This window comes from Alosa alosa, chromosome 4, assembly GCF_017589495.1.
Source record: "Alosa alosa isolate M-15738 ecotype Scorff River chromosome 4, AALO_Geno_1.1, whole genome shotgun sequence".
NCBI lineage: Eukaryota > Metazoa > Chordata > Actinopteri > Clupeiformes > Clupeidae > Alosa > Alosa alosa.
Window position 1 is genome coordinate 31082751 of NC_063192.1, and position 141888 is coordinate 31224638.

At 41.2% G+C, this 141888-nt stretch overlaps 11 protein-coding genes across 20 annotated transcripts in view; 8 read left to right on the plus strand and 3 right to left on the minus strand.

Moving 5' to 3' along the window:
* Positions 1-20018: 20018 nt before the first annotated feature.
* On the minus strand, positions 20019-28490 carry zmp:0000001088 (trypsin). Its single transcript, XM_048241176.1, is given in 6 exon segments — positions 20019-20618; positions 20788-20811; positions 20814-21056; positions 22966-23107; positions 24261-24420; positions 28414-28490. Coding segments are annotated over 6 exon segments (795 nt in total). The 5' UTR covers positions 28469-28490; the 3' UTR covers positions 20019-20447.
* Positions 28491-33302: 4812 nt separating this feature from the next.
* Positions 33303-37359, plus strand: LOC125293313 (trypsin-3). 2 transcript variants are annotated; one of them, XM_048241177.1, is made up of 7 exons: positions 33318-33340; positions 33583-33655; positions 33818-33883; positions 34974-35124; positions 35354-35495; positions 35646-35900; positions 36294-37359. In XM_048241177.1, exons 3-7 carry the CDS (start codon positions 33829-33831, stop codon positions 36444-36446), a joined length of 756 nt encoding a protein of 251 aa, XP_048097134.1. In that variant the 5' UTR covers positions 33318-33340; positions 33583-33655; positions 33818-33828; the 3' UTR covers positions 36447-37359. The 2 variants fall into 2 exon arrangements, with proteins under 2 accessions (XP_048097135.1, XP_048097134.1); XM_048241178.1 differs by lacking the exon at positions 33583-33655 and having other exon boundaries at positions 33303-33340.
* Positions 37360-37574: 215 nt separating this feature from the next.
* cdaa (cytidine deaminase a) lies at positions 37575-39418 on the plus strand. The gene is made up of 4 exons (XM_048241205.1): positions 37575-37755; positions 38477-38588; positions 38738-38795; positions 39049-39418. Exons 1-4 carry the CDS (start codon positions 37575-37577, stop codon positions 39175-39177), a joined length of 480 nt encoding a protein of 159 aa, XP_048097162.1. The 3' UTR covers positions 39178-39418.
* Positions 39419-46699: 7281 nt separating this feature from the next.
* Positions 46700-50363, plus strand: pink1 (PTEN induced kinase 1). 2 transcript variants are annotated; one of them, XM_048240496.1, is made up of 8 exons: positions 46700-47189; positions 47352-47618; positions 47730-47830; positions 47962-48144; positions 48525-48688; positions 48801-48889; positions 49068-49298; positions 49878-50363. In XM_048240496.1, exons 1-8 carry the CDS (start codon positions 46836-46838, stop codon positions 50151-50153), a joined length of 1665 nt encoding a protein of 554 aa, XP_048096453.1. In that variant the 5' UTR covers positions 46700-46835; the 3' UTR covers positions 50154-50363. The 2 variants fall into 2 exon arrangements, with proteins under 2 accessions (XP_048096453.1, XP_048096452.1); XM_048240495.1 differs by having other exon boundaries at positions 46701-47189; positions 48801-48928.
* Positions 50364-53496: 3133 nt separating this feature from the next.
* On the plus strand, positions 53497-59290 carry agmat (agmatine ureohydrolase (agmatinase)). Its single transcript, XM_048240502.1, has 7 exons — positions 53497-53944; positions 54100-54302; positions 57995-58043; positions 58281-58476; positions 58627-58806; positions 58903-58987; positions 59138-59290. Exons 1-7 carry the CDS (start codon positions 53619-53621, stop codon positions 59209-59211), a joined length of 1113 nt encoding a protein of 370 aa, XP_048096459.1. The 5' UTR covers positions 53497-53618; the 3' UTR covers positions 59212-59290.
* dnajc16 (DnaJ (Hsp40) homolog, subfamily C, member 16) lies at positions 59262-68732 on the minus strand. 3 transcript variants are annotated; one of them, XM_048240499.1, is made up of 15 exons: positions 68577-68732; positions 67916-68094; positions 67768-67834; positions 67300-67624; positions 67018-67202; positions 66781-66885; positions 66540-66698; positions 66267-66397; positions 65978-66155; positions 65530-65712; positions 65199-65275; positions 63457-63537; positions 62792-62881; positions 62362-62532; positions 59262-62244 (listed from the first exon to the last, which is right to left on the minus strand). In XM_048240499.1, exons 2-15 carry the CDS (start codon positions 68083-68085, stop codon positions 61800-61802), a joined length of 2367 nt encoding a protein of 788 aa, XP_048096456.1. In that variant the 5' UTR covers positions 68086-68094; positions 68577-68732; the 3' UTR covers positions 59262-61799. The 3 variants fall into 3 exon arrangements, with proteins under 3 accessions (XP_048096456.1, XP_048096454.1, XP_048096455.1); XM_048240497.1 differs by having other exon boundaries at positions 59434-62247; positions 68577-68731; XM_048240498.1 differs by having other exon boundaries at positions 59434-62247; positions 67916-68119; positions 68577-68724.
* A 21-nt stretch (positions 68733-68753) lies between these two features.
* casp9 (caspase 9, apoptosis-related cysteine peptidase) lies at positions 68754-73731 on the plus strand. The gene is made up of 11 exons (XM_048240501.1): positions 68754-68838; positions 69219-69351; positions 69451-69649; positions 69741-69833; positions 69977-70035; positions 70209-70385; positions 70469-70558; positions 70736-70883; positions 71689-71877; positions 72090-72199; positions 73197-73731. The coding sequence occupies exons 2-11, from the start codon at positions 69220-69222 to the stop codon at positions 73317-73319; spliced, it is 1320 nt and encodes a 439-aa protein (XP_048096458.1). The 5' UTR covers positions 68754-68838; position 69219; the 3' UTR covers positions 73320-73731.
* A 1095-nt stretch (positions 73732-74826) lies between these two features.
* On the plus strand, positions 74827-87196 carry nemp1 (nuclear envelope integral membrane protein 1). The gene is made up of 9 exons (XM_048241417.1): positions 74827-74953; positions 75305-75420; positions 75559-75778; positions 75899-75971; positions 76068-76161; positions 76502-76616; positions 81964-82189; positions 86373-86549; positions 86721-87196. The coding sequence occupies exons 1-9, from the start codon at positions 74860-74862 to the stop codon at positions 86932-86934; spliced, it is 1329 nt and encodes a 442-aa protein (XP_048097374.1). The 5' UTR covers positions 74827-74859; the 3' UTR covers positions 86935-87196.
* A 5628-nt stretch (positions 87197-92824) lies between these two features.
* ormdl2 (ORMDL sphingolipid biosynthesis regulator 2) lies at positions 92825-101573 on the minus strand. 2 transcript variants are annotated; one of them, XM_048242185.1, is made up of 4 exons: positions 101275-101573; positions 100101-100275; positions 99617-99768; positions 92825-93911 (listed from the first exon to the last, which is right to left on the minus strand). In XM_048242185.1, exons 2-4 carry the CDS (start codon positions 100272-100274, stop codon positions 93776-93778), a joined length of 462 nt encoding a protein of 153 aa, XP_048098142.1. In that variant the 5' UTR covers position 100275; positions 101275-101573; the 3' UTR covers positions 92825-93775. The 2 variants fall into 2 exon arrangements, with proteins under 2 accessions (XP_048098142.1, XP_048098143.1); XM_048242186.1 differs by lacking the exon at positions 101275-101573 and adding an exon at positions 101187-101272.
* Positions 101574-120584: 19011 nt separating this feature from the next.
* pan2 (poly(A) specific ribonuclease subunit PAN2) lies at positions 120585-135022 on the plus strand. Of its 4 annotated transcripts, none has more exons than XM_048241294.1 (26): positions 120585-120699; positions 121295-121600; positions 123465-123634; positions 123928-124048; positions 124292-124369; positions 124526-124796; positions 126293-126635; positions 127080-127176; positions 127285-127404; positions 127499-127618; positions 128120-128248; positions 128633-128832; positions 129102-129250; positions 129549-129655; positions 130026-130124; positions 131012-131097; positions 131286-131427; positions 132043-132180; positions 132271-132330; positions 132455-132548; positions 132652-132809; positions 133042-133185; positions 133340-133519; positions 134008-134101; positions 134261-134462; positions 134593-135022. In XM_048241294.1, the coding sequence occupies exons 2-26, from the start codon at positions 121313-121315 to the stop codon at positions 134636-134638; spliced, it is 3636 nt and encodes a 1211-aa protein (XP_048097251.1). In that variant the 5' UTR covers positions 120585-120699; positions 121295-121312; the 3' UTR covers positions 134639-135022. The 4 variants fall into 4 exon arrangements, with proteins under 4 accessions (XP_048097251.1, XP_048097253.1, XP_048097252.1 ...); XM_048241296.1 differs by having other exon boundaries at positions 134261-134449; XM_048241295.1 differs by having other exon boundaries at positions 132458-132548.
* Positions 135023-140297: 5275 nt separating this feature from the next.
* plagx (pleiomorphic adenoma gene X) overlaps positions 140298-141888 on the plus strand; it is a 5030-nt gene continuing 3439 nt past the window's right edge. The window contains exons 1-2 of one of the 2 annotated variants that reach the window (XM_048242427.1): positions 140298-140504; positions 141792-141855. The gene's annotated coding sequence lies outside the window, so the exon portion shown is untranslated. The remainder of the gene's footprint in view (positions 140505-141791; positions 141856-141888) is intronic. The other variant, XM_048242428.1, reaches the window with a different exon arrangement.

Below are 141888 nucleotides of genomic sequence, written 5' to 3' on the forward strand. Positions count from 1 at the left end.
AAAAAAAATTCCCTTGAGTGAAATCTCCCTTATCCCATTACTTTTAAAAGGCTTGATAACTTTTAAAAAGCCACTGTCCATGGTTCTGTCTGAGCCACTGTCCATGGTTCTGTCTGATCATATGCTGGAGAATCTGAAGGCATCAAGGGCCCACTTCACCGCCAGGCACTTCTTTTCGACTGTAGAATATCGCACCTCCCTTGGATACAGTTTCCGGCTGATGTACGCCACCGGATGCCGCTGACCAGGTTCACCTTGGAGAAGCACCGCCCCTATGCCTGTATCAGAAGCATCCGTCTGCAACACAAAACTCTGTTCAAAGTTAGGACAGTATAAAACAGGCTCATTACATAAGGCATTCTGGATGTCTTAAAAGGGTACAAATCTTTGGTACCACCCAGCCATACCTAAGAAGGATCGCACCTGGGTCTTAGTCTTGGGAAAGGGGCATCGCCGAACTACATCCAGCTTTTGTACCTGTGGCTTGATCACTCCTCCACCAATCACATAACCCAGATACACTGTCTCTCTCTTAGCAATGGCACACTTGGTCGGATTGATGGTAAGGCCAGCCGCCTTGATCTGCCACAGCACATCGTCCAGATGCTAGAGATGCTCCTCCCACGTTCCACTGTACACAATGACATCGTCCAAATAAGCCGCTGCATAGCCATTGGTGCCAGCGAGCACCTTGTCCATCAATCTCTGGAACCTCGCTGGGGCTCCATCTAAGCCAATGCCGGATCATGAACACCTCAGCGGTCAATTCCGGATCAGTGCCCTCCTCATCTTCTCCTTCGATGGCCCACACCTTCTGCTACACCACGTGCACCTTCCTAGGTCCCATGACATCAAATCACAGCAAAGGCAGTCCACCAGAGACAGATGGGGGGGAAAAAACGGCTCCAAAATTTAAGGAACAAATCCCTCAAAAATAGGAAAAAGAAAAAAAAAAAAAAAAATCTCACTAATGCCCTCTATTGGCCAATCCCACCACTGCCACCAGTTGTGACGGAACTACTTTGTGCTTTGTATACTTTTTGGGTTTTGGCCAAGGAACAGCAGTGATGAGGTGAAAAAAAGGTTGATTTAATTTTAAGGCTTACCAAATCACAGCAAGTAAGTACAGGTGATGAAGGGAAATATAATAAGCAAAAATGAAAATAGTTCTAAATAAATGTAAATATGGAATAAACAGTTCTGTCAACTATATCTCAGATTCACTAGGCCTACACGTCAAACACACAGGACAAGACTAGACTAGCACTGACCATGACGGACAAAGAGGTGAGCATATATACAGGTGACCAGCACCATTCTAAACACAGAACAAACAATTAACACATAATTGACAAGACTTAGTTATTAAATGAATAACAGATTCAGATAAGCTGCCGGACAGTCAGAAGGAAACAGAGAATGCAGCAGCCACCGGTAACCCAACAAAATGAAAATACTTTACACAAAAGTTTGTGCACCAACTTTGTATAAATAAAATGTTATGCCTAGTAAATAGTCTTTGTATAGTCGTAAATTCCATGTATTTGACGCGAGTGACACTGCTTAATGAGTTCATGCATTTTTTTGTGTGTGTGCGTGTGTATCAAGCGGCATAATCTATAGTCTGTGCTGACAGGCCGCTAGATATGTGCGGTCACATTTGGGACCATCACACAGTATTTGAGATTTTGGGGTCCATGTCCTAATGTTCAGTTCTTTCAGTATCTTATTTGTATAGTTTTCAAATTTTAGTCCTGTAGCACTTGACACACCTGACAATTCAAGCTCCTGAAGTTAGTTACATTTTAATTTTTTTAAACTTTCAATGTTCTAAGGGGATGATGAAACAGAAAAGACAGATATAATGCTTTTAAGTTGTCTACAGCATAGCTGTCAACCCTCCCGTTTTTTCCGGGTTTCTCACGTATTTGAACTTTTTTCCCGCAGTCTTCCCGTTTTAATATTTTCCCGTAAAATATCCCGTATTTTAAGAATCTCATAACATTAGCTCTATTGGACTTGTCAGTCTCTGTACTGTTGTCCTGTTGCTACCCCCTTGCCCTTCCAGCGAAACAGATGTTTTCAAAGCATCGTTTTGCTTCCTTGAAGGCGACAGTGAGACTATTTAAGATGACGACGTGGTTGTCGTGAGAGCACGATTCAGTGGCACCTACATAGTGGACGGCCACACGCACTGTGTGTAGAGAAAGAATTCCCCCTGTTTGTACATTCACTCCAAGTTGGCCTACCATAACTTCCCAACTCTGTACTGTAGCCCATAAACTGCATGAAAGGCTATTTATATTTTTCTTTAAAATAACCAAATGCATTGTTCAACTTTATGAAGAAGAATTACGCAGTAGTCTACTGGAACGCACACATTTTGTTTGCGCAGGAGAGAGAATGACAGCGCACAGGGGCATCGATTACAGCAGTGGTTTTCAAAGTGGGGGCCGTGAAGGGGTGCCAGGGGGGCCTCAGCAAGTTGGAAGGAAAAATGTAAAATATACCTATTACTATGAGGGTTGTTATATCATGCCATTATAATAATTTGTCGCATATCTGAACATCTGAACATTATACCGTATTTTCCATGATAATGACTGGGAATAATAGTATAGAGTGATAGCTGATAGTGATAGCAGAAAGCCCCAAATGCAATTTTTACACACTTTATGCTCCATCGCGAAGTGCTTGTGGCTAAAATAATTATTAGGATTAGCTTAATGTATTTTTACATTTTCCATAGTATTGTCAATGGGTTTAGTAACACATCAAGGGGGTCCTTGGCCAGAACCTAGTGGTATTTGGGGGGCCTTGTCGTGGAAAAGTTTGGGAACCCCTGGATTACAGAACTTTAGCCTTGTTAGGGCTGTATACAGTTGACCAAATTAATATAGGCTGTTGTTAGGCGTAAATAAAGTAGGCCATACCTGTCAACACTCCCGTTTTTCCCGGGTTTCTCCCGTATTTCAAGGTCATCTCCCAGCACCCTCCCGTTTTGTTATTTCTCCCGGAAAACTCCCGTAATTTGCATGGCCATCAAACTTCATTTCAAATTCATTGATCCATTCAGATTGCCAGATTGTGTATGAAATACACCCTACACATACACGATCACTTAGTTTCAATTTCAACCGTTTTGTCATAGGCTAAAACCTGGCAACCCAAAACCCAAATAAGGAAGGGGTGCCGACTCGCGCAGCCTCGTCGTCCGAAGTCTCGTCAGAAGCAAGCGGCTAGTTGAATGGCCTACTCCAGAACTAGCTGTTGTGAAATTGTTGGGAATTTAATTGATTAACACATCACATAAACACACTGTTATTGAGTGTTGTTGATACACTGAACTTGTGCCCTCGGAACCAAATCTGACAGCTTTGGCGTTTTGGAAGTAGGCTGCAGGCAGACAGCTGGATACATAACTGGCATGCGTAAGGTAATGGTAAGGTAAAAGCAACGACCGAAATGCAGTGTTGAAACACGTGTATGAAACGTATTAAATATGCAAACACAGATCCGGTATAAACACTGACCATCCCCCCCGAAAAATAAATCTCCCGTTTTTGGAAAGCAGTAGTCCAAAAGTGTGCTCCAAAAGTGAGCCAGTGAACTAACATTACACCTGCTTGGCACTTCACATATTTGCATGCTGCGCCTACCTATTAGCAATCTAATTTGGTAGCATAAATGTATGTTCCCTAGCCTAGCCGCTAACATTTGTTACATCCCTAGCTGTTTGTGTGTTCCTGCTGTTTTTCTGTATTTTTCAGACACTCCAGCAGGGGGCTTAAAGGGGTGGTTCAGGATTTTGGACATAGGACCTCATTTCCAAGTAAGCAAGTGTGATATTTATCAGTGGAGACCGTTTTCAACACGTTTCATCCAGTCCTTCTAATTGCAGAGTTCGTAGGTGCTAGGCTAGCGCAAAGTCAACGGTATGTGCTAGCCTGCCACTAAAACAGTCTTACCCACTCCAAAGTACACCCAAGGCAAATAAATTATAACGCCAGACTATCGATGTAAATGTCTGTATTGATAGTTTTATTTCTAACATTATTCTATCCTTGCATTTCAACGATCGCATTACATTTTGAGGGACTAGTGTCTTAGCAGCGTGAATTATACTTGCTCCAGTTAGTAGTACTGCGCCAAAAGTAAACAGTAAAAGCGCACTTCAATGGGGATACCTAGTAGTAGCCTTGGTAATATCAGTCCGCTGCTGAGATGCAAAATGACTACTACCAACTTCAGGGAACAAAGTATAACTATTGCAACGCTGATGCGAGGGTAGTTGTATTTCTTACAGTCTTACCCACTCCAAAGGACACTTTCGAGGCAAATTCCAGACAATCGATGTAAATGTCTGTGTTGACATTCTATCAACACAGACATTTACATCGATTGTCTGGAATTTGCCTCGAGTGTCCTTTGGAGTGGGTAAGACTGTTTTTAGTGGCAGGCTAGCACATACCGTTGACTTGCGCTAGCCTAGCACCTGCGAACTCTGCTATTAGAACGACTGGATGAAACGTGTTGAAAACGGTCTCCACTGATAAATATCACACTTGCTTACTTGGAAATGAGGTCCTATGTCCAAAATCCTGAACCACCCCTTTAATTGCTGGACCAGCCCTATAAAAGGTGCTGGTTGACGTCACTCCTGGGGGGGCGGCTCGTTTTTTGGTTCCTTGCAGAACGCTACCGCTGCCACGCCACGCTTCGTGCGCCGCTTTCCGCTCTCCCCACACTACGCCCCCACACTACGTCCCCACACTACGCCCCCACACTACGCCCCCACCACACTACGCCCCCACACTACGTCCCCACACTACGTCCAGGTCTCCAGTCCCTCTCAGAGTGAGAGTCTGGGAGAGAGGCCTGGAAATTGGGCGGATTCGTTTTTGGCCTTCTGGCTTCGTTTTTGCGGCCTTCTGGCCGTTGTTTGATATTATTTTGAATGTTAATTTTTGCCTAGTTTAATTATAATAAATGATTCATTATTATCAAATGTATCCACCATTGTCTGCCGTGTTTTGCCCTTGCTTTATTTAGTTTTGTTAGCAGGGGACATAACACATTTGCAAGAATAACAGCGGCACAAAGATTGCTAAATGAGCTTCAAAGCTACTCCAACTACTGTATTCCCTCAAAATAAGTTATTTAAAAGATGCATAGCCACTGAATTACATATTAGGAAGCTAATGTATTATTGTAAATGTATGGTCCCTATCCTAGCTAAAAAGAAAAAAAAACTAAGGTGCTTATGTTCAGATTCCACTCAGAACTATTTTACACAAAAATATGGAAGGACCTACCTGTATTGAGATACAAGATATGGTGACCCACTGGTTGTTTCTGGAGGGAAATTTCCAAATGACAATAGGAGAAGCAGAAGGCTCACATTGGTGACATCAGAAGGCTGTGATTGGTTAAAGAGGTGTTGGTCCAGGACCATCTTTAGAATGTTGGTCCAGGAACAACTCTTACTTGAACAAATCACCGTAATACATGGCAGGACTTTTACTCTCAGGAGTTTGTCCACCTCTGCTCACTCAACTCTCAACTCAAGTGGGGAACTCATCACATCATCAAGACCCCTTTTCTAGACTGCACCAAAAGTTATGAGGTAGCCTACAGTTTAAATGGTCTAACTCTGCGATTCAGTACCACACATTTCAGTCTTTTCACATGTTTTCAGGAATACTTTCCTAACCTATACAGGAATACTTTTTTAAATACTTTCCTAACCTTTACAAGATTTTGGTTTACAGGATCATTTAAGCCGTTGCACATTTTCTGATATGAACCAATTTTATGGGAATAGTATAGTTTGTTATGGGCAGCATGTGTGCTTGCAAGGGAATCTGCAGGGACAGTAGAGAGCCCCACCCAGATCATATTTTCACCGCCTGGAAATACATCAAAAGGTCTTCCCACAGTCAACAGATTTCCAGATTAGACCTGAGTTCCTGATGTACAATGACGACGGTAAAAACACAGGAACAAATAAACTGATGCTGATCTACTGTATGTCTTGACTGGAAGACCACACACTGATGTGTCATTATGACATCACTCTTTTACTTTTTTTTCCCACTCGATTTACTTGTCATTAATAACCCCCAGTATTTTATTCAGCTCCACTTGTGAGCAATGTGAAGTACACAAGAAAATCCATCTCAAAATGCTGCTCATTCAAGTGGACACAATAGCAGCTTTGTCTGGATTTGAAACTTTGCACCTTGCACCTATTTGATTGTGTAAATGGCACATGAATCTGCCGCCAGATAGTCTGAATATATTTGGACGTGGATCCCCAGTGTCTGCTTCCATATTTCCAAGCTGCACCAGTAGCGTGCAGCAACTGGACCCAGCCCGGCCTATAGGTCACCGCCACTTTAAAGCCAAGGTGCTCCGTTTTCCTTAGGGGCCTCATTAGTGGTCATTAGTGTCAGTCACTAACAATGTCATATGGATTGTGGTCTAGAATCATCCTGTCCTGCTGGCACTGGGTTTCCACCCTCCTCACCACAACAAGTGTGTCTCACAGATGAGTTCATGTCATCACTTAAAGGGACTGCACATCACCTCATATTTAAATTTAAATTATAATGTTTTATATCAGATCAGTAATATTTCTTGTAGGTGATCAAATAATTAATCAGCCAGTGTTTACTGAATTGGCTTTACTGTCAACTCTCATTAATTTTTTGGGTGTGTGTTCTGTTGTTGGGTGTGTGCTCTGTTGAACCAGAGAGCCAGGACAAAGCTAGAGATGAGCTCAGTCTGTGACAGTTGGCCTGGCTGTTGTGTAATGATTAATCCATAAGGTCCACACAAATGGGAATGACTAAAAGATTAGTTTGCTTGCTTGGCAACAGATCTGTCCATACGTTTTGTGAGTTGGTCTATAAAAGTCATCCAATTGATGTTTGCTACTGGCTGTACAGTGAAGATATGGAAGCTTTGTTAGCGTTTGTAATACAGCCATGAATGGTGGGAAAACATTATATGAAATGTGTATAAGATATAACATAAGATATGTAAGATATAACCTATAATGTAGAGAAATGTCACATAATTTAGGGAAATGTGTTTGCAACAACATAATGCTCTTGTGGCTCAAGAATAAATAGGCCTAAGTATAGCCTGTTATGTCCAGATACTTTTTTAATGTGTCGGTGGCTGGGTTTACCTGCAGATCATTTGTATATTCTATGCTCATGAAAATTTGACATGAAGAATATGTACATCTTGGCCCCAGCCGTGGCACAACTGGCTGGGGAACCTGCACCGTATGCCGGCGACCCATGTTCGAGCTAGCTCTCTGTTTTGTCTGAACGTAAACAGAAGTGACGTTGCCCAACATCACTTAGATCACCTTTAAGAAATGGACATTCTCCTTATCTAGGGGAGAGTTCTGATTAGCTATGGGAACAAAGCAGAATATCACAGCAATGTCTATGGAAACAGTTAACAGACAATCTCTGCGCCCAAGAAGCAGTGCTTCGCCCCAGTATAGTCCCAAGTCAATATCTGCCTAATCAACTCGTCTTAATCTGTATTGCCATTACTTGAGAATACACAGGTCACAAGAAGGAATTATTATTATTAGGATTTTTTCTTTGTTGTTGGCTCACTTTTATTCACAACATAATATTTGTGAATCTTTTAATAACAATTCTAAATATAGCTGCAAGCAGCAATGTGGGGGCCAAGCAGTGCGCTATAGCAGGAATGGCATTGCCATGGCATGAGCAAGCACTCACAGCAACAAGCCAAATTACACCAATGTCCTTGTGCATTCTCACAATCAGCTACCATGTCCCTCTACCAAGTTTGGACTTCATACACCAAAGTGTTGCTGAGATGTGAGCTCATTTTCTTTATTGCAACACCCCTAGAGGCCAAATGAGACCACTTTCCTTGCATGTCCTCACAATCAGCTAATATGTCCATGTATCAAGTTTGGACTTCATACAATGAAGCGTTGCTGAGATTTGAGCCCACTTCCTATATTACAGCGCCCCCTATAGAGGCCAAATGATGCCAATTTCCTACTGTGTCCTCACAATCAGATACCAAGTCCCTGTACCAAGTTTGGACTTCATACATCAAAGCGTTGCTGAGATACAAGCTCACTTCCTGTATTGCAGCGCCCCCTGTAGAGGCCAAATGACGCCAGTTTCCTAGTGCATCCCCACAATCAGGTACGAAGTCTCTATACCAAGTTTGGACTTCGTACATCAAAGCGTTGCTGAGATACAAGCTCACTTCTTGTATTGCAGCACCCCCTATAGAGGCCAAATGATGCCAATTTCCTGGGGCGTCCTCACAATCAGATACCAAGTCCCTGTACCAAGTTTGGACTTCATACATTAAAGCGTAGCTGAGATGTTAGCCCACTTCCTGTCTTGTTCCTGTCTTGAATTTCCCCTGGGGATCAATAAAGTATCTATCTATCTATCTATCTATCTAGGCGGCATCGTCGCCATGTGTAATTGGCTGTCATGGGCAAACAAACTTGAAAATAAAAAATCTGACAAGTATTGTTTGGTCTGAAGATCATCTCCGCCAAGTTCTGTGAAAATCGGATGAAATTTGTAACCGCTGAAACTTTTCGTAGAGTTTGGACTAAATCCAATATGGCAGAGGTCCAATATGGCGGAAAGTGACGGGATAGGGGTCGATGAACTTGGGATGTTCCAAGGATTCAGACGCTACCTCAATTGTGAAAATCAGACAAAAGAGTCAAGGATCACGCGCATGAACGCATGTCCAGCTTTGAACTGGTGGTGGCGCTAGAGTGTTCAATGTATATGCATGAAAATTGCTGTGAGTGATTGGGACAGTGTCCTGACTAATGGTATCAAATCTTATTATGTTAACTCAAAGCGTCACCTAGATGTTTGTCCACTTCCTGTTTGGCGGCTTCATCACCATATTTGATTGGCTGTCACGGGCAAACAAAAATGAAATTGAAAAATCTGACAAGTATCGTTTGTGCGGCTCAGGAAGAAGATCATCTCCGCCAAGTTCCATGAAAATTGGATGAAATTTGTAACCGCTGAAACTTTTCGTAGAGTTTGGACCAAATCCAATATGGCAGAGGTCCAATATGGCGGAAAAGTGGCGGGATAGGGCCGATGAACTTCGGGATGGTCCAAGGACTCAGAGCGCTACCTCAATTGTGAAAATCAGACAAAGAGTCAAGGATCCGCAGCGATGAACGCATGTCCAGCATTGAACTGGTGGTGGCGCTAGAGTGTTGAATATATATGCATAAAAATTGCTGTGAGCGATTGGAACAGTGTCGTGACTAACGGTATCGAGTTTTGTTATGTTAACTCAAAGTGCCACAGAGATGTTAGTCCACTTCCTGTTTGGTGTCTTCATTGCCATATTTGATTGGCTGTCACGAGCAAACAAAAATGAAATTAAAAAATCTTACGAGTATCGTTTGTGCGGCTCGGTCTGAAGATCATCTCCGCCAAGTTCTGTGAAAATCAGATGAAATTTGTAACCGCTGAAACTTTTCATAGAGTTTGGACTAAATCCAATATGGCGGAAAGTGACGTAATAGGAGTCATTGAACTTAGGTCAGTCCAGGGATTCCAACAGTGCCTGATTTGTGAAAATCGGATGCACCGTTCAATGGTCACATGCGTTAATGCAATCCAGTTTTGACCCATTGGTGGCGCTAGAGTGTTGGGCATAGAGTTCTGTAAATTGGTGAGAGTGATCATGGGACAGTGCTGAATCAGTGTACCAAACTTTAGACCCAGCAATTTTCGGCCAGATTTTGACCTGTTGGTGGCGCTAGATGGCTGGGTTTAGAGGTCCGTAAATAAGTGTGAGTGGTCAGTGGAATGTCCCGAAACTTTCTGCCAAAAAATCTGAACTTTTTAGCCAGGCGTTCTATGGGCTGCCATAGACTCCAATGGCAGAATAATAATAGGAAAAGCTACTAACTCAATGGGGTCCTGCAGCTACGCTGCTTGGCCCCCAAATAATAGGAAAAGTTTGTAACTCAATGGGTGCCTTCGCAGCTTCGCTGCTTGGCCCCCAATTAAGTACTATAACAAGACTATAACAAAAGGTATTTTCTCAAGCAACAAGTGAACATACTGTAACGATTTGATAGCGACACACCCAGTTGTCCAATCAAAAGGTTTATTAGCTGAGAACGAGAGCAGAGACACAGACATACCAAGACACCATTACATAGGAAACACAAGGGAAGTCAATAAAACAAGCACGATACACAAACAGGGTAGTCACATACAATACACCGGGTAAAATACATGAGGTACAACGTAAAGAAAGACTACACAAGCTAACACATACATGACATGGTAAACGCAATTACACTCATTAAAACCGACATTACACAAACCAGCATTCACACACATTGCATTCTGGGAGGCTAGCATTCAGTCCAAAAGACACAGACGTTACACAGCCCCCTCGCGAGCTATTGCGGTCCTCGGCAATATCTCCTCGCTTAGCCATTGCCATAACGTCGACGCGTCGCCCGCCACTCAGTTCAGTGCAACAGTACCGCCAACTCACGTGGGGTGCACGCCGCAGGAGCTCACTCAACGGGCGCCACGCTGCTAGCAATCCAGTACAGGCGTTCTAGCAGCCACGTGGCCGTCCCCGCTCGTCACCAGCTCCCTCTCAGCAGCCGCCCTCAGGCTGCACTTTCCGCGGCGTGTCACCGCGGCACTCCTCCTCTCCTGGCGGGGCCCTAGGTGGCCTTTTCAACCGTCGACACTGTACCAAGCACCTGGGTTTGAGGGGGGTCAGATGAAGCTGCACCAACGCCACTCCGCTCCGTCAATTCACCGACCAGGACAGACAGGCACCGACTCCGCAGCAACCGGACCGCGCTGAGCTCTCCCGCTGCAGCTACCGTCTTCGGCGTCCCTCCTCGTGTTGCCTCCTCGCAGAGCCGTCCTGCTCTTCTCCCGGCCCGTTCCACTCCCTCAGCGGCCTCAGCGAAGGCACGACCCCCGAGATGGCCGTGCTATCGAACTCCACACAACAAACTTTTTTTAAAGCCAGCCAACAGGCCAACTAGAGCACGGGCCCACACAGCCGGTGCCTCTCCACGCACCCAAAAGTTTTGAAGTTCAGAGTTCAGAGGGCCTTTCCGTCGAAGCTGCCCCACCGTCGTAAGTTCGCTGCCCCCAGCGTCTCTGCCAACCATCCGTCGTCCAGGAACCTCTTCCTCGCCACTCTCCCTCGGCTCTGCTCACGCGTCGCGGCTCGCAGTGGAGTCAGCGCCCAGGCCAGTGTCATCTTTTCCGCGATCGCTTCATCAGGCCCCTCTTCCGGCAAGATCTCCTCCCATGGCAGCAGGCAGGTCCAGGCGACAGCTCCTCTCCTCCGGCGGCAGTAACAATAGAAGGCCTCAAGCTCTTTAGCTGCCCTTCCAAGAGCTCTCTCTGGATCCTCTTGCGTGGGCCTCCACCCAGTAGTATGGTCTTCCATTCCCAGCTTCTCTCGCTGGAGGGCCATGTCCGATTTTGACACCAAGCGTAACAATAGATAGATTGTCCAATCAAAGGCTTATTAGCTGCGAGAACAGAGACACAGACATACCAAGAGATCATTACATAGGAAACACAAGGGAAGTCAATAAAACAAGCATGATACAGTATGTGCAGTATAGACAGATATGTACAGTTGACTAAGGAGTAGGCTATAGTCTACACCAGCCATCACCAAATGGCGGACCGCGGTCCGAGTCCGGACCGTGGCGTGATCCCATTCGGACCCAGACCATAATAGCCTAATTTAGATTTTCACGTGAATTTCAAAGCTTAAATGTTTCGTTGGTTAGGATAACAGCATTTACGTCTTCAGGAGCTTCAGGAACCATCATTTCGCTTGCTGCTACTCAGCCAGTGAAATCTGTGAATTCTGATGAAGTCGAGTCAGTGAGTAAAGTAGCCTAGGCTACTATGGAGAAGAGACTGATAGCCTGAAACGAGCGAGGAGAGGAGACGGGACGAGAAAAAATCAGATGGATATCTAAGTTAACGATAAGTAAGTTATTTTCAAATCATCAAGAGGAGAAAGCTAGACAGCGAGAACAGAGCTATATATAACGATACGGGGGCAATACCACCCAAAACTAAATATGGATGTGACAGTTTTGCGCGGAATTGCCCTGGACCTCTTCTATATATTCTGAGACAGGCGATTTTAAGCGCCAATTTAAGGCACCTCGACTAGACATATACATATACTTTGAGCAAGCATAGGGTAGGCTAGGCCCATTTAACAGTGAACTGAGACCACAGAATATTTTACGATTTAAGAAGGCAATATGATTGATCCACCACAATCTAGTTAAGCCTACATGCATTCACTGCCCAACAACGTGATATTCCTGGGTTTCCAGGATTTCGGGTCAACATAAAAAAAACTAAAACAATTAAATTAAACTGGCTGATTAATGGGTTCAAGGAACCAGCTGTGGAATATCCATCCTTGTCTCAGCTCAAATTGTATTTTAAGTTCACGTTAAGATCTTAAAAATAGCCAAGGCTACTCAGTTTTTCTCCCCAATTAGGCTACTGTTATCTTGCCTTATTATGACTGCCGCGCATGTCCAAATTTCCGTCAATGATTCCCGGGACACTGAAAGACCGGGGTAAACGAATCTTGGTGGGCATGTAACCCCATATGGATAGCATGGAACCATCATTTTTCGTTTTGATCTGTAGCCCCCCCCCCGCTGGACTGCACCCCCGAAAGGAGGGTAGGGCAGACACAGTTTTCTGTGAATATCTCGAGAACCGTAGGGTTTAGGAGGACCATTTTTTTTTGTATGTTGATCTCAAAGGGCAATGTCAACCCATTCCATAACCACTCATTTCATGTATAAAAAAAAGCCACCTAGTTAAACACAAAAAAAGTAAAAATGAGGTGTTGTAATCGCAGGTATCTGTGACCTAACATAGTCAAAACTGCACGAAATTGGAAGTGTAGGATCATTATGACACCCTCTGAATGCACGCCAAGTTTCGTGGAATTCCGTTCATGGGGGGGCCACACAATAAATTAATTTATGTTACAATACACCAACTGGCCTGTAGGTGGCCTGAGACAGTTTTCTGTGAATATCTCGAGAACAGTAGGGCCTAGGAGGTCCACCTTTTTTTTGTATGTTGGTCTTAAGGGGGCATGTCAACCCATCCCATTACCACTTATTTCATGTATAGCCACCTAGTTAAAAAAATTAAAAAAGCAAAAAAATTAGGTGTTTTTTCATCACAATATCTCTGGCTGACATGGTCAAAACTGCACGAAATTGAAAGTGTAGGATCATTAGGACACCCTCCGAATGCATACCAAGTTTTGTGAACTTTCATTCATGGGGGGCCTTACAATAAAATAATTTATGTGTACATTTAGTGACCGTACACCAACAAGGATTCCCGGGACACTGAAAGAGCGGGGTACACGAAACTTGGTGGGCATGTAACCCCACATGGATAGCATGGAACCATCGTTTTTTGTAGCCCCCCCGCTGTACTGGACCCCCCGAAAGGAGGGTAGGGCAGACACAGTTTTCTGTGAATATCTTGAGAACCGTAGGGCCTAGGATGACCAATTTTTTCCGTATGTTTGCCTCCAGGGGTCATGTTAACCCATTCCATGTGCACACATGTGCATAAACAGATACACACCTTTACACATACATTCACAGTTATCATACGTATGACACATACTCACACAGTAGACATATGTATGCATGCATGCACATGCACAAACACACATAAGCAGGCAAACACACAAGCACGCACACACACACACACACACACACACACACACACACACACACACACACACACACACACACACACACCACACACATAACATAAACATAACACAAACAATCAAGAATTTCTCCGAATTATGAACAGGCAAGATGGAGGTGGGGTTGTATAAAATGAATTTTACATGTGAAATCTATGAACTAATCATGTTTTGGTACTTGTTGTCTAGCAGATACCAGTGAGAATTGAGTGTGGATAATGCAATTTAGTGAGACAGTTAGAATCATATAGGCCTTTCAGCGTGATTTATTTTTGTGGAAAAAATGTGCTGGACTGGGCGGCGGTCATATTTTGTACCGCTCTGCGGTACATCTAGTTTCTCCTCATTTCGAATGTTGCCTTTTAGGCTACTTATTTTATTTCACATTAAACATTAGGCCTAGGCCTACAATCTTCTATTTCTTGAATTTCCCCTTGGGGATCAATAAAGTATCTATCTATCTACAACTAGGCTCCATCCATCCATCCTAATATTATACATACATATACATAGCCTAAACATGCACGTTAAACATTATGATGCTCCGGACCTTTGCTTTAGGAAATTTTCCGTAACTGGACCTCGCTGAAGATTAATTGAATACCCCTGGTCTACACAGTATGATAGCATTAACATTATAAGAGCAGTAGAATATTTGTAAGTATAAGTGTAGTTAATATAGAATGCTATGTGGGATAGGGTAGTGCCACCTCCTTATTGTCTCTGTCAAGTGGTCCTTGGTCATGGTGCAGCTCATGGTATATGGTTTAGTGGTATAAGTTTATTCCAGTGAAATTGACCAAAATAGTGTCAGAATGGCAGCATGTACGTGAAATACATTTTTCCAGGTCACATAATCATCTGGTTAAGTGGGTTAAAACAAAAAAAGTTATGAAACCTGGTTCAGCCTTTCAGCTGTTAGATGTGGAAAAGTGTGTCTAGTCCAGCATCCTCTGGGAGTTATGCAGGAACCCTGACGTGTTTGCCAATGCGTGCGTTGAGATTCTGTCTGAGTTGCGATTGTGAGTGAGTCACCCTTTAAAAGAGCCTTTCAAACTGAAAATCACGGCACGTACATTTGCACCCACCCACCCACCCGTTAGTGTCAAAGCCCATCATTCTCTCCTTGATATGACATCTTTGCCATCAGTGCCTCCTCTCCCCTTTATTTTGGATTGAGATGAAATCACAGGCTATTTCGAGACCATGTTACAAGGCAAACAGGAGAATGTATTGCTTAAAACTGTTAATTTGCTCATAATTACAGAGAAATCGCATCGCCTGCATCCGTCTGATCTGGGCTCATCATGTTTCCTCAGCAGAACAGGCCAATCAAGAGTTTTAATGACTTGATGCAGAAATTGGACTGAGCATCAAAGTCTCCCCTTGCTCAAATTACTTCCCCGATGTTACTGGCATCCTTGTCATTATCAGTCAGTGCTTATATCAGGTAAACTATCAGGTTACAATCTGTCCTGATAATTAAATAGCTAAATACGTACAGTACATACATAAACAGACATACAGACAGATACATACAGTAGATAGACATAACATGTCTGTCTGTTCAGTATTGCCACTGAAAGACTTAACAGCAATACACTGTATGTACAGCTCTGGAAACAGTGACATTCGAATGAGTCTGATACCTAAAAGCACTTACAGCCTCTGATGCAATCACTTGTATTGCCTGGGCGTTTGCACATGACTGTACTGTTGTGGACAGTCAGACCTGGATTAAAGCTGACAGGGAGGTAGGTGTTAGAGGCCCTAGTGTTCAACTGCAGGCAGCAGCACTGTAGACATGGTAAACAAATGTCTGCTCTTGTTTAAAATTGCTGGGAAGACATCAGACGTCAGTGTGTCACTAGTGTCAAAGTGCCACATTTTTCCCACACTAGATAACCAGCTGAAACCTCTGAATGGGCCCCATAAAGAAAACAAACATTGATGTTTCACCTGACGATAACCATAGCTTGGTGAGTATAACAAAGGGTTCATTTATTCAGTCATTGCCAAATCTTTTTTGACAGTTCTGTCATACTTACTGCAGTAGTTTGGGGGAAATCAGCCAATTGTATAAAAGTAGCCTGTTATGCCAATTAGAAGGCATACAGGTTTAGCTGTCTGCTCTGAATATGTCTTACCATTTGGTTCCACTGTCTTGATATATCAGATAATGTTATGTGCCCAGGACTTCAGTGAGAAACTCGAGCCATGAAACACAGCCTCATCATTTCCACCTCTCCTCATGTTATGCCATGCCATGCCCACTCAATAGTAACCAGCACTGCGCTTCTTAAAAGCATATTATCTTCTAACCTCATATCTATGAAGTTTGTTGATTGACCGTTTTACATTATCAATTTACTGTAATGTAGATGTTGCTTTTACAAAGGAAGTGGAAATATTAAGGATTATAAAACCCAGATACAAATAATATGATAACCACTGAACACAAAGCTTTGGGTTATGGCCAAGGAAGTATAATAAAACTAAATATATAATAGGTAACTCAGCATGAGCCATGACTCTGACCCTCTTATCCCTTCACAGACATGAGGTCATTCAACTTGAAATGGCAGCATTCGTGATGTATTTGGTGTGAAGATTTTTGTGAGCATTTCGAGGTAGACCTAGTTCCAGTGAACATAGTGAGTGGAATGAAGTGGAAGGGAGAGAGTTCAGCAGACACTTTCTGATCTGATCTTTGACAAGAGTGGGATGTAATCACCGGCCCTGCGTCAGAGAGATGTCTGTGGCTCAGCCTTCTGAAGTTAGGAAACATGATTAAAGCGCTCCACTTTCTGTCAACCCTCAGAGGATGGTGCAGCTCCTTAGCACCAAAACCACTGAGACATTAAGAAGACTGCAGGCTGAAAAATAACAGAGTGGTGAAGGAGTTTTGACATGAGTAATGTGTGATTAATGCCACATTCCACTGCATAATTAGTACAACAATGTACTGCAATGCAGATCCAGGTAAGGCAACTTGAATTGTATGGAGCTTCCTGTCCAGCTCCTTGTCCTGCTGTTTTAAAAGTGACCTGAAGATAGAAAATTCTGCACTCGTTGCTATGGTGAGAACGTCCCGGCTGAAATCTCAACAAGCTTCAAGTAATCTTTTTTGAATACTTACTGATTGCCTCATCAAGTCTGTGCAAGCATTGAAAGTATTATGCCGTGCTTTCCCTCAGATCTGACAGTGGATGCCTGAGCAGCTTGTAAATCGTCTGTCCCCAGTTTGTTGAGCCCCCCTTCACCGCAGAGTGGTGAGAGACTTTTTACTGAGAGTACATTCAATTAGAGGGAGTGGAAGTGTCTTTTACCATCTGTACAGTTGCTTATCTCCATGTCCCTATAAAATGTATGTAATCCAGTAATGCTCACCCCACCCTTCTCTTTGTCATGGTGGAGCGCTATAAAGGTTTTGTGATAAATGTCACTTTGGGTTTAATGGAGATCAGAGCACTCTCAGGTAAGAGACTTCGACTGCAAGGCCTTTAGCAGTGCCGCTATTTGTCTCAATTTGGTCCCGTTCGCTGGCTTTCAATGAGGGTGAAAAACATGTGGGCCATCTTGGAGGTAATGGCTCTGAAATGCTGAATGACTGTGTGCATTTGGAGCGTAATGGAGAATACCTGTGTTATTTAAGGAGATGCATTCCTATCAGAGACTGGCAATTTAAACTCCGGGCATTAGATCCATTGTTTAGCTGGTTAGATATAGGACTGATTAATACAGCAGCCTGGTAACACTCTATCTATACCAAATATGCACTTCTGTAGACCAGACCAGACTTGATAACATTTAAATATTAAAAAACAGCAAGCTAACCTGAATCTGTCAGGGCACAGTGCAAGCTAATAGGCACATTATAATGCAATCAGTTCATTTGGACAGAGAGCAGTCCCTTAATGAGAGGAGAACAGCTCAAAATGAGCGATGACTCAGGGGAGAGGGCCCAGCGCAGCGTAAAGCTGGCTCCTGCCTCCCCCCTGTTCTCCTCCGTTATCGCACTGAATCACCTGGGTCAGAACACACACCTCGGGTCAGCAGGGGCTGACTCAGAACAAACACATCTTCCCAGAAAAAGCAATGACCAAAAAGACAATAACAAAGCCTTCAGGCTGACGGTGCGATGCTTCAAGACCTGGACGTGCACATCAGTATAATTGCAGGGTTGTTTTGTGATTTGTGTTTCCATTTTGAGCTGGCGTTGGAACTCTGTAGGTGCCAGGTTGAACATATGCCATGGTAGAGAGGCATCAGATGGCCCGGTGGGTGAGCCAAAGATAACGCAGTAAAATCTGTGGCCTAAAACAACAGGCACACACAGACTCCCCTCACTGGAAACGATGGAACAGTCAGTATGAAAGAATGAGTTGTGATGAGATGTCCAGAAATATATAGGGACAGGGATAAAAACGCCCTCCAAATTTGGTTCACTATATTTTTCTACAGTTTATATAGTAAAAAACACACGCTAGGCTACTTCCAGAAAATGTGTGATTCTAATTGTTGTTTTATGTTTGTAAACATAACATACATATTTCTTCTGTTCATGTTACCCTAAACAAATATTTAAAATCATAAAATGCTAAGCATGCTATGCTGTATGTATCTTGGAGTGTAAATGTGTAAGTGATCCATGAAACATTTGAGCTACACTCTCACTTTTTACAGTTGCCACCAAAATCCATTTATTGAGTTAATTTCTGTGATTAATCACAAATATTCATCAGTAAATACCCCGATTTTTAATTTGCGTAGCTTGTAAAAAAAACAGATTCTGTTGAATGCAAATGTGCATTAGTACTTTGTTCGTGTGTAAATATCTCTACAAGTGAAAATAATTATGGATTTGTTGTTAGTCAAGCAGAGAATCCATTTCTATCTTAATGGTATGTGACATACTTTGTCTGAGCGGCCACAAAGCCAGTTCCCGTGGGAGTCACAGCCCTGGGAGTCCTGCTTTTTGTGTGTCAGAATTCATAATAAGACTGCTTACACAGAGAGAAAAACATACAGGCCCATGGAGGCACACCCATACTCATGATATTCGGAGAGTATATGATATTATATGCTTCAATAGCACCATGTGATAAGCAGTGATGATCAGGCCCATAATAATGACTCCCCACTTTTCTACATAATACACCAAATCCAAGGATGAAGTTGCGAAGTCCATAAACCACATCAATCTATTCTGGGCACACCTGCCCATCCTAAAGTTATTGTCTAGGTTTGTGGAATATGATAGTCTTCTAAGTGGGCCATCCACTATTCATGAGGGTGCTGATTCACCTACAAAAACGCTCTCAGGTGTGCAAGATCCTGCTGAGATTTCCACCCTTTAGATAGATATAGATAGATAGATACTTTATTGATCCCCAGGGGAATTTCAAGGTCTCAGTAGCATACAGACAATACACACACATTCACTAACAGCAGAAAAAGTAGTTAAAAGTATATATAAAAAACACAACTAAGCAATAAGGACAGTAGAAGATAAAGAATATACTAAATATACTAAAATACAAATTATACTTAAAATAACACTTAATCTAAATCAAAAAACAGTTCTAAAAACAGTATCCACATGGTGGGTGATTAATCAATCAAGAGGCGCTTGCAATGACTGAGGCAGGGACTGAGCCTGTGATTGCATAGTAAGGTAAGGTAAATTCATGGATTCCATGCCATGGTTGGAGCTGGAGACCGGTCACGAGGACACTGCCAATCTCCAGCCTGAGACTCGGAGTGGATGGGTTACTCATAGGGGTTCTAGTATTGAATTGGAGCACTGTGGGTTGATCATTGATTTTGGTTATGAAGAATTCATGATATGAAAAATGAACACTCATATTTATCATATTTATGGAGTTATGATAAATATAGAAAGTTGTAGTGATCTCATAGTTTCTGATACAGTACTGATTGGGTTAGAGGAATTAAACCATACGGCTGCATAGTTCAGTAAACGCCTTTGATCACTGAATAGTAAGCTTGTTGGCAGGTACTCTCAAGAAGGTCTTAATAATAATAATAATGGAATAATCCATAGCTTTACCACTGCAAAGTTAATGATGATTATATGCTTTCCATAGGTTTATTTTGAAATATGTCTTAAGACAAAACCTTTTTATTATTATTAAATAAAACAACAATAAACACTCTGTCCACTGTATTGTTCTACAAATTTGTTTTTATACCTGGTATATATTCACAAAACTTTCAGACAGCCTGAAGGTGCTTTGTCAGAACATCAAGGCCCAGTCCATAACACTAATACTTTAGTCCCTAGAGTCTCTCTTGGCATCATCATGGTCATCATGTGTGGTACAGTAAGCGTTTGGACGAGTTCCAATACCCCATCTACATTCGTTATGCTGAACAGATGGAAGTTGTCAAGTATGAATATGGCACCTTGTTAAAAAAAGAGAGAGATGCACTCCCTCATCCATAATGTTGACAGCTGAGAATGTCAGTAAGATTAAAAAAAAAGTTGAGGACACAATCCAGTTTAAAAGCCATTAGGAATAAATGTTGTGCTGGTTTACAGTAGCTCTAGTTCAGTATTTGGACCGTGGCTGAAACAGTTGTGCCATGATCTAATACTTGCGACACCTGCTGTAGTAACTGAAAATGATGCTGTCTATCCACCTGCGGTATCTTGACACGGCGGTGTAGACCCCTGGGTACCTGGCATCGGCACACCCCTCTCCCCAGGACACGATGCCGTAGACCTGGCCCTCACACACAAGCGGGCCACCTGAGTCACCCTGGAGACAACAACCAGGAGCCTGGGTTATATATGAACTAAACCATATGCACACCTGTGCACAAGCATGCACACACATCAATACTCTCACACACACACATACTGTAGTTGACCCCTGTCGATGTCAGCGGTCCAATGTACAGTGGTCCTCCATTCGGCTGTGACCTCACCTTGCAGGCATCCTTGCCCCCTTCGCGCTGTATCCTGCGCAGATCATGTTCTCTGAGATGCTGCCGTTGAAGGAGTCGCTGCTGTTGCACCTGGCAGTGGAGACGATGGGCAGCTTGACCGTGCGGAGGACAGAGGGGATCTGCCCACCAGCGGGGCTGGTGCGGCCCCACCCGGACACCCGGCACACCCGACCCTCAGCCACGCTGGCATCTTGACGGGGCAGGGGAGCGAAAGACACGTAGCTGTTCAGAACCACGGGAGCCCGCAGCTGCACAGACAGGAGACAGGGGAGAGGGGATGTTATGGTTATGGATTTAGCAGACGCCTTTGTCCAAAGCGACACATAAATACAAACAACATAATAATATTTAAAATTGAACAGGGAACAGATTAGAATGTAGGTCAAATATAATAAGGAGAATAGTTATAATACACAATAATATCAATTCAATCAATAGCCTAATAAAAAGCAATGGTAAAAAAAAGGGAAAAATAATAAAACAATAATGTCAATTCAATCAATAATATAAAAACAATGACATGCTAAGACTACATTAAGGAGAATATCAATAATAAACAATAATGTCAAATTAATTAACAGCCCAATTGAAATAAAACAACATTATACAAACCATAACACATAAGCGCTTAAACAACTAAGTATATGTTGAATAGGAATGTCTTTAGACCCCTCTTAAACGACCCAAAACTACCACAGGAACTGAGAGCACTGGGCAATTCATTCCACCAACATGGAACCACTGAAGAAAAGAGTCTGGAATTAGACCCAGTTTTCATGACTGGTCAAATGGTGAAAGCCACAGACAGGAGACAGGAGAGAGGGGATGGTGAAAGCTAGAGACAGGAGAGAGGGGATGGTGAAAGCTACAGACAGGAGACAGGAGAGAGGGGATGGTGAAAGCTACAGACAGGAGACAGGAGAGAGGGGATGGTGAAAGCTACAGACAGGAGACAGGAGAGAGGGTATGGTGAAAGCTACAGACAGGAGAGAGGGTATGGTGAAAGCTACAGACAGGAGACAGGAGAGAGGGGATGGTGAAAGCTACAGACAGGAGACAGGAGAGAAGGGATGGTGAAAGCCAGAGAGCTGAGCACAGTGGAACTGCTGTAGTGCTGGTTGAATATCCGCAGTTGTTGTCGGTGATAATTCACCTCAGAGACAAAAAAGACCATTTCGACAGTTGTATCACTGAACATAAGTAATTGTTTGACTGTTTAATCAACTGTTCGCTTTGGACAAAGGCGTCTGCAAAGTCCCATAACCATAACCAACCATTATACCCAGGCCATATAGATTTGAGTGTCCCACAGTAGAACTACTGTATGTCTCAGATGACTTCAGCATAGCCAGAATGTATTTGATTTGCATTAGGAAAGAAGCCATGAGATTTTTTCAGTAGTTTCTCACTAATGGCCTCCCAACACCAAACAACTTTGACAAAATTTGGGAAAGATTCTTGAAAGATTGGAGTCTTTTATGTCAAGCTTTAGGCTACTTTAAAGACTACAATCTTTCAAGAATTTTCCCCAAATCTTCTCAAAGTTCTTTGGTGTAAGGACGCCATTAGTTGCATTATCTTTGAAAAAGTGTGGTCTTTTCATATAAAAAAAATGTTTACTCAAATAATGAGCGGGAAATGTCTACAGGCCCTTTATCTTAAAAGAAGCATAATGTCTCAGGAGCATTCGGCAAACAGCACCTCTTGAGGTTGATTAAAACACATATTTCTAAATAAACATGCTAGCCTGCCTGCTGCTTTTATCCCATAAGCAGAACTTTTAGGCTGAGACACAGAAAAGAACTCCCAAGTGTTTTGTGTCAGCCAACTCCACTCATTAAGTGGCACCATTTATGAGCATACAGGAACAGCTAATGAGTGTAATCAGTGGATTCAGTAAACAGTTGAACAAACTAAAGAAGACCATTTATTTTCACAAGCTACCTTTGAGCACTGGTGAAAATGACGGAGACTCGGTGTGCTCTGAATAATGTATTTGTCATCTCTTTTGAATGGTGCACACAAGTCCAAGAGTAGAGAACAACTGTGAATGTAAGACAGTTTGACCATGTTTGTTCCCCAATAATGATCTAATTCCTTACCAACACCCAGTAGTATATAACCAGTATACATGTGTAACAGGTAATTCTCTCTTACTTTAATGAGCATGATGTCAGCATTGTGTGTAGTTTTGTTGTAATCTGGATGAGGTATAAGGAGATACGGTCTGTAGAACTGCTCAGTGCCCTCATACATGCTGAGGGAGTAGTCTCCAGCTATGATCATCATGTGCTCAACCCTGAAAGAGGACAGAAGGAGAGATGAGACGATCTGAATGGGAATCCACATTTATGCACAGGTTAATTATCAGAAATGTGTGATGTTATAAGTAAGGGATAATGTAGGCTATAGAACGCCGGTCATTATGGGGAAAATAAGTCCCGACAGGGACTGAAGGGACTTATTTTCCCATAATGACCGGCGTTCTATACATTATCCCGCTTATTATACGGCTACTTGCCAAAACGAAAAAATAAACTCCATGATATGTCTCTTTACACTTATTTGTTACCGTTTCGTCGTGGCTTTTGCTGAGAAACAAATAGTTCGCAACACACGCTGAACTTGAATCAAACATTCTTTAGAACACAGCTGATCAACCGTCTGCTTTCACTTTTGAATGAAGTTCCAAGCGCAAACTCCGTTGGCATTAACAGCGGTCATTCTTGTTTTCAGAGGTCCTTTCCCAAGAAATAATGACCGCTAGAACTTTCGGAAATCCCATTCAAGTCAATGGAGCATTCTACTTGCATTGTGAAGAGCCGTAGGCTATAATAACATCTGTGATAACGCTGTTCTGAGAATATTATATAATAGGTTTTTTCACAATGTGGATTTTGTAGCAGTCACATTGCTCTCTTTGTTCACTTCTCCCAAGACATCTGATTATGGTAAGAACATCAATTGGCCCCAAGGCCTTTTTGATCCTGTTGTCAAACATTATTCCACGAATCTAGTAGGCACAACGACACTCTTTGAGAGATTAACAGGAATTAAGCCGTATCAGTTCCGTACACTTGCCTCAACCCTGATTATCTGATACCTCAAGCTCAAGGACACACTCACACATGGCCAGTCTTGCCAAGACTTGACCACAAGGCTGTCCTTTTCCTTGGCTCCTTCCCTGTTCCTACAGACAACTGAGCATTTGCGAGGCATTCCCACAGAACGACTGTGCATGTTTGTGAAACTGTGTTAAATTGTAGTGACTTATGCAAGTGTAATGCATGTTGCATTACTTTTTGCCTTTCCTAACTTCAGTGCCTTCAGAGTTTCAGGGACGAGGCCTTTGGTGCATTTTGTGTTGTAATTTAAGATGTAGTGCTGAAAATGCCCCCCTGCCTATAAGGACACATGCAGGGAGAGGGAAAGAGGTCAACATGTCACCTTACCCCACATCACAATGAGCGGCTGTTAGAACCCAGTACTTGTTGATTAAAGTGCCCCCACAGAAGTGCTGTCCTGAAGTGCTTTGGATGGACACCATGTACTTGATGGTGTATGGTGGTGGGGCATAGCCTCCTATAATACGACCCTGAATCCACTCTTGGCCTGTGGCAAGGGACAGAAAAGGGAATTGCAATTAGAAGAACTTGGTGGGCATGTAACCCCACATGGATAGCATGGAACCATCTTTTTTCGTTTTGATCTGTAGCCCCTGGACTGGACCCCCGAAAGGAGGGTAGGGCAGACACAGTTTTCTGTGAATATCTCGAGAACCGTAGGGTTTAGGAGGACCATTTTTTTTTGTATGTTGATCTCAAAGGGCCATGTCAACCCATTCCATAGCCACTCATTTCATGTATAGCGCCACCTAGTTAAAAATTAAAAAGCAAAACATTAGGTGTTTTCATCAATATCTCTGGCTGACATGGTCAAAACTGCACGAAATTGAAAGTGTAAAATCATTATGACACCCTCCAAAGGCATGCCACGTTTCATGGACTTTCATTCATGGGGGGCCTTACAATAAAATAATTTATGTGTACATTTAGTGACCGTACACCAACAAGGATTTCCGGGACACTGAATGACTGGGGTACACGAAACTTGGTGGGCATGTAACCCCACATGGATAGCATGGAACCATCGTTTTTCGTTTTGATCTGTAGCACCCCGCTGGACTGGACCCCCGAAAGGAGGGTAGGGCAGACACAGTTTTCTGTGAATATCTTGAGAACCGTAGGGCCTAGGATGACCAATTCTTTGCGTATGTTTGCCGACACATATACATACATACATACATGCCGACATATATACGCATGCATGCACATGCACACACACAGGCACATAAACAGGCAAACACACAAGCACATGCACATGCATGCACGCACACACACATAAACATAAACATGTACACGCACACATGCGCACAATTCAAGAATTTCTCAGAATTATGAACAGGCAAGATGGGGGTGGGGTTGTATAAAATGTATTTTACATGTGAAATCTATGAACTAATCATGTTTTGGTACTTGAGGTACTTTTGGTTGTCTATCACAGCGGTCCCCAACCACCGGGCCGTGGGACATTCCTAACCGGCGTAGCCCACGACATGAGTTTAAAAAAAAATGCATGCAAACTAAACTAAATTTAATTCGCAATAATGTCACGTTTTTACATGGCATAGGCCTATATGCAGTTGTTTGATTGCACGCATGTTTGCATTTTGCAAGGTCTATTTTCTTACGTCTGTCTGTCCCGCCTTCAACACTTTACATATTGCCTTCAGCGCTGCGCAGCCTCAGGTCAGCTCACTTCACTTGATCAGTTCTTGGCGAACGGTAGTGTCACACGAAGTTAGCTAAACTACTAGAATGAGCAACAAAAAACAAGCATCTTTAGCACTGGCCAGAGTGTTTGAGTTGCGAGAGCCGCTGCAGAGATTTCTTACAGAAAAAAAGTCACCGTTAGCTGCACATTTTAGTGATGAGGACCGGGTGTCAAAACGTGCTTACCTGTGTGGCATATTCGGGTTGCTTAATGACCTCAACCTGTCACCCCAGGGAGCGAATGACGACTGTCTTTAAACTGGCAGATAAAGTCACTGTAATTAAAGCCAAGTTTGATTTGTGGGGACGAATGGGAACGGGGTTCATTTCATATGTTCCAAACAGTAGTGGGGGTTTTGGGAGAGACTGAGGCAGGGCCCTTTCTCTCGCAGCTGGTGCGCGATCACCTTGCGCTTTCAAATGAGTTTGAGCGTTTGGCTACTTTCCATCCTCCAAAGATCCACGGCAAACCAATGAGTGGGTCCGCAACCCATTTGTCAATATCCAGAATAGTCATAACTTGTCAGCGCAGGAGGAAGAGCAGTTGATCGAAATTGCAAATGACGGTGGTCTTAAGAGTGTGTATGAGGAAACCTCTCTGGCGGGTTTTTGGATCAAAACCAAAGCAGAATATCCCGAGATAGCCGTAAAAGCGCTGAAAACGTTGCTACCATTTTCCACCACGCAACTAAGACCAAATTGCGCAATCGACTGGACAATGGACATTTCAAACACACTGAGGGTGTCACTGTCTTCCATCACCCCCAGATGGAACCTTCTTGTTGCAGGGAAACAAGCACAGGGCTCCCACTGATTATATTCGTAATGCACGTTTAGTTCCCATGTTTTGTTCCCATATTTTGTTAAGCATGTTCACACTTGATAGATGTAGCTTTAAGTTGTTTAATTTTCATAGTTCATAGGCCTATTGTTACATTTTTACTTCTTCAAGTTCACGTTTTTCACATTTTTAAGAGTTTGTTACCTTCACTGTTCATACATAACTGGAGCTAGTTCTTTTCAAGTAATGCATGCACAACACATCGAACCCCCAACCCACTACCTCCCCACCGATCCGTGAAAAAAAAATGGGAATCAAACCGGTCCATGGCACATAAAAGGTTGAGGACCCCTGGTCTAGTAGATACCAGTGAGAATTGAATGTGCATAATGCAATTCAGTGAGACAATATTTTGTACCGTGAGACAATATTTTATTACACGGCTTAAACTCCCCACTTTAGCCTCTAGCTTTTCGTGGCATTTGAAGAAATAGTTCGAACACACGTGTAATCAAACAATCAACCGTCTCTTTCACTTTTGATTTCCATTGTTTATAGTTAAGATAGAAGAACCCATTGCCATTATTCTGTGAAAGAGGTCCTTTCCCATACTATAAGGGTAATGGAGCTTCTATGCTGATGTAAATTATCTCTGTGTAATTTAATGATCTGGCTTGTATGTAGTGACACACTGGCGTTAAACTAGAGGCAAGTTCCATGTCCTTATTTCCACTGTACAGGTGTAGGATAAGTCCACTGTTCCTCCTCCTACTTACAGCAGTTCCAGGTATTCACAGCACATCAATCTGTTGTGACTACACCGTACTGTCTGCCAGATACTTCTATAGAATTCCCTGCTATCTTCCACTCCATCAGTGAAGATGTCTGGCAAAGATGTCCTCTGAGATTTCCAGCTCAATGACAACGCCAATTTTCCAGCGCTTCCACAATACGGCCCTAATGCTATCATCTTGTTCAAATAATGCCTGCTAAAGGAACAAGGAAGTCCTGACTGGAAAAAGGACCCTTTGTCATAAACCCGCTTACCCACAAGGATACTGATGCTCTTGTGACAATCACACCAAGTTAATTTATGTCATGGTTGAGGGTAATTCTATACAATGAGTTGCTGTACGTGAGATAAAAACATTATGCAACAGTGCATCACATTGCCATGTGAGGATCAACTTCATGGTGGAAAATCAACCTGACAGGTAGGTATGAATAGCTTCCCACAAAATGTGAGAATATCCTTGACTGAAACCTCATCAGGTTCAGCTTTCATCCACTCTCCTTGAATTAGGTGTTAAAGGCAATCTTGCAAGCTTAGTAGACAATCTGATTTTGTTTGTTATTAAAACAGCTATTACCCAAGGAGTGGCTTCTGACTCTAGTGCCTATTATTCTTCTGGGGTTTTTTAATGAACATAACATGAAAATCATAATAACTTGTACATTGAACAAACCTGTTTTTTGTGAAAGACAAAACAAACAATACATTGGTTCAGGATAGGTCATTAAAATAAGAGTGATACTCAATATTTTTGCCAATCTCAATCTCACACTATGGATCCCAGATATGTGTAAATGTGGTCTCCCAAAATAATAACCATATGATCGTTTTACTCATACATCACAATGTTTTTTATCAGTAATAATAAACATTACAATGTCTGCTCTCCAATCAAAACAACATAACACAAGTAATCCCTTGAGTATACACATCAAAGAGTCACACTCAAACAACTGTGTTAGGACGTGGTGGAGTTAGGAGTAGTGACTGAGTTTTCACCTCATCATACACTCTATGGGGAACCCAAATCTAATATCAGTTCTCTCTGCTTAGCTTTCTCTGAACCTATGTTGTCCAATTTCCAAAAGGATGCCATGAATACATCATGCCCTGTCCAGGTCCCAACTGACATGAGCACACTCAAAACTTCAGAAACAACAGGAGACAGCTCTATACAAAAAAAAGTAGATTTCACTTACATGTCACAGCAAGCAGTTCCAGCAACAGATTTTGTAACAGAGCAATAAGGATCATTGCGAGACAATGTGGACCTACAGGGACCAGGCTATACTGAAAGGCAATACTGCACTGCAGCTACCTTGATTCCTTCTGATGGGAAGGGAGCACACCCGAACTCTCAGGTTTCTAAGTTCCGATTTCCGTTGCCATGGTCACCACACTGTCCCAACGGGAGAACAATATATAATTGAAGCTGAGGATGAGACCTGGGGCCTTAACCCACCTATGACCTTATGATCTTACCCAGCCTTCAGAGTAATCTCTAAGACATCTCCCACAAGGATATTATACAATTAATTAAGTCCTTTAGGAGAAAAACAAGTATCAAATGAAAACAATTCACAGATTAAAATGGTAAATATATTTGTGTACAAGGGTGACAATTGCCATATGCCAACTAGCACTTGTCAAAGTCGAGAAGGACTGGGTAACTGTGGTTTACAATTACATGTAGGGGGTCAAATTCAGGACTCTTTTCCTCAAGGATTCCACACTGGTGGAATGAGTTGCCTAGTGTTCTGTGTTCCCGCAATAGCTTTGGGTCTTGTGGGTCTTGGTCTAAAGTCTTATCTGTTCAGCTTACACCTAATTAATTCATTTTTAGAGTTATAGTTTATACATTTATGGTTTCTGTTAATTTTCCATATTTGATATTAATATTTGATATGTCATTTATATTATTGTTATTATTAATAATTTGCTTTGGACAAAACTGTCTACTAAATTCCAAAGTTAACCATAAGTTTAGAAACATTCACTGATGAGAGAAATTAACGAACCATATTCCATCCAAAGCACAACCACAGACACTGGACACCTAAACTGAAAAGCCTGATAAGCACTTGGATCAAACTGTATAAGTATATTTTTGGGGTTTTTTGCCTTTATTTGGACAGGACAGTGACAGGAGAGTGACAGGAAGCAAGGGAGTGAGAGATGGGGTGGGATCAGGGAATGACCGCAGGTCGGATTCAAACCTGAGTCCCCGTGGGCACTTGGACCTGTATATGAGGTACGGGCGCTGCAGCCTGCTGCGCCACAGCGCCCCCCTGCTATCTTGCCTGTTTGTTGTTGTTGTTGTTGTTTTTAAAACAAATGCAATGCACAATAATTTGGAAAAAAAAAACATTGAGAAATCCAGGGAGATTGAACTTTGGCTTTATGATGAAAAATGTATTCATTTTTAATGTAATTTTATTACATATATTGTTATAGATGTAATCTTCATTTTTCAGAATCAGTGTTACCTGTCCCAATGTCACTGTTCAGTTATAGATATCTATATCTTATGACACTAAGAAAGGATAGGCTAATTGTAAATTAAAGGTCCATATGAAATATATATAATAATGCTTCAGGTTCATCTATGTCATTCAAACAGAAATTCAGAATTACAAAATCAGACTTAAACAGAAATAATTTGAAACAATGACATACAGTATGAACAACAAAACCCTTGGTATAGAATAGACCCTGTCCTCTGCCCAGCATCTGCATCCCGGACAATTTCACATCTGGTGAGAGACAATCTGGATGCAGGTTGTGATAGGGAGATTTTGGAATGAAACAGCTCCTCACTGGCACATAGAAAGCTACACAGCGGTACCTCCGTGAGGAAATTGGAAGAAAAATGTGATTGGGTGTGGAAAATAATGACTGAATGATGTCACAGCCAGACATGAAACTGATTTGTTGTCATTTAATAAATTGAGGTGACAAATGAGTTAAGAGAAAAGTGTTGTCCCACTAGTCCAGGGATGTAGTGGTAAAATAAGAGGTGGGTAAACTATGAATTCTGCGATCGGTGAGGTGCTGCACCATGCGGTATCGGATTTTTAAAAAAGGCATTCAGAACATGTTTGATGATGGTGGAGGTTATTGTACAATGTTTATAACAATACCAGTGGTATTAAATGGTTCCTAGAGTGTTGATGAGTGTACATATTGGGATAATATTGGATAATGTGTGATTTTTGAATGTTAAAAGTGAATAAACTCTTTTGAGAGGTGGATAAACTCTAAGAGGTGTAAACTCTTTCTGAAATTTCAGGTGGATAAACTGTGTTTACTTGCGTTTAACCTCCACTACATCCCACTAGTCCATAGGACCCACAAAGTAATTATGTAACCCCTTCAGCCTTTAAGTTACTGTGTTTTTGTTGCTTTATATACCAGTATACCCTTCATATATTAGATGCAGTATAATACTACAGCATAACCTTCAAAGTTCATAACACATTTTTAACAAATTTCATACTAACACTCACTGATTCTTTTGTATCCCCCTCACTCTCCTTTCTCTTGCTCTGTCACTAACACCTTTCTCAGAGTCCGTACTGTTCCTCGCAGTCTTAAGTGCATGGATGAGCATTTCTCCTCTGCCTCAAACATAAACACACAAATACAGATACAGCTGTCTCTTCCTGTTTGTGGTCATCTCAGGTGCACAGTAAATAAGAGTGCTGAACCTTTCCCCCTCACTTGCTTTCCCTCCCAGCCAAAATATGTGCATGCCCACACTCAGACATCTCTCCCTTAATGACTCATAGATAAACAAACAACAACTGCTGGAGGAAAACATCATCTTATAATGTAAAACTGCTTCTGGCTCTGGACCTATAACTGGACTGGGTTATTATATTATGGATTATTGTTATTCATATTTATTATAATTATACCTTAAGTTTGTGTTTGTAAAGGTATCAGGGCTACGGTAGACTCCCTGGTGACCAGAGGAGATGAGCACAGGTGGGACGCTCCTGTCACTGGACTGTGAAAGTTGTGACAGTTTGATAAAGGCAAAAAAAAACATAAAGGGGGAATCCTGTAAGAATCTACACATGACGTCATGCCCAAGTAAAGACTAAACATATACTGAAACCAAACCAATGGTCACCAGAATCTCCAGAATACTTACTGTATCCTGGTGTCATACTGACACCTGGAGTTGGAAAGTCACCTGAGGCGACAATGAGTGAGTTGTGAGTGTCAGCCACCAACTGCAGTATATAGAAATCTTTCAGGATCAAATGAAGTAATACATATTTTGGAATAGTGCATTAAGACTCCTGTTAATGTCATCTGTATTTAAATGAATGAAGCTCAAGCATTTCTTGTAAATGTCATTATTTGTGTTATTTTGTTATTTGTGTTTGTGCAGAATATTTATATGAGCATCAGAGGTGCCAGCTGAGAGACTGAATGATGTTTAACAAATTGGAATCCTCTTTTAATAAGGCTCCTCTGCTCTGTGCACCCCCCCCCCCCTCCTCTCCCCCCAGGCGCTATAATGACTCTCTGTTTATCGGACACTGCGGCCACCTCTCCCCTCTCCCCGTGGCCCTGCCCTGAGGTGCTCCTGAGCCCAGGGTTTTGCTCCGTCACACCGCCCCACCCCCACACCCCCCATCCTGCAGACAGGGCCATATCATTGCAACAGCAGCCATGCTATTACCCTCTCCACGCATCTGCACAGGGAAGCAAGATCTCCGCCCTCTAAGCAGCCTGACCTCTGACTCAGTGGGACACATGGCTACGTTTGTCACATGGCATACGTTTCTCAAGAGGAAAGAATTTTCACTTAGGACTACTTTGTTCATGGGTCCCATAACCCTGAATTTAAAATGATTTGCAAATGCTAGGATCTGAAATATATATTTCTAACTTTTATGTGATTCTGTGTAGTAATAAACAACCTTTCAGAGTCAGATAGTTTGATAGTTTGATCCCTGACAAACCATTTACATTTACATATATCCCATATCAGATAAGAATCAGGTAATGTTCCTATGGAGACTTAGACATTTTTGAATGATGTTGTTTAATATTAAGTAACTGGAGACACACAGACCTTGACTTTTTTTTTCAACAGACCACCCCCACCTCTCACGTATTCTCAAATTTTAGGAAGCTTTTGTGAAAGTCAAAATATCACACTCTTTCAACAGCCGAAAGGCTTGTCAGTCACAGAAACCACACTGAAGTCTATTTAGGCCATTTTCTTTAAAGAATAGTGGCCAGAGGACTGCTGCCTGGTCTGAGATCAAATGGCAGCATTCATGTTTGTTATTCTTGTTGACAACTGATGATGAAGTGACTGAGAAGTCCCATTGTTGTTAGACTAGAAAGCAAGACTCCCCTCTGTGATGTCAAAGTTGAAAGTGTTTGAGGTATATAATGACAAATCTCTAAGCAAATAACTTTATACAGTTTGGTTGTTAGCAATCCAGCAGTGGTCTTAAAGGGCTCCAATACATATTATATCAGTGCAGTCCTGAGAAATATAAATAAATAAATATGTAATTAAGTCTTTGTCAAACTATAGTAACTATAGTACTATAGGACTTAACTATTTGCTTTTAAATGTGCCTTCCAAAATGAGAGAGAGAGGGAGAGATGACAAATAGCTAGTCTACATGTAAAGTACATATAATAACACACATCCTTGGGTGAAACATCATCTCATCATAGAGGCAGTGTGTGTTCAAAGCCATTTCAGCACCACATATGATACTTCAGACCCCAACAAATACATCGCACCTCATGGAACACTTTCACACCACCCATATTTCCATCAAAACAATGCTTTTCCCACCCTGATATTGTGATGGTCTCAAGTTTGATGGTATTCTGTTTCCGTAAGCCACAGTCAACCATACACCCAAAGGAGCCATCAAAAAGAGCCCATACAATTGGCAATATAATCCTGCAGGACACATAGCTTTGTCATGTACTAGGTCAATCTCTGTTGCATTGTGGGATCGAAGTCTTATTGGCTAGTCCCAGATTGGAAGTGGGACATGGTTTCATTATAAAAGTCAACAACAAGGTGTGTGGATAACCAGTCAATGAACATTTGAGGAGTGTGAAAGCATCAACCATCTTCAAGTAAGTATTACTGACATGAGCCTTTCTAAGGAAAAATACAACCTCAGTTATCTTGCATATTCTGTTCTAGGCATAATATCAAATACAAGCTTTTATTGTCAATGCATTTTTTAGCAGCAACAGGCCCTGGGCCACTTCAAATGACTGAACCCAGGGAAGAACCGGAGCACACAGATAGCTTTTTTGAGTGTTTAATAGATGCAAATGAAAAAAGTTATTTGTGTTCTCTGGTCCTTCCCTAGGTTCAGTCATTTGAAGAGGCCCAGCTCCTGTTGCTGATTCTGTGGACCTGTTCTGTGAGGGGCTAGAGTGCAGGTGATACCCTCTCTAGGATTTCTTACATGTCTTAATAATTGAATTGGTAACACACACACATCTTAAAAAATGATAACGAAAAAATGATGAAAGATTTGTTTGCTGCTTCTCTTTCTTGCTTGTTTGAACTATGCATATTGTACATACATGTTTCTGTTACAGGGCTTGCTAACATGGGTCACTGCCTTCAAACAACAATTCTGCTCCTGTTGGTCTTAACTATCAGAGGTATGGAGGCACTTTTCTCTCTATGTATGTATGCTATTCAGTCTGATATGTCCTGTACCTGCCATAGTCTCATGCTATAAAGATGGTATGGGATACTGAAGCCCCAATCAAATTTGGGCAGCCGTGGCCTACTGGTTAGCGCTTCGGACTTGTAACCGGAGGGTTGCCGGTTCGAACCCCGACCAGTAGGCATGGCTGAAGTGCCCTTGAGCAAGGCACCTTGCCCCTCACTGCTCCCCGAGCGCCGCTGTTGTTGCAGGCAGCTCACTGCGCCGGGATTAGTGTGTGCTTCTGTTCACTGTGTGCTTAGTGTGTTTCACTAATTCACGGATTGGAATAAATGCAGAGACCAAATTTCCCTCACAGAATCAAAAGAGTATGTATACTTATACTTATACAATCTGCAACTCACCATCTGCCGAGTCAGCACTTGTCTACCATGCTCTTCAGCTGTGGCCAGCTTTGGGTAGTTCAGCACTGGCACACCTGCTGCTTCTCATGAAAGGTTTTCTCAGGCAGTTGAGTTGAATCAAGATGCTCAGTGATTGTATACTGGCAATCAATGACTAGAAGTAGAGACAGAAAATGAACTGGGATTAAAGCCACCGAGATGAGAATGGGAACAGAGGCAGCACTGGAAAAGAAACACAGATGAGGGGTGGTGTGTGTGGAAATGACTCTTGCAATGCGAGCGACCACTGGAAGATGAAGAGATTGAAATGTGGCTTGTGGAACATGCATTGGGGTCTTTGCAAACTGTATTGTTTAAAAAAAGGTCTCGCAAAATGTTTCAGCTTTCATTTTTGTTCTTCATGACAAAAACTTCCTCAGCACAAAAGAGTGTGGACCTGACACACCTGTATCCGCTAGTTTGTAGGATATGATTTCTCCCACGGGGACATGGTTTCTGGGGCACTGCCACATGCCTTTATTATACTCCTGCTACAAGAAAATGTGGTAATGGTAATGTTATCACACAGACATATGTTTAGCTGTCACCTAATTGATTAAGCAAAGCTCTGACACAGCATGCTGATAAACAGACATTTTTTCTCATTGTCTACACTCTCTTGATGGCTATGACATACAGACACACTTGAGCAAAGGATCATTGGAGGTCAAGAGGTGGAGCCATACTCTATCAAATACCAGGCCTCCATCCAGCACAACCGCAACCACTACTGTGGAGGAACACTAATCGCAGCCCAGTGGGTGGTGTCTGCTGCCCACTGCTGGAGACCGTAAGCACTGCGCCAATGTCCTATTGTTTGGCACTGTATATTGTCTGATTGAGTAAGTCATGAACAATTCAATTAGCGCTAACTGTGGAATAAGAATTCAGTAAACATGAGGCATATAACTAAAGCTTGAACAGCTTCATGAATGAATACACTGCTTTATGGGAACAATCCAAAAAGCACTACAGAAAATGTGTTCTCAACTTACTCAAACTGCTTTTTACCTCTTCAGGAGTTCACTCATTCAGGTGGTTTTAAGTGAGCACAGCCTTGCCAGTGAGGAGGGTTTTGAGCAAGTCTTCGATGTTGAGAAAATCTTTGTGCACTACAACTACAACTACAGGACATTCAACAATGACATCATGCTCATCAAAGTAATGGACTACTATTAAAAACACCACTATTTCAGATTCAGAGTTCACAGTTAGCAGCATATTAATGATTATGGCTAGATTAAGACCATAGTGTACAATGGAGGACAGTGATATGGTACAGTGGCTTCACCCTCTTGTGTTTCTGTCCAGCTGAGCACACCTGCCCAGCTCAATGCCAACGTGCAGCCGGCCTATGTGCCCACTGAGAGTGACCCAGAGATGACGGGAAGTACCATCTGCACTGTGAGTGGCTGGGGAGTCACACGGATCTATAGCTACTACCTGTCTCCAGTCCTGCGCGCGGTGGACATCAACATCATGCCCAACTGCTACTACTACTACTGGAGGATCACAGACAACATGATCTGCGCCGGCTCACCCTTTGGTGGGAAGGATTCCTGCCAGGTGAGTAAACCATTGGACTTTTTGTCACATCCATAACGCCAGAAAATGCTCAAATTTCATGTAATCATTCATATCATACCATACCATCACATTTTATTGGCGTTATGGATGTTACAAAAAACGTAATTTTCCATGGAATGGCCCCATTAGCAAAAAGCCACGCCTGTATTTAGGGTTGTAGATGATTGACTCATATATGACCTGACTCACATCATCTGATAGGTAAGGATTTCCCGAAATGGAAATGTACACAAAAAGTGAATGAATGTACCGTAAATGTGACATTTAATCAGAGCTCCTCAAATCTGTCTAACGGTTTCTGCCAGATGAGAGAAAAGAATACTATTTTCATTGAACAAGTTGCTAAATCTCCCCCCCCCATCTGTCTCACAGGGTGACTCAGGAGGACCTCTCGTCTGCGATGGGAGATTTGAAGGCATTGTGTCCTGGGGTATCGGCTGTGCCAACCCCTATTTCCCCGGGGTTTACACAAGAGTGAGGAATTATGCCAGGTGGATTGACTGGGTTATGAATAATAATTCATAAGAAATTAAAATCTCTTCAGAAATGGGTGTCAATGTGAGAGACCAAAACAGATGCAGATGATAATATATAACATCACAAGCTCTAATGTTTTACAGATGATTCAGGGCCAAGCTTTTCCTGTGTGAAAATAGAACAAATAGCCTACTTCTATAGTCTTTTCTTCATCAGATGTGCTGATCAAAAGTGGTGATAAGAGAAGAGACTGATGTTAGGCTCAAAGGGCAAATCAAAAGGGTACGCTCTCAAATTTGAAGCCACCTGCATGCATGTATGTGAATGAGAGAAGCGGGCTGTAACTCATTGTCTCATTAACTCTGTCCCAGCTGACAAGTCGGGAACAACAAGCTGGTTTTACTTAAACTTTCAAAAACTCACTTGCCCTATCCCGAGTAGTCTGGACAGGAGCCCTCGTGAAGAGATTGAAATATTATTTTCCTTTCTCTCTGGGCAGCACTTCAACTGTAACACCATTTGTATTGGTTTAATTTTGCAGTATTTCATTAATACAACACAAATAAAAAGATATGTGAAACTCCACAATCCACAAAGTCTTTGAAGAGTGTACAGCAACCATGACGTTTGAGAAAGTGGCAGATCCTGTTCCGTTGCATTGTTTTGTTCAATCTGCAGGCCATAGATTTTGGTGATAAGCTTTAAAGTTGGATTTTTGTTATTCTATTTATTATATTATATACAAGCAAGACACCTAGAGAACCCAAATGAACAGGAAACAGCCCGTCAGGAACTTCCTTCTGCTTAGTTTCTTTCTTCATATTGTTTTTTCTGTTTCTTCTTGTGAAAGTAGTGAAAGTGTGTTTATAGTCAAATGGATGATAGACATGTTGCATCTATCTGAAAATCTGTGTTCTTCAACATTTTAAATAAAAGTTTTAAAAGAGCCACAACATGTGAATTCTGGGTTTTGAGTTTGTGTTTCTTTTGTATTGCAAAACTGTGTGCTATGTGTGAGTATTTCTCAGGAAATGCATCACTGCCCATGCATTTACTCATTTGCAGCTAGGTCCCCCCCCCTATTCAAATGTTGATGTAGGGCCCTGGCAGTCAGAGGCTCTTTAACACAAGTTATGCATAGTGCTATTCTGTCACAGGATGTTACAGAGTGTTAATATGGAAAGCCTGAATGGCAAAGAGAAGGTCAATGGGACAAAGTCAGTGGTTGATGTAGATGACAACATCATTGGGGAGCTTATTTCCAAATCACAGAAAGCTAAAGATTTTGCGTACTGTCCGTACAGCAAGTTCAGAGTGGGAGCAGCAGTTTTAACTCCAAATGGAAAGATCTTTACAGGTGAGATGGTGAATATTGGTTTGCTTTTATTTGATTACAGGGCTCCTGTGAAAACTGTACGAGGAAACCAGTAGTTACACTTTTTATAAAATACCAAAAGTCTTCTAGGCTCCATGGATGGAAAAGTTGTCGGTTCAATTCCCGGCTTCCACTATTGTGCCCTTGAGCAAGGCACTTAACCCCAAGTTGCTCCGGGGACAATGTGATCCCTTGTAATATAGCTGACATATGTAAGTCACTTTGCAGAAGTGTCTGCTAAATGTAATGTAATGTAATGCTAAAGACTACTGTACATTTAGAGGGAAATCATCCAATAAAACCTGTTTATAGCTGGGTCATCAGTTATATATTCTGTTTGTGAACTGATTACATTTTTGCAATCTACAGATTTAATGTGAGAATTAACATTCACTCAAAACAGATTATTTGAATATTTTAATCTAATATAAGGTCTAATTAATGCAAATGATACAACGATTCAACTAGCGACGAAGAGAGGGCCCATTGTGTGTCTGTATACAAAGATGTTTCTGTCATTCTGACATTTATACCTTTTTGACCTCAATACACATTTCACAAAATGACAACAAAGAAGCCTCTTACACTCTTATATTGTGTATGGATACAAGAGTCCATTGTTTTTTTATGACACCAAGATGAACTAACCGATTTTTACAACCTAATTTAACTTACTAAAATGGAAATTCTCATTTGTATTCAGGTTGCAATGTGGAGAATGCGTGTTACACCCTAGGAATTTGTGCCGAAAAGACTGCCATCTCAAAGGCCGTCTCAGAGGGGTATAGAGATTTCACGGCCATTGCAATTGCCAGGTGATACAAGTCTGAGATTCACACAGTTACAAATTTAATAGGTCACAATGTGGCAATGCACGACAGATGGAGTGGAATTCCCAAAATGTGACATTGTCAAAAAACACTGTTTCTAAATTGTTGAAATAAGTAATAAATTGTCTTTACAGTGATCTCAATGAACAAGTAATTTCACCATGCGGCGGGTGCAGGCAGTTCATGAGAGAGGTCAGTACTGTAATGTGTCTTCATAGCCACTGGTTTGTTTCAGGGTTTCAACATATATTTACTCATGCAACTCTCAGACTAACCCTATAGTATGTATTACCACAATGAGCACCACATCTTTAAACAAACATTTCTGTTTGCTCAATAACTAATTGTTAATATTTTGAGTCACTCTACTTCACTTAATTTACTCCTAAATGATTCCACTGACGTAGAGCAAAACCAATTCAGCTGCTACACTTTTGTGTTTCAGTTTGGTGCCCATTGGGACGTCTACATGACAAAGCCTGATGGATCCTACTGTCAAATAAGTGTTGAAGAGCTCCTTCCTGTGTCATTTGGGCCTTCTGACCTGAAAGGGAAAAAGTGTGAAGCCTCTTGAAATTATTCAGAATTGCAGATATATGGACTTTATTTTGAACTTGCCTTTGACTATGGGCAAGTCTGAGAGCATATTTGAATTTGCTCTGGCAGATCTGATGAGGACCCTCCCATTCAAGCCAATTTCTGAATCACCAAAAACCCAGGAACCAACTGTTTATTCTGTATGAGACAGCTTTAGATGACAGACACAGGTACAGCTCTCACAACACAGTCACTGAATGCGCTGATTGTGTCAGTATCAACTAGATGTACCGCATAGCGGTACAAAATATGACCGCCGCTCAGTCCTGTACATCCGTTCCGCGAAAATAAATCACACTTCAATTTGTCTCCATATTTTACTCCATCCCCCACTCTTGAAACTTTTGTGTATGCTTGTTTGGCATGCCTGAGTGTGTGTGTGCGGCTGCACAGAAAGTACCCTACTGGTGCTGAAAAGGTGAATAGATTGTAGAATAGCCAAAGAAGATGTAGAATTGTTATAAAACCTTTAAAATCTCTAAACAATCACAAGTAGGGCAGTTCATCACAGTTCATCCATTGCAACTGGATTGATGAAAGGTCACTTACACCTGTAGGCTACATTGTATTTGGGAAAAGCAAAAGGTATCAGCATAATGTTATTTATTTATTTATTTTTTATGTATTTTTAAACAAAAACATCTCTGTCAGTTCCATGCCGTTTTCAACAGCTATCAAAACAAAGGTCATTTTAGATGGATGGATTTTTTGTGAATGTTTCTTCTTCTACATAAGATTTTTTAGTCATCTTTAGTTCATGTAATCCTTTATTGTCAATGCACAAATTAAGTAACAGTAGTCTGAAACGTTATTGTTAATGCACAAATTAAGTAACAGTAGCCTAGTCTGAAAACGAAATGCTGTTTTACATCTAACCAGTGGTGCAAATAACTGACATGTCCAAATGGGCCTTGATGAAATGCGCAGCTAGACTGTTCATACACATTTTAACAGGGCCAAAGTTGAAGAGCTTTTGTCCGTTATTGTTAGTGCAAATATAGGCTGATTCATGTTCCCCTTGCATTGTTTAACTGAGGTCCATGGCTAGTCTGGCTTTCATCAGACCAAGCTCAATCTTTTTAAGAAATCAAAAAATAAATAGCAGGCAGATCAGGCTGGTTCACCCAGCCTAGTCCATAGGCACCGATATTGTTTAATTTTCGATTGAGATATACACGCTCTGGCTATTCTAAATGCAAAAATGCATCAGGGAGTTATGACAAAACGGTAACTAACAAACTAGATCCTAATAGAAAGCTGTTAGCTTCCCTAAGCTACAGGTAGGATTATAAGGTATTGTCAATAGGCTATTCTGGCGACACAAATAAAATCTCCTTTGGAAACCAATGGCTTACGCCTTACAGTATCAAGCGGACTTAAACTGTGATATCATGGGCGAAAAGTTGTAATAACATTCACGCAGCTCCATGAGTCAAAGGAAAGCATGAATGAAGTAGCCACTTCTAAATGGGACCCACTACACAGTAGCTTAAGGTGTTTTGCTAAAGCAGCCATAATGAAATGAAGGTGTCATTGTTTGGATACTTCACACACACGTGCTTTTTAATTTCACAGACTACAACTACCAAGCTGTAATCAAAGCACATCGATTCCCCTCTCACACCCTGCACGACTTAAAACAAAATAAACAGGCGCCTCAGTCTCACCAGATGTATAGGCAAAACTGTATCAGACCCGGTGTAACGTTGGTAAAATCTTCCATTGCACAGAATGATTTTGTAGCACGTGCAATAAATGACAGTCGAAAGATACAAACAGTGCTGCTATACATTTGCTTGGTATAACCGCATTTATAGTTTTCTACAAAATGCAATAAATCAAATGCCTCCATCACTCAACCAACGCTTAACGGTAACATTACCTAGGTCCTTATTGATATTACAAGATTAACGTACCTGCAGTAAAACCAAGCATGTCCGATAAACATCCTCAGATTTATTTCGGCTTCAAGAAGAAATGGGAATTACACTTCATGTGAACATCGTCCCTATCCTTATTAGATGTTACGCTGCGGTGAAATTGCAGTCCTTGTATGAAGCGTCCATTGTTTTTTTTCCAACCCACTTTTAACTTCCAACAAAATTACGCCTCACTGCAACGATACTTCTCGCCAATACTGAAAATGCAGCCATGATGATGATGATGAATATTTATTTTGGCTTTCTTTTAATCCTACTGATTTTCATTTTTTACGGGGGCAAATCACAAATGAGTGATTATGAGCCAGGTTGATGTGGGCCCTTGAGACCAACATACCATAAAAGATTCACAGAGAACTGTGTCTGCCCTACCCTCCTTTAGGGGGTCCAGTCCAGCGGGGGGGCTGCAGATGAAAACGAAAAATGACGGTTCCATGCTATCCATGTGGGGGTACATGCCCACCAAGTTTTGTGTACCCCGGTCTTTCAGTGTCCCGGGAATCCTTGTTGGTGTATGTCACTGAATGTACACATAAATTATTTTATTGTAAGGCCCCCCATGAACGAAAGTACACAAAACTTGGCATGCATTCGGAGGGTGTCATAATGATCCTACACTTTTAATTTCGTGCAGTTTTGACCTTGTCAGCCAGAGATATTGAGATGAAAACACCTAATTTTTTGCTTTTTCATTTTTAACTAGGTGGCGCTATACATGAAATAAGTGGTAATGGGATGAGTTGACATGCCCCTTAAGACCAACATACAAAAAAAAAGTGGACCTCCCTAGGCCCTACGGTTCTCGAGATATTCACAGAAAACTGTCTCCGGCCACCTACAGGCCAGTTGGTGTATAGTAACATAAATTAATTTATTGTGTGGCCCCCCATGAACAAAATTCCACGAAACTTGGCGTGCATTCAGAAGGTGTCAAAATGATCCTACACTTCCAATTTCGTGCAGTTTTGACTATGTTAGGTCACAGATACCTACAATTACAACACCTCATTTTTACTTTTTTGTGTTTAACTAGGTGGCGCTATACATGAAATTAGTGGTTATGGAATGGGTTGACATGGCCCCTTGAGATCAACATACAAAAAAAAAAAGGTGGTCCTCCCTAAACCTTACGGTTCTCGAGATATTCACAGAAAACTGTGTCTGCCCTACCCTCCTTTCGGGGTGCAGTCCAGCGTGGGGCTACAGATCAAAACGAAAAAAGCGATGGTTCCATGCTATCCATATGGGGTTACATGCCCACCAAGTTTTGTCTACCCCCGTCTTTCAGTGTCCGGGGAATCATTGACGGAAATTTGGACATCGCGAAAAAAAAAAAAAAAAAAAAAATCTGACTAAACCTATATGACCGCCGCTATACTCTTGGTCATAAATAACGCATATATTTTCTTTGAAATTTAGTAACTGCATTAAAAACCTTCATTTACAACAAATATGTGTTTACTGTACTTCAAAAGGATTTGGTGTTTAATATACCAACTTAAGTTTAACATTACCACTAGTTGGGCCCCATGGAAATCAAAAGTGAACTGTGTCTAGACCAATTCTCTTTAATTTGGTGTCAGCAGGCTACAAATGAATGACTCCTAGACTAAATATTGTGATGTTATGAGATTAGTTCCCCCTAAAACCTTGGTGTTTATAGGATTTAGTTTATCCTAAATCCATCCAATGAAAAATTACTTTGGTAAATTGGTAATTGCTCAGTAACCCAAACTCGGAAAACCCATAGGCAATTTAGTCAAAATGATATCAAAACCATCTAAAATAAATCTATAATTATTTGTGGGCATTAGTGTATCAGTTTAGGCTTATCCGTCATATTTTAAGTTAACCCTGAATTGAAACTTATTGCAGAATGTGTGGCAATGGCCTTCAACTCAAGCAGCTTACGACATTTCCACAGAAATATGATGGAACATGAGATGTTTATTATTATTATTATTATTATTTATTTTATATCTTTAAAAAATGTTTTGTTATACGTTCCAAAGGGCCTCTTACTCTTTCATTTGTTCTAATTAGGTGAGAAGGTGCAACCCCTTTCATTAGGTTATTCATTGTTCTATTTTAATATAATAAATTTCAGCCTACAGGTTCCATATTATTATTAACTTAATTAGGCTGCCTAACCTAATTAGGCTTTGCTGTTTATATGTGTGTTGGAAAGGATTGAAAAAAGGGCTACATGTTTGCTAATATAATTCCCTGCAGCCTATAAATAGAGACATCAACGCTTAATTGTTTGCAACTCACATTATACTGACTTTGCACACATTCACTCCTCAGCACTCTCAAACATTTCCCAACTCTGAATTTCTCTCATTTGCAGTAGACAATTACTAGTATGTGGGATCCAGATAGGATAGGATTGAGGAGAAGCAAGCAGATTGGACTGACCTGGAACTCAAGTGTAAATGGCTGGATCTAACCCCCATGGATATAACATTAATATGGCATTGGACTGTTGGCTGGTGAAATGTTCATTACCAACGGACTTATCATGCTGTATGGTGCTGTGCATTGATTTTGTGCCCAAGATCCACAGTTACCGTGTGCCAGGAATTCTAGCCAGTGAGCATACTGTGCATAAGTTATATGTTTTTAAGTCTCTTGTTCATTTGTTGTGTTTATTTCACTGGTAAAGGTTAGAGGTAGTGTGCTGTTCTGGGCATAGGCTGTTGAGCCTATTTGAATTCAGCAATCAATTAATTTCACAAATCACAAAACCAGAGTTTGTGTGTCCACTATATCTGCACACCAGTTCATCTATTTTGTTTTTCTTATGTGAACATTTCATAATGGATGAACAGTAGCCTATATTTGCTTAAATAAATGTTTATATTAGGCTAGTTTTCATGATTGCTTAAATGAGTTCAAATAAAATATACATCAAAAACATTTTGTGTAAAATTACAGTAGCTTAATAGGTTGCTGTTATTGCAGTATTGCGATCTGATCAGTCAGTATAAGTGAGAAAAAGAAGGTTCATTTAGGTTTATTGTGATGCTTGAATATCATTTATACTATACTATAGATATGTTATACTATACTGTAGATATGCTACATCATTTATACTACACTATAGATATGTTGTGGCAACCCCCAGGAGCAATGTCCAGTGAGGCACAGTCGTGTACACATGAAGTGATTTGTTCAGCCCTGTGGCTGGTCAGTAGCTCTGCTCTACTATAACAGTCTCATTGTGAATGCAGGTTTTGTCAGGTTTGTGTTTTTGTGTTTTTTGTTGTCTTTAATACAGGCCTTTATAGACACACACACACACACACACACACACACACACACAAACATCCTCACACACAGAAAGGTTGCAGTAGATAATAATATTTATTTGATAATGAATATTAATGATGATTATGGTAATGTACCAGCTGTCGCCAGCTTTTTGTCTCTTCACAATAATGTAGGATGGATTTGCACAGTAGGAGCTGCAGTGTTGTAGGATAGATTTGCATAGTAGGAGCTTCAGTGATGTTTGCATAGTAGGAGTTGCAGTGATGTAGGATGGATTTGCATAGTAGGAGTTGCAGTGATGTAGGATGGATTTGGCAGGGTCTTCTTCCAGATCTGTGGGATAAACTGTAGGACGTTGTATTCATTAATTGGTGTTCAGAATTAAGAGTTGTTATAGCTGTACTATCAAAAAGCCAGACCATAACACTATATGTTACAACAACTAAGTTGTCAGTGGAAGTGTACCTGGAATAATTGGCAACTTTTACTTCCAGTTAAGGATGGACATTCTGTAGAGGTCAGGACTGTCTTGTCTTGGGGCAGTCGTGGCCTACTGGTTAGCGCTTCGGACTTGTAACCGGAGGGCCCCGACCAGTAGGAATGTCTGAAGTACTCTTGAGCAAGGCTCCTAAGCAGGCAGCTCACTGCGTTGGGAATAGTGTGTGGCTCACTGTGTGCTGAGTGTGTTTCAGTAATTCACGGATTGGGATTAATGCAGAGACCAAATTTCCCTCATGGGATCAAAAGAGTATATATGCTTACTTATACTTATACTTGTTGGGCATTCCTTGTCACATTTGGCTGTAGGCCGCAACCCAGCCTGTTTGAAAAGTTTTGAAAAAGGTTAACTTTGGGTATCTGGTTCATGCTCATGCCCGTATCTACCATTGAGGACACAGAGGTCATGTCCTAGGTACTTTGGTTCAGGTTTCGTTTCATTTAGGCTATTAAGTGAAAATAGAACTGAGTCAAACATGACTGCAAACTTAGCATCATGTGACACATAGTTGCATTTCTCAAAACGAGAGCACAGTAATGTGGAAATGGCGGAGTTTGAAGTACAGAATTAGACTACCAGTATGATGCAACTGGAAACAGTTACCAGTAGACCTAAGCTTTGAAGTAGCGGAATTACCAATATGGTGCAATTGAAAAACTGTGATCAATGTATATGGGTCTATAGGTAGCCTATAGTAGACTAGGCCCTATTGGCCACGTTTCTACAGATTCTTTAGTTCTTGGTCCTCTGTCGTTGTTCTCTGTTGTCTGATTCGGGTCTTTGATGGTGGTGAAGAAGGCTGTCATGGCTTCCATGAAGCCCCTACGCTCTGTTCTTACCTCTTCTCTCACCTCCATCTTCAGCCAGTTGAATTGGCATTTAAGTGAGTCTAAAGCTGTCTTTTTGATTCTGTCTTTTTGCATTTGCATTTGCATTTGTTATATTTCATAGCTTACCAATAATTTCAGTGTTACATTATTAAGTCAATATGTTTTTTTAAATATGTGAAGAGAGCCATCAGAGCGATCACCCCTTCACAATCCCCTCATATGCTGTTACCAGCTATGTGCGCAAGGGAGCATGTGTGTGTCACTCTGGTTATGGCACTCCATGTGGTCCATGTCCTCTTCGTTTGCATGAGACTGATAGCGTTCTGCTCATATTTCACTGGGTCTGTGGTCCGGCTATAGTGCGGACTGAGACCGGCTCTGTGCAGACTGCTCAGCCTCTTTTCTCCTCGCCTATTATTATCTAATCCACACACATACACACACACATACATACACACACACACACACACACACACACACACACACACACACACACGGTCTCTCTCTCTCTCTCTCTCTCTCACACACACACACACACACGCACAGCTCAGCTTACAGTCCAAATAGTATTGGAGAAGCTACAAACCATGATGGTGTGTGTGTGTGTATGAGAATGCAAGACTTTTTATGTGAAGTTGCGTGTGCGTTTGTGCATGCATGTGTGTGTGTGTGTGTGTGTGTGTGTGTGTGTGAGTGTGAGAGAGAGAGAGAGAGAAAGAGAGTGTGTGCACTTGGCACAGTGCACCCTACAAGGGGGAGAGTGGGGAGGACTGACATTTTTTTTTACATTTTTCCACTCCAGACATAATTTCACGGCATTTCTTACTTCCAGTAACTATATGCATGTGACAATAAACTTCCTTGTAACTCTATGTTCACCTATTCTATCTAATTCAGTGACTTTTATTTTGACAGAGCTAAAATTGGGTTTGACGTGTGACGTTACTAGTGTCCACGGTAGGCCTATTTCACGTAAACAGTGCCCTTGTCTTGATTGAGAAGCAGGACAAGGAATGCTATGTAGGGCATAGCCCGAGTAAAAACGACTAATTTTTCTTTAAATATCGATTATTTTACTATTTAGTGGAAAAACATGTCGGTTAAACATGCTGTTAGTCGGGGCATGGAACTGGGACGGTCGGTCTTCCAGCTAGGGCTTCTGAAACCAGCTGCCCGACTTGCGGCGAAGTTCCGAGGTGAGCGCCTGAGGGTCGGCCAACCGTCCCGCACCGTTCAGCCTCAGACTTTTCTGCCTGCTCGCTACCGATATTATCGTATGTCTTTGAGTGGTTTAGCAGCGCAGTTGCAGTCCGGTGGTTTCAGAAGGTTAGTTGGAGGCTCACCCAGAAACAGGGTTGTGTTTTTAGCTTTCGGTGTCGGTCTTGGATTGATCGAACAGCAGTTTGAGGATGACAGGAAGAGTGTCGCAGCATGTCAACAAATACAGGTGGGTTGGTTGGTTGGCCTGACAGAAAAATGTGGCTAGGCTAACTTATATAATAAAAACACAATGAAAGCGCTGTATGTGGTGGGCAATTTTATAATGTACAGACTATAAAATGAGCCAATCCTTTATATTGATTTAAGTTATCATCATCATCTTATTCAGGCAATGTTCAAGAAGAAGAAGTTTGAGACGCCACTGAAGTCTTTTGTGTCTGGGTATAAACTGGAAGATTATGTTATCGGGAAGCAAATTGGTAAAGGGTGTAATGCTGCTGTTTATGAGGCAGCAGCACCATTCGCAGTCCCCAGAGAAAGTGAGAAATGCTCCTTGGTGGAATTGAAGTCTAACTCCAATGAACAGTCTGCATCTCCTCAGTTTCCTTACCCAACAATATACCCTCTTGCCGTGAAAATGATGTGGAACATGGGGGTAGGCCTACATAATTTTTATCCATACTTTGAAGGACCCTTGCCCAAGTATCTAATTTTTCCATTTTTCTCTCATTTATCGTCATTTTAAATAATTGTCTTTCCCTTGCAGGCCGGCTCCTCCAGTGAGGCTATCCTGAACTCCATGTCTCAGGAGCTGGTCCCTGCAACTCCCCATGCTCTCAAGCAGGAGGGAGAGCTCAGTCTCAATGGGTTGGTGTTATAATATAATACAAATATAATATATAATAAATATAATATAATAAAATATAATTCCACAAAAATCTACCAGCCCCCCTTGATGTGTTTAGTTATTGATCAGCTTTGTTTGCTTTTCCATGCAGGCATTTTGGGTGGGTGCCAAAAACTGTTCCTGCACACCCCAATGTGATCAGAGTGTACAGAGCATTCACAGCAGACGTGCCACTGCTGCCTGGGGCTGTGGAGGAGTACCCAGATGTGCTGCCCACCAGGCTCAACCCCATGGGCGTGGGGAACAACCGTACTCTATTCCTGGTCATGAAAAAGTAAGCACTCTTTCCCATGACACATTGTGATGCTGTTTACCTCTAACAAGCAGCTGTTGGTTGTCAGGCTGTCAAATATTGATCATGACAGTGGCAAAGCACAAGTGATTATAAATGGGCTTGCTGCATTTCTCCTGTCCTGTCTCACCTTGTTAAAATCAAGCTTTTTTGTTTGGTGAGACTACAGCTAAATCAGCATGCTGCTCTCAGCTCCTTAATGCCACCAGTCACCAATTTTCCAGTTGGACCATAACAATCAATTGAAAATTGTTTGATTTTGTCTTCATAACCAGTGTATTACTTGATACAAGTGAGTAAACACTCACTTTCAACTCCAGTCATGTGTAAACTTCATGGTGGTATCCCTTGACCTTCTCTAGTTACCCATGCACTCTGCGTCAGTACCTACATGTCTGCACGCCAGCCAGAAAGGATGGCACCCTCATGGCCTTGCAGCTGCTGGAAGGAGTGGATCACCTGTGTAGACAGGGCATTGCCCACAGAGATCTGAAATCAGACAACATTCTCTTGGAGTTTGATTCAGGTCAGCACAATGCCTTCAGCTTTTTCTATAATTTCAACCCAAAAACATTCCATTCCAAGGCTTTTTTGGGGGATGTGATGTGGAGTTTACTTTTATCATGTTTATATTGCAGGTGGTTGCCCTCGTCTTGTGATCACAGACTTTGGCTGCTGCTTGGCAGATAAGAGCTGTGGTCTTGAACTCCCCTATAACGGCCGCTGGGTAAGCAGAGGAGGGAACGCATGCTTGATGGCACCAGAGGTACTGTAACACTCACATGTAAACCACGTTGTTTCTTTCCTTCTAGTCTCCCGCAAATGTGTTCAGGACAGTGTTGCATAACAGTCATCTGAACTGGAAGAACATGCTTGTGTTAAGAAAGGTGATATTTTAATTGTAGGTGGCCACGGCAACTCCTGGACCCGGTGTTGTCATTGACTACAGCAAAGCAGATGCATGGGCAGTTGGTTCCATTTGCTATGAAATTTTCGGCGAGCCGAATCCATTCTATTGTCCACATGGCCTGGAAGGGCGCAGCTATCAAGAGACACAGCTTCCTACACTACCTACAAACACACCAGCAGACGTGCAGTTGGTGGTTCGCCTGCTCCTGCGCAGAAACCCCAAAAAGGCAAGTGTCCCACACAGCTAACAGTGAAGGCAGGCAGGTGACCCACACAGCTAACATTGAAGGCAGGCAGGTATCCCACACAGCTAACAGTGAAGGAAGGCAGGTGACCCACACAGCTAACAGTGAAGGCAGGTGACCCACACAGCTAACAGTGAAGGCAGGTATCCCACACAGCTAACAGTGAAGGCAGGCAGGTGACCCACACAGTTAACAGTGAAGGCAGGCAGGTGACCCACACAGCTAACAGTGAAGGAAGGCAGGTATCCCACACAGCTAACAGTGAAGAAAGGCAGGCAGGTGACCCACACAGCTAACAAGGAAGGTAGGTGACCCACACAGCTAACAGTGAAGGCAGGTGACCCACACAGCTAACAGTGACGGAAGGTTTCACACAGTACATAATGCAAATGTGCTCTTGAAGTTTCAAGTACAACATTATAATTGCTTCTAATCTGATTACTGGTTCTCTATTCTTCCAGAGATGCTCCCTCATAGATAAATGAGCATTCCACATTTCCACCTCTCCTAAAAAATGGAAGGTAGTTAATTTTTGCATCTATTTTTCTCTTGTGTGTTTAGCGTCCGAGTGCCCGGGTGGCAGCCAACATGCTTCACCTCAGCCTGTGGGGGAGACGCGCCCTGGCCACCTTAGACAGAGCCAAGCTAAGTGAGCTAGCCGACTGGTTGCTGTGCCAGTCTGCCTTTGTCCTGCTGAATGGCCGTGGCCCGAGTGGGAGCTCAGTGGAGGCCGACCTACAGAGGTGCTTCCTCTCCAACATCGATCTGGAAGATCTGCGCACGGCCATCGGCTTCCTCGTGTATGGACAGCAGCTCAGCTCTGCCGTCACTCTGTGATTAGGACCCATTTGAGCTGAAGACTTATCCATCATGTAGTAGATATAAGCACAAGTAGAAAATTGTATTTTTCTGCCTGTTTTTGTTTAGGTTGCACTTTATGAACACCTTGCACTTTTCCCTTGTGCCAAGACTAGTAAGGTTTGTGCATGTTCCCGTGTCAACAGCTCAAATCTAAAACTTTAAACATTAAAGGGACACCAGACAACATTTTCGTGTTAATTAATTATCTTCGTAAGTCGGTATATGGTTAAATGACTCATTACAGGGCGAATGAAGACTATCTCGCCCGCCCCTACTGCCTGTAGGAAGAATATCCCACTTGCAAGTTCAGTGTATCGTAACCAGCAGAGGTGGAAAAAGTATGAAAATATTGTACTCAAGTAAAAGTACCAATACTTTGATGAAATATTACTCAAGTACAAGTTAAAATACCGACCTGAAAATGTACTCAAGTAAAAGTAAAAAGTAGTTAATTTAAAATGTACTTTAAGTAAAAGTTACTTAGTTACTTTTTTTTTGGTGTCGTGAAGCCTTACAAACACACATTTCTGCAGAAATAGATGCCCGATAAGTGCCCAAAAAGCGTTGCAATATGGCCGCCGAGTGGAGGTACTTGCCTAAAAGGACTTTGGTCCTAGCTCGAATTGCTGCAGCTAAGGCAGCCATGTTCATGCTCCCAGTGTGTAGCGCTGTAGCTGCAGCAACTCGAGCTAGGTAAAACCGATGTTGAGTTGCAGGGAGTTTTTTTATATTTGGAAACGAGCAGAAGGTTCAGCAGATTAAAGGGCGGCCAAACTAGGGGGAAAGTGGGAAGTATAGGGCCCCAATGGAGGAGAGGGCCCTTGAAAAGTGGAATACGGGGGGCACAACATTTTCACCAGGCATTAGTAATAACTCAGGTAATCCACACAATAAAAATCCAAACAAGTCCATTAGTAGAGTCATGTGTAATGAAGTGGAATAACACAGGGGGAAAGTATTGAACACGCTAAGAAAAGGCACTAAGGCAAGGAAAGGGAAGGAGCGAGCTGGAATCTGTAAGTAGTTAGAGAGTAGCCTACTTATCCTTTCTATCTGTGCAAATTAATATAAGCTTGGTTAGTAGCCTACATATTGATGGGCTATAAAAAGGTTTTTTATTACCAAGGTGTCACACAAGAAACATTTCATGATGGATAAAAGCAAAAAGCTCTTCCAAGACCTTTGCAACCTTATTGTTGCAAAACCATATCAATGAAACTGGTTACAGATGCATTTCAAAACTTCAGAATCTTCCAGTAAGCAGCATGGGGAGCCATTATCTGCAAGTGGAAGGAACATCACTGCATCATCAACCGGCCATATTTATGACCAGGGAGTCAGAAGGATAGTCAATTACAAGAGCCAAGGACCACTCGGAGAAAGCTCCAGAAAGACTTGAAGGCAGCCAATTCAATTAAACAGTTCTGGAAGTAACTAAAGATCAGGATTCACAAGAGGGACCCCTGGAATCTGTTTAGAACAATGGACCAATAGCACACCTGATACTGTGACTAATAAGTTTTGTCATACAGGAAATGTCTTGAAGCTGTCATTACAAACAAAGGCTTTTCCACAAAGTATTGAAGAAATTTCAGTAGGCACGTTCAATACTTTTTTTCCTCTGTCATTCCATTTTATTACACATAACTCTTATGTTTGGATTTTTTATATGTGTGTTAACGTGTGGTGAACATTTTGAATAGACTCACTGGAAGTTTAGGCTAATTACTGAAAAAACATTTAAGCGTTCAATACTTATTTCCACCATATATTTATTTTACCTGAATATTTTAACTTCCTTCCTTACTTTAAATGTCAAAATGAATGTCAGACGAAATTTAAAGTTTGACTGATTGTGATTTTGTATACAACATAGTGAAAACTGTCTAAGGTCACTCTCACTCTCCCTTGCTAAAGAGCTAAATTGTTTATTCCGCCTGCACGATTCATAAGTAGTCTATCTTTTGTTTACTTAGTTGAGCATCGCTAGTAGGCCTAGTGGACCGCTAATTTTTGTGCTGCTGGTACAATGTCTCTCCAAGGAAGCCAAGTCAGGTTACCAAAAACAAAGGCCAAAACAGGAAAAAGAGAGACAGAGGAAACAACTGCTAATAAACTTATTTCCAAAGAAAGGTGAGCACAAACGTCAAAACACGAAATCCCATGGGGTTTGCTTGAATGTCTCCGCAATCATTAGTGCTAAAAGGAACTGAGACAACCCATTGAAATAGCGGAAAATACATACACATGTAGATGCATCTCGTGATCCATCTCCATCACTTTCAGAAAGACTGCATGGCGCCAGCTTGATTCATGTCCTGTTGTTGGCTAGCCTACATGCTGATCATTATCACTTGGCTAGTGGTTTAAGGCGAGATTTTTTTCTCTCCCTTCCCGTTTCCGTTAGTCTTAACTTTTTTGTTTTACTCAAGTAACGGATGGGATTTTTGATGTAGCGAAGTACAATACTTCACTCAAAATGTAATCAAGTAAAATTTAAAATACAGATTTTATAAACTACTTAAAAAATACAAAATACACAGAAAAACTACTCCATACAGTAACGTGAGTAAATGTATTTCGTTACTTTCCACCTCTGGTAACCAGTCTCACAAAGTGTCAGACATTGCGAGAAGCAGGATCAGTTTACATCCTGCATCCACAGCACAGAGGCAGGCTAACGAAATGCTAGCGATTGTTGCAAAAGTGTAATGGCAGAGCCAGCGAAGAAGCGGCGAAAACCCTTGACGGAAGACGCAAAGAAAAGGAAAAGAACTTCAGACCGAGCGAGGGCTCGCACACATATCGACATGTACAGATGCTAGGGGGAGTTTCGTAGAGAAAAAGCATCAGGCTTGCTTGGTGTCCCTTTAAATGCTGTGATGCTGCAGGGTTATATCATTTTGATAAGTAGTACAAATTTCAGTTGATTTGAACGTTATTAATGATTTGTGTAACAATACCAGCTACTTCCTCTCCACTGACAACTTTTTGGATGTTTGGACATAAATGCTCATAAAAAGAACAAAATAAAGACATGTTTCTGTTATGTTTTTTTCTGCCTTTATTTTAAATATTGAACAAATATTTTGGAAGGTAAATCTTTATATAAAATAATGTTAACAAAGTCAGTTATTATGGTTATGTCGGATTTCAAAATGAGTACAATTCAGTAAACCTGCACAATAAGGTCCTATTAGCATGCTTCAAAACCCACATACAAGTACTGCATGGAATACAGTTCCCAAACTCACTGTGGACACGGTAACGCCCATTTTGTTGAAATAACTGGTCTGTAACTAGATAACTTATATGACGATCCTACTAAGCCATTCAGCCAGTCAGTCTGCAGACTGAGATTTTATCAAGTGGGAGGCGCTGTTTATTTGTGGAGTAACCGATTATCAAAAGGTTTGTCAAAGCAACTCTTGCAGACCAAGTATGCTTTTGAGACATTTTGGTAAAGTATGGCTAAACTTCTCAGGTCCTCGGTTTTGCAGCAAATCAGAAGCCTGTGTCTCTCGTGGAATAGCACTGACAACGGCACATTCGGGTCAAAGAAATGACAGAAGGAAAACACAAATTACCTGCTCGAGAGGAATGTCAGGGAAGAACTACAACGTGCCACCAAGCGCAGAATTTGTAGCAAGAGTTTCTGGAATCGCCACGATGGGTAAATTGCCGTACCGAGAGACCGCAGAAGGTTTAGACGCAGCGTTTGTTGGAGTTCCCATTGACACTGGCACCTCAAACCGACCCGGAGCAAGGTGCAAAGTAGCCTATGTCAGTTGATTGTAGATTAACTTTGTATTTTATGAAAAATTATTGCATGCAAAATAGACATTGCATCTATTAAAGAGCGTGTGTTTAGCTGAAACCCTTCTTATCTAGGCCTCCTAATATTTCTTCACTTCCCTTTTAGGTTTGGTCCACGCCAGATCAGATCCGAGTCTGCAATGCTCAGGGCATACAATAGTGGCACTAGGGCAGCACCTTATGAATCCCTGGTGGTTGCTGATATTGGTGATGTCAATGTCAATGTGTACGACCTGAAAGACACCTGCAAACGAATTCGAGAAGCTTACCACAAAATCTTGGCCACTGGTTGCATTCCTCTGACCATGGGTGAGTCAGCATGTGAGATATTCCTTACAGTACATAAAAGTACATTGTTAGCAATATGGTATGATTCTTCGGTTACTCTGCTAAATAGGCCTGCATGCTTAGTTTGGGTTCCTGATTTAATTATTCAACCCTGTCTTGTATGAAAAGCACAAAGGTTACAATGTGCTATGTTCATGACAGTCACTCTCACTTTGAATGGCTTTTGGCCTCTCAACAATAATTAACTTTCCCGACCTCTATTAAAGTGTTCTTTGTACCTCTTAGTTCATTTCTCAGCCGGCATATAGCATGGAATGTGCAGTGGAAAATACAGATGGCAGCAGGAGGGGACAATTATATGATGACTGTATTGCATGATATTCTCAGGGTCCCTGCAATATAAATGGTACTGACAGAGCAGAACATGCCGGGACCCAGTAAGCCCATGACATTCTCTATTCCTGTATTGACAAGAAATAGAACACAAATGCATCGAGCTTATAGGGTAAACCAGTCCAATCTCCTACCCGTACCACATCAACCTCAGATTTCCCCCATGGATCATATTTCCCCAACACCTTACAGCAAAACTAGCACTCCTAAATATCAGATCTCTTTCAAACAAATCATTCTTCATTTATGATCTAATTTGCACACACAACCTTGATTTTTTACTTTTAACTGAGACATGGTTAGATCAAGCAAACAGTGCTGCTACTCTCATCGAATCAGCTCCCACAAACTTCAGTTTCTTGAGTGCTACCAGAGCAAATAAAAGAGGTGGGGGGATAGCCACAATTTTCAAGACGTCTTTTCAGTGCAGTCAGTCGTCATTCGGTGACTTTACTTCATTTGAATATCTGTGTGCATGCATTAAGTCTTGTCCTCAGATTTTATTACTGACAATTTACAGGCCTCCAAAACATTCAGCTAAAGTTTTTCTTGAAGAGCTAGGTGAACTGCTATCAGTTGTTTGCATAGAGTTTGACTGTCTTATTATATCAGGGGATCTAAACTTGCATGTGGATAATCCTGAAAACAATTATGCCAAGGAGTTCATTGCACTAATCCATACTTTCTCCCTAACACAGCATGTACAGGGGCCAACACACTCTCGCCATACCCTCGACCTTGTTATCACAAAGGGTCTCGATGTCTCTACAGCTGTTAAAGACCTGGCCTTATCTGATCATTTCTGCGTGTTCTTTGATGTGTCTATGTCCCCACACACTCAAAACACAGCTATGATGGTAAAAAGGAGAATCATAAATGATCAGACAAGTGCTCTCTTTGAGCAAGCACTTTAACTAAAGTCAAGTCAACTGTCAGACTCTGAAGACTTATTTGATCACTTTAATGCAAAAATGGCAAACATTATGGATGACATTGCTCCATTACAATTCAAGAAAGTTAAGGACAAACAGAAAGCACCAATGCACCATGGAGGCAAAATCCAGCAGTTAAACTTCTAAAGAGTGTAGGAAGACTGAAAGAAAATGGCGTAAATACAAACTTCAGATCCACTATGAAATCCATAAAGAGATGCTCCACACATATAACTCTGAAATATGCAAAGCAAGACAGTCCTTCTTTTCTAACATTATCAATAGAAGTTCAAATAACACTCGTATTCTATTTTCAACTGTTGATAAGTTAACAAATCCCCCCTCACCATTAGCGCCTGAACTTCTCTCAACTAATAAATGAGTTGCAATGAGTTTTCATCTTTTTTTAAAGGTAAAATTGACAAAATCAGACTCAACATATCTGCTCAATCACAAATTCAACAACCTGAACTTCCAGCAACAAACAGAGGGAAACTAAACTTGATGTCAGAGTTCAGCTTGATAGACTCTGAAAACACTTGAAAAAAAGCGGTACAGAATCTCAGCCCTTCCACATGTGTCTTAGATACTCTGCCTACCAATTTCTTCAAAACTGTTTTTCACCTCATAGCGGCGGATGTCCTTCAAATTTTAAATGTATCACTGCTGTCTGGCACTTTTCCTAAGTCACTGAAAACAGCTGTTGTAAAGCCACTTCTCAAGAAGAATAACCTGGATGCCTCCATGCTAAACAATTACAGGCCCATATCCAATCTACCTTTTATTGGCAAAATTATTGAAAAAGTAGTCTTTAATCAATTAACCACCTTCCTAACATCAAATGGGTATTTTGATTACTTTCAGTCTGGTTTTCGGGCAAATCACAGCACTGAAACAGCTCTCATTAAAGTTTCCAATGACATGCACCTCAACACAGATTCAGGTAAAACATCAGTCCTAGTGCTACTGGACCTTAGTGCAGCATTTGACACTGTTGATCACAATATTTTACTACACAGACTAGAACACTGGGTTGGATTTACAGGCATAGTTATCAGCTGGCTAAAATCATATCTACAAGAAAGGAGCTTCTTTGTTGCCATCGAAACTGTACCTCAACACCAACGTCCTTGACCTGTGGTGTTCCCCAGGGTCGATCTTGGGGCCACTATTATTCAACCTCTATATGCTCCCACTTGGACAAATCATTCAAAATAATTTGATTTCATATCATAGCTATGCAGATGACACACAAATTGACTTAGCTCTATCACCAAACAACTATGGTCCTCTTGAATCTATGTGTCAGTGTATAGAACAAATCAACACCTGGATGTCTCAAAATTTTCTTCAGCTGAACAAAGAAAAAACTGAAGTAATTATATTTGGTAAAAATGAGGAAAGACTTAGGGTTGCCACTCTCCTTGACACAAAAGGGTTGAAGGCAAAGGATACTGTTAAAAATCTTGGTGTATTAATTGACAGTGATCTAAATTTCAACAGCCACATGAAAGCGATAACTAAATCAGCTTTTTACCACCTCAAAAATATTGTCAAACTGAGAGGGCTGATGTCAAAACATAACTTAGAAAAACTCATTCATGCATTTATCTCCAGCAGGGTTGATTACTGCAATGGACTGTTCACAGGCATTCCTAAAAAGACTATTAAACAGGTTCAGGTGATACAAAATGCAGCAGCTAAAACTAAAAGAACTGACCACATTACTCCAATTCTTAAGTCCTTGCACTGGCTTCCAGTAAGTCACAGAATTGACTTTAAAGCACTATTGCTTGTTTATAAATCAGTAAATGGAGCAGGACCTAAATACTTGTCAGACATGCTTCAGCAGTACACACCTTCTCTTCCTCTCAGGTCCCAGGTGAAAAACCTGCTAGTAAAACCTACAGTTAGAACTAAACACGGTGAAGCAGCTTTTAGCTGCTATGCAGCTCAGCTGTGGAACCAACTTTCGGATGACATTAAAAAGGCCCCAACTGTAGCCAGTTTTAAATCTAGACTTAAGACCAAACTGTTCTCAGGCGCTTTCTGCTAACTGTGCCGAAGTTACAAATTCTGAATCTGCCTCGATAATTATTCTACTTTGTCTTTTATTACTTTTTTTTACTACTTTTGCCTTTGTTTTTGCTTACTAATTATTCTTTATTTTTAAATGATTTTACCTTGTGTTTTATGTTTTCTTTTTATTATAATCTTTACCTTTTAATTATTCTTTGACTATATTGCCCTTCTATGCTTTTATTTGTTATTATTGTTTGGTTTTGTTTATGTAAAGCACATTGAATGACCTCTGTGTATGAAATGTGCTATATAAATAAACTTGACTTGACTTTGTAAGTGATTAAGTTAGTAACATCTGCCTTATAGGAGGAGATCACACCATAGCATATCCAATTCTCCAAGCAGTGGCTGCCAAGTAAGTATGATCCAATATGCCATTATTACCTATGGCTTACACTTTGTAACACCAACCTGAGTAGCAGATTCCCTATATGGACTCATTTATGTACTATATCCCCACTAACAATACAAAAAATGCACCCACGTGCTGAGTGTTTGAGTGCCACACTGATCTCATATAAACTATGTTATGCATATGACTATGATAAGTTTATTATTCTCCCCTAACAACTACTGAACACCTGAAACCCAGACACGGGCCAGTTGGTCTAATCCATGTGGACGCCCACGCTGACACAAGTGATGTCGTCTTGGGTGAGAAGATTGGTCATGGGACACCCTTTCGACGTTGTGTGGAGGAGGGGCTTCTAGACTGCAAGAGGGTGGTCCAAATAGGTCTGCGTGGAACAGGCTACTCCCCAGACGCCTATAAGTGGAATCGTGCTCAGGTAACACATCTTCAGTGAACACACCCTGGAACTGGAATTTGGAATTTATCAGATGTGTCATTAAATTGTCACGACTTCCTAAGAGTACTCACATTGTCACATGCATTCAAAATCCACCATTATGTGTGTTGATGTGTATGTGATGAGTAGGGTTTCCGCGTTGTCCAAGTAGAGGAGTGCTGGCACAAGTCACTAGTGCCCCTCATGGCGGAAGTCCGTGCTCAGATAGGGAGTGGGCCGGTGTACCTCAGCTTTGACATCGATGCTCTGGACCCAGCCTACGCTCCAGGCACAGGGACACCAGAGATCGCCGGCCTCACACCTATCCAGGTTATCAGTTACAATCATGCATCCACATTAAAGTTGTATGTGTGTAAAACACAGATAACCTTAGATATAATAGATCCTCTCTTTTTTTGCATGTAGGGTCTGGAAATCATCCGTGGTTGCCGTGGGTTGAACCTCGTTGGCTGTGATTTGGTGGAGGTTTCTCCACCATACGACACCACAGGTACTAAGGAGCCAAAGGGTTTTTACTCATTTTACTCATTATGTCAGATAATAATGCCTCTATGGCTATGGTCACTGAGATAATAATGCCTCTATGGCTATGGTCACTGAGATAATAATGCCTCTATGACTGGTCTTTTTTCCTTCATAGGTAACACTGCATTGACAGCTGCCAACCTCCTCTTTGAAATGATGTGTGTCCTTCCCAATATAAAGTATTATTGATTTTCTCGATAGCTGCTTTTGATGAAAATGTGATCTTTAATTGTTCTCTGTGTTGCCATGTAATTTAATAAAGTTTGCACATAAAACAAATGTCTTGGGAGGTTGGAGAAGTAGTGGGGGTTAAAGATGTAAGGTGAAATCTTTTTAATTTTGTCCCTGGGTGCTTTGTATAATACTGCTTGATTTCAAAGTCAGTTGAGATAAAATAGTTGAGATGAAATATGTTGTTAGATAATTATATTTGACACCTGACACTGATTTCTACATTCATATACAAAATAAAAATACATTAAAAAAAATCTGACAACATGATGTTCAAAATTTTGTTAAAAACATGATATTGACAAAAAATAAACAATTCTCTTTCTTCACAATGATATATGTAATGACTTCACAAATGAGATGTAGTCTATATTAAATACTATCAGCTCATTTAATATACTGTATTTGCCAGGAAACCAGCCTGTCCAATATCTTCCTGTTATAAAGAGTTCTCTATGGTAAAATTATATTAGCCTAATCTCAATATCTGTGACAGATCCTTGCCATCATTCAATACAATGACTTCCAAAAGTTATTAAAATTCAATTACAGATGTTCAGTACTGTAATTCTTTGTCTGATCTGTCTGTGTGCTCACTACTAGTGTGAGTCCATGTAAGACTATTTGAAGGCCTTATAGCCACCACCAGATTTAATGCTGTCTGCTATATGAAGAAAAACAGAGACAAGGCTGCAAAATGTCACACAAAACTGGACAAAAATAAGATCTCATCTCTTTTTCTGTAAATCAGGAAATGTATCTTTCAATTCATACCATCTCATTTAAATGAAATGGTTTCATGAAGCAAAAAGACTGGACAACTTTGGCAATCATTCTAGAACATTAAACAGCAAGGCTGAATGACCTTTAAGTGTCTTGTATTCTGCAGTTTCAACAGCCAATAAGCCCAATTTGCTCCCAAGTGTGAAGTTCAGGGCTTATCTGAATTCACATGATTCCCACTCAGGCCATGTATATGTCTTTTTTAGACTTGTACTGATCCACGGTAAGCTATCTTCCTTGCTATGGTCATCCTTCCATGTCATGATCTGTTTTATGTGATGATGATTTGGGAGAGCCAAACAGTAAATATATGTTTACATTTCGAGTCACGTCGGGCTGCATTGCTCTCAGAGAGAACTAACTAACCAGTTCAGTTACAGGCAGTATGTCCATACACACAATTGAATAGCTGCACTGTCTCTTTCTTGATTATATGTTTGTTCAACTTACAATATGAATATTTACTGTGGATGTATTGGTCCTGGTTTGATCTGTGGTCAAAATATTATTACTTCCTTAGTCCCTTATCTGCAGCACAGATAATCCAGACCATAAAATGCCTTTGCTACATGAATTCTCTCTAAAAAGGTGTTGGGGGGGGGGGGGGGGGCAAATGCAACAAAAGTCACCTTTTTTACAAACAAATCCAAGTGAAAATGCTAAAATTCAACTGCATCTAAATGCTTGTAGACTGTGGGTGTATACAGTACATGTGCCAACAAAGGTTAGTTAGGTTAATGGTACCAAAGGTTAATGGTATCTGTGGGCCGCCAATAATCGTCTCAGAAATTATAAGTATAGATAATACTTGAATAAGATGTGTAAGGTCTAGTAGCACTCTACGGTTAACCACAGTGATCTGACATATAGAGATACATAAAGAGCAGCAAACACATTGCTCGATGGTGTTTTATGCCCCCAACGTTGTCTTCCAGGCAGCGCTGCCACCGCTGACTTAAAGGCTCCTAATCCTAAACCTAACCCCAACCTTAACCCATGCCTAACCATAGTGCCGTCCAGGCAGCGCTGCCTTGAAGACAACGTTGGGGGCATAAAACACCAAGAAACCAAACACATCACGGCATGCTAAGGAAAGGTGACATGACTTATTCCAACTGCTTGAGCTGCATTGAGGTCTACCAGACCCTGCCTGCAACCTTTCATTACCCAAAACAATGCTCAATAACTAAGTCAACATACCCAGCCTCCAACTTAAGCCGGGCAGACACTGTGCATTTTTATCAGTTGCATACGACCTTGTAACTCACACCACATGTTTCAATCAGACGTGAATTCCGCGCTCACTCTGTAAAACAGCCGACAAAATGTTCTGACAGAAATCCGATCAGATCGGACTGGAGAAGAGCTGAAACGTTGGCTGTTGCAGCCTTTAATCTGGCGTCATGAGCCTTTTCAAAATACGATCGGATCGGACTGGAGCAGAGCTGAAACGTTGGCTGTTGCAGCCTTTAATCGGGCGTCTTGAGCCTTTTCAAAATACACAACAAATCGGACAGGAACGTGGCCCGAATCAGGAGTTTGACGGATCTGACTGATTTGGGGCTAAATCGGGTCAAAAGCGCACAGTGTTTGCTTGGCAAAAGGCAGTAAGTCACAAACACAGAACCATTCTGGTCCATGCACATAAACATACCACAGTGACTGTGAGAAACCCTCTGCCATTAAATAGTGTACATGCCTTTTTTTCTGAAGAGACTACAACCAGAGATCAGCCAAACCCCAATCCCTCTACACACAAGGGTTTACTTAGTGACCGTGATCTTGTCCAGGCCAGGCCAGGCAGGGATGTAGTACCGTGGCAAGGTTCCCTCTATGAGCCTCTCCATCCAGAGGCCAAGCCGGTCCAGCTTGTGGTGGATCTGCAGTGTCGTGGAACGGGAGCGTGACGTCCCTTTCCGTGACTGGTGCTGGTGCTCGTCACGCAAGCTTGACCTGGACCGAGTCCCCGTAGTGGCCCCTTCCTCCTCAGACCTGTCAGGGTCCTCCCCAGTATAGACAGGCCTGAAGAGACACAGATATCTCTTGTGGCCGTTGAGAGCCAGGACATAGCCTGTGTAGTCTACCTTGCGGTTGCCGCTCTCGTCTTCGTCAGTATCAATCTGCATGGTGTCCTGGGCGAACTCCAGCAGAGTGTCCATCCACTCACTGTGCTTGTCCACATTTAGAAAGGAGAAGTGCAGCGTCAGGCTTCTGAGGAGGAGACATTGGCATTAAAACAGTTAAACTGTGACACGTGTGAGCGCTGTGTATTCCTTAATAACTTTTTTTACCAGATGTAATCAAGAAGACCATGAGAAGACTCACCCTGTAAATGAATACACCTCCTTAGCAAACTTGCTCAGTAGAATGTTTTTGGAAGCGTCTGTTAGGACCAGTACAACATTGGTGTGCCCTGGCCTTAATTTCACTAGGTTGCTCATGTATGTGATGTCAGTCAACTCTGTCACCTCCACAAAGTTCTTCTTTGGTTGACGACTGTGGATGTGGAACATGTGGAAATGGACTCTTTTGAAGTTATAACACAAAGCTGAACTATCAAGATATAAACTCTTTTTTAAAAGAAAATGTAATTTTTTTCAGAAATTACACATAACATTGTAATTAGATTTTTCCAGCAAAAGAGTATAAGAGTAACATCCTTTTAGCAGTAGGCCTAGTACTATATTAGTACACAAAAAAAAACATTTGAACATTTGAACATAGAACTATATATGTTACAAACACTGTTTTCTACCTTGATGTGCCGGTATTGTTGGGTGACCCATTTTCTGTCTTTGAGGCCTCTTTTGATTTTGTTTTTGCTGGTATCTCTTCACTCGAATCACTGATATAACACAGAGTCATTAAAAACAACTCATTACAATATCAATGAATAGCATTAGGCGTCAGTTTTATATTCAAGACATATCCAACAGAGCTAAATCCTAGGGCTCAACAGTGGTGTCTGGTGTCTCAGACCCACCCACCTCCACACTCATGATGGCTTCTCTACCAAAAAAAGTCACAAATTCTTCTGTCATTCTTTTTCATTGTCGTGGCCGTTTATGATCCGATCAGGAACATAACCAGCCAACAGGCAAGCCATTGATGTATGGCTGACTCATATGAATTCAAGTTTTAAACTATTTTGCAACCATCAAAGAGGTTTGCAGAGATGCTACAGATAGAATCATCTCATCAGATGACGTGCACACAAAGACCTCGGCTGTATGTCTAGATAACAAGTCACTAACAATTAATTAGCTATTCCTGCAACCTAATCAAAATACAATGGAAACAATGCACAGCATAAACACAGTGGCAATTTGTGGAATGGTAGCACCAGGTTAGTCATCTAATTCTTCCAAGTGTAGAATTCCAAATCTAGACATTTAGGATAAACATATGCAAGTGTTGTACCTGAAGGCCTGGATGACAACGGTGCCAAACAAGATGAATAATGCTGAGAATATCAGTGACAGCAGAGGCATCATCTCACGCCTGCATTAATAAAAACAAAATGTTAGATGCTTAGAGTAGCCACACTTAAGACTCAAACCTATCAAGTCAAAAAAGCTTGGGAGAGTTACAAAGACATGTAGATAGATAGACAAAATAATGTCAGCCAGAGAATGATTTGCCACAAAGCAAGATGTCTGACTTGTTTCACTATTAGTGTTGTAATACTCAACTCCGGTCTTGGTCTCGAGACCATTTTTTGCTTACTCAGTCTTGTCTCGGAATTGAAAGCAAAAATATTCATTCTTGACTCGGTCTTGGCCTACATTGGAAGGAGGCAGAAGGAGGAGCGAGACCACGTGACCTTTCCCCCCCATTTTTTTATTGTGTATATTTCATGGTATATTCTAAAATATCCACCATTACAAATATTCTTTTTTTAATACAAATTATAATATTGACTGCCGTTAAAATATATCCTATGCCGATAAAACTATGGTCCTATGCTGCGCAGTGCAAAAGTTTTGAAAGATACAATCTTTGTCCAAACTGCACAGCAGTTATTCTGGAGAGGGTTGAAGTAGCCTGACCTATGGTTTTTGCCTAATCTGTCATTCCAATGCATGCCTTTGGTTGTGATAATCAATGAAATGAGTGAGCAATCCGCAATTATTAAATTTGATTACTTGAACCACAATACATTCATTTCTAAAAGAAGAAGCACAGCGCAGAGTGCAAGTTTTATCAAGCTGATAATGGAGACATCTGGAACCTCTTTTTTTGGTCCGTCTTGAAGTGTCTTGACTCCTTAAAGACTCGGTCTCGACTCGATCTTGCCTCCTCAAAGACTCGGTCTTGGCTGCATTTTTAAAAACTTGGTCTCGACATATGCGGTTTCGTCCCCATCACTACTGACTCAGCTAAATATAACACCTAACACCACATCTACCATAACACCTCAGCAGTGCCACAGGCTGATTGCCTTCATACACACCCCACATTGATGCAGTAATTTGTGCAAGGGCAGCCAGAACAAGTATTGAGTGTATAAACTATTTTAGATTAGTCAAATTAGTTCATTTATTTTCAAAAGGTCGACATTTCTGTATTATAACCTCCTTATTATAATATTTTGAGATACTCATTTTTGGTTTTCCGACAATATTCTATTTGTTTGAGACCCACCTGTATATATGTAGGACTTAACAATAAACTGTGTAGTTGGTAGGGCTACAACAGTAAATGGATTGATCAATTAGTTATCAACTATTAAATTAATCTCCAACTATTTTGGTAATTGAAAAGGAGAATCTCAAAATGCTCTGATTGCAGCTTCTCATACTTTAAAATGTTCAGCTTTACTTGCTCCTCTATTACAGTAAACTAAATATCTTTAGCATGTGGATAAAACAAGTAATTTAAGTACATAATATTTAGCTTTGCAAAACATTGTTTGACAGTTTTCCACCATTTTCTGACATTTTAATTAATCAAACAAGTAATCGATTAATTGAGAAAATAGTTAGTTAGTTGCAGTCCTGGTAGTTAATTACATCATATACAACTCAACTTTACTATAGCTATTATTGTTAAGTGTCACAAATTATATTAGATGGTTGACAGAGTAGAGTATTAAGAATCATATAAATATTACACAACAAATGGATCTGGCAGATGCTTCAAGGCAAAATGCTACAACTCACCAATTATTGTGAAGAAGGTCTTCAATAATTTCTGTCAAGTAATCATATGCTGTGAATACCCATCGAATTAGAAACATCTAGAAAGAAAAAAACAATTCAACAGTTAAGAGCTTTTATGACAGCTCTTATTTCAGCACATAAAACAGTCTCTTTGTCATTGTAAGACATATCACTGTACATTGTAAAACTACAACACTTTAATATGTAATGACACTCAAACTCATCTGGGACCAAAATCTAGGCCAGTGCTAATTTTTCTTTTACTAATGTTCCATTTCAGGAAGGCTCTGAGGAGACTCCTGAGAGATGCCAGTGGGGGGGGGGGACTCACAGAGGCAAACTCGTTGTTGAGTTCTGGTAGTATGGCGTCGTGGTTGAGGACAGAAGGGTCCTTCTGGAGCCGCTGCAGCTCTTCCAGTAGCCGGTGCTTGTCCTCCTCGCTGCCGTTCCAGCCGCTCAACACAGGCTTGTACAGGACCTTGCCAGCTCCGTTTCGCCGCTCCAGAATAACCACCTCAGCGCACACAGATGGGCAGACAGATTTACCATGACACCAGAAATAAGCTGCACTACAATGATATTTACAGCCATGATGTCCACTTCACTGATCTGAGCACAGCCCAGCAACAAAAACCTGCAAGGATGATTGACTGTGTCTGGAAGTCTGGTGGAAGCTTATTTATTTTCGGAAGCCATCAGGATCAGACTGCAAAAAGGTTTAAACCTCATGACCTTCAACCTGTCCTTAGTCTTACAGTAGAAAGCGTGCCCATACACACCTGTGGAGGGGTGCTGTCCCTGCTCCTCAGCAGCGTGTCACACAGGGCCTGCTGCTGTCGCTGGTACACGTAGGCAAATCTCAGGACCTCGTTGGTGTTGGTGGAGGCCAGGGAAAGGAAGGCCTTATTACCAGTGGAAAAGGACTCCTCTTCACTCGTGATCAACAACACACAGTATCTGGGAAACATATTGAATTGAAAGAGCATGTGTTAGAATTTAGCTCAGCGCATAGTCTTAGTTCTGTTTCTGTGGCTCTGCTAGAAAAAAATAATGCTGAACATGACTCACTTCCTGCGCCGGTGAAACTGTTTCACAGGACAAAGCTCATCAAAGACCTTTTGATTCACCAACCGAGGAGCCAAGAGGAACTTGTTATTTGATATGAATTCATCAATTATTGTTTTTTTCATCCCCTTAGCCTTGGAAGAGAAAAAAAATAAATACTGGTTTAAATAAAATACTGGTTTAAGACAGTATCAAGGTAATTGACATTGTAAAAATCTTATAACAATTCCAGATGGGAAGAACATGCATCAGTGTTAATTAAGACAACAACCAAACCTGAATAATGTCTGCGGGCTTGTCTGTATTTTCCTTAAACACAAGCATTGTTGGAGCATATGTATTAATGTTGAACTGTCTCAGTAGGTTCGCTGTCTCTGTAAGGCCCTGGTCCACATACCCAAATTGCACATAGTCTTTATAGGCAAATGCAGTCAGCTGAAAAAGAAAAAATACTGAGTTTATGTAAGTTTTCACGTTATTGTGGATAAATTCATAGAGTTTGCAAGTAACTCAGTACCTTATATAACAGTGGGACAATGGGAACTTGGTCGAAAAGAAGGACGTGGGGTTTGTTGATTGCATGCCAGCTGTTTAGAAACTGGTGGTTATTCCTGTCTGTCACCTGAAACATTGATGTATATTTCCAGTACTTTTATGTGAAACGATTCACCGGACAGAACAAATACAAATAGGGAATTTGCAGACATAAAATAAGAGCTACTGGGAGCTACTGTAAATGCGAGAGGACATTTACCTTCTCAACAAGTCTTTGTGGGAGCAAGTCCTCTACAAACTGCCTGAGGTGTTGTCGTACCACAGCATAGTGGAAAAAGGTCACCTTGCCATTTATAACACCAAGTATGGATGGGGTACGATGTGCACCAAGGTGATTGGCCAATCGTCTCTCATAGCCAACATCCACCACACCTATGCCAACACCTAACAATGAAATAAAAATGCATTAGTTGCACATGATTAACACTCTATGGACAACACAGTCAGAGAAGACAAATGGCATGTGTTCATTAGTACATACCCAGAGGCTCCAATTCCTCCACACTCTCTTTCCACACTGGCTCAATGTGGATGCAGCTGAAGCACCAATCAGATGTTATTTTGATCAAGTAGGGTCGCTTAAAGCTGTCAGGTGTGATGTCATTAATGTATTGATTGAAGTGAAGCATGTATTTGCTGTCAGCAAAGTCTCTGCCATCCTTGGCATTGAAGGGGAAATGGAAGAAGGTCTCATCAAAATAAAAATGGTCGTGAAATGGGTGGTGTCCATGATGCCCAAACGGCTGAGTGTCATCCGTCTGTCCAAAACGGTCATAGTTCGATCTCTTCTCCTCACTGGACAGGATCTGGAGAGACAGAACACATTCAAAATCTACATCAATTGATCTATAAAATACAGTGTCTAGGGAGGCAGCCTTTATTCAACTAGACACAAATTCATACATTGTCAAGATACATGCATTTAAGAATGTTTCCAATGTTTCTATACCTCATATGATTTGGTGATCTTGATAAACATATCCTCAGCTTCTGGATTTTTGTTTTTGTCTGGATGCCTAGCGGAGAAATTCACAACTTTTAATGTGAGATGTTTTCAGAATTCATGATCATCCACTATGAGTAAGATGAAATGTTACCATTCTTTGGCCAATCGCTTGTAGACTTTTTTAATTTCAGCTTGACTGGCACTTTTTGTGACCCCAAGCACCTTGTACGGGTCAAAAGGAGGGACTGATTCCACCAGGTCAAACAAGAGAGCACAGATGACCACAGCTGGCAAGGTCAAGGGTGTCTTCAATTCCACCATGGTTTGTGGCTGAAAAGATATGCAAGCATATAGGCTACATTTAAAATTTTAGGCTACATTTGAATCAAATTAGATAGCCTACAGCAATGCAATAAATGAGATTGACTACGACTATGACTACGAATGATGATGTAAAAACCTATTCATGGATGTAAATGCAGTTAAGCCCGATAGCTATTCGACCCACACGTGGAGCACGTTACACATATTGCTGAAGTGTAAATATCAAAAGTATGCATGCTGCATGCTTCAAGATGAACAATTCTGTAGCTGCCAACATACAAAACTATGTAGCCTACGTCAGTCAGTCACTTGTCAAATAATGTTGACAAACAGTGACAAGTGTCCATAACGAATTCAATTTCCACAATATGGTAAATCGAGGCAATATTTTACACTTCCATACGATAAATTAACGTCAAAGATAACGTGGCTATATTTTTTACAATTTAACAGTTCAGTTTGGTCAGCACATGCCACTTTCAACTCACCTGAGAGTATATGCACTACCGTTTTACGAAATTCATATTTAAGCCTTGACCTTGACCACAGACAAGTATCTCTACGAATGGAATGATGCGTTTCACTGTTTACAACATCCCGATTCTCCCAGATATTCCCGTTACAGTCCTTCCGCGACTGTCAACTCGATGCGACTGCGTGGTGAATCATAGGTGACGTCAGATTTGTGTCTGATGAAAACAAGGAAGAGCAACGTGCAAGTAGTAGTAGATCATATGGAGAGTAACTGAGGTAGGTTTCTAATTTTGTCAGTTTATCGTGAATTTAGCAAAAATTCGAGAGGTATTTGGCATATTCAGAAGAGCTGACGGTGGTGTAGGCCTATTTCATTATCAGCACGGTAGCATAGGCCTATGCATGGGTGAGGGAATGAACTGTCTGTGTCTTCTTCTGGTTATAGCGATGATGTAAAGGCCATTGTAATAACGTAGGTTACTTTAGTAGACTAGCTCTGTTCAAAAACAATGATTTGACATTCCCTCCGTAGTCGAGATCTAATGGAAAATATTTTCGCAATTGGGTGTTAGGCTAGCCTACTATAACATTGTTAGCCTAGTTTGTTCTTTCGGTTCTGCCTATTAGCTTCTTGTTTTGTTTCCTGTTTTGGACAGAATGGACCCTAGACATAAAAAGATCCTTCAACGCAACAGAACCAATCTTGTGAGGGATTTAGACCCGTCAGAAGTTTATGATGGACTCCTGTCAAGGGGAGTCTTCACCCAAGATATGATAGATGAGATTAAGGTAAGACCCACCCGAGGGGCCCTTTAGTGTATGGTTGAATTCTCAGGGCAAGTCAGTCTCTTTTACTTTTTTTGAGTGTGCCTATCTTTGCTGTTTCAGAGCTCAGGAACCAGAAGGGACCAGGCCAGGCAGCTGGTGAGAGACCTGGAGACACGTGGGAGCCGAGCCTTCCCTGCCTTTTTGGAATGCCTGCGTGAGTGTGGCTATGAAAGTCTGACCAGTCTCCTCCAGAGCGAAGATCCAGTTGGCCAGTCTGTGCCAAGCCCACAGATTCCAGTAATCAGACCTCTGCCAGTGTGTAAGAGCACAGTCTTTGATGTTTCCATCACTTCCTAATTTTTCTCTTTTAATATCTTGCATGCATCAATATATTGCTTAATGTTGCACAGGTCCTATTGATGTCAGAGAGCCAGACAAAATCCACAGTAATCCACCTAAAGAATTGCCTCTATATCCTACTGAAATAGATATTGCCAGTCCATGTAAGTATGCACATTACCTCTGATTCCCCTCTTCAAGGTTATAATTTCAAATATGTTAGACTAACATATGTATATTGTGTGAAAGAGAGGATCATATTATGCAGTTGATTGAAGTCACATTTGAATACTTATGTGTTTGACAGCTCCAGAGAGGTTGAGCCCAAGACCCACGCAAGGGAGAACAAGACGAGATAGCATCCAGGTAGCCTGTGTAGATGAATTTTTTTCATATGTCTTAAGACTTAGACATATGAACAGATGAACAGAAAACTATCTTTGTTAGGGGCTTCTGAACCTGTCTAATGGGTTAGGACTTGACAATTGCTCATTAAAATCTCATTTGCTGAAGTTCTTTTCTGTTTAACTTTCCCTCAGAGTTATAAGATGGATGCTAGCCCCTGTGGACTCTGCCTCATCATAAACAATGTGGAGTTTGAACAGCACTCAGACCTAAAGGATCGCAACGGATCAGATATAGACAGTGACAAGCTAGAGAGACGATTCAAGTCTCTTAATTTTGATGTTGTTGTGAAACGAAACCTGAAACATAAGGTATAGCAGGGATGCTATAATTTCACAGTAGTATGAAATAGAATGTATATTGCCTTACATTCATTCCATATCTTGTTTCTTAGCAAATACGACAAGAGCTGTCGGCATTAGCAAAGATGGACCATTCCAACTCTGACTGCTGTGTGGTTATCATTCTGTCACATGGCACAGAGGTAAGCTGAGTGAATTTTGAAGCATTCACCCAAGTCCTGTGATTGTTACAAACTCTCATTCTTTTGAAGCATCCTTTGTTAGTGTCGCAGCTATTTTTAGCACTCTCTTTTCATATACAATCATTACTGTGTGGTTTTCAGCAGTGTGGTTTTAAGCCTTTGTGTTGTTGTCCTCAGGCCACACACAGTCGCTTTCCTGGTGCAGTGTACGGCGTGGATGGCACCTCAGTGCCAGTTCAGGTCATCACAAACTACCTCAATGGACAGCACTGTCCCTCACTGCAGGGCAAGCCCAAACTCTTCTTCCTTCAAGCCTGTGGAGGAGGTCAGATGAGTTCTTAACCAGATAGAACATTCCAGATATCACATGACACAATGATGACACATTCACAACACACTCATGATAATTGCTTTAAGGCTACATCCACACTACTCCGTTTCGTTTGATTCCGAGACACCTTTGTTACATTGTTGCTGCTCACCTACACTACTCCGGCATTTTTCAAGCTAGTTCAAATCTGGGATGATTTGAAAACGCTGTCAGATCCATATTAATTTGAAAACTCTGGCTTTGTGCTTTACTTACTTATACATTTTACTTATGCATTATGCATAAATGTGGACATTGAATCTGCAAACATCTGAAAATGATGACGTAGAAATCCATGTCCCCCTCCTGATTTTGACCTATCAGTTTGATGTTTCTTGACCCTCCATGACCCATTTAGACTTGTACTACTAGCCTGCCAGTGGTGAATGCAACATGGAGGACATAGTACAAGCTTTACTGGCATTGCAGTGTTTGGTAGCATCTGTACTTTGTCGTTAAATTCACAGACAGTTGCGTGAATGGTCATGTGATTTGTGTGAATGGTCGTATGATCCGAGCCTTATATTTGAACTGGAACAATGTTTTAAAATGAAAACGGAATGGTGAGGATGTAGCTTAAATATACTGTATTAGCAGAACCAATGCCATTTCAATCAGAACTGTGAATAATGCATACAGTGTTATCAAAGTATTTGTCTGCTATTAACTGTATAGCAAAGCATTGTGCAGTAACACATTAACAGTAAGACATCATACTGGCGCTGCTGCCGGCTCATGGCATGAGTGTGTGTTTGGGTAGGAGAGAAGGACACTGGCTTTGAAGTGTCTCCTGATGAGGTGCAGCCATGTATGGGTGGACCAGATGACCAGACGGATGCCATCCCTGTGTCATCCAGCAGTGACTCCCTGAGCATGTCAGATGAACCAGATGCACGGGCTACTCTGCCCACACCAAGTGACATTCTGGTATCCTACTCCACTTTTCCAGGTGTGCTGGAGTTGTCTTCAAAACATTTGTGGTTTCTTCATCTAAAGTGGCATCACTTAGATGGAGTTAAAAAAAAAGTCCTCAAGATCTTTACAGTTTTGCACACAACTTGTGTACATTCTTTAGTGCCTCCCAGGTAATTTGATTTTAAGTCTCCTGTTAATGCAGACTAAGAAGTAGCAGTTTTAATTTATTTGTACCGTCACCTACAGGATATGTCTCGTGGAGGGACACCAAGGCAGGTTCCTGGTATGTAGAGACCCTGGATCGTCTTCTGAAAGAGAATGCTGCCATTCACGACCTAGTAACTATACTTATGATGGTGGGTATGCACTGTGCAGATAGCTTGATATTGGAGGATTAAGCAAGCACCAAAACTGTACTTTCTGCTGCAGGTGCTCACATTGTTATTCATGCTATTCAATATGTGACATTGCCAAATATATGAACACTTAACAGTACGTTACCAAAACATATCAGTAAGTTAGCTAGATTTTATCAGAGCAGACTGTGCTGTTGTAGCCTCATTGACACCAGACCCTTCTCAATTGAGAGTGGGTCTGGAAAAGGTTAAAGGCGCTCTAAGCGATGCCACGCTCTTTTTTTAAGCTAATACATTTTTTGTCACTTACAGCAATCACCTCACCATCCGCTAGCTGCCTGTGTACTGAATACACTGTAAAAAAACGTAATCTCTGTGGACAGCCCAGGCTCCAAAAACGGCAACAAAAACAACCTGGGAAAACCTAGCCCATAAAAACATAACAAACTGTTCCAGAAAATCACAGACGAGATGCTCGTTTAGGAGAGTTTCAATTGCACGGGAGGGAGGGAGAGGAAGTAGCGAGCTAGCTCTCTGTTTTGTTTGAATGTCAACAGAAGTGACGTTACCCAGCAACGCTTAGAGCACCTTTAATTGACTTCCAGCAGGGGCGTAACTACCAGTGAAATTAAACTTAAACTGGTGAATTAAACTCTTACCAAATAATTTCAGAAGTGTAGCAATCCTGTAAACAAAGGTTTATAAATGCAGTTGTTTTTCAATTCTAAACAAATACCTGTCCATGTTGGATTAGCGATTGTATTTGCGTGCCCATGTTTTAGGGACATTAGAAATTGTTCTTCAATGGCCTCTTGGACCTGCAGAGCAAATCCCAAATTTGCCGAAAGTTTATTCTGGGTATTCCCAGGCTGGTGCTGTTGGTGTTGGCAAACCATTTGGACAAAACATGTAATGCCTATTTCATTATGACATATCTGAGGTGACAGAAAGGGACCAGTATTTAATCTGCTTTTTGGTCTTTGTTTTTAATGTCTAGGTCAACAATGAAGTGTCACAGAATTCTGCTAAAGGCTTGTTTAAACAGATGCCTGGGTCATTCAACTTCCTCCGAAAGCTTCTTTACTTCCAGGCTCCACCACACAGCCAGTTTTCTACATGACCAGCATATCTGTCTCTGGCTCACAGAGAAACCTTCAGGAATTCATAATATGTTTAAATGGTTATCCTGTGGTAATCAAATCTGTTAGCTTTGTATTTTTTTTACTTTTGCACTCACAATTTGTAGTGCTGTTGTTTACTGGATTTCCCAGTCAGAGAGTTGCCACCCCTTCAACCATTTTGTAGGTGTCATTTAGCCTCGGGACTAGTTGTCATGTCATGATCAAAACAACAATTTTCCCAAAACATATAACTCATGACTTTTTAATGATTATACATCAATAGATTTAAGCTTGACAATTTGCTCTTTTAATTTGACAATGGTGATGGAATATGTAATAGTTTTTCTATACTGTACATCCTTATTTTTTTTTTTACAAGTAATTTCAATAAATGTATGTAATGATTTGTAACCTTGAGTCAATGATGTGTCTGGTATATCTGCAATTCTAGCAAAAACATCTTAACTACTTGCTATTCAAATTACACTGTTGATTGTCTGTAATTGTTTATGGTGCTCACATAATGGAATGAACAGCTGGAAGAAATAGAGGAGCAATTCACTGAATTAACTGAATAAAATTAGATTAACAGTCTTAAACTCAAATAAATGTACCATAACACTTAATTCAGCAGGTGCCCCTCATATAGGCTTCTTTTTTTTATGAAGTCAGGTGAAGCTACCTGCCTTTCCAATGCCTGTAGTTCTGTGGTTTGAACCCCAAAGAAAATGTAAGAAAAGGTTTCATAGCCGAAATTGCAAAAAGAGATGTTAACATGCTAACAAGCTTTTATTATGACCGTCGCACAGCGAAGTCTTTTTTTTCTTTCGGATTTTTTAATGCTTCAGTAATTTGGTGTCAACGATTCCCCGGACACTGAAAGACCGGGGTGCAGGAAACTTGCATGTATCCCCACAAGGATGACACAGAACCATTGTTTTTCTGTTTTTCAGTTTTCTGTGAATATCTCGAGAATCGTAGGGCCTATGAGGACCACATTGTTTTTGTATGTTGGTCTTAAGGGGCCATGTCAACCCATCCCATAACTACTCATTTGATGTAGCCTATAGCGCCACCTAGTAAAAATGAAAAAGCAAAAATGAGGTGTATTCACAGGTATCTCTGGCTGACATGGTCAAAACTGCACGGAAATGGGGGTGTGGGATCATTGACACCCTCTAAATGCACACCAAGTTTTGTGGAATTCCGTTTTTTTTTGGGGGGGGGGACTTACAAATACACACATACACACACTCATTTATACAAAAGTTGCAAGAGTAGGGGATGGAGACAAATTAAGCGTGGATGTGCGAGAGTGTGCAGTAGTAAGCGGCGGTCATATTTTGTAGGCCTACTGTGCTGTATGTACTGTTTCTGCCCATTTGCGAGATTTTGCTTGCTTTGCCTACTGACTAAACAGAAAAACTCATTGGGCTTACAGAAGATGTTTAAGGCCACCAACTCGTTAGGTGGCAGTGTGGGGCTGTCACCGATTCAGCTTCCAATTCAAAAAAGTGCACCAGATGAAGAAGATGCATCATGGCGGGCTGCACGAAATTGTTTGCTGTCGAAGTCGACAGACTAATAGTTTTATTTGGGTTATTTTTCCTTCTGCATACATCTATAACAGCAGGTATTACAGAAGTTTCTCTTGTAACTAGAAATTGATGGTAGAAAGCGTTGTTCTTATATTTTACAAGGCAAATACAGGGTGTTAAATATTGGTTTCTAATCAAGGAAGACAGTAGCTAATTCAACAGCTGCAGATATGATAACATTAACTGATGATCAGATGAGTGTGAGCGCTTTAATTTTCTTCACGACCACTTTATAGATGAAAGACAACTGTAATGTGTATGTTTCAATAATTGAGCTAGTTTTATGTAATGGTAGGCTAACACTTTTCAAAGAATTCGGTTGAAGAGAGATAACCTTAATACCATCCAGCTAAATACCTAACGTTAACCTATTTGCTGACACTTAGGTGTTCAAATAATCGATTTGAAAGACAGCCAAGAGTTGAAGACACGTGAACCACAACACTTTTGCTACCATAATCCTGTTATGCCTGGATGGAGAGAGACTTGGACTAGAATTCAGGTAATTACAGTTTGATAACGACTCTAATAGGCTATGTTCTTCCAAGTTATTGCCTAATGAAATGTAGCCTACCTCTAAGTCTCCAGTGGTGAACAGATACAAACATATTTGTAATGCCTGATCTGTTTGTTGTGACAGGTGCAAGTCTGGAGCTCTAAAGAGCTGAAGGTGACTGTAGTTAATGATGAGCAGGAGCTGCAGGAGCTGGAACACTTCAGCATATGGACCCTTATGCAGTACTTCCTACAGGAGAAGACTAATGAAACCTTTGTCAACATCAACCTTTTTTCACCCAAAACATGTTTCAGAGTTGACCCTTCCAACACACAAACATTGTACACTGTGAAACCTCTCCGAAGTGAGTGTGCCCTTATAGCCAATAGGCCTACAAGCCTATTGGCTATTACACGTTTTTTCAAACAATTTGTTTCTTCAGTACCATCAATTCTAAAATTATTTTTGTTTTCCCTGACTACAGAATTTGACATCTGCCTGTTCATAGTCTTTCTTGTTGGGGTTCTGCTGTTTTTCTTTGCCGACATTCTGAGCAGGTATTGTTCTTTCTGCAGTATGACTGTTTTTCAGAACATGATAACTTGTATAATCTTTATTTGTAATCACTTGATATATTGTTTATTTTTGCCCAGGAGTCAGATGTTCTATTACTCTGCGGGTATGAGCACAGGAATGATTGCCTCTCTCCTCATCCTCATCTTCATCATAGCCCGCTTTTTGCCTAAGGTAGAAGCTATGGACCCTTTCAAGAGAGTTCCATTATCAGCATCATAGTTGGCCCCACAAGACTTCCTTTTTAACATTCCATATGTTATCTTAATGCAGAGGAAGTAGATTGGGGCCCAAATAGAACGTTCAAGCATTGTTTTTGTTTACCTTGTTGAAAGGGTCTATACATGTACTGACATTTAGGGATGCCCTTTTACTTCCTTGCATTACTTGAAATTCCTTGAAATTCCAACCATTACCATTAGGATCTGAGGATATCCATGGTATCTACTTACTTTTCAGTAATAGACAGCGATAAGTGTTTAGAGTTTGAATTTGTTTGTCTTTCATCCCTCAGAAAAGTCCATTCTACGTGTTGTTAGTAGGAGGGTGGTCTTTCTCACTGTACATCATTCAGCTAGTTGGCAGAAACCTGCAGCTCATCCTGAAAGAACACTGGCCCCTAGCCATTGGTAAGATTACAATGTAATTTTAACATTAAACTATAGCCCCTTTGACACTGCCAGACTTGCCGCAAATGTATGTACCTTTATCGCGGAACGCCTGTCCTTTTTACATAGACGCGAGGCGGAAAGGGGGGTTGACGTGCCCCCCAATTTTTACCACCAACAACGGTAGTCTCCCCGTGAATAATGCGCAATTTCTATCTAAAAACGGCTACAGAGACAGAACACGTGGTTCCATATATGAGTGTAAAAGGCGGAACGGGGGAATCTGGGCGGGCGTTTTGATGACACTACGTATGTCCAACCCAACACCAAATTGATCGAAACCATTACGGACAATCTTTAATTCCACAAAGCTTCCAGTCATATTTAACGCCTGCTAGAGCAATTGACTGTAGGTCGGAATGCAATCAGATGCCATGTCCTAAAATCCAGTGATAAAACAAAGCATGAACTCCCATGAGCGTCCGTCCTACTGTAGCTAGATTTTACATTATCACATTACCCTCATGTTTCTGCCTGTTCTGTGCTGTTAAGCCCAAATATACATGCATCACATTTCGAAGGTTACTAAGATTGTGTACAGCCAAAATAAACAAGCTAAAACCAGTAGGATGTATGACATATCTGACAGCAGATACATAACTCTTAAGTGAGACGACATCATTGGCAGAAATGTAATGATGGCAGATAACCTTGTAGCATTCCAAGCATTAGCACTACTACTTTGCATACCACAGTTGCAGTTTTGCGTTCTATGCAGGACTGTGCTCAAAATGTATAGTTTTACATAAAACAAGACATTAACATCTTAACACCTATTAATATGCCAAGTTATGATGGCGCAAAAAAATTAACCCTGCACACTTCATAGGGTAAACTACTGTTAACCATGTAACATATCCTGACAATAGTGAAATTAGTTTAATGTCACTTTATGTGTTTAACAAACAAACTTAACTGTAAGTAGCAACATGCAATGCTCACTTTGTCAGAAAACAAGCAAACACAGCTAAACTTAATGACAATGAACTCTTACCTTTATGGTCCACTGCAAGTTATCCATAGTTAAGTCCACCGTTATTTCAGTCATGAATTCTTCTCGACATGAGCTACAGTAGATAGAGATAGCCTGGCCATATTCTACCATCGCACAAGCTTGACTAAATTCAACTTTCTCTCCAGAAACACTTTGGCAGTGTCTCAAACCGCATACTTCCGTCAGTACACTGCTAGTGTGCACGGAGCACTTACTTGCGCTGTGCCCACTTTTCGATGGTTAGTATTGTCCCAATATCTGCACTACACACTTAAACTAAAGTATTTGAAGTATGCAAGTAGGCAGTTTGAGACATAGCCTTTGTTATATTTGGACATGACAAACCAAAACTTGCGATGGTAGCCAGTAGGCCTAACCCTTACAACTTCTAGCATAGCATGATACATAGCATGATACAGTTTCTGGCATGAATGGCCAACATAATTTAACTACAGGCTACATTTGACTCGTCTTCAGGGAATAGCAACGTTACACTCCTTCACTAACGTGACCCACAACTTTATTTTCATGCATTAATTTGATTAACAGGCTACATGGCGATTAAGCACATTGAAGAGGTTTTCTGTTCATTGTATCACATTTTATTTCAGTTGTTAAAAGTGGTCGGGGCAAAATGAGTGGCAAACTCCCCAGCTAAACTGATACAAGGATACAAGGATACAAGGAAGTTTATTGTCACATGCATATAGTTACTGGAAGTAAGAAATGCAGTGAAATTATGTCTGGTGTCAGCCTATTTGTGCATTAATGGGGGTAAAAAGTGCAGTAGAAGAGGGGTTTAGTAGATTAAGTGGCAAGGGCTGCATAAAAAAGGTGGGGGAGGATTGGGATTGGGTGGGGGGCACCAACAAGGAGCACCCAAGAGCAACAGGGGCAAGGAAAAACTCCCTTACCAAGGAAGAAACCTTGGGCAGATCCACGGCTCAAGGGGCTAACCCAACTGCCAGGGGTCTTGGTGTGTGTGTTGGGGGATGACAGGGGAGATGGGATAGTGTGCTGTGTATGTGGGGAGAGGGCAGTGTGCAATATGTGTGTTGGGGAAGCTTCCTCATGAGACAATGTGCTGTGTATTGGGGGGCAGTGTGCTGTAAGTATGTTGGGGATGTGTGTTGGAGAAGCTTCCTGATGAAATAATGTGCTGTGTATGTAGGGGGTCAGGGACTTACTATTGCAAGCAGAGTACTGTATGTAATGTATGTGAGTGATGACAGTGAAGATGTGTGTGGGGCGGGAGGGAGTGGAGCAGTGACTGTGTGTGTGGGTAGGTGGGGCAGTGTGCTGTAAGGCATGTAGAGGATGTGTGTTGGAGAAGATCCTGAAGACAATGTGTTGTGTATGTGGGGGTGCAGTGTGCAGCAAGTATGTAGAGGAGGCTTACTGTAGCAAGCAGTGTGCTGTATGTATGTGAAGTGATGACAGTGATGATGTAAGTGTGTGTGTTGGGGATGGGGGTGGGGGGGGGGCAGAAAGGCTAGGCAATCAAGGACATGGGTAGATGGAGGAGAAATCAAAAATAATAAATAAAAAGTGTGCAAAAGTTGGAGAAAGTCAGATATGTGTGTGTGTGTGTTTTGACGTGTGATGAAATAAGAAAATAAATAAAAGGTCTGTAGCATAGGGAGAGGGATGTAAAAGTGCTAAAAGTCTTGTAGGTGTGTGTGTGGGTGTGTGTGTGTGTGTGGGGGGGTCATGAGTGCTGAGGAGTGAATGAGTGCAAAGTCAGTATAGTGTGAGTTCAGAGTTGGGAAATGTTGGAGAGTGCTGAGGAGTGAATGTGTGCAAAGTCAGTATAGTGTGAGTTCAGAGTTCGGATGGCCTGGGGATAAAAACTTCTCCTGAGTCTCTCAGTTCTGGCTTTGTGACTACATAGGCGTCTTCTTGATTTCAGCGGTAGGAATAATCCATTGTTAGGATGAGAAGAGTCCTTCAGAATCTTTTGGGCTCTTAGGAGTACTCTTCTGGAATAGATATCTTGTAGAGCAGGGAGTTGAGTTCTTATAGTACGTTCAGCTGAGCGCACTACTCTCTGCAGAGTACTACAATCTCTAACAGTGGAGTTCCCATACCAGGTGATGATGCTACCAGTTAGAACACTCTCAACCGCTGAAGTGTAGAAGGCCTTCATGATGGATGTAGAAACTTTGAATTTCCTTAGCTGACGAAGGAAGTAGAGTCGTTGTCTGGACTTCTTCAGAACATATTGAGTGTTAACAGTCCATGTTAAGTCTTCAGTAATGTGGACACCAAGGTATTTAAAACTTGTGACTCACTCTACAGGTTGCCCGCTGATCATTAGTGGGGTGTAACTGTAGTTCTGCTGCTGCCTTCTGTAATCCACTACCATTTCCTTGGTTTTATTGATATTTATTGATATGATGCATGTCAACTCCTGTCAAAGCTGATATGATGGGGGCATCGGTAACACTTTACTTGACAGTATCGACATAAGACTGACATGACATTGTCATGAACACATGACACTGTCATGATACATGAAACCTAAACCTAACCCTAATCTGTTAGCCTAACTTGTTATGACAAAAACCGAATGTCACTTAATAACATAAGCGTTATGTCATAAAAGTTGTTTATGACATGTTCATGACAGTCTCATGTCATGTAAAGTGTAACTGGGAGGCCCCAGCTGTGGCGCAACTGGCTGGGGCACCTGCACAGTACGCCGGCAACCCGGGTTCGATTCCCGGTCCCGTGGTCCTATGTCTCATAGCCCATCTCGGCTTGTCCCCTGCACTCCAAAATCTGGCGCTAGTTAGCCGATGCTACCAACGGCTTTTTCAATAGTGGTGCTTCTGCATCGGGCTAGCCATGCAAATAAATCACTGTTTTACACCTATTTACGAGGCTCAATGTATCTCCACACTTCATTGGTAGACTTCCGAGGGCCCTGGCATTTAAAACGAGACATTGAGAACTTTGAAAAAGCACTGGTAGTTTACTTACAAGACGATTTATACAGACAGTATCTTCATTTAAGTTTAAGCGTTTGCAGCCATCTTGAATTTAGACGATAAGTTTAGAGCAGTAAGAATGAACAGGTATGATAAGGGATCAGATTCCAAAAATAATTCAGTGGAAATGCATGGATTCCAGTTTCTTCCAGTAGCAGCAACTGGAATCCATGCATTTCCACTAAATTATTTTTGGAATCTGATCCCTTATCATACCTGTTCATTCTTACTTGTTGCTTCGACTTATCGTGACTAAATTCAAGATGGCTGCAAACGCTTATAAACAAAAAAAAAAAAAAGAAAAGAAAGAAAAGGTGGGCAGCCGTGGCCCACTGGTTAGCACTTTAGCACTCTGGACTTGTAACCCGGAGGGTTGCGGTTCGAGCCCCACCAGTGGGCGCGGCTGAAGTGCCCTTGAGCAAGGCACCTAACCCCTCACTGCTCCCCGGCGCCGCCCGTTGTAGCAGGCAGCTCACTCATCGCCCGGATTAGTGTGTGCTTCACCTCACTGTGTGTTCACTGTGTGCTGTTTGTGTTTCACTAATTCACCGATTGGGTTAAATGCAGAGACCAAATTTCCCTCACGGGATCAAAAAAGTATATATACTTATACTTAACTTCGTGAAGATACTGTCTGTATAAATCGTCTTGTAAGTAAACTACCAGTGCTTTTTCAAAGTTCTCAATGTCTCGTTTTAAATGTCAGGGCCCTCGGAAGTCTACCAATGAAGTGTGGAGATACATTGAGCCTCGTCAATGGGTGTAAAACAGTGATTTGTTTGCATGGCTAGCTTTATGCCGAAGCACCACTATTGAAAAAGTATGGTAGCATCGGCTAACTAGCGCCAGATTTTGGATTGCAGGGGACAAGCCGAGATGGGCTATGAGACATACGTTCACACTCGGTATCATGTTTCAATACACTTTAGGTCAATATCACACCGGAATTCTCCTTTAAAGGCATAAAAAGGCCCAAAAAATATACTCAAAAAAAAAAAAAGTGTAACCGGGGCATCTGCACTTCCCATGCACACAAGCCTAATGTTGCACTTCCCATGCATACAAGCCTAATGTTGCACGTCAATACTGTTGCTTCAATTTGCGTTTTGGTCCTCCCTCCTGGCTCCTCAAAATGCCGGCTTTTATGTAAACACTCGCACCAAGGCAGCAATTTTTCGGCATAAAGACGTCTCTTCTCCCCGTGAATATTGCACGGTTTCTTTCTAAAAACGGCTTATGAAGAAGGATCAATGATTTGCTGGAAATGCATGCATACACTGCCATGTAGAGATCACTTCCTAATTCCCTTTTTTTTTGCCTTCAGGTTACACAGCTGTGGTGGGCTTCATCAGTTTTGCTGTGTGTTACCGCCATGGCCCTTTAGTGAACCAACGTAGTATCAACATCCTGTCCTGGACGCTGCAGTTGTTTGGCCTTCTACTGATCTATGCTGGCATCCAGGTGCAGCAGGTGGCCCTGGCCATCATGGTGGCAGCCTTCTGTGCCAAGAACCTAGAGTATCCCATCAACCTCGCCTTCACTATTTGCCAGTAAGTGAACCTCAGCACCAATCACCAACAATGAAAATGCAGTGAATTCAAAATAAATTGTAGACCACTTTTAAATGGTCTTTCTTTTCTGTAGTTGCAAGAATGCCTAATGCCTTGAGACAACTTTGGTCTTCTTCTGTCTGATCTTGTATTCATTATCCATAAGAGGTCCAAGCATTTTTCAGTGAAGCCAATAAAACATGAGTCTAGCGAGTCTCGTTTGAATTGTGCGAAGAAGTTAGCCATGCTGAGATAGCTAATATTGCAGCACAACTCAATGAAGGCTAGCATTCTACAGTCTGAGAAGTCAGCAAATAAGGGAATGTTTGATGTTATGCAGGGCCATAAATTATCTAACAAAATGCCTCTCTGTGTAAGCAGACGATTGGATTTAAAAACAATCCAGGTAGGGCTGAAACGATTCATCGAGTTACTCGAATAACTCGATTACAAAAATTACTCGAGGCAAAACCCCTGCCTCCAAGCCTCGTTAAATTCCTATGACGTGCACTATACGCGCAGGGATCTGATTGTTCCACACGGACCGTTGTTCAGGAAGCACACCACTAGCGCGTGAATCGTAATGCATTCTGAATTTAGCTGGCGCGATGGCGGAGTCAAGATATCCATAAATGGCAGAGAATGTCTAAAGTTTTCAAGTAAAGTTTTGGAATCATTACATACTCAAAAAGGAAAAGAACAAGCATCTGAACCTAAATATCCACTCCATGCTGTTTCACCAAGCGTCAATAAAGTAGGCTAGGCTATTTATCAATCTATCTAGCCTATCTATTATCTATCTACGTAGGCCTAGCCTATAGCCTACACTGATATTGGCTGATTTTAATCACATACTGTATTTGTAGCGATGTCGTGATGGCTTGTTTAGCTTTGATGTTTTTAAGTAAGTAAACTTATTCACGTTCAATTGCAAGACAGCATGCCTAAAAGAGAACCCCTCAAATACATGCATGCACCCTCATCTTTCCTCACGCACCGCACGCGTGCACACACACACACACAGGTTGCTAGGTTACCATAGCAAATAGGCTCACCCCAGAAATTATTTGTTAGTAGCCTAATGGTAAAATTATTTGTTAGTAGCCTAATGGTAGGCTATGTTTTAGTAGCCTAATGGTAAATGCTGCAGGTGTAGAAATCTATATAAAACAGATATTTATGTTGATGTCAGGTCTAGATTACAGCATGAAACTTGTTGTAGGCTACATATTAATACATTAAATTGCTTTCCCTCTTCTCCCTCCCCGCACTTCACAACATAGTATGGACAGCTTTGTTCGCCCAGCTAAGCATGCACACGCAATTTTACAGAGAGCATTTTGAACATTATTTAATTGATGGCACTGGCACTTAAAAACACTAAATGGGTAAATTGCAATAAATGGGCTTAGTTTTGTAGCCTAATCTTGGAGTTAGAATAAATACCTCTGTGCCAATTGCTTGATCATTTTACAGCCATGTCATTTTCGTTATGTGTTTTGGTTGTTTAAAAATGCAAAAAAAAAATTATCTGATTAATCGATCGATAAAGTGCTAGATTAATCGATTACAAAAAGAATCGATTGCTGCAGCCCTAAATCCAGGCATCTTGAGACTTTGACTCAGTCTCAAAACCCTGAGTTTCTATTCCTCTTATACCTGTGTTATACCTGCCCATAGCTAAACATGAACAAAACCTCCACGGACCACCCTCAGTGGTTCTTGCCTTTTGCAATCTGGGACTGCAAAATGTAAAACATTTTATTCGGTTTAACTCAATTATCCGACTACTTGCCTCACCTATTTTCCTTTTTATTTATACCTGTTTTTGAACATATAAGTAGTGCTCACATTAGTCAAAGTCAAAGTCAAAGTCAGCTTTATTGTCAATTTCTTCACATGTTCCAGACATACAAAGAGATCGAAATTACGTTTCTCACTATCCCACGGTGAAGACAAGACATATTTTACCAATTTAGGTCCACAGACAAACATAACATTCAAGTAAACAAAAAAGTAAGTAAATAAGTAAATAAGAGGGCACATATAATAATGAAAAAATAAGAGCAGCAAAATGTGGTTGAAATTGTGCATAGACAGTCAATAAAAATACTAGTGCAAATTCAGGCCAATAAAAGGCTTGGGTAGTTCTGTTTGACCTAAGTAAGAAGAAAGTGGCATAGTGGTGCAAGTTATGTAAGAGCAGCAGAAGTGTTGTGTTTCAGGACAACAACACCAGTTGTAAAGTGTACAAGTGTGCAAGTGTGCAAGTGGAGTAGTGCAGGCGGCCATTTTGGGTCCAATGTCCAGGATGTTATGTAGCTGAGGGTGGAGGGGGGAGAGGAGGGAGAGAGTTCAGCATCCTTACAGCTTGGTGTATGAAGCTGTTGGTGAGTCTGGTAGTGCGGGAGGGCGCGGGCTTCTGTACCTCTTCCCAGAGGGCAGTAGATCAAACAGATTGTGAGCGGGGTGACTTGCATCACTCACAATTTTGGTCGCCTTTTGGTGAGGTGGGTGGTGTAAATGTCCTTCAGGGAGGGGAGTGAAGCACCAATGATCCTTCCAGCTGTGTTCACTATGCGCTGCAGGGCTTTCCTGTTGTATTCAGTGCAGCTTCCGCCCACACAGCGATACAGCTGGAGAGGATGCTCTCAATGGTGCCTCGGTAGAATGTGGTCATGATGGCTGGTGGAGCACTTGCTCGCCTGAGTTTCCGAGGGAAGTACAGGCGGGCGCTGAGCTCTCTTAGCCAGTGATGCAGTGTTGGTGGTCCAGGAGAGGTCTTCACTGATGTGCACCCCCAGGAATTTGGTGCTGCTCGCTCTCCCACCACAGCATCGTCGATGGTCAGTGGCAGGTGTTGGGTGTGACCTCTCCGGAAGTCAACAACAATCTCTTTGGTCTTGCTGACGCTCAGCAGGAGGTTGTTGTCCCTGCACCACGTGGTCAGATGGTCGACCTCCAACCTGTATTGAGTCTCGTCGCCCTTGGTGATGAGACCCACCAGAGTTGTGTCGTCAGCAAATTTCACTATGTGATTGTTGCTGTAGGTTGCAGTGCAGTCATCGTCCAGCAGGGTGAAGAGCAGCGGACTGAGCACGCAGCCTTTGGGGGGCCCCTGTGCTCAGTGTGATGCTGCTTGAGGTATTGTTGCCAACACGCATTACTACTTGGGGCCTCTGACAGAGGAAGTCCAGTAGCCAGTTGCAGAGGTAGGTACTGAGTCCCAGTTTGTCAAGTTTGCAGATGAGTTGTTGTGGTATTATGGTGTTGAATGCAGAACTGAAGTCTATAAACAGCAATCTCACATATGAGTCTCTTTTTCCAGGTGGGTGAGGGCTGGGTGGAGGGCAGAGCAGATTGCATCCTCTGTGACCGCTTGGCTCGGTATGCAAACTGGAAGGGGTCCAGGGTGGGGGGAGAATGGCTTTGATATGTGACATGACAAGCCGCTCAAAGCACTTCATGATGATGGGTGTCAGTGCCACAGTGCGGTAGTCATTGAAGCAGGATGGAGCAGTTTTCTTCGGCACAGGTATGATGGTGGCAGCTTTGAAACATGATGGGACGATGGCTTGCTTCAGGGAAGTGTTAAAGATGTCTGTGAAGACATCCTTAAGCTCCCCTGCACAGTCCTTCAGCGCACGACCTGGGATGTTGTCTGGACCTGTTGCCTTACGGGTGTTGATGGCAGCAAGTGTCTTCTTCACGCTGTCGGCAGAGAGGCACAGGGGCTGCTCATGTAGAGGGGGATGGGTCTTCTGTGGGCAGGTGCTGTTTTGTGCTTCAAAGCGAGCAAAGAAGCGGTTCAGGTTGTTGAGCAGAGGGATGTTGCTCTCACAGCTCTGTGGCGCGGGCTTGTAGTCCGTGAGGGCCTGAATGCCCTGCCATAGGCTTTGTCGCGCTCCTGCTGTCTTTGAAGTGGGTGGTTATCTTGTGAGTGTATTCCTTTTTTGCTTCCTTGATGCCACGGGACAGGTTGGCTCTCGCTGTTTTCATGCCAGCTTCATCCCCAGCTCTGTAGGCTTTGTCTCTGGCCCTCAGCAGCCTGAGGACATCCCCTGTCAGCCATGGCTTCCAGTTAGCCCGAGTGATGATGTCTTTCAGCTTCCAGTGTACAAAGCATAGTCAGTTTTAATTGGGAACTGGACCACTCAGTTGTCGTAGTTTCTGTCTCTCATAGTAAGCTGAGCCGGAGAATACACTGGAAGCTGGAGCCGCGGCGGCTGCTTACTGAGGAGGAGTATCAGAAACAAGCAGAGGTAGAGACGAGTCGTGCCCTAGATGAGCTGCGCAACTACTGCAACAGTCCTGAATTCAACACCTGGAAGACTGTCTCCAGACTGCAATCACCCAAGAGGTAGGTTGCGAGACAGAAGTTAGGGTGTCTGTTTGGCTTTTCATATGACACAGAACTTCTGTACAACACTTAGTGACAGGATAGCCTATTTGACAGAGTGTGAGGTAATTGAGCTATTCTACATTAGTATTGCTTTACTGCTGTTAATCCACTTTCTTTCTCTCTATCCAGATTTGCTGATTTTGTAGAGGGATCCCCACATTTGTTGTCCAATGAGGTTTCAGTCCATGCACATGAATATGGATTTGAAGGCTCTTTCCTGGAGGATGAGCTGTTTGCCACAGATGAAGATGATGATGATGATGATGATGATGAGGTTGAGGGAGAATGGAAGAGAGATGTTAAAGACACTCGATTATTTGATACACACAATAAGTTTCACTGACTCAAGGGAAGTTGAGGTGAGAATGTCTGTTTGTGTTGTGCGTGTGTGGTTATGTGTGTCTGAGAGGGAGATGAGAGACTGAATGTTGAGTTCATAAAACATATTTTGCTGCCTGTGGTATGATGGATGGACAGAGGAGTAACTGATTTTTGTGTGTGTGTAACTGCTCCTAATATTGTTTTCTGTACAGTTTTCTTTTGTTATGTATGTTGTCAGCCAACGCAATTGTAATGATAGAATAAAGGCAGATTTGTGAGGTTTTCTTCTGTGAAATGTCTGATTAGTCACACTGCAAGTAAGTCTGCAAGTTAGAAACATTCGGTTTTACATTAACAACGCCCCTTAGCTGTTGTAAAATCGGTGTAACCTATGACCTCTCGGGGCTTATTGCTTAAGTATATAGCTGGAAAGGACAACAAAGTAATCTGACAGAGTTTAAATATTCATGAGGCAACAGATCAGGGGGCAGCCGTGACCTACTGGTTAGCGCTTCGAACTTGTAACCGGAGGGTTGCTGGTTCGAACCCCGACCAATAGGCACGGCTGAAGTGCCCTTGAGCAAGACACCTAACCCCTCACTGCTCCCCGAGCGCCACTGTTGTTGCAGGCAGCTCACTGCGCCGGGATTAGTGTGTGCTTCACCTCACCAAATTTCCCTCATGGGATCAAAAGAGCATATATACTTCTACTTATAGATCAACACACTGTCTGTACATGGAGATGAGTACTGTGGCTAGCCTGGATGACTCCAAATGCAGAATCTTCAATGAGGAAAAGAAATATCATGAAACCGCTAAACACAGAGGCAAAACATTGAACAGGGAGTGTGTCCATATAGCGGGACACCACAGAGGATGCTCTCCACAGACCTTTGGTAAAGCATACCTTCCACAGCATAACACTCCACAGTGCTACTATGAAAATTGCTTCTAGGCTGAAGACATGTGGATTGAGTTGTTTGGAAAGAACACACAGCACTGTATGGCAAAATGGGCACCATGAAACATCATCCCAATGCTGAAGTACTGCGGGGGAGCGTCATGATTTATGGCTGCTTTACTGTCCTGGGGACTGGACAACGACCCTAAATATAGAACTAAATCTATGCAAAATGGCCTCAAAAAAGGGAAAACTACCGCTTTTGGAGTAGGGATGTAACAATTACCGGTATAATGGTAAACCGCGATAAAATGTTGACGATAATAATTACCGCTTTCATTTTAAATATCATGATTATCACGGTTGATTACCATGGTGTGGAAACCGTGTGTTTAATCCTTCCCAGCTTCATCCAAGCCTGCTTTTGACATACAGTAGGCCTGGTACAATGAAACAAAACTGGTACCCTACTGATTCTGATGTCTAATTGATGGATTTAACTGATATTCGCATTAGGCTACACCTGCTTTTAAAAGGCGGAACATTTTCACCGCAAAACGTGCACTGTATCATGTAGTCAAATTCATTTCGGCAGTCAGGATGTAGGCCTATGAATGTGAATGAAAATATGCCCTTCTCCAGTAGCAATAGGCCACCTTAAAATGTACCAGAAAAAAATGGATCACATCTACTCAGTAACAACTATGAGCACCCCCAGGTGAAAATGAGTTCCAGCGTCCCCGGTTAACTTTTGATAAGGTTTTGCCCATATTTTTGTAACAGTAAACACTGTCAAACTTTTTGAAACTATTTCAGCTTGTGTAGGCCTATCAGTGCTTTCTGAACATATTGAACACACATTTAAAAATACAGCGATAATACCGAAAACCGTGATAATTTTGGTCACTATAACCGTGAGGTTAAAATTTCATACCATTACATCCCTATTTTGGAGTGGCCTAGTCAAAGCCCATACCCAATAGAGATGCTGTGGAATGACTTCAAGAGAGAATGGGCTACAATTCCTCCTAAATGTTGTATCTTATTCACAGTTGGCAGGGGTTATACTTATAGGGTCAAAGGGCTTAAATCAGTTATAAATTCCAAGGGCTCACTTTTTCTGTTGGCACTGTGAGTGTTCTATTAGTGTGTTGCAAGATCATCATTTTCCTAGGGTTAGCTCATGTATATGGGGTTTGTCTCTATTTAGACAAGGATCAAATAACATTTTCTGAATTGATCCAGAAAGCCAGGTAATTCCAAAGGGTTCACAGATTTGTCATGTTTTTGTCATTGACATTCATTACTGAAAGTCATACAGCCACAGGCATCAGGACGTTTCCCATTTGAGAAGAATTGAGTTCTAAATCTTTGCCCGCTTGAAAGGGTTGAAAGTTCTCACGAGATGTCTCCACACAAGTGTGACGCAAAAAAATGAATGGTTGTTCTTTTGAATGAATGATTGTCTCCAAACAGTACATTCTTACTTTCACTTCCACTTTTCAGATTCCCATACACTCGAATAGCTTTGAATAAAATATCCTGGTATTTGAACATTTGCTGTAATGCACATGTGCAAATGTTGAGTGGTTAACAATGCAAATTGTGGTTAACACTGTTAGTAGATGGCTTTGACTAGAAAAATATTTAGCAGGTAAAGAATGGAAATGCAATGCATTGAAAATGAAAATTCGAGTTTGCAGCATAGACACAAGGGGGCAGTCACAGAGTTTAGACTAGACCCATAAATAGAGCTATATCTGCTCAAACAAATTAAGGGAACACTTACAGTTTTCCACAATTGTTAAAACACATTTTTTGAAATCTTCCACCCTTTTCTCCATTCTCAAACTACATTCACTGAATGTCTGACAGTTCTTGCAAAATAAAACACTCGCTTCAACATTTTTACTTGTGCTCAGAACCAAACAGTGCCAGAGTACCGATCCAGTGTACTGTATGATTGAAGTGTTGAGCAGTATATATACACTGCGCTGCTTTAGTCTGGAACTAATTGCTTATATTGCTTGTCTAGAACTGGGTGTATTTGTAACAATGGCAAAGGGGATTTAAAATTGACCTCATTTAGAAAGGTTTTTCTCTGTATCATGCCTCTCCTCAGAATAATTTTATTTGTCTAAATCTGCTTGTCTGAGTTTTGCTTTTAGAAAATTTTCATTCACTGATTTATCAGTGATCTCTCGTTATGTTTTTCATTCTTCAGGGATCGTACACACAGAGTATTCCACAGTCAGTGAGCAAAGTATTTGGATCGTACACACAGAGTATTCCACAGTCAGTGAGCAAAGTATTTGGATCGTACACACAGAGTATTCCACAGTCAGTGAGCAAAGTATTTGGATCGTACACACAGAGTATTCCACAGTCAGTGAGCAAAGTATTTGGATCGTACACACAGAGTATTCCACAGTCAGTGAGCAAAGTATTTGGATCGTACACACAGAGTATTCCACAGTCAGTGAGCAAAGGAGGTGCAGTTAGAACAGTGGAATGTGTTCGAGACTGAAGAAACCATTCAGGGCAACAACTGGTTTACCTACTTTCAGTTTGAGTTACCCTGAGTAACGTGTGAATGGATGGAATTTCAAGCCATATCTCTACAGGTTTTCTCAGCCACAGTTATCGGGTACAGCTGAGATGCTTCCTCAGTGTGCACAAGGTAGATTGGTGGGTGTAGATCACATTAGATAACTGACTTATCAACAGCTCTTCACACACAGAGAACTTGTAGTATATAGATTACAGTTTTTTTATGGTTAGGGTTATGCGTCATTGTGAGTTTTCTGATGAAATTAGTGTGAAATGTGTCTAGATAGTTCTCAACTTTCCCAATTTTACATTAACAGTAAGAGTCACCCATTTGTTTCAGTGCCATTTTTGCCATTTGTTTCTACTTTCAATATATATATATATATATATGTCTTTAATCTTTTTTGTGCATTGTTCTGCATTGGGTTTGATGCAACATGAATACAATATTATTGTGGATAACCCTTAATATTGATGCAGCGTAACTATGGCTACTTTCACAAAAAAAAAAAAAATATTGATAAGCTAACATAAATTATGAATATAACGTACACAATAATAGATGTAAGAATTCTATGTTAGAAGGCTTTTACTCAGCATCAAGTACATCACTGTAAACTGTCAAAGTAAAATATATCAACCTGGTACCAACAGATGCATCTTATCTTCACATAAATTCCCTGATATGACACAGCACAAATACTACAAAAGGAAGCACTATCAATTCCACTGAAAAGAGTTCTACCCTCTGCCCCCTACAGCATGCATGGCCAGTCAAAACACTGGGAAGAATATCCTCTTAAATACCACAGCACTTTCTGTGGTTGAGCACAATCTCTACTCAAATGATGGGGTTGGGTAACCTTTAGTGGTCACTTAGAGATGCCTAGGAGGAAAACAACAACACATTACATTTATATAGCGCTTTTCTCGATACTCAAAGCGCATCACATGGATGGGGGGACCTCACTAGTAACCACCACCAATGTGTAGCACCCACCTGGGTGATGCATGGCAGCCATTATGCGCCAGAACGCTCACCACACACCAGCTTGAGGTGGAGAGTGAGGGAGTGAATGAGCCAATTACAGTGGAGGATGATTAGAGGGCCAGATTGAATGAGCCAGGTTGGGAATTTAGCCAGGACACCGGGGAACCCCCTACTCTTTGCGATAAGTGCCATGGGATCTTTAATGACCACAGTGAGTCAGGACCTCAGTTTAACGTCTCATCCGAAGGACAACTGTTGTGAGAAAACGAAAGCAGGAAACCTCCAGGGAAAACCTCCTGACACTATGCAGGCGCAGCAGGTGCCAGTTTTGATGGGGCATCCGGGACAGGCAGTCCCTCACTGACAACGCCGTATTACTCAGCCCACATCAAAAAAAAAAGAAAACAAATAATTTGCATGTGTTTCCCTGGTACACTACACTACATGTTGCAGCTCGTAGGCAAATTCAGATGGGTACAATTCCCAGACCTGAATGTGTCCTTCTTCCGCCATATGACTTGTACATACACCCAGCTCTGCCCAAGCAATTAGGCAGGAGTTGGACACCCACATACGGGTTGCCTCTGGAAGGTGTGTGGGAGCCTGATGGGAGGGGGGATTCCCTGCAGCTATTGTCCCACGACAGGTGTCACCCAGCTGGAAGCTGCATGTAAAGTGTCTGGATTTCCCCCACGTGAGCCTACACACACAAGACACACATCACAGCCCAGACACACATCATTACAGATAATCGGAAGGTCAGTGGGTGTGTTAGGAGTATGGAGGCCCTCCTCCACCCAAGCAGGCTGGGGCTGGATCTGTCCACGGCAAATTTCCCTCAGAGCAAGGTTTTTCAAATATATTGTGTTCAATCACTGAAATTAAAAATAAATTAAATAAATTAAAATGAAAAGTATCTTAAAAGAATGACATGTTTATCTAGTGTAAACGCAGATTTGTCAGCACCATATTCATGCCAAGATTCCCACTGAGATTATACAAATCGGATAACCACTAGTGACACTCTGAAAAGGAGAAAGGGGGGGGGGGGACACCCCAAAATATTTGCTCAGTTCCTCCGAGAAGGTTGTGAGGGTCAGAGGAGGTTGTCTTTGGTGCTGCTGCGTACCTTTGCAAGCCAGTCCAAAACCAGTGGAGAGCACACATGCATCACCCACAATGCACATTACAAAAGTCAACAGCAATTCAATAGTAAGGACTACAACTGATCTATAAGGTCACCTTAGATTAAAAATTACCTGATCATTAATTACCCAAATTCTGTATGTTTAGAAGGTGTTTCAATACACAGAAAATGAAATAGTTTTTTGATATTGATATTATCATCTGATTCTTATATGGATCTTTGAAGAGGTGGTGACTCATCTCTCCAATAATTACCAAACAATAATTCACATGCATGTTGATTCATAAGTGATACTTATATCAAATTAGAATCTCAAGAGAAAATATGTTTTAAACAGCAAATGTTTTTATTAATTGTATTTGTCATTTGTGCAGTTGTGAAAAAATAACTTGCAAAATCAAAACCAGAACAATAAAATCATCTGACATTTCAAAAATATTATCCTCCCTCAGACATGACCTATGTTCAATGTTGTTGCACACTTTCAAGTGCACATTCAAAAGACTGCTACCAAGTTAAAACTTTAACAAATGTATACTTTAATAATGTACTTCACATGGGCAAACTATTTTCTTTGGGGGTTAAGGAATGTGCATTGAGCATATTAAACCACCTGCTTATAGCTTGACAGTTTGGCTTCTTCATATGCATTTAGCCATACCTTGTTTCTCAGATAAACCTATATTCTAAACTGGTCCTTTTTTTTTGGTCAAAGTAACCCTCACAACCATCTTTATACTCTCTCTACAAACCTTAAAGTAACAACAACAACAAAAAAATCAGGAAGGTATTAATATCATGGCAACAATAGTATATGAGAATGTAAGGCAATCACTGACTTTAATAAATAAATAACGCAGTAGCACACATTCAGTAGTGGGAGGTGGCTATTGAGTAGCACTGCATCTATGCCTATCCATCAGTCACCCCATTTCCACTTCAAGGCATGGAACTTTTTTCATAGTATTTCAAAAATCATTTTGAAAATATCAGCAACAAGAGACCAAGTCTTCACATCATTCACCCACTACTGTTCTCTTGCTGACCTTACACAGATAACTAGCCATGGTCATCATATTTTGCATATTATATAATCACTTAAATTTAGGCAATATTATTAACAAGGACAACTTGGGTGATGGTCAGCATTTCACAGCTGACATAAGAAAAGTCCCTTAGATGCAGAGGTAAACCCATCTTCTTCCTTTACACTTCAGCCTTGGTCAACCTGAGGTAAGAAAAACGATACGGAAAGCTGAAAATCCCATCCCCAGTCAATATTTGTTGATTCCAAAGATGCGCACTCCATGAAACTGTGGCAACTTCGGAAGAAGCACACTGAGAAGTGAGCATGTGTTGACCAGGAAGTGGGTAGCATCATACTTTGTGTAGAAGCTGGCCAGGAGGTACCTAAAAAGTTGAAGGAAAAGGTGTGCAATCGTTTAGCAGAGGTCAGAAAATAACCTGGATAAGGTGTACACTATGTATCCTTCACACAATGAAGCTTTCACACAGGCAAAGCACTGCTACTTGGGATTTGGCCTGACTGAGAACATTGTTCCAAGTATGTATGGAATGGTATGGTTTGGTCAGATTACACAATTACTACCATTTTGTCATAGCCAACAAAATTCCAGCACCGTGCCCGAATATGAAAGGTCGGGAACGACGCTGGAGGAGCACGTCTTCTAATGTGACATATTCAATGACCAGCGATTAATTGTCTGCGATATTCCGCGACATCACGACCGAAAGTCTAGCATGTCAGAATTCTTGGGATATGTCCTACTACTCCCGTGTTGACACGACAATATGACACGAACTATAAGCTACATGATCTTGTAATGTGGCCAATCTCCAAACCAAGACGCAGCAAGAATTTATGAATCGTATAGGCAGGCCCTCGGTTGTTCAGGGGGTACGCGAAAAAATATCTAAGTCATATGCCTTTTCAAACGTTTTCTCTATCCCACGTTGGTAACTTAACTTCTGCATTTGCACTGCACATTAAAAACGTATTTTCTCCGCATTAACAAAATATTCGAGAGTGGAGACACTGAGACAGAGAGGGTAAAACAGCGTTTCTCAAACTGTGGGCCGCGGAGACATGCCAGGTGGGGCGCGAACTGACGTGAAAAACAGGAGTTTTATTTATTTATTTTTTTTATCTGTAGCCTAGGCCCAGGTAACACCTGATCCGCAATGGACGCACTGTGTTATTCATAGGGAAGCGCTCGTGTCAAGGCAGCTTAGTTAGTCCCGACCTGAATGAGATTTTGAACGAGGTTGTGAGAGTGGTGAATTTCATCAAGACCCGCCCTTAAAGCGTGTCTATTCTCCTCGCAGACTTTGAGAGGAGATGGGAGCTGACCAAAAGGCTGTACTGTTTCACAGCGAGGCAAGGCTTTCCCGAGGTAAAGTGCTGTGGCGTGTTTGAGCTCCGAGTCGCCTCTTCTTGGAGGAAAAGCGCATGTTTAAATCTGCAAGCACGTTCACTAATGAACATTTCTTGACGAAGCTGGCCTATTTTAGCGATATATTTGGAAAGCTCAATGAGTTAAATCTCCAGTTACAAGACAAGCACCTAGCAGATAAGATCACTGCATTCAACAAGACTATTGTGTGTGAGATTAGGTGCAGATCTATTTAAAATCATTATATTCAGCACATTTGTAGGCCTATCATATGTTGACTATTGATGAGATTTGTATCATATGTTTATGATCCTATTCACTAATCGACAAAATTGATAAAAATAAATATGAATAAAACAATTAAAAAAAAAACTTGTTAACAATTGGTGGTGTTGGGGGTACTCCGAAGATCATAATGTCTCAGGGGGTACATGCCTGTTAAAATGTTTGGGAATCACTGGTATAGGCTGACATGGTCAATCCTAAACAACCATCATGGAAGGCGAAAAAAAATGTGTAATCTGAGCCATTAGCAAATCGCTGTGTCTCATTTAACATTGGTATTTCTACATATTTTAACTATACAAGTCACAACATGTAAATAGGAAAATGTTGGAGTTCTTTTGTCACTTTTGAGACTACAAATTCCAAAAATGTTGCCGTGTTCCTTTAAATAGCCTAATTAATCAGCATTTTTTCTGCGCTTCTCTGCTAAATTGGTACAAATGCAGAATTGAAATTTCTATGGGGAGGACTACACTCAAAAGACTTCCGTATAGTAGATACAAAGGCATATGAAATTGTATTGTTAATCATTGTCAATAAAGCTCTGCTGAGTGGTAACTGATACTAATAGCCCACTAAGTACCACTATAGCTGAGGAGGGCATCTTGGAAAGGGCACAGGGAAATATTTAGCGAAAACTCATCTGCATCATGTTTAGATTAAAGTTAAGCTATTGTAAGAAGGTAAAGGGTTTGATGAGTTGTAGGGGTAAGGGGGTAAGGATAAATATGAGGGTTGGGATTAGGACCTATCTTCAAAGTGGAGGAAACGCTGATGAACACTGCTCACAAACCACAGACGTCTGTAATAATCACTTAGAAAATCTCAAACTGTCTCTTATTTCTCTATCCATCAAATACAGTGCATACGTCAAGTATTCGCAGAGCTTCACTTTTTACACATTTTGCTATGTTTCAGACTCATCTTAAAATGGATTTAAAAAAAAAGAAATTCTCATCAATCTACACACAATACTCCAACACTCCACAAAAAAACAGGTGTTTTGAGTGTTTTGCAATTTTATAAAAAATAAAAGATGGAAATATTTAATTTACATTTGAGAGGATGAGAGAAGTGTAAAGGACACACATCAGTGCAGCTTAGTGCCTGGTTTGTTCCACACACAGTGTTGGGAATTGTGGTCAAATAGTTCAGTCTTCGTTTCATCAGACCAGATGATTTTACTTCTCATGGTGTGAGAGTCGTTCAGGTGCTTTTTGGGAAACTGTCAAAACATGTTCTCCATCTGGCCACTCTACCATAAAGGCCTGGCTAGTGGAGTGATGCACTGATGTTTGTCCTTCTTTACGCTTCCTCTCAAAGGAACTCTGGATCTTATTCATAGTGACCACTGGGTCCTTGGTTACTTGTCTGACCAAGGCCCTTCATCCCGGATTACTCAGTTTGGCTGAGCGGCCAGATTTAGGAAGACTGTTGGTCGTTCCAAACTTTTGCATTTGAGAATGATGGGAGTCTACAGTGCTCTTGGGCACTTTCAATGCTGCAGAAATTTTCTTGTATCCTTCCCCAGATCTGTGTCTTCACACAACCCTGTCTCGCAGGTCTACGGACAATTCTCTCGACCTCGTGGCTTGGTTGTCACGCTGACATACACCATCAATTGTGAGACTTTATATAAAGAGATGTGTGCCTTTCCTAATGATGTCCTGTGAATTCATTTAGGCACAGGTGAACTCCAATCAAGTTGTAGTAGAAGCATCTCTAGGACCATTGATAGAGGTAGGGTGCACCAGAGCTCAATTACAAGCGTCATAACAAAGGGTCTGAATCAGGCTTGGAATTTCACCATTCTGGGGGCAAGGCCACTTGGCCTTCAGTTGGGCATATTTGGTGGGGGGCACAAAGGCCACATGTCAGGGCAACAAGGCCAAAGTTAACTATACAGTAGTAGGCTATAAAAATTATCAAAGTTGTATTTAGCTTATTCACTGCAGTAGACCTGCATCACTGTATGAAACATTACAAAAACATGCAATATTATATATATAATATACAACATTTATTTTATATTTGGCCTGTTATGAAATCATGTATTGAACAATATAAGCACAGCTCAGCTCTAAGAAATTCAAATAGCCTAGATGCATGCTTAGCATTTTGTGATCATTAAGGCTACTTTCACAAACTCTTAGTCAGATATTTGTAACATTTATTTTGTATTTGGCCCATTATGAAATCATGTTTAAACACATTGTAAAACTTAAAGCCCAAATTTGGAGACATCCATGTATGTCGAACTTTACTGCAAATTCAAAACTGGATTTCTCTGGAACGGCTAACTGTACAGGGGACTGCTTTACACCTTTGTGTTCGGTAAGGTCTCCTGTTTATTCTGATATATGGTTTGTCATGTGTTAAAATAAGGGTTCGTAGTATTCCACCGAGATGAATGGGTAGGGAGATCATGGGACGCAAAACCTTCAGTAGAATGTATGATTAAATTGAATTATATTATTTACTTTTCTCGCGAACCATTCAACACAGCAATTATCGGCTAACATTGTTTAAAAGCTGAGAAAAAGCTCTTTCATGTGATACTTGTGATGTCTGTGTGATGAATATGCTACTTCGTGAGTAGTTCAACTGAGAATGGGTGAATTTGGACACACTTTCTTCCTTGCGCTGTCACTTTCTCCACTGCGTAAAAGACTAAATTAATTTGCGCAGTGAATGAAAGATAATTTTGACAGGCCACAGGCTAAATAAAAATCGTTATTAGTAGGACGCAAAGCAGAATATTGAAAGAAGGGGGCACAATGCAATACATATACAAAACTCATGCAACCTACACATCACACGCACTCTGCCTTCAATCAAAAGAACATTTTCTAACATGGCAACATATTAGACAATAAAGCTTTTTGACTCTTGAATCTTGAATCTAGCATGATAGTTTGTTAGCTTTGTCAAACCCTCTACCCAGCTCTCACCCACGCTTCTTGTCAACCTGGATAAAAACCTGGTGGTCTACTAATCTTCTCAAACTCAACAGCATTAAAACTGAGCTCATGGTGGCGGTTCCTGCATCACAACCAAAGGTCTGTGATCTCCTCCTGGATGTGGATGGATGCTCCATCTCTCCATCCCCAGAAGTCTACAACCTGGGCGGCATCTTGGACTCCACCCTCTCGTTTCAGTCACTTATGAAATACATCACCAAATCTACCTTTTACCACCTCAAAAACATCAAGACTCTGATCCTCACTCTCGTACTCCGAAACTATCATCCACTCTCTAATCACCTCCCGTCTGGACTATTGCAATGGTGTCCTGTCTGGTCTGCCCAGCAAGGCTCTTGCCAGGCTACAATATGTCCAAAACTCAGCTGCCAGGGTCCTAACACACACCAATCCCTGGCAGCATACCCATCCTCATACATCTTCACTGGCTGCCAGTCAAGTCACAAATCACCTTTAAAATCCTCCTTCTCACCTACAAATTCCTCCACACACATGCACCCCAGTATCGTACTGATCTCCTCCACCCAGTCAATCACGGTCCATGTGGTCTTCTGACAAGGGTCAGCTTGCCATTCCCCGCACCAGACTCTGGACCTTTGGGGACAGAGCCTTCTGTGCTGCTGCCCCCCTGTCTATTGAACAATCTACCCCTCCACATACGCAGTTCCCCCCTCCCTAGGCATGTTCAAAACATTCCCAAAAGCACACCTCTTTGGCCTTAGGCCCCTATTCCATACCCCTCCCTTTTATTTGTGAAGCAACCGTGGGTATCCTGAAAGGCGCAATATCAATTTAAACCATTATTATTATTTATTATTATTATTAGGTAACTGACATTCATCAGATCATTTTAGAATCAACTGCTACCTACTAGTGTCACTCTGCATTTGGATCATTCTTTCTATGTTGAACACATTCTGTGGTCATGGTGTCAATTGTGCCATCACAATGATTTTGAAGCCGTTATTTTCAGGTAATATTTGCTACATAACATTGCTTTAATAGTGAACATCAACACGTTTAGACAAGCTTTCACTGATCTGAACTTATGATGAATTATATCAACTACATTATTGTTTCAAATCATAGTCTGTTTAAAGTATCAAAACAATAATCATTATAACACACAAAAAGCATCTTCACTCACAACTGCTTCTATTTTTGGTATGTAACTAGGAGGCCACTGTACACTGGGCATGTAACTGAAGCCTTCCGTTCACAGAGCATGAAAATAGTTTTAGAAGACTGCTCTCATTTTTTTTTTTAACGTATGCGCTGCGTATCACGTCTGGTGCAGCCAGTTCCATTGATTAAAGTGGAAGCTAATGGTTGCAGCAGACACTCCGCAAGCGGAACACAGTTACACGTCCGGCATAGCCTCCCTGTCAGTGTGCTGTGTGATGTAGGCGACTGTACTCCAAATGACTCAACTTACAGCACAATTGGGGAGATGGTGAGGAACTTCCGAGATGAAGTGAACTGTATGCCATAGTCCATCTGTTCCCAATGTGTGAGGAGGCGGGCCTTACCCTGGTCAGGTGTTTCAAACGGAGTGCCTTTCACCGTGTGCAAGAACAAGTACATAATCTGTAAGAGACATGGCATCGTCACCATCACATTGTCAAACTAACCAACAAAGTGCCAGCAGTCTCATCATTTTGCACAAGACTATAGACTGAGATTGTCATTTGGTCATCCAAATCCTTCACACTTGTTGTTCAAGCCTGCAACTAAACTTAACTACTAGTGTAAGACATTTCTAAAAGTCTGAGCTATCGATATAAGCAGATAGCCTATGTGATTACGTCCATTAGTTTACAAAATGTGTAGTGCAGTCAGTGGGTTGTAATATGACGAAATGACTTTCTCTGCGATAGGAGATGGCAAATGCAAATGAAATGCCTTAACTTCTTACTAACCAGATTATGGATGACATTTGTCAGGGTCCACACAACAGGCACGCTGAAGAATGGAATACTCAGTAGCACGACGTGCAACACAGTAGTCAGCAACAGGTAAGCCAGCCAAATGCCACGGCTGTTCATAACCCTCGTATTGGGGTTCACCTCACTGTGAGCTACGCCCACATTCATCCTAAAGAAAGGGGAGGACAGAGAATTGTGGACATAATGCTTCACCAAGTACAATATGATGGTAAAATGATTCAGAGGAATCCATCCACAAAGACTACTAAGAGAAATAGACACAAGTAACACAAATACTATTTGTGTGAGTATATGAGGATGGTTAGCCAAAGTAAATTTTTCCATAGACAGCAAATTAATGGATCATCACTATTATGGACAACACAGCCCTTTCACGTGACTTCTTGTAGCCATTTAGCTAGTAATCGCAATTAAACAGTATCCAGATTTGCCTTATGAGGTTACTCTGGGTTGTTGGCCTGAAAAGTTTAACCATTTCTAATAAGTCTCCGATGTTCACTGCTGGCCCAAAACAAAGTGTATTTTTTGCCCATTATACAGTTATAGCCTATTACACAGGCCTACTGTCATGCCAAATTGACTCACCAACAACAATTACTCTGAACCATAAATATATTGACATATTATGTATTAAACTCCGTTGTTTGTTTCTATATCCCTTTAGTACCCAAGGAAACATAGGTCTGACAAAGAGCAGGGGTTTTTCACTCTCTTGAATTGTAAAGGGGAACAGCTTCGTCAGCCAGCTAAGTTAATGTTAGCAAGTTTACCAACCTATATGGACAAAAACGTAGCCCTGTTAGCGAGGACTATTTCACCATTGTAACAAATAAATATAGTTAATGAAAAATCGTACCCTCTAATTACGTTGTGCACTTCATTTGTCCGCTAAAGTCTGTCAAAACAATTAATTTAACAAGCTTCCTCTAACAGCTAACGTTAATGTTAAGCTAGCTAACATTAGTTCTGGAAGTTGATGTTAGCTTGCTAACAATAACAACCCTGATATGTATTGATGATAGCAATGACATGTGTGTGAAAACAACACACAACACTTACACTTTTGAAATATTCTGGATAAAGTTGCACTTAGATTAAACATATCAGTGCTCCTGCAACAACAGGCTACTCATTTACACAGTCTTACCTTGTGTTGCAATCAGGAAATCCCGGTTCAAGACTATGAAACCCCGCCCCTTTCGTTTTCAGGGCGGTCTTGAGTCTTGAGTGCCTTAGGACCAGAGTTCTCGAGTTCTCTAGGATCTAGGACAGGGGTTCCCAGACTTTTTTTCGACAAAGGCTACCACCACCTACATACATCCTGACTCGGCTCGCGTACCCCCACCATCCGACACATAAAAACGTTAGCACATTCTATTGACACATTCCAGCCGCCCTACATGATAACAAATAACAAAATCAACTAGAAAACGCAATAGAGTCCCGAAGTGTGACGTAGCGTTTCCATGGCAGCAGAATCACTGGATCTAAACAAACTTTTGAAGTGGTTAGCCACATAACACGGATTCCCTGGCAGGTGTAATAGAAAGAAACAACATTCCAGTGGATATTTCACGTCTTCTCAAAGACTGGCGGCTGTTAAGAGCGACGTTTTTTGCCAAAAAATAAAGCCAAAACACGTCCGTGAATTTAAGGATTTTAACCACATGCTCATGCTGTGAAGTTGCAGGTCTCTTTTACGGAGGAAACCCATGCTAAAATAAAACTCTGTAGTCACGAATTTGATCGTGTTGGTATTAATATATGTTGTAGTATGTGATTCCTACAGTGTAAAAAAATATACTAACGTCTTAGAAACGTTGTAAAATTATTGAAATAGATTAAGAAAGCCACCGCTATGGCGATTTCAATGGTTAGATTGATTTGTTTAGATCCAGTGAAATTGCTGCCTTGGCAACGCTACGTCACTGCTTCGGGACTCTATTCCAGGGAATTACCAGTGCATGAAAATGCAAAACATATGGTGTGAAATATATTGTTAAAACAGATGATGTGCTAATTGGCAACGAACATGATGAGGTTTAATATAGTTGGAAATGACTGAACTAGGTAGATGAGGTTTAATATAGGCTAGTTGGAATGACTGAACAGTTAAATAGGTGGATAGTTTAAAAGGTTTAATATAGTTGGAATGACTGAACTAGGTAGATGAGGTTTAATATAGTTGGAATGACTGAACAGTTAAATAGGTGGATAGTTTAAAAGGTTTAATTATTTGCTAGGTAGATGAGGTTTAATATAGTTGGAATGACTGAACAGTTAAATAGGTGGATAGTTTAAAAGGTTAAATTATTTGCTAGGTAGATGATGTTTAATATAGTTGGAATGACTGAACTAGGTAGATGAACTTTAATATAGTTGGAATGACTGAACAGTTAAATAGGTGGATGGTTTAAAAGGTTAAATTATTTCCTAGGTAGATGAGGTTTAATATAGTTGGAATGACTGAACTAGGGAGATGAGGTTTAATATAGTTGGAATGACTGAACAGTTAGGTGGATGGGAGGACCAGCAGTTCAGTTTGCGGGGGAACGTGACCATCGGCTGAGGAGCCGGAGGCTGTTCTGTCAGGCTGACGTTGAACCGGATGAAGAAGTGGTCGTAAAGATGGAGAGGCGTCACCATGAGGGTCTCTGTGGTGCAGTTCCAGGTGAGGATCAAATCAAGCTCTTTGCCAGCTTTGTGAGTGGGTGGACTGCGAATCAGTTCGAGGTCACAAGAGTGGATCAGAGTGGTCATAAAGTCCACTGAGCCTGGGGGGGTCTAAGTGGATGTTCATATCGCCAAGGGCGAGTAGTGGACAGTCATGCTCAAGGATGGAGGACAGCAGTGTCCAGCTCGTCCACTCGGCCTGGTGGGTGATAAATTACCAGCATATAGAGATTTACCGGGGCGGTCACTGTGATGGCATGGTATTCAAATGAGACATATTTGTTTGAAGGCAACAGTGGAGTGAACTTCCATTTGTTGGAAATTAGCAGGCCCGTCACTTTATGCTTTTATGTACTATTATTCTTTGCTTTATTTATGTAAAGCACATTGAGACAAAGCGCAACATAATCTTGCACCCTCTTATCTTTCAAGCCTCCTGACCCCTTACCAACCAACCCGCACCTTAGATGCCCACCTCCTACCCACCCCACACATCTCCGTTCCATGGGTGACAGGGCCTTTAGCGTGGCTGGCCCCAAACTCTGGAACTCCCTCCTACTTGCACTACAAATCACCTCCCTGTCCACCTTTAAATCCATATTAAAATCTCACCTCTTCACTCTTGCTTTTCCTTCCTACTCATAACCATGCCTCCTCCATCTCACCCGCTCCTCTATTACTTGTTTATTTTATTTTATTTCACTTTTGTTGGCAATGTCTGTCTCCTGCTGAATGTATAGTGTGTTTTACTATGTGTACTGTCTACTTGTACTGTCCCTGTATATGTTGCTTTTATGTCTATGTTCTCTTGTATACTGTCTCTGTTTGATGTTTTTATGCTACTCTTATGTCTATATCCTTTTGTCTTATTGTACAGTGTCCTTGGGTGACTTCAAAGGCTATTATTATTATTATTATTATTATTAGCCTATTATTATTATTAATTAACCCCTGTGCATGAATTGTGCTATATAAATAAACTTGCCTTCTCTTGTCAATGTGTCCCAAAAGGTTCACAATGATTTAATTTCTGTTAGCCAGTTCCTTTTCAGGTGTGTAGAATATTAAAGCAATTTCCCTAAATCCATTAAGACATTTTAATATGGAGAGAGCACTGATTTATAAAATTAAAATACATTTAGGCCTATTGGGTGATATGTCTAAACAGAAAACTGTGCTAATGTTTGTTATGTTTCCAAGGAAGTAAGCTGGGATAAATTGTTATAGATTTCCCAAATCAGCAGTGTGCACCATGCATTACTTCATGTTTGATTTCATGTAACAGGTGTCTGTATGATGAGTATACTACAGTTCCTTGTTTGGACCATTGTGGCCAACATAAAGCAAGTTCCTTTTTTTAAGAATGACATCATACTTAAAAACAGAAACCACATACCGCTATACTTTTTTACACTTCTAGTGTCACTGTATTTAGATCAATTAAAACAGTGTAAATCATTAACTACCAATGACAACTATTAAAGCTAACAAGATGAGAGGAGTGAATAGGAGATAAGAATGCCCTATAGGTCGTAATGGGAATGTTTAAGGAAAATACTGCTTCCCTCTCCAGTGAGGGATAGCCTTTGTCTTTTGGGAAATTTGGAGACAAGGTGGACAGCTTCCTTGTTAATCTTTGGTTTTTGTGTCATCTAACCAGACATCTGCATTATTTTCTTCACAGCAGAGAATAGGTATATTCATATTCATGGATACACCGTCACATTTATGAAATATCTTGATTCAGACATTTTCCGTACATTTGTTTTTATTTGTTAACAAAGCATGATAGCAATGCACTCTTCATTAAGGCATTTTAAATAAATAATTCTCAATCATAAATAGACATCTAATAAATAATTCAATAAATACAATACTTAAATAAATATAAATGTGCCTCTGGCTATCGGCCAAAGATAATATAGGGTAATTCCACGGAAAATTGACTTTTTGTCACATCCATAACGCCAGTGAAATGCCTTGGCATTTGTATGGTGTGAATAATAACATTAATTTTTTGTGCATTTTTTCTCATTTACATTCTTCAGCCAAAAATAGCAAATGCTCAAATTTCATGTAATCATTCACATCATACCATCACATTTTATTGGCATTATGAATGTTACAAAAAATAAATTTTTCCATGGAATTGCCCTATAGCACATATTTTTACTTTTTTGACCAATATGATCAAGTCACATATAGTCCACCCATCTGTTGCCCATCATGTAATACTGAAAGGCTCATTAAAGTTAGTTCCATTCCCTGCATCACTGGCAACGGTTGAGGGACTTAACGCCAGTCATCTCAGGATCAGCAATAAAAGATAAGACACGTGCTGAGAGAATGGAGAATGAGAAAAGACGATCCACTGAGTAGGACTGAAGGAAGCAGATTTCCCAATCACCATGGTTGACTTGAGTCTCCTTCACAGTTTTCTGTGAAAAAAAACATTGCTTAAACTTTATCAATGTCTGTGAATAACTGAATTTTCTGCTTTATCTAAGGGGTCAGGCATGTAATGACCATGCGTCTAACTATGCGTCTAAAAACGGGATATGTCACAAGTTTCAGTCTGAGCCCCAGAGTTCTACATCTGATTGACAGTACAGCACGACTAATAATATATATGGGGAGTTTACTATGGTGTGTAATGTGCAGAACAGACACTGCACCAACCATTTTTATTACCAGATTAGAATATCAGTGTTTCCCAGTGGATCAGTTTACTATGCAGGCAAAATTACTTTCATCTGGAAACTGATGTTTCAGTTTGTAGTCTAGGCTATAAGCAACAGTCATTCTGTAGCTTTAACTGTTTCACTTACCCCAAGTGCAACCAATAGCTCTGTGACAGCAGCATTCACTTCTATGGCCATCTTTGTCACCTCTGTAGGCCTGTCTTTTGTCTGAAAAAGTCCATTCCCACCAAAGATGCCAAGGAATTTCTGCAGCACACCTGTTACGCTCTGAAGACATTTCTAGGGAGAAGAGACGAAATCTGAGTTAATTTTACAAAAAGGCAACTTGCATTCCTCTACAGTTCTCATAATAGTTACAAACTGCATCCCACTCTAACTTCGATTTTTAGGATCAAGCAATTAGTCCATCTCCTAGGCTACCCATTTACATCACATAAAAAGGCCAGGGTCAAATAGGCATCAATATCTTAATTCATATTAAAGTGTAACGTTTTTCTTTAGGCCGAATCTTACCTCTGCTTGATTTTGACTTATACTGAAAGGATCACACACACCGGCTTCAATCTTAAGATCATCCTTGATATCAGCTGACATGTTGCGGCATGGTTCATCAATCATAAAACTGTTAAGTGAAATTTTTCGCGCTAACTGATTTAGTGCAATCGCCTTATTTTTGCAATTGTTCCAGTCAGGCATCCGAGGGATTGGATTCCCACTGACAAACATCTGGAGAGAGAGCAATAAAGCAAAAAAAGTAATGAGACGCAGGTCCATAATCGTGATTCCAAACTGTCTGCTGTCTTGCTTGCTGATGCTTGTGTGGTCTGTCACCCCGTACTGGATTCACAGAGGCTGTAACCCTTTTAAAGAGAGGGTGGGTGGTGAGTCATGGGAGGATTTTCCCTGCGCGCAGGTAAACTCTAAGCTATGGACACGCACGTGCTTGCATCAAGCTCTTCGTGAGAGAGGATGTGCTTGAAGACGATTTTAAACTTTTTTTAAATTTTTGTGACAAATGGCAACGTAGGCTAGGTGATGAGGTTTTGTAAAAGTCGAAGGAGAGGGTCATGAAAGGCTGTGTAGAGGACTTTTTTCATTGTCCAACGATGAGCTATTTAGATTGTAAGTTGGGGGTCATGGCTATGTTCCTTCTTACCTGTTGACAACATTACATAGCCCAGTTTTTACCCCGAAAGCGAAATGAGAAGTACTGAATGAGTCATCATGATGGTGTAGCCTCATTTTTTTTTATCATGAAGATGACCTAACTCCTATCAAAATCATGAATAAAAATCTCCACAAAAAGATGTTTACGCACGAGTAGGCTACATTTCTTAAAGGTTAGGCTACTCTGTACAAGGATGCCTCGGTTACTACTAATATTTTCATTGTTTGCATTTTGAGGTTGCATACTTTGGCTATGGAATGGATAGATAACCTAGTCTAATGTCCGTCAATCATAAAAACAACCACGGATCCCGAGAGGCTCCATAACGCCAGTGTAGAATTCCATTAGGCTAGAATTTATGAATTGACAAATCACTCTCAGAATTTCCATTATTGTCATTTGAAAGTGTAGAAGAACGCACTCAGTGTAGTTTCCTCCTCTGAAAGTTGGAGAAATATTTGTCAGTGGTCAGATGTGTATGCTTTGAAGTACAGAGGAAGTGAGAGCAGCATAATCAGCCATAAACAGTTATTCACTGATGATAGTGGCCACTTTACAAAGTACTGAAGGCTCTGAATTTCCTGTCCAAATTCCCTTTCTAAGAAAACAGCAGCAGTCGCCATTTACTGGTGCTTCATCCATTGAAAAAGTACAGAGGCAAACACCTTAATTAACAACAAATGAACACATCATCTTTTATCAGTATGACAATGTTATTCTTTAATGATGATGATAATGATGATCTCAAAGGGAAAGGGATGGGGATTTTATTCTTGACGACCTGTCGTCCTTTAGGGATTGAGCAACAAACTCAATTGCTTAGTGCTGCCTTGCCAAAGTGAATTAAACCTGTAGGCTAGATTAATCCTATCTTTAGGGGAGGCAATGGTCTTATAGTTAAATTTAGTGTGTTTTATGATACAGGATTAAAAGTAATACAACACAAGTTCAGCATGTGTGTCATCAATTGAAATTGTGTAATGCAGTGCCACTCAAATAAACGAGACAGGCTATGAGATGTAGATGAGAACTGTAAATGAATAGTGCAATTAAAAATAATACAATTGAATGAATAATCATTACTTAAATCCCTAGTTTGGTTAATTGGTATTGGTGTTCAAAAAATAAATATAAAATTATATTGTGAAACCTGAAGATCTTTAAGATAAGAAATATATGGAAATTTTAAATTACATTATTATTTAAAATTATTTTGAGGAAATGCCTCTCAAAGTTCTATTGGGTTATACTGTTGTCCAAATTGACTTGTATGTGTCAACTATATTACAAGAGATTACATTGTCGCCAGAGCAATTTGGGGTTAAGTGCCATGCTCAAGGGCACAATGGTGGAAGCCAGGAATTTAACTCACAACTTTCAGGCTACTGCACGCTAGCCCAGCTCCTTAACTACACTACCACTGCCCCATTATTAATAATCAACGATTTCCGGGACAACGAAAGACCAGGCTGCACGAAACTTGGTGGGCATGTAGCCCCACAAGGATGACACGGAACCTTTGATTTTTGTTTTTCTGTAGCCCACCCGATGCAAATGAATTTATGTGTACATTTAGTCACTGTACACCAATAGGCCTATAGATGGTGGAGTTGAGCAAAGGGTTGCCGGTATTCATTACTTTTCTGCAAGCACACACACACACACACACACACACACACACACACACACACACACACACACACACACACACTCAGACCCACAGCAACACAAGTACACACATAAACACACACACAGAGGGGTGGGATGTACACTGTGTACATTGTTTTTCTGGCAAAAATAAAATATATTTGTTACAGTGTATTTGTGTGTTCTGAGTATAAAAACAATATTCTCAAATATTTTACAACACACTTATGTATGTACTGTCTGTAGTTAGTGTAACACTGAATGAAAAAGGCCTAAGTCATTATGATGAATGGAGAAGAAGTGTTTTCCATTCATCATAGTGTTCTACATTGAGCACGTCAGTGTTCAACTGGTTCTTATAAATGTCTATTCATATGATGGTTTGTGTGTGTCATTTGAAAACAAAATACTATTTTGAGAAGAAATAACATTGTTTTGAATGTAAAGTTTCATTTTGCAGGAGAATTGAGGGGTTTTGCCCGTTCTGTAAACATACAGGGATCCAAACATCAAGTATTGGTGTTTATTTACACACATCACAACAACATCAACATCAAGTCAAAACACAAAATAGTAATTTCACTGAGACAAAAAAAAAATCAGTCTATCGTGTCCCGCCACAAAATGTTGTGTGCATCACATGCAATGTCCTGTAGTCCAAGTCACCTGGTAAAATATCTTCTGGAATGCCGTATCCAAGCCTGACATGATGCCTGGTCAATATCCCCACATGCCTCCTCCATTGCCTGTAAAAGGGCTATGCGTTGAGGGGGATGACGGTAATAGACCTTCCAGCGCCAGGCAGAGAAGAACTCTTCAATTGGACAAGAATAGTTGTATGGGGGAGGTTGAGTACAGTGAAGAGCGGGTGTTCTGTAAACCAGTTGTGGACCAAAGCAGCCCCATATGGAAACTAACATTGTCCCATATGATGACGTATCTGTTCTGCTCTGGCCTCTGAACATTAGTGAGCATATCATGTAAAGTCTCCAGGAATATAATAATGTGTGCAGTGTTATATGGGCCTAGGGTTGCATGATGGTGAACAACACCATTTTGACTTATACTGTAGCTGCACACATATTTATGTTACCACGTTGTCCTGGGACTTTGATTACGGCACTGTGTCCAGTAATGTTCCTGCCACATCTCCTTGTTTTAGTGAAGTTACTGTAAAACCTGCCTCATCCACAAAAAGCAACTCATGACCCATGACATCTGCCTCTAGCTCCATCACTCTCTGGACAAGACAAAACAAATGCAGCACAGCAGGCCCATGCACAGCACTACAGTATGCACTTCCAGATTCAGGACTAGTTACTTACCTGCACATAGTCATATCGCAGTTGTTTTAAACGTTCACTGTTTCTTTCAAAAGGGACTCTGTTGCGGGCAAGTACACAACATAATATAAAAATGCTCACATTGTGTATGTTTTGGAAGGTGGTGTCATCCTCAATTATGCGCTGCTGTATTTCTCGTAGCTTTATGGAATTACAGTTTTTGTTCTTGTGTCAACTCTGACATCACGTTCTCAAAACAGTTATCCCGTGCCTGAACAATTGCACTCTGGCCAAATTGACACATTTTGCTTGCAAAAGGCTGTTACTCTCAAAACACTTAAAACATGCAGCAAAAGCAAATCTTGCCTTCAAACGACACATCCTGTCATCAAATCACTGTGTGATTTCAAATAATCATTACACACAACAAAATGCAAAATATAGTTCTCAAAATGAGCATTGTTGCTATGTCTGTTCCACCTCTTTCTCATTTTTCTGGTATCAGAAAAAGCTGTGAAAAGACTAAATGTAGTGAATAAAAAGTAATTTATTCATTCATTTCCTCCCAAGATGTAACTGTCATTGGCATGTAAGACCTACAGCAAACACCTAGACAAGATTTCATTGAACTACAACTTGTCATTTTTCATCAAAATAGACCTACAGTAAACACCTTTTGTACTGTTTTCTTCATAGTTTTTCTCATGTGACAGTGTGCCAGACAGTTGACAAAATAGTGTAAATAATAGCCATACATGTGTATAGTTTTGCTAAGAGTGTGTTGATCATTTGGAAATTGAGTGTAAAGCAGTGAGTTTACAGTTCCGCAAAAAGAGTGCTGTGCAGTGCAGTTAATTGTAACTTTACAGTTTGTGTAAGTGTGTGTTACAAAATTGCAAACTGAGTGCAAAGCAGTGTTTGTGCTTTTAGTTTTGCAAACTCAGTGAGTGGTTTTGCTATATTTAGAAATTGTGCTATAAGAATCACGGTTAGGGTTTAAGCATTCAGAAAAAACTGTAAACACACTTTCTGCTTTGCACATTGTTTGCATTTCTGCAACACACTTTACACTTTGTTCAAAAGTGAAATCTCCTGTTATCATTGAGAAAACACTTCTATTCAAAATGCAAGCACATCTGGTAATTGGTAAAACCCACACACATACCTGAAAACACTTACAGAGAAAACTTAACACCAATCAGTCTGAGGTTTAGCCCTACAAATAGACTTCAGGTAATTGTGTACCTGTTCAAGTGTGTGTGTTTACATTGAGTACCCGTGTACAGTTCTGTATTTGCCCCTATCGAATAATTATTATGACCGCCGCGCAGCGAAGCGGCGGTCATATAGGTTTAGTCAGATTTTTTCTTTTTTTTTCTTTTTCGCATGTCCAAATTTCCGTCAAGGATTCCACTGTAAGACCGGGGTACACAAAACTTGGTGGACATGTAACCCCACATGGATAGCAAGGAACCTCCTTTTTTCGTTTTCATCTGTAGCCCCCCCTGGACTGGACCCCCGAAAGGAGGGTAGGGCAGACACAGTTTTCTGTGAATATCTCGAGAACCATAGGGTTTAGGAGGATCATTTTTTTTTTTATGTTGATCTCAAAGGGCCATGTCAACCCATTCCATAACCACTCATTTCATGTATAGCCACCTAGTTAAACACAAAAAAGTAAAAATGAGGTGTTGTAATCGCAGGTATCTGTGACCTAACATAGTCAAAACTGCACGAAATTGGAAGTGTAGGATCATTATGACACCCTCTGAATGCACGCCAAGTTTTGTGGAATTCCGTTCATGGGGGGCCACACAATAAATTAATTTATGTTACTATACACCAACTGGCCTGTAGGTGGCCGGAGACAGTTTTCTGTGAATATCTCGAGAACCGTAGGGCCTAGGAGGTCCACCTTTTTTTTTTATGTTGGTCTTAAGGGGGCATGTCAACCTATCCCATTACCACTTATTTCATGTATAGCGCCACCTAGTTAAAAATTAAAAAGCAAAACATTAGGTGTTTTCATCACAATATCTCTGGTTGACATGGTCAAAACTGCACGAAATTGAAAGTGTAGGATCATTATGACACCCTCCGAATGCATGCCAAGTTTCGTGGACTTTCGTTCATGGGGGGCCTTACAATAAAATAAGTACACCAACAAGGATTCCCAGGACACTGAAAGACCAGGGTACACGAAACTTGGTGGGCATGTAACCCCACATGGATAGCATGGAACCATCGCTTTTCATTTTGATCTGTAGCCCCCTGCTGGACTGGACCCCCCGAAAGGAGGGTAGGGCAGACACAGTTTTTTGTGAATATCGTGAGAACCGTAGAGCCTAGGATGACCAATTCTTTGCGTATGTTTGCCTCAATGGGTCATGTAAACCCATTCCATATGCACACATGTGCATAAACAGATACACACGTACACACATACATACATTCACAGTAATCCTACGTGTGACACATACTCACACAGTAGACATATATACGCATGCATGCACATGCACACACACAGGCACATAAACAGGCAAAGACACAAGCACAAGCACATGCACATGCACGAACACACACCCACCCACACACCCTCACACACATAAACATAAACATGTACACGCACACATGCACACAATTCAAGAATTTCTCAGAATTAGGAACAGGCAAGATGGGGGTGGGGTTGTATAAAATGTATATTACATGTGAAATCTATGAACTAATCATGTTTTGGTACTTGTTGTCCAGCAGATACCAGTGAGAATTGAGTGTGAATAATGCAATTCAGTGAGACAGTTAGAATCATATATGCCTTTCAGCGTGACTTATGTAAGGGATAATGTATAGAACGCCGGTCATTATGGGGAAAATAAGTCCCGACAGGACGAACCGGACCCCGACGCGCCAGCGGCGTTCTATACATTATCCCGCTTATTATACGGCTACTTGCCAAAATGAAAAAATAAACTCCATGTTATGTCTTATTACACTTATTTGTTTTACTGTTTCGTAGTGGCTTTTGCTGAGAAACAAATAGTTCGCAACACACGCTGAACTTGAATCAAACATTCTTTAGAACACAGCTGATCAACCGTCTGCTTTCACTTTTGAATGAAGTTCCAAGCACAAACTCCGTTGCCATTAACAGCGGTCATTCTTGTTTTCAGAGGTCCTTTCCCAAGAAATAATGACCGCTAGAACTTTCGGAAATCCCATTCAAGTCAATGGAGCATTCTACTTGCATTGTGAAGAGCCGTATAATAATTTTGTGGAAAGCATGTGCTGGACTGGGCAGCGGTCATATTTTGTACCGCTCTGCGGTACATCTAGTTTTCAGTGGGCCAATGAAAAGTATATGACCACCAACCACATACCTGCATGCCTCTTTTGCAAGCAATGGAAGAAAGATTTGGATAGTCTAATGGCGTGTCGTCCATCCCTAACTTTTGTTGTACCTGTTTTGTCATGTTCCTGTTCACCAAATGTCTTCAATAAATAACTGTTAACAATTTTCTTGTTGTCTGCAGTTAATTGTAATATTTTAGAATATGGATGATTCTATTAATGATAATTAATAGCTAAAAAACACAGCTACAAAAGTACAGTACCTTTAATGTAATTAATTCACAGTAACTTACTGGCCAATTGTTGCCAGTAAGTTACTGTGAATTTTACGGTATTTTTTTTACAGTGAGGTGGGGTCAGTTCAAGGGTGCATATGGCACACAAGGTGATATTTTCCCGGTTGCCTAGCCTGAAGGACATCACCTGTGATGTCTATGAGGACTTGTGGCAGAAGTCAGGATCCATAAAGCCCCCGTCACACACACACACAAACTCAAAAACTCACACACACACTTTTTTCTTGTTACTTTTGTTTTGTTGCTATTTTTTATTTGTTTAGAGTACATTCATTTACAGTATTGCAGTGATAAGTGTGATTCTACTTTTCTTTATTTCTGTAAGAATGTTTTTTGTAAAAGCTTTTGTTGCAAAAAATGTCTGTTGATTACTGCAGAAATTCTACTTTTGAGTTTCACAGAAGACTGAGTTCGGGAAAATGACAATAAAAATAAACTCAAAGACTGCAGTGTTTTATATAAAACACATTAGCGTGTTGCTGTTGATTTGACAGAGTAAATCAAAGGTTGCATGTATGTCAAAGTCAAAGTCAAAGTCAAAGTCAGCTTTATTGTCAATTTCTTCACATGTTCCAGACATACAAAGAGATCGAAATTACGTTTCTCACTATCCCACGGTGAAGACAAGACATATTTTACCAATTTAAGTCCACAGACAAACATAACATTCAAGTAAACAAAAAAGTAAGTAAATAAGTAAATAAGAGGGCACATATAATAATGAAAAAATAAGAGCAGCAAAATTTGGTTGAAATTGTGCATAGACAGTCAAAAAAATACTAGTGCAAAGTCAGGCCAATAAAAGGCTTGGGTAGTTCTGTTTGACCTAAGTAAGAAAGAAAGTGGCATAGTGGTGCAAGTTATGTAAGAATGTATGTATGGTATGGTGTATAAGTATGTATGGTTTTGTTGCAATAATTACATTTTTAGAAATGATTGTTGAGTTTTGATTGCAGTGTTTCATTTTGGCAGATGTGAGTTGTTTACCGTATCTCCAAGTCTTATATGGCTGTGTGTAGAGTGGTAAAGAAAGCAAGGTTTCAGGAGTCAGGATATAGTGAGTCAATGTTGTTTATTTGTCCAACCAGTTTCCATATAGGCCTAGTGCACATCTTATCAACAGTTTGAATGTTGTGTGTTTCTGCTCATTGACAAATAGCTTCAGTTCAATGATTCATTCACAATGAATGTCCCCTGTTGAAGTGTTCGCCTTTGTCTACACCAGTTTGGTTTCCATTTATGCAATTTTGTGACGTAGTCTCTATGCCAAATATTGTGACTCAGTTATTGTTGTCATAGACTACAATTTCCCCTCTTAAAGACAAGCTGGTGTAGCCTATTAGCCTACTATTAAACATGCACTGACAAGGCTATGTGCAAAGTAGGCTATCACATGATATTATGCTAGTTGATATTATTAGCTAGTTGAATAGTAGTTCAAGCTAGTTAGTTGAGCTAGTAGTTAAAAAATAATATTAGTAGGTAAATTTGGTATTTGACAAATTTGACATTTGATATGTTTTGACTAAATGTTTTACTGTTTGACTGTAAGTAATGCATCTTAATGGGGGTAGTGTCCCCACCAAAGCTCAGACCAAACCCACGCCCTTGGAGGTGAAGCACACACTAACCCGGAGCAGTGAGCTGCCTGCTACAGCGGCGTTCGGGGAGCAGTGAGGGGTTAGGTGCCTTGTTCAAGGGCACTTCAGTCATGGATGTGGGCATGGGAGAGTAGTGCTCAACCACTTCCCCTACCTATCGAACCGGCAACCCTTCGGTTACAAGCCCGAAGCCCTAACCAGTAGGCCACGGTATAGGGTAATAGGGACGTCTCCCTGCTACTCCCTGCAGCTGACCTATGGGGTGTCTGGCCCCATGTATTGTCCCTCCTCCATAGCCACAGTAGCCAGCTCTCTCAGCCTCCTCTGCCAGCTCCTTGATGGCCCTCTGCAGACTTGTGCCTGGCCCTCACATTGCAGCAGCCCTGAGAAACTGGATAGCTGACCTGCCCACAAAGCCCCTGCACCCAACTTCCACTGGATGGATGGACGGTGCCCAGCCTGCCTCTCTGCACTCTGCAGCCAGCTCAGAGTACTTGAGCCGCTTTAGCTCATGCGCCGCGGGTATTCCCTCCTCCCAGGGAACCGTCAACTCGATGATGAGGACCCGTTTCGCAGCTGTGGAACACATCACAACATCTGGTCTCAAGGTCATCTGCACAATTTCGTTGGGGAAGACCAACTGTTTGCCGGTGACCACGCACATCTCCCATTCCTTTCCTGGGGTCAGCAGTGATCTTGCTTGGCCTGACACCGGCCTCTTGCTCTCTCCTGGTCGTACAAAGGGGACGCCTGGTGTCCGATCGCCAGAAAAGGTGTTTGTGGCTACTCTGCGTTTCTCCAGGAGCTCTGCCAGATTCCACTGGACCTGATTGTGCCGCCATCTCATGCGACCCTGTGCCAGTGGCACTCCATATGATGACAGGATATACTGGAGGCCTGCATTCGTTTTGCTGCACGGGGGACACTTTTCTTCACCCCCAAACCACTGCGACAGGTTGCGGGCTGGGAAGGGTATCGTACGCTGCCCTCACCAGGTAGCTGAGCCGTGTCTGTGGGGTTTGCCAGAGGTCCCTCCCATTCATTGTGCTATAGGAATCTACAGGGTACACCTAGATTAAATAATGATCTATCTGTTCATATCATGGCTTTAAGATGGATTGAATAAGTCAATAAGACAAAACAGTCATTTGCACAGATTCAGGCAGTTTTGAAAAGTGGTGTTTCAGTTAGAGAGAATTTAGTATAGAAATTAGACATAATTGAATATTAATGATCTTGGAATTGCAGTTCAGTTTTGCTGGGTTCCAGTACATACAGCCTTAAGGTAATAAAAAGGCTGATGAAATTGCTAAAAAGGCACTGGAGAAAGACATGGATAGCCTGATTCAATGGAGGATGGAGAAGCCAAAGATATAAGATTACATTTTGCATATGCTAAAAGACTGGGAATCTGAGTCTAAGGTTAGCTTAGCCACACCTGCCTATCTCATTTTCATTTCACTGAGATACAAGTCTGGCACCCGACAATACACAATAAACATTTCCCTCAGACAACCATGGGTGCTGGGCCAGTCAACGATGAGAGGGGAATAATGCTAGTTTCGAAATTGAATGTGGCTGTGGTAAACAATTGTAAACGCCTGCAAACTTGCACAACAAAATTGCAGTCTGAAAAATGTGTAAACCAGGGTCTTCAACCTTTTATCCTCTGAGAGCTACTTTAACAAAATGAACATGGCCGAGAGCTATAGTGTTTTATATTAATATAGTAGCATGTAGCCACATAGCTGCATCTCCATCCAAACAGCTGAATAAGTTTTGTACACATGTTAAGGCTCCTTTCAACTCTTTTACCTACTTCTATCTGTAGACTGAATTTTAATTTTAATAGGTTTACTAAGTTACTGATTTATTAACTTTTCCTTGAACCTTTTAGAGAGCTACTCAGAAACAGGTGGGGAGCTGGTAGCTTGTGGGCTACCTGTTGGAGACCTCTGGTGTGAACAGAAAGAAAATGGATATTTAATACATTTTATTTAAAGCGCCTTTCATGACACCCAAGGTCCCTTCACAAACAAAAAGTTTGCTAAAATTATTGTCATCTCATAACATGAAAAATAAAAGAAAAAAGTCAGTCAGTCAGTCAGTCAGTCTGTCAGTCAGTCCATAAGTCATCTTGAAGAGATTCTAAAGTCAGTAATTGAGTCCCAGGGTGCTGAGGTTCACACTAGGGACATGCAGGCCTGCTGAGGAGGATCTCAGTGAGCGGGCAGGGGTGTAAACTTCCAGGAGATCAGTTAGGTAGATGGGGGTATAATTGTGTAGGGCCTTGTATGCCAGGAGCAGGACTTTGAAACGTATTCTGCAACTGGAAGCCAGTGCAGTTGCATAAGCAATGGTGTTACATGGCTAGTGGATTTGGAGCCTATTATAATCCTTGCTGCAGAATTCTGAATCAGTTGGAGTCGATGGAGTAGCTTAGGGATTCCAGACAAGATGGAATTACAGTAGTCAAGGACTTCTGTACTCTGCTGGGTGAGCGCTGGGTGAAGCCCAGATGGAAATGGCACTTCGAGACATACTGTTTATGTGTGCACTATGAAAGTGTATTGTCCAGTATGACACCAAGACTCTTGACCTGGTTGGAGCTAGGGATGGTGCTGCCATCTACTCAAAGGCTGAAAGGTTCCATCTTAGAAAGAGTTCATTTGGAGCCAACCACTAGCAGCTCAATCTTACTGCTATTCAGCTTCAGGTAGTTTTGTGTCATCCACAAGTTTATGCCATAGAAGCAGGCAGTAATTGCAGCTTGCAGAAGAGTGGCAGTGGGTTTTGTAGATAAGTAGAGCTGGGTATCGTCAGCATAGCAGTGAAATTGAACACCATGCCTGAGGATAGTGCCAAGTGGGAGGAGGTAGATCGAAAACAACAGAGGGCCCAACACAGACCCCTGGGGCACCTCTCTTGTCACAGCATACTCTCAGACTTGCAACTCAACATTTGTACATATACTGTGTCCTTCCAGATAGATAGGAGGTGAGCCACAGGTGAACACTGCCCCGTACTCCGATATTGACTAAACGTTCGAAGATGGTGAGAGATGGTGTCAAAGGCTGCACTGAGATCAAGGAAATCAGAATGCACAGGGGAGGTAATTAGTAATCTTAATCATGGCCGTTTCAGTACTGTGTATAGGACGAAATCCAGACTGGAATGGCTCGAAGAGGTCATTGTCCTTCAGGTGATCCGGGAGTTGAGTTTCCACTATCTTCTCAAGAACTTTAGAGAGAAAAGGCAAGTTGGAAATAGGCCTGTAGTTGGTGAAGTTGTCAGAATCCAATCCAGGTTTTTTCAGCGTTGATCTGACAATAGCAGTTTTAAAGGATGGAGGTACAGTGCCAGAGAGAAGAGAGGTGTTAAATATTGATGTAATCATCGGAGCAATAGATGGCAGACAGCTCTTAACCAGGCTTGTTGGAAGAGGATCCAGCTGACAGGTGGAGGAATTGCACTTTTTAATAAGGCCACAGACATTCAGTAGGGAGACTTAATTCACGGCCGGAGTTCATTGATGATGTAGATGTATGTATGTAGGCTATACCTTACACAGACATAAATTAGGCTATAAGAAATGGAAGCAGAGTGGAACAAATTATATTATTGCAAAGTAAGAGATATTTTCTGCTTTTAAGTAAATTACTGTAATTACCTGTCAAGTTCCTCTACACACTCCTGTACATTAGGTGGCGGTATGCACCAATTTCAAGATCTTTCGATGAAAAGAAGAAGTAGTATGACGCGCCTTTCAGTAGTGTGAAACTAGCGACAGTAAAGAAAATTCCAATATGGCCGCCATTCGCGAATCATTCAAAATAAAAGTCAGTTTCAATGAAAAAGTAATGAATATGTTTAAAAATTATTAATTTAAAACTGTATTGTGTTACCAAAGGGAAAGTAAATTTAGAAAATAATTAAATAAGACATTTAAATCGAAAATACACATTAGAATGCTAGATTTTTTCAACGTCAATATAATTAAACTGTGTGGATGTGAAAACAATAAGTTGTGCATATGTAAAAGGGGGGTGAAATGGAATCCATATAACATGTACTTTCAGAATATATATAGATATTTATACCAAGTTCGCCTTTGTTGGTACCAGGCCATACTAACTCTGTACCGAGTCATATACTTTAGGCCTGTCATTGACATACACTGTTGAACTTCAAATTGTGTGGCTGTGAAAACAATAAGTTGTGCATATGTAAAAGTGGGGTGAAATGGAATCCTTATAACATGTACTTTCAGAATATTTATAGATATGTATACCAAGTTCGCCTTTGTAGGTACCAGGCCATACAAACTCTGTACCGAGTCATATACTATGTCTACCATTGACATACACTGTTGAACTTCAAATTGTGTGGCTGTGAAAACAATAAGTTGTGCATATGTAAAAGTGGGGTCAAATGAAATCATTATAACATGTACTTTCAGAATATATATAGATATTTATACCAAGTTAAGCCTTTGTGAGTGCCAGCCCATACTAAGTGTGTACCGAGTCAAATACTATGTCTGCCATTGACATACACTGTTGAACTTCAAATTGTGTGGCTGTGAAAACAATAAGTTGTGCATATGTAAAAGTGGGGTGAAATGAAATCATTATAACATGTACTTTCAGAATATATATAGATATTTATACCAAATTCGCCTTTGTAGGTACCAGGCCATACTAAGTGTGTACCGAGTCATATACTATAGGCCTGTCATCGGCACACTGTTGAACTTCAAATTGTGTGGCTGTGAAAACAATAAGTTGTGCATATCTATAAGTGGGGTGAAATGGAATCCTTATAACATGTACTTTCAGAATATATATGCACAACTTATTGTTTTCACAGCCACACAATTTGAAGTTCAACAGTGTGTGTCAATAGAAGGCCTAGTGACTTGGTATTGCCTGGTACTTCAAAGGCGAACTTGGTATAAATATCTATGTGTATTCTGAAAGTATATGTTATAAGGAGTCCATTTTACCCCCTTTTAAATATGCACAACTTATTGTTTCCATAGCCACACAATTTAAAGTTCAATAGTATTGTGTATAGTATGACAGGCCTAGGGTAGGCTATATGAGTCCGTATAGAGTTAGTATGGCATATACCTATAAAGACGAATTTGGCATAAATATCTATTCTGAAAGTACAAGGAGTCCATTTTAGCCTACCACCCTAAGTTTGAACTAAGTGTTATTTGATAATAGTGTTATTTTAGGTCTTGTTAATGAAAAAGGTAATCCTTCCACAATTATATTAATGCAAAGTATAATTGTATAAAAACATTAACTTTAAATCGATGTATAGTACATTATTATCCCCTTTTTCTATGTTTGTTTTTGTTCCCCTCTCTTTTGATAGTAGCCTACATCAGGAGACGGAGACGTTTGTCCAGAGAATGTCCTTAGACGGGCTCTGGTTTGTCTTGCCTTGCATTGAGAAAGGTGTTGCGTGAGATCACTTCCGTTCAATTTCAAGGATGTTAGCAAGACAATTCTGCTACAATTATTTGCACATGCATTTACATAGGCTAAGTTTCAGCAACATGTTTACATTTCGTGTAAACCTTTGAAAAATACTCTGAAAACCTACTTTAACCTACTTTATCTGATCGTTCGTCTGTACCTTTATTTTGACGCTTTTCGCCGCCATATTGCCCGCTATTGTCGCGTACTGTCGCTAGCTCCACGGAACTGCGCCTTTCTTATAGGAAGTGCGCGATTGTTATTGTCAGAGAATGTCTAATAAGGGTAAATGGGCTCTGTTATTGTTGATGAGGCGATGGGTACCTTAATGTAGGTAGGGCAGTGTGCCATCTCAGCATTAAACGGTAGGCAAAACGGCTATATTGATGTACGGATATGCTGTATATTCTGGAATTTGTAGAAAGTCTTTGCTTGTTATTTTCATAGATATCGAAGATCTTTTAAGTTTGCCTAAGCTAACATTAGCTTGCAGCGAGTGTGAATTAGCTAGCTGGCTAACGTTAACGATACCCTAACGTTAGCTTTCCTAGATGACTTGCTTTCGGAAGCATGCTACGGAATGAATTGAAATGATAGAAGTTAACCAAGCTATTTTTGTGTAGAGGCTGGGACGTTTGGTGTAAATATCTAAGTGTTCTTAAATAAATAAATCGTTCAGCTAAGACATCGTTTGGTGCCTAATGTTTGACATATGTTTTTTTAACGCAATATGAATATTAGTGTAAGTCTGTAAGTCGCTTTGGACCCAGACGTTTGCTAAGGATAATACACATAAACATGCTCGCATTGGGTGAACACATGGTAACGTTGTAGTCTGATTAGGTACTTTGTCATGTCTTTTTGCAGACTGAAATGAAAGCCAAATCTGTAGCCAAATCATTTGTTTTCTTGGGCAGTTGTGTGTTGCACATTTTATTAATGGGATTATGTTACATGCAGTTCTTCAGGATCATTCTCATGATGAACTTCGAGGGACTGGATGCTGGCTTGGGCGATTACTCGTCTGGGTTGCATGGTACCCTCGAACCAGGTCTAGAACCCTCCCTGGACCCTAGACTCGACCCTTCGCTGTTACAAGGTGTGGAGCTAGACCCAGATGGCCTTGCGGTGCCTGTGTCTGAGTCGGTGCATCTTCTGGAGGGATTGTTTTCGGAGTTGCATAGCGTCGCTGCGGAAGTTGGTATTCCCGTCACAGCGACTCACTTCGATGTACAGGAGGAGCTTCTCTGGATGGGAAACCACCGGGTAAGAGATAAGAGTTTTGTTCTGCTTTTGTGACCCAAGTCACTTAAGTTGTTCAACATTGCTGTCTAGAATATGTCATCATAATGATCATTTTCCTGAAAGTACTGACAGTAGTGGGCAGAAAACTGGACCACATTAGGACTTTCTGTAATATGTAACAAATGTGATGTCAAGGAAAGCAGAGGATGATCATAATATTAATAGAAATTACAGGTATTTGAAATATAGTCTGAACCTAAGTTTGAAAATATAGCTGACAAATATCGTATGAAAATATTTAAAATTGTATTTCAAATGTATTTCATTTATCCACTCCAAAACGTTTAACATTGAAAGTTTACATATCTAAGAATGTAAACATTGGAAGAATATGCATATCTAACTATAACATACATCTAACTACCTATCTATAACATTAGACAAATACATATTTAAGAATGGTCAATGACCAACTTTGCCTTGAAACAATGTTTTTATCCTTCAATGGATGTAGATTAAACAACAACAGAAACATAAATAATGGCATTTCAGTAAGGTTCAATTTCCAGGCCTCAAATAACTTGTGAATAAAACCCTCCGTCAGAACCAAACATGATGAAGCAGTATTTGCCTGCTATGCGGTTCAGCTCTGGAACCAACTTCTACCAGTTTTAAATTAAACTTAAGACAAAATTATTCTCATTAACTTTCTCCTGGTTTGATCAAATGCACTTATTTTATGACTGGAGAGTAAATCTTCTCTCAAGTCACAGTTTTCTTGAAGACTGAATCAGATTGTCCTATAGGATTTCCATACATTTTCCTGCATCAGTGCAGACTTCACCAAAGGGAATTACCCACAGTTCAAAGCATTGTGACATTTACCGCAGAGACCATAGGGAAATCCGAAAATTACAAAGGTAAACAACTGCACGCCACACGACCAGCTTGTAAAACAAGAATTTGAAAGAATGTGGAATCAGGTAGCCGTCTCCTGTGCCTTGGCCGTGTGAAAAGCAACACACTTAAAATGAAAATTCCCAAACCGGCAAGTGTCAGCAACATCTGAAGTGTCATGAACAGGGTTCCCACGGATCATGGAATTTCTGCAATATCATGGAATTTTATGAAGTCTATTCCAGACATGGAAAGTCAGGGAATTTTATCATTTTTGGGCCAAAGTCATGGGATATATGGGTATTGTGTTGTGGCTGTTCACCATTTACTCGCCAAAACACATTAATACAATACATTTTGTCAGGGAAAAGTCATGGAATTTTAGATTTGACTTAGAGTGGGAACCCTGTATGAAACGTCACCAAGGTAACATGTGATCTGGTGAAGTGCTGTCCCAAATCCATTTATACCTATCTGAGCCTATGTGGCCTCACACACTCACTCACTTAGCACCTGAGATCAATTAAGTCTGTTAATCTTTAGTCCTTAGTCCTCAGGGCTCACTTTGGGATTGAACCTTTGAGATCTGGTATCTTGCGATTTTTCCTATGGGAAAATCACATGGGAGTTTTGAATTATCGCACCTGAAATGCAGACGTTTTGCTCAACACACTTTTGTCCTCTGCCTTCGAGTGACTCCTGTGATCTTCGGTACGTTAACACGGCAAACGCAGACTTTTGCTACCCCAGAGCTAACTTGCAATGCAGCTTACCATAGGAAGTTAGCTTCAATTAACACCCGGATCTCCTTATTAGGGCAAAGATGGCAGCTTTGGTTCCTTTTTGTAGGCAAACTTCAAAGGTCTATTAGTCTACCAGTTGGTGAAACAAGCGATCTCTTGACTATCCAAAGTCTAGATATTGACTTTTTAAATTTGATTAATTATTTGTTTATGTGTTTATTTGGACTAACTTTCCTTCTCTGCAGGGTCATGCCAGTTCCTTCTTTGGCCCTACAATGGGCCGGTACTCCTCATTCCAGGTGCACCTGAGTGATGATGTACGTCATATCCAGAGTATGGAGACAGGAGTGTTGTTCCTTACTAAGAACAACCTCAAATGCGTCACCCGTGGTGGATTCATCATGTTTGACTACCCGTACGTTGTGCTTGTTAAGAAATTGACATTTTATGCTGTTACAGTTGCTTCACAGTTATAAATAATGTTACAAGCAAAACTTACACTGCTACTGGTTACTGCCACATATGCCAGTCACATCTGTTATGCAGGGCTTAAAGTGTTCAGGCACGGTGCCTGAATTCAGGTGTGAGCTGGTATGCTTAAGATTTGAAAATAGGCAATGGGACTACAGTATGACAACCTCATAAATGTCTGATAACTTCAGGCACAGACATTTTTATTGCTTTAAGCCGTGGTTGTGTGTGATTTAGAATGGAGGAGGGTGCTGACATGCACAGTTTGTTGGTGACTGACAACAACACATTGATGATGGCCGGACTTCAGAACTATGTGACAGAGGTTGACCTCACTACTGTGCAAGAAACTCAGAAGGTAAGGACAGCAGTATAATGAATATATTTGCTAGTTTGCTGATGTATATGCTGCTGGATTTGAATCTCACCATTGCCCAAACTTTATTGCCCTTTGATTGTTTATACATGAATGCCTACATGTTTGTTGTGGTCTAAGGTCTATTTGTGTCTTTGAGTACACTGACAGAGTAAGTTTAAATCACTCACGCATATGCAGTGTTGTTGCTCCTGTCTTAACGCCTTTTGTCTTTTACTTCATTAGTTTGACGTGGAGTCTCCAGGGGTCGCCATCATTAGACAGTCCAATCGTTTCCTCTTCTGTGGACACACGTCTGGTAAGGTGAGATATTGTAAACATGTCGCTCAATGAGTTCTACTTGATTTGGAGCATGTGTTCACCACTGCGTGTGACGCGTAACCTAGTCGTGTTCTCCCTCATCACTGCTTCTACTTCCACCCCTCTTCCTGCCTTATATCTCACGCACGAACTTGGCAGGTGTCCCTCCGCGACCCACGCACCTTCGCGATGGAGCATGAGTTCGATGCCTTCTCGGGCAGCCTGTCCGACTTTGACGTCCACGGCAACCTGCTAGCAGCGTGTGGCTTCTCCAGTCGGGGCCTGAACGGGCTGGCCTGCGACCGCTTCCTCATGGTGTACGACCTGCGCATGATGCGGGCCATCACGCCGCTCCAGGTGCACGTGGACCCACTCTTCCTCCGCTTCATTCCCACGTACACCTCCCGCCTGGCCATCATCTCTCAGAGTGGTGCGCTCCTACATCCCTGCTCTATATCCATGTGATCTGTAGGGGGGGTGTATGTTTTGGATACTGCAGTATACGGAGTTTAATGTAATGCATGTATGTTCTTTACAATGTGTTCAGGATCAGGAGTGGTCTAAGAAATGCCTTGCAGTATACAATTATAGCAACTATATATGAAATGGGCAATAATTGTATGTTGAACATGTGTGACTTTTCCATTTGGGATCACTAAATAACTACTCAGACGTAGTCTTCTATTGTTAGCAGGGCTCTACAGTGCGCCCATTTCACTCGCATATGCGAGTAAAAATGATGCCGTGCGAGTGCAAAAAAAAATATTTAGGCGCACTGGTGCGAATGACTTCTAACCATGTCAATGTTTGTCTACAAAATACACTGCAACATCAAGAAACATTACTGGTGCAAACCATAGAATCACGTTGCGAGCATAAAAACTACACCTCCCATCAACGTTAGCAGTTTTGCATTGTGACTCGCTAGTAGTCGCTTCTATCAAATCCAAGAGCGCGCAGGAAAAAGCGGAAAGTTAGACTAGCCAGCCAAGATGCAAAGATTGAAGAAATTAGTTCTTCTATCCACCGAATTCATTGGATATAGGAGGAACAGGATGAGATTCTGAGAATGCAATGAGAGAAGGAAAGGTAACCTAACATGCCTTTTAGCTCAGTTGATGTATTGGCTGCAATATGCAAAATATAGCTGTAGCGAACCGGCACAAAAGTAGCCTCCCGTAATACTCCCATTTTATTCAAAGGTAGAACGCTACTGACAACTCCAGGCTTCCACGCATGCTTGTTTGTTTACACCGAATACAAGCTTAAGTGCAAAACGAAAGTAGGCCTAACGTTTGCCTACTGCCCCCATCAATGCAGATATTTCAAATAAAAATTAAAAGTATAAAACATATATCCTTGATTAGCCTATGTTGGGTTTTGTGGAAGAGGAAATGGACTGTTTTAGTAGTAGTATTAGGCAGTATGCAGTCAGATAGGTCACCATGGGCATATTTGGATTAGCTATAGATGGATTCACAAATAAATAAATTGGCCTACATTTGGCAGGATACTTGATATACAGGCTAAATGCAAATATGGCAATGTATTATATTATTTTACATTAACAAAATGTAGGAAAATAGAACAGACTGAAAATAAAGTAGGCACTGATCTTTAAAATCCTGTTTCCTGTAGCCTAAATGTTGTCAGTCATTCTTAATATTTGCAATTGGTGCACTGGCATGTTTAACTGTTAGCTGCAGTATAATGTTAGATTATTTGTAAGTTAAATACAGAACTGACTGTGCGCCCAAATTTTTGTCTGTGCTCCTAAATTTTTTAACTTGGGCGCACAAGTGCTCTTGAAAAAAAATGTTAGTGTAGAGCCCTGGTTAGATAAAATCATTGTTCAGTTTTTTTTGCCAGAAATAGTGGGTCTTTGTGCAGCCTAATGTTTCTGTCCTCTCATCTCTTCTCCTGAAGGCCAGTGCCAGTTCTGTGAGCCGACCGGCTTGGCCAACTTGGCTGATGTGTTCCATGTCAACACAGTGGGCCAGCTGCTCATGAGCTTTGAGGTGTCCTCTAGCAAGCAGGCGCTGTCCTTTGGTGACTCGGGCGGCTGTGTGCACCTGTGGTCCAGCACCCCAGACGTGACCTACAACGGGTACTCGCGTGAGACGGACTTCGCCCTACCCTGCCTGGTGGATTCGCTCCCTCAGCTGGACTGGGGGCACGACCTGCTGCCTCTCTCGCTCATCCCCACCCCGCTGACCACAGAGTCCCTGGTCTCGGACTGGCCCACCACCCTGGCCACTCCTAGCCCCAGGTGCCTGCACAAAGCCAAAGCCTTTTGTTAATATGTAAAAAGTCACACATAGGAGTCTTATTCTAGCCTTACACATTACGATTTTGAAGTCGGAGACTAAATTCCAAAGTCATAATGAAATCATGGAGCTTTACTGGAGTTGTGGCATGCTCCCATCATCTAAATCTTTTAAGTGTGAGGTGGCAGTCTAGACTAGAATCTTTTCCTCGTCTTGACCTTACAATAATATCAAACGCATACCTTGAACCGGTATTTTCCCGTCAGTAGTTGTGTGTAGACAGCACAAGTGAAAATGCATCTTGTGAACATGAACAAGGAATATATTGAATGGCTATGCTGCAGTTTAGGGCTGCCACCTGCTGATGACAGTGTGGTATTGCAAGGGTAGCTGACCTCAGTACCTCAGCCTTTAGCTTGTTCTCTATTTTGTGTTACAATACACAGACATGCACCTGCTGTGGACCCAGAAATTCTTCGTACCATGAAAACAGTGGGCTTTATTGGCTACGCCCCCAATCCACGCACGCGTCCCAGAAATCAGGTAAGTGTTGAACCTCTTAATGTCATTAATTATTTGTAATCTCGTCATCAGCATGACCTATTTCTGCACCACAGCTGTGACTGATAGAAGCGCTGTGCCTTAAAACAGGTTCCCTACAAGATCAAAGAGGTGGAGCTGGAGTATGATGGTTACAACCAAGTTCTAGAGTCCCCCATTGGGCGAGATGAAGAGCCACACTTATACATGGTCCCAAAGAAGTATCGCAAGGTATCATAACGCTCTGAGATATAAATTCACTGCACTGGCTCTTGCATTTTCATAACGGTAACTCTAATTGCATTTATTTGGTGCTTATGTCTAGGTCACCATTAAATACTCAAAACTTGGACTTGAGGACTTTGATTTCAAGCATTACAACAGAACGCTGTTTGCTGGCCTGGAGCCACATATTCCCAACGCTTACTGCAACAGTATGATCCAGGTATAGTGGAATAGACTGGATAAACTGTCACCCTGAAATAAATTTAAATGAATAAGTAAGGTCTTGTATTTAAAGTTCAGCCTCTTTGAAAAGTGTATTTTTTTTTACTAATTTTAGCAATTATCCTACTAATAGAATGTTACTTAATTAATATGACAATAAATGAGATATTCATGGATGTGTGGGCAGCCGTGGCCCACTGGTTAGCACTCTGGACTTGTAACCGGAGGGTTGCCGGTTCGAGCCCCGACCAGTGGGCCACGGCTGAAGTGCCCTTGAGCAAGGCACCTAACCCCTCACTGCTCCCCAGGCGCCGCCGTTGTAGCAGGCAGCTCACTGCGCCGGGATTAGTGTGTGCTTCACCTCACTGTGTGTTCACTGTGTGCTATTTGCGCCCATATGTATATATGTATGTTTATTTTATTATTATTATTATTATTATTCATAAAAAGTAACTGTTGCTCTTTATGTGATGCCCATTATGTGCTGTGGACACTGAAGGTGCTGTACTTTCTGGAGCCGATCCGGTGCCTGGTGCAGAATCACCTGTGCCAGAAGGAGTTCTGTTTGGCCTGTGAACTTGGCTTCCTTTTCCACATGCTGGACCTGTCCAGAGGAGACCCCTGCCAGGTACTGTACGTCAGCGTTGATCAGCCACAGAACCATGTTGTAGTGTTGAGACTCCAGTACCTGTTTTACATCTGAAGCCTCATGGCAAACTATGCTTTGTGTGCACATGGCAATTGATTGATTGGTGGCAGCACACAGCTTAGAGTAATGCAGTCATGTAATGTCAGCAGTAGTACAGCTGGGTTATTGCGTTCTTCTGATGTGGAGAAGGTGCAAGGAAATAACATTTGTTTGCCTCACTTGACTGAATGATGCCCCCAGTAAGTGACCATCAAAGGAATCCACGCTCCCTCAAAATTCCCCTCCACATTCCGGAGACACACGTGTCCTTCCCTGCCTCTGTACACTTTCCTCTTACTGACCGTTCTTCCATCCATCTTTTAGGCCAGTAACTTCTTGCGAGCTTTCCGCACCATTCCTGAGGCGTCTGCACTGGGCCTGATCCTGGCCGACTCGGACGAGCAGACGGGCAAGGCCAGGCTGGGCCGCCTCATCCAGAGCTGGAACCGCTTCATCCTCACCCAGCTCCACCAGGAGACCCAGGAGCAGGAAGGGCCCCAGGCCTACCGGGGGGCCAGCAGCAGGTGAGAGCCCCCTCAGGCCCGGCAGCACGCTCATGGGCCTGGAGATTTAGGATGGCTCTACGGGTTATTTGGAATGTTGTGCACAAGCAGAAACCCGAGAGCTCCACTGTTTTTCTCATACCAAGCAAAGAGGTGCATTTGTAAGTGTTATGATGTGAGGTTTTTATATATATATATATATATATATATATATATATATCCTTATGATGTGAGGTTTTTATATATAAATATATCTCCTCCTTTTCTGTTGTGCTCCTGTGCCCCCCTAGTGCCTCGGGGGCATCAACAGAGTCTGCGATCGGCCATCTGTTTGGCTGCGAGGTGGAGAACAGTAGTCTGTGCCGCTGCGGGAAGGAGACGGTGCGCTCTTCGCTGACGCTGCTCTTCACCCTGCACTACCCCGAACAGAGCTCCACTGGTCAGTTCCTGGACCTGCCCTCACTCTCCTCATTCTGTGGGGTTAGCCCGCTGTGTCCACTTTGGTTACCAAGCTGTTTACACTTTATTTGTACCACTAGAGTTAAAGCGCTACATACTTCCGAATGTTAATGTGGACTTGATTGATCAGAGGAATTTTTGATCTGTTGTTTATCACTCCCATTGGTCTCAGTGTAACCATAGGTGTTTGTGATTGTGTGAAATTGTTTGTTATTGTATACGCAGTCTGTAACGATATTCAAAAAGTTACAAATGTTTCAACTGATTTTTCCCCCTAGATAAAACTCCTAAAGAGTATGATTTTGTGGATATCCTAAAAAAGAGCATCTGTCTGGAGCAGAGCACGCAGGCTTGGTGTGACAACTGTGAGAAGTACCAGCCTACAGTAAGGCTCTCTCCGCTCCTCTCCTCTCCCCTCCCTCCAGCCTCCATAGTTCTCCATGCCTCTATGTGTCCAACAGCCTGTTTGGGGCAGCCATGGCCTACTGGTTAGTGCTTCGGACTTGTAACCGGAGGGTTGCCGGTTCGAACCCCGACCAATAGGCACGGCTGAAGTAGCCTTGAGCAAGGCACCTAACCCCTCACTGCTCCCCGAGCGCCGCCGTTGTTGCAGGCAGCTCACTGCGCCGGGATTAGTGTGTGCTTCACCTCACTGTGTGTTCACTAATTCACGGATTGGGATAAATTCAGAGACCAAATTTCCCTCACGGGAAGAGTATATGTACTATACTACACCTTCTGCTTTGCCTCCTCAGGTGCAGACGCGTAACATCCGTTGCCTGCCCGACGTGCTGGTCATCAACTGTGAGGTGAACAGTGTGAAGGAGATGGAGTTTTGGAAGGTGCAGGCCGAGGTGAGATGTTGATATGTGCTGCTGTTCTGTGTCGTCATGGTCAGGGTCCTGTCCTCACGGTCAGTCATTTCAGCGTTCCGACCATCTGCCTTACTATTTGCTTTATTGACCCCGCGGCCAGAACGCGGCTACAGGGTACACTTGCCATCACACTTCACTCCAGCAGATGGTGGTAATGCACTCCGTTTGCAAACTGCCAAAAAAACAAACTCACTGAAGAAGAAGAAGGTTGCCCTGGCAGGCCAGTGCATAGATATTAGAAAGCTAGATAACACATTGGGCTCGAGTTCTATTAGGTGGCATACGTAAACGTGGCCGCTGGGGGCAACACGTTTACTGTCTACTGTCAACACTTGCTGGCAATCAGACACCTGTTTGATTTCCAGTCAGTCTCACATGCTTCTCCATTGGCCTCCAGTTATTGATTTCCCCCACCAAGATGGCGGCGCTGTTTACTTACGTTCGGGAGCCCAATGCAGTATCTAGCTTTCTAATATCTATGTGCCAATGAACCCTTCTTTTTCTGTGAGCTTTCTTTTGGTAGTTTGCAAACGGAGTGCAGTACCACCATCTGCTGGACTGTGCTACCCTGTAGCCTCGTTCTGGCTGCCGGGTGAATAAGGTGAATTGGAGCAAAAAGCACATACAAATCCCAAATCGTGTTCTGTAGAGAGTATGTCAGATTAGGTAACCCATGAAGAGCCCATTCATGGGAAGAGCCCAACCTTTTCAAAATGACCATTTGGATCTTAAAATATTCTTCTGCAGACCACATGTATGAAGTCAGCCATCTGTCAGCCAACAGCTCACTAACACAGTTCTCCGTTAAGTAAGCTTTCAAGAGCTGTTCTCAGTTCAGTTGTTGTAATTGTATCTCTGTGCTGCAGTATGCTCATGCCAAAGCCCTGAAGAAAGAAGCCGCCGAACCACCGAAGCCCAAACCCGAACCTCTGCCAACCGAATGGTGCCTGGAGTAAGTCATAGAAGTGAAATGCTATGAGCTTCACGTTTATCAACACCATCACCAACATGTTTATATAATGTTGGTTGTTACCATTGAAAAAAGGTCATAAAGGCAGTATGCTTTCCGCCATTGCAGTAATCAGGAATCGTCATGTAAGCATGGCGTGTGGAGTGGTCATTCAATGTTCTCGTCTCTAGGAATGAGCTGTCCAACACGGAGGGCCTGACCTTTGACACCAAGGCAGAGGACCTGCAGCACGTGTGGATCCCTCTCAGCCTGAAGATGTCCATCAGCAAGACCCAGGGCCTGGAGGTCACGAGCTGGCCTGAGGGGGAAGAGGTGAGTCACAAGGCAGCCACGGCAGGGACGCTGCCTGCCTTATTAAAACCATCCTCTCAGATGGGGAGACTAAGCACACAGCATGTTAATTAAATGCAATGTGTTTAGCTCTCCAGGCTGATTGAAACGACTGCTGTACACTGTTTTTGGCCCTTTTGTCTTCAGTGCTGGAAGAATAAATGTGTTTCATGTCGCGAGCTGTGGTGTAAGCGGCTGTATTGTCCGTACCACATTCAGCGCTAAGTGCCCACGGGGACCAGGGTCCAAACTTGAACTGCGGTCATTTCCTGATCCCACCCCATCTCTTTCTCCCACTCGCTTTCTGAAACTTTTCACTGTGCTATCTGAATAAAGACTAAAAGCCCAAAATATTGCTAACTTGGTATTTATTAAGCATTATTCAACACCCACAAGAAAAAGTCTTCCGATATCTCATTTTTTTTGTACTTTTGCCCAAGAGCACCTGTCAGGCCAGGCCAAGCCATGTAGTGCCTCATTTATCCTTTGCAAACATTCTTTTCGTCAGTGCAGTGTGTGACAAGGGATGACTGCACTTGTTCCGTGTTTTGTTCTTTTAAAAGAGATTGATAAGATATTTTGGCATCTGTTTCGTAGCTAAGTGCTGCAGAGGAGGCTGAAGGGGCTTCTGTGTATGACCTGGTGGTGTCCGTCTCACACGTGCTGGACGCTCGCACCGGTGGCAACTTGGTGGCCCACATCAAAGTAGGGGAGACTTACCACCAGAGGAAGGAGGTGAGTCTGCTTACTGTAGGCTACTTGTGGGGCATCAAGGGCCAATTTTGGGGTTGGTTCCAAAGATTGACTACTTTTGTATTTCCTTAGGGTGTGACTCATCAGCAGTGGTATTTGTTCAATGATTTCCTAATTGAACCCATCGACAAGGTAAATTTAAATCTGGCTTCTGGCTTCATGGCTATTCATGAATTTTCATGAAACCCGCTTTTCCCAGAAGAAACTATTATTCCCAGGAACAATAATTAATCTAAGATCCTTCCTTTTGTACCAGCAGACTGAATCTGCCCAGTTTGATGTGAACTGGAAGGTCCCAGCTATTCTCTACTATGCCAAGAGGAACTACCACTCCAAATATGACCTTCGCAGTAAGGACCTCTTGCACTCTCTGCCAGCCTTGTCTGCTTCAGGTCTTCCATGACTCGGGTGTTATTAAGTCAGCTTGTGTTTTTGTCTGTTTTTATTTTCTAGTTAAAAATCCTATAGAGGCCAGTGTGCTTCTCACAGAGGCTTCTCTGGCGCGTAAGCAGAGGAAGAGTCATGCGACTTTCATCCCCCTCATGGTCAGCGAGATGCCGCAGGCAGGAGATCTGGTGGGACTGGATGCCGAGTTTGTCACACTGAATCAGGTCTGGAACCTTATGTGACATTCTCTGCTTGGGCATGTGAATACTTTCATGACTGATAATTTCCAAGTAATTGGAGATGTCATCTGCAGGATATTCTAAATGTTACTTGACCATTTAAGTCGGTAAAACATCTATGGAACTGTAATATAAAATGCAACGTTGTTCCCTGAGGCTATTGCCTTCAGATGTAGCTCTTGAGTGTTTTTTCTCACTCATGGTTGCACTATGGTAGGAGGAGGCAGAGCTCCGCAGTGACGGCACTAAATCCACCATCAAGCCCAGCCAGATGTCTGTGGCCCGCATCACCTGCGTGAGGGGCCAGGGGTCCAATGAGAGAGTGCCCTTCATAGACGATTACATCTCTACTCAAGAGCAGGTAACACTGGCACAGCTCTATGCTGGTGAGCTATATACACAATAGCTCTGCAAATTGATGCACAATGTGTAACAATACTGATGTGACATTTTTCACAAATTTTCAAATTTCTTGTTTTTCCTAATTGATTCTCTGGGTCATTTTCTACTTGTAGGTTGTTGACTACCTGACTCAGTATTCTGGAATCAAGCCTGGTGATCTTGATGCTAAGATTTCCTCCAAGCACTTGACCACTCTCAAGTCCACTTACCTCAAGCTGCGCTTCCTCATTGACACAGGGGTTCGGTTTGTGGGCCATGGCTTACAAAAGGACTTCCGTGTCATTAACTTATTGGTATGTCTCACTCCGACTCAAGACGTTCATTGTTATTTGCCCATTTACTCTTAAAATGCCTGCTAAAACGCCTATAGAATCCTATGGCATTCTAGACTAAATAACCTTATTTCCTGAGGGAATTAAAACTGGAACTAAAAATGGTCAACGTCTTCCAAAATGTAATATCTAAGCCTCTGTAGCACCTAGAAACATGAAATAAAAAGCATGCTGCGCTACGCAGCATCCAGCGGGAGAGTCAATGTTGCGCTATGCAGCATCAGGCGGGAGATGGAATGTTGCGTCATGCAGCATCCAGCGCGAATGGGTTAGACATGAAATCTGCCTCAGTTTGTACTTTTGTACTTTTACTTTTACATTGTACCTTTTATTTTTTATAGCACTGGGTTGTCAGTCACCAGTCTGGAAAATATCCTGGAAAGTCTATGATGTGTTCAGAGCTATCTGTTCTTCTAAAGTAATTGGCTGTTTATGGCCTTTGGTTTTAGGTGCCGAAAGACCAGGTCATTGACACAGTGTACCTCTTTCACATGCCACGCAAGAGAATGATCTCATTACGTTTCCTTGCCTGGTACTTCCTGGGTATGTATTAAGTCACTCTTTTCAGAAATGTGTGTTTTTATGTGTGTTTGTCTGTGTATTACGTTTTTTTCATCATATTAAACTGTTAATTTTTTTTACTGTTTATGTTACATGCCTCCAGCCTATTCTTATCACTGCAAAAATGACTCCTTGATTTAGATCTGAATATTCAGGGTGAAACACACGACAGTATTGAAGATGCCCGCACAGCCCTGCAGCTCTACAGGAAGTACTTGGAGTTGAGTCGAGGGGGCAGCGATGATATCCGGAAAGTTCTAAAGGGACTGTATGAGAAGGGACGCAAGCAGGATTGGAAAGTTCCAGAGGCTGATCCCACAGATGGTCAAGGTAGCCCAAAAAAGTACGAAGCTGATAGGAAGCCAGGGTTGTTTGTAAAATGCCAGGGCAGTTAAGGAGATCTACGTTTGTCGTTGTATCTGGCATGTGGGGCTGTTAATTGATGTTAACTGTCTGTCTGCTTGTCTCTCCAGGTTCAGCAGTGTTTCCTTCGGTGATGGAGCTGTAAATAATGTTTGAACGAGACATCTCCATGGACCTTTGATGGCCAAAATGTACATTGTGGATTCATTTTTACATTTTTCAAATTATTTTTGCTATTTTCTTAAACGTTGACATGCCAACAGAGCACTAGCACAGTGGATGTGTGGAAAAACAAAGTGATGCATTATACTAACCATGGTGGGAGCGCTCACAACAGTTAGCCAATGTCATTTTTCATTATTGTGTCTAGTGTATATGAGGAAACATGACTGCTCTAGTTTTAAGCACTGATAAACTGGAAGTGGAACACTGAAGTATCATGAACTGACACTGCAGCTATTTTTTATGCTCTTCCTTGTGCTTTGACATTTTTTGTTATGTGCTTTGTATTGCATTGGTTATTAAAAAACTTTAAAAGCTCTACCTCTCATTGATGTTACATCAACTTGACAAATGGTAAATAGTATGTTGCTATGTTGCACATATTTATAGAGTGGTGTCCTAATAGTCGAAGATTTGCTAGATGAAAAGTGCAGTATGTAATTTATTGTAATAGTTGATGTATAAATGGTAAACAGTAAAACTCTTTCCTTAACCATAATGGTATAACTGAAAGAACAGTTATACATGATTTAATGCATAAAACATGTATAAAACAATCATGCATAGCCAATTTCAAAACCCTTTTAATTATGATTTAAGATTTATAACACCGTTTGGTTGAAACATTTTTGTCTTTTGACCACCTGTAAGACTTTAATTCCCCCTGTGAATACTATGATGATATGTGTCATTAGAATCACATTGAAGGATTTTATCAGATGCCTCATGCAAAATCATTTGACCTTGAATAGCCACCCAGTGGTAAACAAGACTAACAAATGTAATTTTTGTAAATGCTTAAACAATGGACTTGCATGTGGGGATGGTGGGATGATCTTTATAATTTGGTCTTGTATTTTTGATACTGCACTATTGGTTGCACTTTTTAATAACAAAAAATAGATATACAGTTGTGCTCAAAAAAATAGCAGTGCCTTTAGAAAAAAGAGTAAATGTCAAAATTCTTCAAACAAATTGTACTTTCATGAACACAGATGCATTGGGGACACAGTACATTCTATTCCAAAGCAAAACAATTGGGCAAAGTCATCAAAACTTAAATAATAATAATGATATTTCATAGAAAGTCAGAAATGCCATGTTCAAAGAAATAGCAGCGTTGCCATCTTTCCTTGGAAACTCAAAAATTTACTTTACAAACTAAGAAATTCTTGATAAGTGAACTTGGCTGAGTATCCTAAACTAATATTTTGTTGCAAAACCACGGTTTCTGATAACTGCTTCACATCTGTGGTGCATGGAGTCAACCAACTTCTGGCATCGTTCAACAGGTATTGCAGCCCAGGTTAATTGTACTGTATTCCACAATTCCTCTTTGTTTCTTGGTTTTGCCTCATGCACTGCACTTTTTATGTCAGCCCACAAGTTTTCTATGGGATTGTGCTGGCCACTCCATCAGTTGAATCCTGTTCATATGGAACCATGCTTTTGCTCGCTTGCTGGTGTGTTTCGGGTCATTATCTTGTTGAAAGGTCCACCTCAAAGGCATTTCCTCTTCAGCATGACCTCTTCCAGTATGTCAGACGCCCTGCAAACACCGAATTCAAGCCACAGTACTCAGTGAAGGCAATTAAGCATGGTGGTGCAAGCATCATGATATGGGGATGTTTCTCCTACTACGGTGTTGGTCCTATTTACCGCATACCAGGGATCATGGATCAGTTCGAGTACATCAGGATACTGGAAGAGGTCATGCTGCCATATGCTGAAGAGGAAATTTCTGATCCATGATCAGGATACTCAGCCAAGTTCACTTATCAAGAATTTCTTAGTTTGTACAGTACATTTTTGAGTTCCCAAGGAAAGATGGCAACGCTGCTATTTCTTTGAACATGGCATTTCTGACTTTCTATGAAATATCGTTATTATTATTTAAGTTTTGATGACTTTGCCCAATTGTTTTGCTTTGGAATAGAATGTACTGTGTCCCCAATGCATCTGTGTTCATGAAAGTACAATTTGTTTGAAGAATTTTGACATTTACTCATTTTTCTAAAGGCACTGCTATTTTTTTGAGCACAACTGTAGATTATACTTGTATCATGTTTATGTTTATGGTATTTGGCAGATGCTCTTGTCCAAAGCACACAGTATATAGTTTCAAATAAAGTCCAAATAAGCATATGATATTAATACAATATCAATAATGATATCAAATATATAAACAGTGAAAATCATGAGTTTTCATAATAACACAAACATAAAAATAGAAAGCATAACACTCACTGATGAACAAACTTGTCCTTATCATACTCTAACTTGATTGTTTCCCTTGTTGGGAGTCGCTTTGGTTAAGAGATGTCAGACAAATGTGATGTAATGAATGTAATGTAACATAAATTGTATTTGCATCAAATTGCAGACCTGTAGAAAATGGACAAATGGTATATCTTAAATCTGCAACTCAAACACAGGTCGGAGCTGTATGAAGAAACTAATCAGCCACAGTATTCAGGTGTGATTTTAGCCTATTCTTCTGAACAGATTGTCTTTAAATCTCGAAGATTCCAGGGGGCCCTCATGTAAACCTTGATCATTAGCCCCTTCCATAAATTGGATTTTTAAAGTCAGGTGAATGACTGAGCCGTTCTTAAAAAAACAAACAAAAAAAAAACAATTGAAAGTTTCCTTTACTGTATACTTTGGATATCTTGCTGGAAGGTCCTCTTCAGCATGTTTTTCTTCAGTAACGGAGTCTATGGGGTGAGCGTACATAGAGGTGGTGTGCATTCTCTGTAACAATTGTACCTGCTGCCTCCAAGTCTTTCTGAAGCTCTTTCTGAGTGGTCCCTGGCTCTTGGGCTTCTCTTCTGACTATTCCTATGACTCTGTGGTCAGAAATCTTGGAAGGAGCTCCTGTGCATGGCCACTTGATGGAGTGATGTTCCTTCCACTTGCAGATAATGGTCCCAATAGGGGAAGATTCTGAAGTTTTGAAATATGTCTGTATCCAGTTCCATTGATATGTTTTGTAACAATAAGGTTGTGAAGGTCTTGGGAGAGCTCTTTGCTTACTCATCCTGCAGATGTTTTTTGTGTGACACCTTACTAAGGAAAAAACGTTTTATAGCCTATCAATGTTTACAGATCCAATTAAATTGCACAGATGAGGGATATTTAACTACTCTAACTACTTAGAAATGTCATCTGGTTCCTTGCCTTTCTATGCCATTGGTGTACTGCTTTTTCATTTGTGTTGGTGTTCACTACTTTTTTCCTGTGTCATTCCACTTTATTACACATAATGTTGCTTATAGACTTAAAAACGCTGTGAATACTTTATATTTGAGGATTTCCTGAGTTAATACTAATGTCTGGTGAAAAATTCACATGAATAGCCTCATTAGAAATAAACTTGCATTTACAAACAACAGACCCAGTATTTGTTCATCATCTTGATTAAAACTATCAGGATTAAAATAATTCACATTTTTTAAATGCAATTTTCTGTGTTCCACCCCAATTGAGTATATTTCAAATCATAAGTAATCATTTTTAATAAATATAATTTTTAATAAATTATAGGCCTACTGACTTGTGTGTTTTTTTTGTTTTGTTTTTTTTAACAGAATGGCAGACAGACTTGTTTTGACAGAAGCACAAGCAAGCACCTCCAATCTCCAACCTTGTCCCATGCCCCATCTCATTGCCACCTCAATACGTGTGTCGGACCCAAACATGGTTGATCAGTGTGGTTTTTTCAATTTCACTCTGTCATTCCTGTTTGATAAAGAATATTTTGTACAGACAAATAAATTATGAATAGCAGATGAAAGATTAAGGTTTTATCTGGTGAAACCCTGTTATTCAAATAAAATTAAAGCATAGTTGGACTTCTCTAAGCAAGTACCCAAATTCCTTGTTATGATCTTGGGAAATCCTTATTTCCTTCTTGCAACTTAATTTCCTCAACATCTTTTCTGTCTTCCTGGTAATCTTTATAATCATATGAGATAATGTTTTTCTTTTGCAATAATGTTGATGAAATTAATCAATTCTTTATTTTGAAAATAGTCCTAACAGCACGGTGTTCATCTTTTTGTGACAAGATCTCTGAGAGAATAATGAAGGCGTATGTCTATTTTGGCTCACTGAAGAAAAAATGCTTTTTTTTAACATTCTAAACCCTTATGAAACAGGCTTGTGCAAAATGCTAGTATGGAATTGAAACTGGCTCCTAAATTCCAATTCAATTCTTGAATTTCACATGCATTTCAATTGAGGAAGCAAACAGGAAGCAGAATTGCAATTCGAATTGTGCACAACCCTGTTATGAAATAGGCCTACCCAATGTATTTGGAGAGGATCCCAATTATGCATTTCCATTATAAGAATAACAAGGCTTGCATGTTATAATGTAACACTGAAAATAACTTTTGAGACCCACAAACTTATAGCAAACAAAACATGATAATTGAATCATGACTATTCCACATTTCTATACATCAGAGACTTTCTTCCAAGCACAATGTATTACCCTCAGACATTGTGCTTGGAATAAAGTTCATGTGTGATGAAGGAGCTTTTCGTGCCATACAGGAGATTTCATCTCAGACTTGTGATCGGGCTACCTATCTTATCTCATTTTCAGGGTCATAATAGCCTATTATTGATTCCTTTAACTACAGACGATTATTTTTGCTGTTCCCTCCTTGATTTATTAGACTAGATTAATTTACTGCTCACACAAATTGAAAAAAGAACATTGTTTGCTTCAGTTTTGCTCATAGGTTTCAATTTAGATAGCCTGTGTTTTCAATTGATTTAAATAAGTTGAAAGTTTGCAGTCAATTGCAGATTGGCATTGCAAGTGCAGTGAAACACTCCAAAAAGTGATTGCAATAACAAAGGCATGGGCCTAAGTTACTGCAATGTGACACAAAGGCTACATTATTGCTATAACCTATTATTTCTATAGTTCATTCATATGTATTCTTTATTTTTGTTTTTACTTTGACTGTTTTAGATATATTTTTATTGATGGAGTAATGGTACAAATGTTCATGGCTTTCCAGAAGACCTGCCTTCAGAAATTCTTTTGTTTAGTCTCCTACCCTTATCCCAAGCAGCATTTTTGAATACAGCGTTGAATCTCCTAGGAAACAGGGAAACCTTTGAGATTTCATAGCAGGGTCTCAGGCTTTGAGAATCACTAAAAAGGTTTTAACCTTAACTGTGTCTGTACGTTTTTTGCTATGGGTGTTTATTGTAGATTACACTTTTTTGCTTATTTTTCATTGGTGGCTATATTCACATAACACATAACAGTTGGAAATGTTAGGCTACAAAATCTGGTGAATCAATAAAATTAGGTAGCCTAATTTCTCAACACGATTGCCTGTAGACTACATTTTTGTTTGTGGCTATTCTGGCAATTAATACAGGCTACGCCTGGCAAATGATTGATAGATGATTATTTCTAGATGCGTATTTTACACATGACTAGCCTATTTCTCGCACCAAGTTAAGTCCGTGGGACGAAAGCTGTTGTGAAAAAAAAAACACAGTTCCCCATCCCAAAGTTAACTCAAGCTGTCTGACGTCATACTCCCACAATGCACGCGCCCAGCTACTCGAGCGCTGCGGTATGTAGAGGGAAAATAACCCAGGCCTCAAAAAATAACAAAAAATCCAAACAAAATTAAAGAAAAATGTATTACAGATAATGAATAAAGTCTCCATGGTGGAATTGGAACAGATAGGACTTGGACAGAGTTTGCGCTCGGTTGGGAGTTCGAAAGTTGCCTCCATCGACAAATGCAGTCCTAGAAAGTTCGTGGTGAGTTTATGCCTAATTTATTTTTTCAAGTTCTACCCGTCTCTGCACTTGCTAATCCGCGGGGCATGTTAAAATAAATCGGATAAATTGAAGGGAACTTTATAATCTGTGTTTATACTGAATTATACTTCCTTTGTGATCTCGAGTTTGTTAAAGAAGTCGACACTACCATCATAATTTATGTGTTTTTTGTTAGATAAATGTGGCCTCTGGGCTAGCACCGACAATGTGGACAGTAGACCGTGTAGCAATACTTGTAGCAATACTGAACGAAAATGCTGTGTATTTTGAAATAACACCTTTCGTACCTAAAATTAACATTGTAACACTTTTGTTAGATGCCCTATCTACTTTCCGGTGTTTTCTTTTGGACTTCAGCCCAATTGTATTAAGGATGGATAACATAATATGTCGTCTTCTCATTATTAGATATAGTTAAATTGCATGTGGGTATAGCCTAATAGGCCTATAAAAAAAACACTTATTTTGTCATTTTTAGAGTTACGAGGTGAATTTCATGTATGACTTTTCAGAGCCCTAGGCCTTCATGAAGTCTAATAATTAGCTGCAGGCTAGTGGCCAACACTTTCACTGCCTATTTGAAGTTATGACATGAAACACATTGGCCCTACATTTACCCTGTGTCACATTAGGCTTTAGTGGGTTTGGTTAAATATAATTTATTTTCAGCGCTAGCTTACAATTATTTGAGTGGCTTTACACACTGGTTTATGTACATTTGACCCAGTAATACCACAACACCAAAAGTATCCTGATGATCACTGGAATGGCATATAAATATGCAATATATGATTAACATATCTGTATTGATATAGTGTTTTACAGGTGTTTTAATGTTGAATAACATTTATTAGTGATCAAGTAGACCTCTTACAATTACTTATTTATGGGTAAAATGAATGACAAAAAGACGTCTTTGCTGGACTTATGGATTCAAGTTTTCAGTGGTGTCTATTCATTTTCATCCTTTACGTAGCAGTATTGTATATACAAAGATGGTAGAAATTGAAGTTGTAGCAACAATAATTGCACATCTTGTGACTCCTGAAGTGTATCGCCATTCCAAGATGAACACAGAAAAATAAATGTCAAGTAATCATCAGGTTTACTGGAACACAATGAAATTATTCACTGTTTTGTCACTGTTTCATTGTTGTTGTTGAGGTCCATTTGTTTTGAAGCTATGTTAGTGTCCGTTTAAACAGTTGTGTTAAAGGGACTGAAATGAACAGTGCGATTTCATACCTCTTCTCTTGTTAACTGCAGGACAATGCTGATTCAAAACTGCCCTCTATTTCCCACAACTGCTGCACTAGGAGTTGGATGTGTGGTATGTCATTAAACTATCTTAGTTTTTTTTCTT

Bases quoted from the DNA above. Each gene is read 5' to 3' on its own strand.
- LOC125293313 (XM_048241178.1), top strand. From the start codon at position 33,829: ATGGGTCACTGCCTTCAAACAACAATTCTGCTCCTGTTGGTCTTAACT. The intron at 35,125-35,353 runs GTAAGCACTGCG...TTACCTCTTCAG, and splicing joins GCTGCCCACTGCTGGAGACC to GAGTTCACTCATTCAGGTGG. The intron at 35,496-35,645 runs GTAATGGACTAC...GTTTCTGTCCAG, and splicing joins ATGACATCATGCTCATCAAA to CTGAGCACACCTGCCCAGCT.
- pan2 (XM_048241294.1), top strand. From the start codon at position 121,313: ATGATGAACTTCGAGGGACTGGATGCTGGCTTGGGCGATTACTCGTCT. The intron at 129,656-130,025 runs GTAAGGCTCTCT...TTGCCTCCTCAG, and splicing joins GTGAGAAGTACCAGCCTACA to GTGCAGACGCGTAACATCCG. The intron at 132,181-132,270 runs GTGAGTCTGCTT...GTATTTCCTTAG, and splicing joins CTTACCACCAGAGGAAGGAG to GGTGTGACTCATCAGCAGTG.
- dnajc16 (XM_048240497.1), bottom strand. From the start codon at position 68,085: ATGGTGGAATTGAAGACACCCTTGACCTTGCCAGCTGTGGTCATCTGT. The intron at 66,886-67,017 runs GTAAATGTCCTC...TCAATGTTTCAG, and splicing joins CACAAAGACTTGTTGAGAAG to GTGACAGACAGGAATAACCA. The intron at 65,276-65,529 runs GTGAGTCCCCCC...TTTTCTTTCTAG, and splicing joins TCAACAACGAGTTTGCCTCT to ATGTTTCTAATTCGATGGGT.
- ormdl2 (XM_048242185.1), bottom strand. From the start codon at position 100,274: ATGAATGTGGGCGTAGCTCACAGTGAGGTGAACCCCAATACGAGGGTT. The intron at 99,769-100,100 runs GTTAGTAAGAAG...TGTCTCTTACAG, and splicing joins CAAATGTCATCCATAATCTG to ATTATGTACTTGTTCTTGCA. The intron at 93,912-99,616 runs GTAAGTTGAGTC...TCAACTTTTTAG, and splicing joins ACCATCTCCCCAATTGTGCT to GTACCTCCTGGCCAGCTTCT.
- pink1 (XM_048240495.1), top strand. From the start codon at position 46,836: ATGTCGGTTAAACATGCTGTTAGTCGGGGCATGGAACTGGGACGGTCG. The intron at 48,145-48,524 runs GTAAGCACTCTT...GACCTTCTCTAG, and splicing joins CTATTCCTGGTCATGAAAAA to TTACCCATGCACTCTGCGTC. The intron at 48,689-48,800 runs GTCAGCACAATG...TTTATATTGCAG, and splicing joins TCTCTTGGAGTTTGATTCAG to GTGGTTGCCCTCGTCTTGTG.
- nemp1 (XM_048241417.1), top strand. From the start codon at position 74,860: ATGGCGGGCTGCACGAAATTGTTTGCTGTCGAAGTCGACAGACTAATA. The intron at 74,954-75,304 runs GTATTACAGAAG...GCTGACACTTAG, and splicing joins GCATACATCTATAACAGCAG to GTGTTCAAATAATCGATTTG. The intron at 75,421-75,558 runs GTAATTACAGTT...TTGTTGTGACAG, and splicing joins AGACTTGGACTAGAATTCAG to GTGCAAGTCTGGAGCTCTAA.
- casp9 (XM_048240501.1), top strand. From the start codon at position 69,220: ATGGACCCTAGACATAAAAAGATCCTTCAACGCAACAGAACCAATCTT. The intron at 69,352-69,450 runs GTAAGACCCACC...TTGCTGTTTCAG, and splicing joins ATATGATAGATGAGATTAAG to AGCTCAGGAACCAGAAGGGA. The intron at 72,200-73,196 runs GTGGGTATGCAC...TTTAATGTCTAG, and splicing joins TAGTAACTATACTTATGATG to GTCAACAATGAAGTGTCACA.
- cdaa (XM_048241205.1), top strand. From the start codon at position 37,575: ATGGAAAGCCTGAATGGCAAAGAGAAGGTCAATGGGACAAAGTCAGTG. The intron at 38,589-38,737 runs GTGATACAAGTC...TTGTCTTTACAG, and splicing joins ACGGCCATTGCAATTGCCAG to TGATCTCAATGAACAAGTAA. The intron at 38,796-39,048 runs GTCAGTACTGTA...TTTGTGTTTCAG, and splicing joins GCAGGCAGTTCATGAGAGAG to TTTGGTGCCCATTGGGACGT.
- agmat (XM_048240502.1), top strand. From the start codon at position 53,619: ATGCTTTTGAGACATTTTGGTAAAGTATGGCTAAACTTCTCAGGTCCT. The intron at 58,044-58,280 runs GTAAGTATGATC...CCTGAAACCCAG, and splicing joins CTCCAAGCAGTGGCTGCCAA to ACACGGGCCAGTTGGTCTAA. The intron at 58,988-59,137 runs GTACTAAGGAGC...TTTCCTTCATAG, and splicing joins TCCACCATACGACACCACAG to GTAACACTGCATTGACAGCT.